The sequence below is a fragment of the Pipistrellus hanaki genome, assembly GCF_964339955.1.
Source record: "Pipistrellus hanaki genome assembly, chromosome: 9".
NCBI lineage: Eukaryota > Metazoa > Chordata > Mammalia > Chiroptera > Vespertilionidae > Pipistrellus > Pipistrellus hanaki.
The window spans coordinates 64,787,870-64,927,668 of record NC_140511.1 but is presented as its reverse complement, the minus strand read 5'-3'; the positions used below and the strand labels follow the sequence as shown (position 1 = coordinate 64,927,668).

The 139,799-nt window shown below is 53.1% G+C and overlaps 5 protein-coding genes and 1 long non-coding RNA gene across 8 annotated transcripts; 2 read left to right on the top strand and 4 right to left on the bottom strand.

Moving 5' to 3' along the window:
* Positions 1-20,581: 20,581 nt before the first annotated feature.
* APLNR (apelin receptor) lies at positions 20,582-24,872 on the bottom strand. The gene has a single exon (XM_084894881.1). It carries the CDS (start codon positions 24,042-24,044, stop codon positions 22,881-22,883), a length of 1,164 nt encoding a protein of 387 aa, XP_084751007.1. The 5' UTR covers positions 24,045-24,872; the 3' UTR covers positions 20,582-22,880.
* Positions 24,873-54,665: 29,793 nt separating this feature from the next.
* On the top strand, positions 54,666-57,918 carry LOC311628115. The gene is made up of 2 exons (XR_014795967.1): positions 54,666-55,004; positions 57,356-57,918. It is a non-coding gene; the product is annotated as an uncharacterized lncRNA (long non-coding RNA).
* A 4,109-nt stretch (positions 57,919-62,027) lies between these two features.
* On the bottom strand, positions 62,028-85,154 carry TNKS1BP1 (tankyrase 1 binding protein 1). Of its 2 annotated transcripts, none has more exons than XM_084894817.1 (12): positions 85,045-85,154; positions 81,991-82,099; positions 80,347-80,980; positions 78,865-78,934; positions 75,101-76,534; positions 71,016-73,171; positions 64,899-65,274; positions 64,464-64,623; positions 64,234-64,370; positions 63,231-63,388; positions 62,927-62,999; positions 62,028-62,470 (listed from the first exon to the last, which is right to left on the bottom strand). In XM_084894817.1, exons 2-11 carry the CDS (start codon positions 82,082-82,084, stop codon positions 62,939-62,941), a joined length of 5,280 nt encoding a protein of 1,759 aa, XP_084750943.1. In that variant the 5' UTR covers positions 82,085-82,099; positions 85,045-85,154; the 3' UTR covers positions 62,028-62,470; positions 62,927-62,938. The 2 variants fall into 2 exon arrangements, with proteins under 2 accessions (XP_084750943.1, XP_084750944.1); XM_084894818.1 differs by having other exon boundaries at positions 64,473-64,623.
* A 967-nt stretch (positions 85,155-86,121) lies between these two features.
* SSRP1 (structure specific recognition protein 1) lies at positions 86,122-96,443 on the bottom strand. The gene is made up of 17 exons (XM_084894845.1): positions 96,287-96,443; positions 95,627-95,765; positions 95,033-95,218; positions 94,075-94,180; positions 93,611-93,801; positions 93,279-93,509; positions 93,037-93,140; positions 92,815-92,943; positions 92,346-92,567; positions 91,623-91,695; positions 91,076-91,214; positions 90,909-90,954; positions 88,659-88,788; positions 88,070-88,240; positions 87,783-87,871; positions 86,850-87,036; positions 86,122-86,605 (listed from the first exon to the last, which is right to left on the bottom strand). The coding sequence occupies exons 2-17, from the start codon at positions 95,678-95,680 to the stop codon at positions 86,534-86,536; spliced, it is 2,130 nt and encodes a 709-aa protein (XP_084750971.1). The 5' UTR covers positions 95,681-95,765; positions 96,287-96,443; the 3' UTR covers positions 86,122-86,533.
* A 62-nt stretch (positions 96,444-96,505) lies between these two features.
* On the top strand, positions 96,506-123,450 carry P2RX3 (purinergic receptor P2X 3). Of its 2 annotated transcripts, none has more exons than XM_084894872.1 (13): positions 96,506-97,172; positions 98,508-98,718; positions 106,861-106,996; positions 107,324-107,395; positions 107,622-107,685; positions 108,177-108,270; positions 108,518-108,595; positions 109,069-109,210; positions 109,712-109,848; positions 120,983-121,076; positions 121,323-121,388; positions 121,746-121,823; positions 122,240-123,450. In XM_084894872.1, the coding sequence occupies exons 2-13, from the start codon at positions 98,600-98,602 to the stop codon at positions 122,351-122,353; spliced, it is 1,194 nt and encodes a 397-aa protein (XP_084750998.1). In that variant the 5' UTR covers positions 96,506-97,172; positions 98,508-98,599; the 3' UTR covers positions 122,354-123,450. The 2 variants fall into 2 exon arrangements, with proteins under 2 accessions (XP_084750998.1, XP_084750997.1); XM_084894871.1 differs by having other exon boundaries at positions 96,506-97,335; positions 98,538-98,718.
* Positions 123,451-126,612: 3,162 nt separating this feature from the next.
* Positions 126,613-137,977, bottom strand: LOC311628473 (uncharacterized protein). The gene is made up of 12 exons (XM_084895693.1): positions 137,941-137,977; positions 137,508-137,640; positions 136,782-137,095; positions 135,973-136,104; positions 135,131-135,227; positions 134,420-134,456; positions 130,480-130,679; positions 130,023-130,145; positions 129,304-129,617; positions 128,400-128,531; positions 127,463-127,559; positions 126,613-126,800 (listed from the first exon to the last, which is right to left on the bottom strand). The coding sequence occupies exons 2-12, from the start codon at positions 137,566-137,568 to the stop codon at positions 126,742-126,744; spliced, it is 1,566 nt and encodes a 521-aa protein (XP_084751819.1). The 5' UTR covers positions 137,569-137,640; positions 137,941-137,977; the 3' UTR covers positions 126,613-126,741.
* Positions 137,978-139,799: the final 1,822 nt, after the last annotated feature.

Below are 139,799 nucleotides of genomic sequence, written 5' to 3'. Positions count from 1 at the left end.
ATCTATAAAATATTAGACTGAGTGGTTTCTAAGGCTCCTTCCTGCTCTGACTCTTTCTGATGCTGGGATTCTATTGTGAAGAACAGGATAAGCACAGGGTTGGGATCCAGCACTCTGCCACTGTGGCCATGTCCCTGTCCATCTCCAAACCTCGGTTTCCTTCTGTAGTCGGGTGAGGAGTGGACTAGATGACCTTGCAGTCCTCCACAGCGCTGTCATTTCCGAAACCAGAAGACGTCATTGACAGACCCACTCCTGGCCACCTGCATGCATTCTACCACACTTCCAAAACTGACACCACCCAGCACCTTCACCGTAGTTCAGGCTGACCGATCTCCCACCCGGACCATTGCAGTAATCTCCTAAGTGATCCAGCAATGCCCACCCATTCTCCTCAAGGCATCAGATCTGACATATTAGCCCCTGCCAATATGAATTCCCATTGCTTTTGGGATAAAGAACAAAAACCTTCTTTCAACCTGCAGTACCAGGAGGGCTAAGTCAGCTAACCCTTCAGCATCATGTCACATCACCTTCCCTTTCCCTTAGCACAACAGCCACCTGGCCTTCTCTTACCACCTTAATGGACCAGGGTTCCTAAGTTCTTTGAACTAGAACTAGGCTCTCTGTTCTTGCTATTCCTTTGCCTAGAAAACTGACCTATTCCTTCTCTATCCCACCCTATTCTTCAACTAGCAAGTTTCTTCTCTTCCTTTAGATTCTCACCTCAAGCCTCCCTATTCAGGTGTCCTTCCAGGCAGCTCAGATGCCCTGCTTACACTTTCCTGCACAGTGTGTGTGTGTGTGTGTGTGTGTGTGTGTGTGTGTGTGTGTGTGTGTTTTCATTACTGTGTGGGCACACTGATGAGATTATCTGTTTTCTCTCTTTGTCTTGCCCCTAGTCTACACTCAGTGCATATTCCCAAGATGGACAGATGGAGCAGGGGTGTGCAGCCCTTGAGGGATGGATGGCATCTCGTTCAGCAAACCCTGGCAGAGACCAAGGCTATGTAGGCTATGATCTAAGACTTTGAGGCTCCTGAGGAGACATCCTGCTGACTGCTGGGAATCTCTGCCCCAGACAAGCTTGTGACTTAAAGTCAACTGTGGGCTGAGCTTCAAGTTCATTCCAGCAGAAGGTGCTCACAAGTCCACCCCGGAGACCTCTGGTGCTGGCTGCCTTCCCAGCCAGGCAGACAGAGGGACGGCTCCAAAACATCAGTCAGAGGGGAACAAGAGGGTAAGGAGCCAGAGAATATGCTGCAAAAGCAAGATATTGTTCTTTCTACTTTGCACTGATAATTCAAGTGTAAATGTAGCCTCCTCCTCCAGAGAGCCTTCCTATACCTCCCCAGCTGAACAGAGGGCCCCATGCTGTGCCTCAACACCCCCAGGCATCCCTTTAGCAATGTACTCAGTACATAATAATGAAAGCATATTTTCACATATGCCTCCCACCAGATTGAAGGCTGCCTGAGGGAAGTGGCCTAGCCTTTTTCATCTTTTGTCTTCAGTAACCAGTGCCAAGAACACAGCTGTCACTAAGAAAAGTGTCCATCATTGCATTGGTGAGAAAACTAAATCCCTGAGAGGAAGAGTGTCATATCCCAAGGTTGCACGGCATGTCACTCACTGTCAGAACCAGGCATGTAACCCAGGTCTCCTAAATTGAGTTGACATCCTTCCCCATTGCCATTCTGCCTTCATAGGGATGAGTCCTGTTTGTGATTCTAGGGACCAAGGCCTCCAAAGACTTGGGATAGTGAATCATCCTTTTATTAGGAGGGTCCAGAAAGCAGGATTGATGGACTGTCTCATGGAGAGAGCAGCTGTGGCTGTGTGACCCCAGCTCCCCAGCTGGAGAGGCTGACCTCACTCAGGACTGAGATTACTAGAGAACCCAACCTATTCCAGCAGGTGGGGAGCACATTTTGGTGATCCCTCCTTCTCTGCACACATGAAATCCATTTTCCAGGACACAGAGACTTATGATCCTCCCTCCATGCCTTACCACCAATCAGATGCTTTCTGAAAATCAGCCAGCATTCACCAAGCATGCTGTCTCATCCAGTCATGCACCCCAGCCCATAAGCTTCTTGAGGGCCAGGAGATTTACCTTAGGTTTGGATCATAGAATATAGTAACTGAAAAGGCCTTTTTTATTTACCTGGTCCCATCTTTGTTTTATATACCTGGGAAATAGGGTCCAAAGGGTAAAAGTGACTTTCCCAGTTCCCTCCATCCCATACAATGGTAAAGACCCCAGGAACTGGGACAGTATCTGTCCCCATCATCACTGCATCTTCACAGACAAGCTCTGCCCCCAGCACACGGAAAGGTTTCAACAAAGATTGGTGTTTTGATTGGCAGGTGAAGAACCACTCCCCTTCTCTGGTCCTGCTCCTTGACTCAGTGGAACCACTGGAAGGGGAGGCCGAGTATGCACCTGAGCTCCAGCTAAGGCAGGGAGGGCGAAGGGTCGGGGAGGACATGGGAGCACCCCACAGGGAAAGCACTACCAATCTACCCTACAGGAGTGTCCATCCAGGAGAGCTGCCATTCCGGTCTCATATCATCCCAGGATGCATTCGGAGGAGGAAGTCTTCATGTCCCTCTGATTGGGGCTGCTACTTCCTGAGCCTCCTGAGGGCTAAGGGACCGGAGGGTAGACAGGCGGGCAGTGAGGCTGCCACATGCTCCCACCCCAGCTCAGATCCTGTCTCTGCCTCTTCTGGCAGGATGTTATTGCACAGTCCCGGCTGTTATTGTCAGGAGATGGGCTTTCCTGAACTCATTAAAAGGCCTCTGTCCTTTCTCCAGGACCAGCCCCCCCTTTTCCTCTGTCCCCAATCAACACTGAGAGAAAGGAACCCTGGGGCAACTCCAGGTGGAGTGTGACAGCTTCCCTCCCTCTCTGTTTCTCTACTTGGCTGCCGATAACTATGAGTGTAGATGGCAATGGCCCCACTGGGATGCCTTTGTGTGTCAGGCAGTGCTAGACATTCATAGCCATTGTCTAATTTAGCCAATCAATGGTCTAATGGCCATTGTCTAATTTAGTCTCACTTTTACAGTAGGACAATCTGAGGCTCAGAGAGGTTAAATGATGTGCCCAAGGTTACACAACAAGAAGGAAATAAGACAGAGATTTCAAACCCACATCTGCCTTCTCTAGCACCCATTCCCTTGCATGATCCCCTTGCTGCCAACCTAGCCCACAAGCTAGCTGTCATTCTGTGTAAATGGAGAACTCCAGTGAACGAAGTGGGGAAGGCCTTCCCAGGAGCCAGCATTTCCCCGAAGGGATCTAGAGGTCATGGGATCTCCCCTCCTCCCTGGGAAAGAGCTGGAGTAAGAAGGAATAATGAGATAGCTCCCGGCTTGTGTTTGTTCAGGCCTTTACCAAATCTAGGCACTTCCACTCCTGGAAGAGAGGGGCTCCTCATCATTCTTGGGCCAGGCTGACGAGGATGAGGCTGCCCCAAAACTGGAGGCAAAAACAGGCATAATTTCTCTTGAGGGATCTCATGTTGGGAAGAGCAGAAAAGCGGCAGCCAACACAACATGGCTTCTTCTACGCCTGATTCCTGCTAGCTGGGTAGTCCTGCACATCACACTTTCCGAGGCCTTACTTTCCTGGTTTGGGAATTGGGGTAACTATTCCACCACACAGGGCATAGCATCAGTACCCAACCACGGTTCCATGGGCATCAACACACCTTATAGAGTGAAATACACAAAACTCTGATTTCAGTATGTGGACATTTTGTTCTTTCTATTTCTGTTAAGATAATAGCTTTGGGGCCTGAATCTGGAGTCACATCTCAGCTCTGTTCGTTACTAGCTAGGTAAATGGCAGATGTGTGTTTTAATGACTCTAAGCTTCTGTTACTTGATATGAATAAAAGAGAGAGGAAGAAAAAAGAGAGCGAGAGCAGCACAGGAGATTTTGCACAAGGAGCCAGCCTGGACCCACTACCTGTCAAAAGGGAGCTGTCCTGGTTCCTCACACCCAGCAGCTAGAGCCACACCTCCCTACCATAAAATAAAACAAACAGACAGACAGGGAGACGGTGAGAGAAGCACAGAAGATTCTCTTGGAATAGACACATGATGAAAATCACAGACCTGCCTGGAGTGGCATTGTCCTTATCTCCAGAGTGATGCCTGCAAGGTCCTTGCCCAACATCAGCTCGTTCAACCACTACCACATCCCAAAGAGGTAGGTACAGCGATGATCCCCAGTTTACAAAGAAGGAAACTGACTAGGAGAGGTTGAGTGACTTGTCCATAGTCACACACTTAGTGGCATGATTGAACCCCAGAAGGACTCCACAGCCCACTTTCTTTAACACTCAGACCGGATCTAAAGGCCAGTGCCACCATTCATTGGCTGACAGACCTTGGGAAAGAACTCACCTTTCCTGGATTTCCATTGTCCTTACCTGTGACATAGGTATAGATAAAGGCCATCATGGTGGCCTTGGGAGCCTTTGACCACAGCCCCAGCACAGTGCCTGACCTAAAAGGTGAGTTACATTCTTTCAGTCTCTAGTGTACATCAATTTTCCCAAAACTGCTTCACCATAAGAATTACTTAACATAATTAACAAAAATACAGAGTCCTGAGACCTGCCAGCTCAGATTCCTGACAGAACTTTCCTAAGCATTTGTTTGTTTGTTTGTTTGTTTGTTTGTTTAAAGCTCCCCATGATCCTTATAGCAAAGTAAATTTCAGGCTCAGTGGGCCAGTGCTGACTGCACATTCTAATTGCTTGGGGAACTTTTGAAAAATCTCAATGCTAAACCCCATCCTAGATCTACTGACTGAAAGTCTTGGGGGTGAGCCCCAGGCTTCTCATCAGCTCCCAGGTGATTCCAACGGGCAGCCGGGGTGGAGAATCACTGCTTGGGCTGGTGCTGTCCAAAAGGACATTTCTGCAGTGATCACCATGTCTTCTACCTGCACTGCCCAACCTAACAGGTTCCAGTCATGTGGCTGTTAAGAACCGAAATATGGCTAGTGGGACTAAAAAGCTGAAATGTTGCTATGGTTTCATTTTAAATCATGGAAATTTGACCAGCGACATAGAGCTAGCGGCTACCATACTGCACCCTGCAGCCCCAGACCTGGGACTGCACACTGCCCCTCTGAGTGACAGGCAGGGGCTGAGAAATGAAAAGAAGGTCCTCCCTTCCTTCATAAAAGGGGTGAGGAGGGCTCTCTGAGACATTACCTTGGAAATCAAAGCATTTTCATAAGATCCAACACAATAATTGTTCTCTGTGGTCTGTTCCATTGCTAACTTTCCCAGCAGGCCCCATGCTTGGCTCAACTGGAGAAAGAAAACAGCCACCTCCAGGCTTCCAACGAGAGCCTTGAAGTTGCAGGAAAAGCCAGGGGGTGGGCCAAGGAGACGAGAGCTTCTATTTTAAAGACGTTTTCCTCTTTGGAATAAGCTCCATCCTCCAGTGGTGCCGACAGGGCAAAGGTTGTGACTGACATTGTGCTGCTGGACATTAAACAGCCTCCGAGGTCACCTGGCAGCTGGTGGGCACGTCCTGACAGACGGTCCTTAATCACTCACCCTGCCCCTGGGAATCTTGAAGCCCGATGAGAGGGGGCTGGGGAGGCCAGCTGGTGGTGATCCCCCTCCATGCCACTGCCCCTCCATATCACCCCACCCCCTGGCCTGTGGGTGATGGATGTTTGTGAGTTAAGTGGATATGCACAGGCAGGGGGTTCAGGGACCAGACCACCAGGGCAACAGCACAGGAAGCTCTACGGAGTGTCTCCTCCCTGGTGTGAGCTCACTCCTGGATGACAAGCTGTGATTTCCAGCCAAATGTTTTCTTACCATCACCACACTTATTGGTTCTCTCTCCCCCAGGAGCAATTAGCAGGTCTTTCAAGGGGTCATCTTACTCTAGTTCCATTAGGGCTTGGGACCTTAAGACCTCAGGCCAGGGTCAGGGAGGAAATATGGACCTTGGACTGGTGGAGGTGCTGACGTGTCTGAGCAAGTCTCTTTGCCATTAAAATGGGGACAGTAATAGCTGCTTCTCAAGGCGACTGGGAAAACAAAGCCAGATGAGGGTTTGTAAATAAAAATGGTTGGCAGGCAGTAGGTACCCAAGTATTTTTAAAAATCTAAGCTTTCTTAACCTCCATTCCTTAGGATTTCTTAATCTTCACCTTGCTCTTTCCCTAAATTTCCTCTTAAGAACTTCAGTATCCTAAGCTTTGACTTCTGACCCCTACAGATTTGTTACCCTAAGAATATCTCCCAAATACCCCAACAGCACTCAAGCCCCAGCGGGCCCCACACTATTCCCCACCTGGACTCAATGAGCATCCCAGCGCTATTTTCTCCACCAACCTTTAGCTCAACTGAACAAACATTTGCTGTGTGCTTCTCAGTAGGGCAGCTGAGCACTTGTGCATGGAGTTGGGGCAAGAGGCCAGCAAATCTCCTGTGCTCAGAGAACTCCAATGGAGACAAGGACACACAACCTCAGGGCATTTACAAAGCACCATCCTGACAACAGCTCTTAGGATCTTTAAAACAGCCTTGGGGAAATTGTCACCATAATTCCTATCTATCAGATGAGGAAACTAAGGTTCGGAGAATTGGAATGTCTTGCCCAAGTTCACAAGCATGCAGAGCCAAGCTCACACTCAGATGGATTTTTACTTCTAATGATATTCTGCATGCAAAGCACTCATGATAGGAACTGAATTGTTGATTTGTGTGACTGTGATCCAAATTCTATACTCTTTCCAACGGGAGGAAAAGAGCCTGTGTTTTAAAAACAAACAGGCTGTGATTAAGCACAGACACAAGGGTTCAGAGAAACCAGATATTAATATGTACATGCAAGACACAGAGATAGAGGCATGTTTTGAAGACCCTGGTAAAGAATGTGAGCAGGGCAACTTCAAAGAGAAGCTGGGACTTGAGTGTGGAAGAAGGAGTAGGCCTTAGTTCAGAGGGAGGAGGGAGGAAGAATTAGACCTTTATAGGCATGGGGCCAAGTACTAGAGATGCAGAAATGAATGACAAGGCAGCTGCCCTGGAGAAACTTACAGTAGCAAGCCCAACACTCCTGTGGGAACACCCGGGGAGGAAATGAAGGAAAGTAGACAGCTCTAGTGTATGGTGGTCCAGCAATTTTAGGGTTTATATCAAAGGCAATGGGGTGGGGATAGGGTGTCCCTCCAGTCCCTTTGTCCCAGCCTTTGAATCACACTCAGGTCCCAGGACATAGCTCCGAGTCCCTTTCAGCTTCCTCCTCCAAGCCATGAGGCTCCATTGCCCTGCAATTAATTAATTAGAAAGCTACAGACTTAGGACAATAAATCCTCCTTAGTGACACCTCTGCTCCCCCTCCCTCACCTTTTGTCCCTCCCCTTGGGCTGAAGAGGAAGCTTCCCACCCTGTGGAGAGGCCAGGCTCTCCTCCTCCCTCTCCCTTCCTTTCACCCCACTTCAAATCAGCTTTATGGTTTCCATGGAAACCAGAGAGACCCGGCAGCCAGGGGTCTCACAAATACATTGTTTGTGACACCATTTGGGATGGGGGAGAAGTGAGAAAGTAGCTTATAAATGTCTTCCCTGCCACGCAGCCATGAAATTGCTCTGGATTGGGAGAGACTCGGCTTTCTGATTTCCACTTCAAAGGGGCTTTGCTGAATTAAGTCCAAACACAGCCATAAATGAACACACACACACACACACACACACACACACACACACACACATTCACACTCATATACACACTCACACATACACACTCACACTCACACATACATATATTCACACAGATGCACACATATACACTCATTCATCACCTTTGCCAGTACAGCTGGGCTCAGTCCACTGAGAAAACAAACCTCCCATAAGATGGCCCCTCCCCTACCTCCCCACCTCACACCCCACTCACAGGCACTGAGAACCCTCTATTCTCAGCAGGTAGAAACCCCCAGAGACCTCCCAGAGCTGCCACACCTTCAGCAGCCCTCAGCCCCCAGCAGCTGGTCCCTCAAACCCTCCTGTCTTAAGCCTCACCAATGGGGAACTAGCTTCTCAGCCCCTTTAAAGTCTGTGACAGGAGAGTTCCAGCTGCTGTGGACTGGAAGCCCTGCCCCTCTGGAGGCTTGCCCAGTAGACCCCAGTAGAAGCCATCAATCCTGCTCAAAATGACAAAGGACCGTGGGCATGTGATAAATGAGAACAGGAGACAAATACTTTATCTCCCACTTTGATGGGCCTAAGCTTGGAATCCAGGTTGCTGAGAGTGCACTTAGCTTGGAGAGTGGTCCCTGGTATCAGCACTATTTCTTTAAGCAGCCCAGGTGAGCCAGAGCATATATCCTCTGTATATGGAATGGACAAGAGCCTAAATTATTCTCATCAGCCATCACAAGGCAGTCCAGAATTCTGGAGGGCAGTTCTGTTGCTTCAGCTTAATATCTTGGTCAATGTGGGAATCTAGGGATTAGTTCACATTCAGCAGGGTCTGCTTGGGAGTCCATTCATTTCTGAGCACAAAGAGATCATTGGAGGATTAACATGTGGGACCACTGGCCCAAGCCCCTTGACTCTTGGCTTGTGAGTTTATTCTGTCCCTGTAGTTTGCAAGTGAGTTTACTCCATCCCTGTAGCTTGCATTAGTTCTCCACTCTTCAAAAGAAAAACAAATAAGAGAGCCCTCCTTTCCTCTGCCTAAGTCTCACCCCAGTATGTGGAGCAGAATGTCAACCTGGTCCTCCCTCCATTTAAATTATTTATCCCACACCTGGAGGGTATAGTAGACTTGGGGTTCTAACACTTCGAGGTCTCTAACCTGACTTCCATTTATAGTGTTGCCCTAAATTTGATCTGGAAAATGGGCATAATAACATAGCACCCTTCCCCAAGGCAGTTGCAATGATTTGGGGATAAAATCCCTGGCACAAGTGTGTTCAACACATGTTACCTCTCTTCAGGGCACTGGATAGAGGTAAATAGGAAATAATATTAACTATGACCTCTCTTGCCATATTTTTCACCTCAAGGAGGCAATAGATCTTACATATGCACATTAATGCCTACTCTCTCTAAACCAGTCTCTCGGTACTCATGATAATTAATTTTTAGCTCTTCAATTTTGAGTGTCTAAAGGACAGTCTCAGCACCATTACCCAAGCAGAAATGTAAATTGAAGTTAAGATTATTGTGGCTTACATACAAATAATTGAGCAATACCTTGTGTAAGACAGAGAATGAGTAAAACAGACATATCCTCTGCCCTGGGTCTCATCTACCCAGGTTTCAATCCCAATTCTCCCCTGATGGCTATCATTTCGTATTTGGCCTTTTTTTTTTTTTTTTTCTGAGCCTCTATTTTCTTATCTGGAAAATGGGGCTGATCACCTACCAGGACTGAATGAAGTAAAGTCCATGAAATACTCAAGCTCAGGGAATGTCTAGTATAGGAAGTGCTTGATTAACTTTAGCTGAGGCTGCTATGGCTGTTATTGTTATTTTTATCAATCCATCCCATTCTGGATTAATTCAGTCGCAAGAATGACACAGTAGGCTGTGAGAGGAGGTGCAAAGTGTCTGAGTAACCCTGGGAACTCACTTCCCCTCTCTGGGCTTTTGCTACATAAAGCAAAACAGCAGAGAGATAAGACCCAGGGATCCTCTGTCACTCAATGACACCCAGAGAACCTCTGTCACTCAATGGCTTCATGATATACTCAAGATCTAAGAGCCATGAACAAATAAAAACAAACAACAAAAACACGAAGGGGCTCCTTAAGGCTCACAGTTCAGTGGGTCCTCCTACTCACCTTGGTTCCAGGACAGCCAATATTTTTTTTTTCCCAGAAAACTGTGGTTTTTTTCCCATCGCTCCTCCCGGTGCCTTCCCCTCCTCCCTGCCACCTTCCTCCTCCCGGGGAAGCAGAAGTTCCTGAAGTCCAGAGAGAAGGTCAGAGGTCTCCACCGGCCTGGCCAGGAGCCACCTGGACTGCTTCCTGCCAGGAGTCTTCAGTGAGCTGCTGCCCACCCCAGGGAAACCCAAATAAAGTCACCTCCCCACCAGAAAGCATTTTTCCCTTTAAGGAAAGGTTGTGTTTGGAGCCGAGAACATATTTATGTCTTGAAGGAGATTTCATCCAACCTTTTACGGACACAGTCTGCATCAAAGGGGCCCACCCAAGCCCATTTGCTATTGCTCTCTGGGGCAGACTTGGCCTGGATCCAAATAAATTACAAAGTCACTGAATTTGGCTTGTGATAAACCCGTTCTTTGTTTTTTTTTTTTCCCCTTCTTCTATCTCCATGTCCCACCCAAGACTTCCTTTGCTAGGGCCAACCAGGCTTACAATCTAATCAAATTCTGTCTTTTCAAAGATGAGACCGATGGCAAATTATTCACAAGGACCATCTAATGTGGCTGAATACATTTCCACCCCAATTAAGTGTATGACTTAATTGATGCTACCAGGTTTGGGTCTGTCCATGATTGAGGTGGCAGGTAGGCCACCTTCACTTTAGGACATCTTCAATGACAGCAGCTTCTCCATCCAGAAAGGGAAATACACCTGACTTCCCAGAGATTTGGGGAAAGTAGAAGATTTTTAGATATTGGGTAAGTTTATGCCATTCTATGAGATAGTTAGGAAGATAGAGAGATGATAAATAGATGAGTATGGATATAGATATAAAAAGCGGTAGAAAGTTGTGTAGAGGTATGTGCGGTAGATATGGAGTTTTCATATCAGTTAAAAATAACCCAGTGGGACTCAGGAGTGTGGCATCAACACTGATTTTATCAGGAAGCAATCCCAGCTTGGAATCCTGGCATGGCCATTTACTGACTACATGACCTTGAACAATTTGCCTCACACTTCCAAGCTTTAGTTTTCCTTTCTGCAAAATAGAGCTGATAGTGTCTGCTTTTACAGAGCCATTAAAGAGATTTGCAATTTTTTTATGTAAAATATCTAGCATTGCTTGAGAGTGATAGATATTTAACAAGTGGTATTATTATGCTTCTTATTTGAAATAGCAAGGACGTTTTAGTGTGATGAAAATGTTCTATATGTTGATTATAGTGGGTGTTAGCATACATTTGTTAAAATGATTAAATTATATGCTTCAACTGGTACATTTTATTGTATATAAATTATACCTCAATAAAGCTGATTTTAAAATTTACAAAGAAGAAGCTCTCCAAAGGCATCAACCATACATATCCCCAGGTTGAATGGGGGCCAAAAAAATAGTCCAGCCCTTTCATCCTTATCTTACCAATCAGAGAGATGGAGAGCTCCAAATCCAGGCATTCCTAAATAAAAGAGATATTTTCACCAGCAAAAAGCAGCTGCTCTGGCCTTTTGGGACCAGTCCTCTGCCTTAAATCCCCTTCTTGACCACCCATGCTTAGAGACCCCCGGCGTGACTCACAGAGCCCGTAAGTCCCCATCCAGCCTTGCTTCAAGTCAGTCCCCTTCCCACTCACACACCTCCAAGCAGCTGTTCAGCCCACCAGCTCTCAAACACAGCATCCATCGCTTTGATCCTGCTTTTCCACTGCCTGAAGAACCCTTTTATCACCAGGAGCCCAGCCAGAACCCATCCAGCAAAATCAACCACCGTTTTCTCAGCAGTCCCATCACACTTTATATTGAAGGGAGGAAAGGACAGATGTGGGGGCCTCAGGGTAACTAAGCTTGCTGTGTCAGCCCCTGGCTGCTCTGTATACTATATACTACTTACTCTTTCAAACAACCACATGAGCTAAGTCTTATTAGCTCCACTTTGCAGAAGGGAAATCTAGTCCACAAAGCCTCAGGCATAATCCCAGGATGGAAAGACCCCCTCAAGACCATTTTCCTCTACTCCCCGTACCCCACTGACACCTAGTTAATCACAGATTGTCTGTCACCAACACTAAACTTACTCTTCTCAGAAGTCCCTCATGGCCCAGGCTCAGGCCCCTGTGCCTAGTATAGCTTCAATAAACACTTGTCATGAATCCTTCTTCACACATCCCCACATGTCCTTCCTGATCATTAGAGACTGGACAGAAGGGATTCTGATCACTAAGGAATAGCATTGCCAAGTAGAATATCTCAACATTCTCCACGGACACAGGTTTGCTGGCAGGAGGATTTGACCTTGACCACCACCCATTTCTCTTTTAACTACATTTGCTTTAAAGGGAAGTCTAAATTACTAGCACAAAAAGTGTAGCTTTCTGCAGTCTCTGAGCTGGTGATCACACTGTGTGAAGATGGGCCATTGGACCTAAAAGGACAATGTATACCTAAGGGCATCTTTCCCAAATTCTAAGCATAAGGGCCCAAAGAAGTCTACAGCTTAGGGGGGAACCATTGCCATGTCTGTAGAATTCACCTGTTTTGTTTTGGTTTTTGGCATAGGCTCCCTATGTCTGGGGATCTTCCCACAATCTGAACCCCATTCTCCAAGTAGGAGAATCTACTTCGAAAGAGAACAAGCTGAGGACCCAGGAGCTGTGTGGAATCTGTTTTGTGGCTGAGGTGGAGGAGAGGCAAAAATCACCAAGGTCAGCAGAGGTGGAAGAGCTGTGTCCAGTCCCAGCAGAACTTCCTGATGCAAGCAATGTGGTCCCCAAAAGAACTGGGTAATTCAAGGATGGCTTCTTCCTGAACCATAATTCTCCAAAGATGCTGTGAGCTACTTAGTATGCTTCACTAAATTTGGTTTCTGCATAAAAAGGTGGGGAAGATTCTGTTGCTTGCATTTAAGATATCAGACACATGCAAACTTCATGCACACCAGCTTTGCAAAACAAAACCTATTCAAACCAAACATACCTCACAGAGATAGCTGACCCCCCGAAGCTTGATGGGGATCTCATGGGCCTAGAACATGCTGAGTGCCAAGTACCTATGTGTTCAAATAAAATGTAGAGAGGCCCCATTTCTAGGCTGCTTCTCAGGCTCTCAGACCCAGGCTCTCCAGTGCGGTGGGCTGTCTTTGTGACTCAGAGCTGGATCTGAAGATCATATAGCTGAAGGAGTTTCCAGAAATGGTTGGAACAATGGCAGCATCACTAGAAATAAGTCTGTCACCTCCCACAGAAGCGACTTTGAGGGAAAACATGTGGGGCATTTTTTTAAAATTTGCAATTCTGAAGCATTTGCTAAAACGTCACTTCCATGACGAGTTGTGGCAGAAAACACCAAGTGTCAGAAGAGTCTTGTTTCAGTTCTGCTGCCAACCTCCTATGTGCATATTTCCCTTTTATGTGCCTCAGTTTCCCTGCCTGTAAAATCAGAGTGTTGATCTTTGCTCCCCGTGACCTCTTTCGGGATATTTCTCTTGCAAAAAGCTGACTTTTTTATGCCTGTGCCATTCAACTGGAACTACCAGGTATGGCTCTACTAAGTTGCCCAAGAAGGGTGTGTCCTTGCCAAGAATGCCCATCTGAGGGGTGAATAAAATCCAGCCCACATTCCCCACCCTATGCTTCTTCCCATTGGAGAAGAGGCATTTTTTCCTAATTTGCACAGAAGCATATGGGCTAACCATGTCCCTACTTATAGTTATTTCATACCCATGCCATCCTTCTCATTGGGCTCCTTCTACTCTTCTCTTAGTCATTATTACTCCTTTACTGCACACTTTAGCTCCTGGGTATAATCATATTCACTGCCTTCTTCCTACAATAATTCTCAGAACATCAATATATATAGAGAGAGAACTCATCCAACAGCTTGGACTCTCCATTTCTTGATGTCTTTGACCCCAACAATCTTGTTGTTCATTTCACTTCAGCTATCCTCTCAACAGTTACACCATAGACCCTGTCATTGCCAGAAATTTCTATTTTGAAATCTTATTCTTTGACCTCCACTTCCCATTCCTCTAGCTCACTTGGTGTAGTGGGGCTACCCACTCCCACATTTCTTGTCCCTTTTAATGACCACTAACCCATGTCCACCACATGTCCATATGCCTACCTCCTGTCTCTGCTTCCTTCCTTATAGAAATTAATTCCATTGCACTTCTTTATAACTACTCTCTTGCAGACAACCCCGACACCTCATGCCTCCCTCCTCTGTCACAATCACCTTGCAAACTCCCAACACTTAATGAGCATCTTCTCTATGCTTGTAACCACAGCAACTAAATGCTGCCAGAGAAAATCACACAACCTGACTAATTGATTCCCCTTTATACTCATGGACACAAATCTCAAAGGAGAGAATTAGCACTGTATACTTCCCTAGGAATTTTGCTTTGTCATTGCCCAAAATGATACTTTAAGTCTTCAAAACTTTATATACACCTTTCACTACCTCCTGCACACCTGATGAACTCCTCTTACAAGTCACTTAGAAATTAAAAATACAAAACCAGGATTCCATCATTTTTCCACAACTAAAGTCTAGCAACTTACCTGCTAGTTAACTCCTCCATGTGAGGTCATAGTGAGAAGACAGCATCCAATGAATAAGTGGGATCTCATCAGACACTGAACCTGCCAGGGCCATGAATTTGAACTTTCCAGCCTCCACCACTGTGAGAAGTATATGTTTGTTGTTTAGAAGCCATTGAGTTTATGATATTTAGTTCTATCAGCCCAAATGGACTGGAACATTATTGATTACTTTTTATGTGCCCAAAACTGTGCAAGCATTACTCATGGAACCTTCAAACAAGTACTATGGGTAACCACTTTTATTATCCCATTTTATAGATTAGAAAGCAGTCCATAGATGAATATTATGTCCCAGATCTTTGCTCCCCTGAGTGTGTTCCTTGGACCTACAGCATGCACCATTGCCAGAGTCTTTTAAAGAAACAACATCCTCTGGACACACCTCAGACCTACTGAATCAGAATCTGTATTTTAACATCACCAATGATTCTTCTTCACACTAAAGTTTAAGAAATACTGGTTTTGATGACACAAACAAAGAAGAGTTAGGATTCAGACTAGACCTGACTAATTGTGCTCTTAACAGAATGGACAGCAGAAACTAACATCATAGTTTTGACTAAAACAAGCTAAATTATCACTAACACAAGTTGGACATGTCAATACTACCTTTTATTTTCTGTCTACTCTAACAAATATCCCTTCCAAAACCATCTATAGTATAGAAAAGAGATAACTTGGTGACATGAAAAGCAAGCAGGCCTGGGAATTAAGAGAGCCCCATCAACCAACTTAGCTACTACCTATCAATGACATTTAAAAAGTCATTTACCTTCCCCAGGGTTTACTTTCTTCATTAGTAAAGTAGGAGGGTAAAAACATTCCTTTCCAACTCAATTAATGCTGTGTTTTTCATGCCAGCATGTTGGGCTGCTGGGACTTCCACAGTCAGAATGGAATCACTTCCTCCTCCAGCCTCAACATCTGTCTTTAGTCAACTCCTTTGGTAATTGCTGTTCCGCTTTTCCCAAACATCAAAATAGCTAATAATTAGCACAGCAAATAACCATCTCCTTCCAGGGATCCTAATAGAGTGATAACAACCCCAATACAGAACTGGCAGCCAGCTGAATCCCAGGGATGCTCAATGGCTTCTGGGTCTCATCCCGGAAACCAACTAACCACTATATTGGTGCATCCTTTTTCCTAATGGTAAGGATCACATCCATGCTCTTCAATCCTGTCACCTTGGGATGACAGTCCCCAAACTCTGGGTCACTATTATCCCTGCTGTCAAAAATCTGTTCTCTGTCAAAAGAGATGCCACTTCACCCCATCATACAGGAAAACCTCTTGAACTTATGGACATATTCCAGACCCAGAAGAAAGACTGCCAAATCTTCTTGGATGCCCTTAAGCCTGGACCAGATTTTCTTAAGGTCCGGAAGAGAAGTTTTCCCTGGGTATTTTTATAGAAGGGGAAGTCCAAGATTTTATTTTTTTACTCAATTGGCACATCCCACCATCGTGAGAGTCCTTCCTCCATGAACAGTTAACCAGAAACTGACTCAGTGCCAGCTCGTTAGCTCGCCGATAACTTCCACAGGAAGCCAACCAGCCTCGCACAATACCATCCAACCAGAGAGACCTGAAGTCAGTGTGTTCAGCATAAATACGGAACTAATTATTGCAAAATTATACTTTGAGAAATTCTGTGTTTTTTAAACACTGAACTGATCATTGCAAAGCTATACTTTGAGAGATTCTGTGTGTGTTTTTAAACACTGAACTGATCATTACAAAACTATACTGCGTTTACCCATCTTTGTACTGTATAGAGTCATTACATTGCAGTCAAAAAGGGCTCTTCTATAAATATGTTCCCACAAAAATAGAAGACAAGAAGGGTGCTGACTGTGTGGGGTAGTTCAGGCAGATTTGGGGAATCCACTTCCCATTATCCTCTGTCCATTCTTGAGTAGGCAAGAAATGTGTCACACGACTAAATATTGTAATAAAGTACAGAACAATAAGGGATAAGATGCCCACTGAATACAATATGCTTTTGTCTCATGTCCCCAAGTTTCCAGTCATTCAGGCCAGAAATGAGCTCTAGGGTGCTTTGGAGGTGGAAGAGAATGCCACATTTGAACCCAGGTGGAGCTGCAGATGACCTATGTTTTCAGCCAGTGCATTGACCCATCTGTGATCACTCATTGTTGCACAGGAAAAGGCGGGTGGGTGCCTCCATGGCACGCTGTGCTTCCTTCAATGATGCTACTACACTTTACTACTCATTGTTAAACTGCCAGAGAGCAGGAATCACTTGTATTTTATTTATTGCTCTCTCCTTATCATCTAGCATGTGCCTAGTACGTGGAAATAAAAGCGTATTTGTTTTAAAAAGTACACAGAACAAAATACCGGACATGTACTTCTCAAAACTGTCAGGGCCAACAAAAACAAGGTCAAAGAAACAGTCCTAGCGTGGAGGAGCCTAAGGAGACATAATGACTAAATGCAATGAGGTCTCCTAGATAACGACCTAAGACAGAAAAAGGACATAGGTAAAAAGTAAGGAAGGCTGAATAATGTATGGGCAGTTAGTAGTAATATAGGGTGTCCCAAAAAAATGTATACACACTTGGAATAATTATTCATTCCAATGAGTTAAATCTGAAAAATGTCCATTGAACTATCAGCTTTTAGTGGTGCGTACATTTTGGGGGGACATCCTGTATATCAATGTTGGTTCATTAATTGTGACAAGTATGTCCCTACTAATGTTAGATGTTAGTAACAGAAGCTGGATGTGGAATATATGGAGCTCCCTGTATTCAATGCTTCTTAAAACTACAACTCTTCTAAAATAAAAGGTGTATTAATGAAACTATGGCTAACCATCTCTCAGCCCCTTTGTGCCTTCCCACTCCCCAGTTAGTGATCCATCATTGCTTTGACCCTCTCCACTTGTTCTTCATAGCCTCGATAAAAGACCCTTTCTATTTTCTAAACCTGGGAACATGGAACATGCTATTGCCCGGCAGTGAGAAGCCTGAGTTCTAGTCCCACTCTGCCATCCTTCCACCATAAGATATTGTATAGATGGGTCCTCCTCTCTGGGCCTTAATTTATCCATCTATTCAATGGGAAATTAAGACTAGAAGGTTCTTTAAGTTGCTCCGTGAAGACAGAGATCATATCTGGTCCACCTCTGTATCCTCAGCTTCTAACAGTCCCCGACGCATGATAGGTCTGTTGAATGAATAAATCAATGAATATTGCTTGATGCTCTAACATTCAAACTACAAATTGAAACTTCTAGAATCAGCCCAACATTTCCAAATCTCCTTTCTTGTGCACTTAATTTTAAGTTCTGAGTCATGTCTTTGTGAATTTTAAGTTCTGAGTCATGTCTTTGTGACTCTAACATCGCTCATAGCAACTTTACAAGCATTTTGGGCAATAAGTGAAAAGAACTGCACCCGATGAATCATGCCTTGCTAGCTTCATGCACCCTGGAGTTCAGACTGAGTGGTACCACTGAGACGACAGGATAATCAGAGCAAGATTCTGTTATGCTGGGTGTCATTCTAGTTTCAGGGAGGTCTTCCCAAAGGATCCATCTACCCCTTCTTAGCAATTTTTTCCAACAGACCCAGCATGAGAGGGTCTCTTTAGGAGACCCTGACAGATATCTTAGAGGAAGGTAGCTCAAGCCTAGGGGTGAGAGAAACTAGAAGCCACAAAAAAAAAAAATCTGACTCCCCTACATTGTTTAGAGACCCAGATTTTAGCCCCAGCCCCAATCTGCTTGTCATCCATACCCTGAGACCTGGGCAAACTTTTCCCAGTGCCTCTGCCTGGCTCACCTCCCAGAGCTGAGGAAGGGTTGGGGTGAGAACTAGATGAGCTCTCTTTCCAGCTCTTCAGAGGAGCTGCACGCTCTCTCATCTGTGGGCATTTCCTCTGCACAGAGCGGTTTCTCCATGTATCGCTCACCCTCACCCTGCGAGAGCAGCCTCCTGGCATCCATCCTGTATCTAAAGTCTCCCCTGATACACGCCCAGACTCGTTCCATCGCTTAGATAAGGCCCTCAACACACTTCTATTGTACATTCCCTTTCTTCAAGCCACACTCCAGTATAATCACTCATTCAACAGTCTGTTTCCATCACCAGACTGGCAGCCACAGGGTCCTATTCACCGTTTGACCCTGTGCCCAGCATGTTCCTTGGCACCTAAGTAATAAATAAGAACTTATTGAAGAAACCAGTGAGTGAGTGAGGGAGTGAGTGGGTGAGTGAGGGAGTGAGTGAAGAAACATGTGAACAAATGAATTATTAAATGCTCTATACTCTTACAATTTGGGGGGTAGCTTACCTCAAATTTCTCTATAGAGCTGGTGAGGCTTTTTCAGCATCTGTAACAAAATTGTCTGAATAGTTCGTTGTTGCAGTTGTAAATCCCCACAGGGTTTTCCCTGGTGTGTTTCAGAAGACTGAACACAAGCACTGATACCCTGTCTTCCAACTCCTCCCTGCCTCCCAGTTTCTGCTTTCCACCTACCTCCCTACACTCTGTCCTATTTCTCTTTGTCTCTGTCTCTCCTTTCTGCTGTCTCTATCTCCATCTGTTTCTTTTCCCTTCCTTTCCCCTTTCTCTCTTTTTCTCCCTTTCTCTTATGCATCATCCACCCTCTCAGTCCCATCTCCATCCTGCCCCATCCACCCACGCCTGGAGCATTCTCCATGTATGGTCCACCTGTGGCAGGCATCTTACAGATGACACCTCACTTTCCATCCTACCCACCTGGTACAGCCTCATTTGTACTTTGGGGGGTACAGTGGTCAAGAGCACGAGCTTTGGTGTTAGACTTAGCTGGTTCTAGGCCTGGACTGGCTGTGTAATCTTGGTCAAGGGACCTAACTAAGTTCTCTGATCATCAGTGTCCTGATCAACAAAATGAGGTTAAAATGTCCCTGGCAGAGGATTGCAAGGATTAAGTGAGATAATGCTTGGGAAATGCTAGTGCTGTGGTAAATGTGACTTCCCATGTTCCTGCCCATTCTACATTCTACCACAGTGACTGCGTCTGTGTTATCTGCAAACATTCTTAGTAGTAGAGGTCTTTGTGGAAGATGGTGAACACATCTTCATTCCAGCCCTGTCCTCTCCCAATTCTATAACTGCCCAGAGCCCGGGTGCCTCTGCCTCTGACTCTCTAGTCTTTTTGTGCCAAATGTTAATTTGGACAGAATCTATATAGAAGGAAACATCTCCAAACATGGCCTCCCCCAAAATCATTTGAGGAGCTTTTAGTAATTAAAAACATGTGGGGTAAGTCCAGGAGATTTGGATTCATTGGTCTTGGTGACAAAAAGCATGAATATTTACAAAAGCATCCAGAGTGATTCTGATGGGAGAACAAACATTGGAACTTCTCGTCTAACTGAATGGATGCTCATGTGATAATGAACAAATGAGTCAATAGGGGATGATAAATTAATTAATTAATTAATCCTATATAATAAAAGTCTAATATGCAAATTGCCCCTCAACCAGGAGTTCGATTGGAAGTTTGACCAGGAGGTGGGGTCGACCACCAACTGCCTGTGGTCCCTCCCCCATGACAGCCCCCCCAATTGGTCCCCTTCACCCCAATCAGGGGTGGGGCTGGCCCACCAACTGCCTGCAGCCCTTCCCCCACTGGGCCCTGATTGGGGTGGGCTGGCTGGACCCCACCTGTGCACAATTTCATGCACCAGGCCTCTAGTGAATAAATAATAGGTCTACCTTCACAGGAAGAAATGTTAATATTTTCCCTCAGATCTGTGCTCCAGACTCCAAAATGTGTGCCCATTTGTTCTAGGCTTTTCCAAACACAAAAACTTAGCTGCTCCCGATCCCTTTATTTCCTTTGCCTTCCCCCTGATCTCATCCCAAAAGCTTTGCTTCCCTGGGGTCTATTTTCTTCATCTTCTTGCAGCTTCCCCGTGTCCTTTCCAGTTTCCCACTTTAGTCCTTTTAGCTTCCACTTCCCTTCTTATTCTCTCTCAGCTGGGCTCATACTACCTCCTGTTGTAACATCTGTAAATTGGGGCTCTTTTCAGCATCCCAAGACACTTGTGTGGGAAGGGTCTTTGAACACAAGAGTAACACAAAACAGATTTATTTGATGAACCGCAGTGACCAATAGGGTCAGAAAATAGCACAGACATTCCAAGAAGAGACAGGCTGGGGACAGGGAGGGACACTGCAGGCAGCCTCCTCCACTCTCTATCCAGGACCACTGATGAGTTCCAGGTGGGAGGTCTCTGCAAGTCCCCAGGAGGGTCTCTGAGGGGCACACCCTCTTCCCTTCTAGAAGCTTCTTTCACCCTTGACTGGATGCTTTAAGGGCAGCCCTGGGCTGAGAAAGTGAGTCTGTAAAAGATTCTGGTTTGTGGCAGAGAGACTACTAAGCTGAGTCTCTTTATTCTCCTTCTCCTCCCTCCACTCCAAGTTGGCTCCATCCCAGCAATGACCAAGATGTCCGTTTACACCAAGCTGGGCTCTTCCTGCCTCCGCAGCTGATGTCTTATCCTTCACATGTAGAATCCTCCAAAGACAAAACCCGGAATATACACACCCTGCCCCAGCTCACAAAGGACAGACCATCAATGTTGCCCTCTGGATGTGTGAACTCATGCTCTCAGCTCTGCACGGCTGCTCCAGGCACTGCTCTCAGCCCCCAACCAAGCAGGAGAAGCCAAGGGGTCCGATCCTGATGGTGGAGTGAGAAAAACCCACGGGGCTCTTTACCCCATGGCAAGGAGGTGCCCCCACCCCCTTAGGAAGAGAGTCCCAGACCCTGGAAAAGGGAGGAAGCTGAAGAAAACGCCCATAAACTCAAAGCAAGGTGAGAAGGCGTGAGAATAGGGCCAAGGGAGGCTCTCCACCAGCCTCCTGGTTCCCTCATGGAACTAGGAAAGGTATGGGGACCCAGCACATAGAACCCTAGTTCATCCCCAAGCCTCAGTGTCAGCAGCTCTGGGGAAAGATGTCCCTACAGGGAGCCAGGAACAAACACAAACACAGGCTTCTCTCTTAAAGCACGGACCAGCCGTCAGAACCCCCAAATCCAGTGGGGGTGGGCTCCCTTTTATTCCATATTGCCTCAATATGTCCCTTCTTCTCTCAAACATACTGTGTGAAGAATAGAGGTGAGGGGGGGGTCATCCAAGTGACAAGTGGCACAGGCACCCTGCTGTCATGTTATGTTCACTCAGGCTTACATATATACACATATACACACTCAAAGCAAGCATCGACACCACATCCCAAGTTGACTCTTGGCACGGAGTAGCACCAGTGCCCAAGAAACGCATCCTGGGGTGTGGGGTGGGGTGGGGTGGGGTAAGCTGGGCTCTGGAAGAGGTTGGAGGGGCAAGACTGTGGGAGAGAAGCCAAGTCACATATAGACCCAATGCTGACTCCCCTTTTTCTCCCTGTCCCTTCCCAACCCCCCATTCACAGGAGGAATCCAAGGAGCCCATTGCTTGTGAACCCACTGCCCTCCAGTTCCCGCAGAGATCAGAGGATGAGTGACAGTGTCCCGGGGAAACTGCAGAGAGCACTTGGCTTCACAGATGGGCTGCGGGAAGGGAGCCCCCAGAGGTGCCTGAAATCACAGCACTCTGACCCGGTTTGGGGGAAAGTTTTGGAGCTCCTGCAGCCTGGAGTGCTAGTGCTAACTTGTCCCTGACACCCAGCCCACCCCCGCCCCAGCCCGTTCCCTTGGCTTCCTCAGAGAACGGGATAAAGAGCTTGAACAGGAGCAGTGTTTGCAAGCTTCAGGATTCTTAACCCTTAGGAGCCCCTCACAACAAGGAGGTGACAGAGGAAGGACGGATTGAGGGGAGACATGAGCTATGGGAAAGGGGCAGAAGCCAAAGCTAAGGATTCAGAGGGGGGTGGGGGGAACAACTATACAGAAATAGAGGGAAAAACAAAGGGAGGGAGAGGGTAGAGAAATCTAAACAGAAAGGAAGGGGGAAAAAGAGCTGGGATCCCAGAATAAAGGATGAGGGGAGGGGAGATAGAGTTGGGAAGACACCAACTTTTCCCGAGCCAGACGCACCCATCATTTCAGTGCCCGTATGACTTCCCCCATTATACATACACAAATGGAGACACTGAGGCTCGGAGAAGTTAAGAGACTTGTGCAAAGTCAGCCTCACAGCTGTCGAGTGGCCGAGCTCAGACCTGCAGGGCTCAGTCTCCTTCCATCACACCGCAACCTCTGACCAAACACTAAAGGAGAAAGGAGGAGTGCAAGAGGAAGGCGGGAGGCAGGGAGCCAGGATGGCATCCCAGTGCAAGAGCAAGAGTGCCCTGGTGCTACCTGACTGCCAGGGAGCAAGGGCATGCACCCGGGCGTGCAGAGGGCACCAGGCTTCTCTGGGGGTCCCAGCCCTAGTCCACCACCAGGGTCTCTTGGCTGTAGGGGATGGACTTCTCCTGGGTCTGCTCCCCGCCCTTGCCGGGGTTGGGGCCGAGCCCCTGGCTGTGCCCGGAGGAGTAGCTGGCCGACTTCTCCCCGCCGCTGCTGCTGTGGGAGGCGGCCCCACACCGGCGGCCGAGGCCACAGCAGAGCATGGAGGTGCAGGCCTGGCGGAAGCGGGGGTCGAAGAAGGCGTAGAGGAAGGGGTTGAGGCAGCTGTTGACGTAGCTGATGCAGGTGCAATAAGGGAAGACGTTCATGAGGAAGAGGTCGAAGGCGCAGGGCCAGCGCAGCAGGTTGCCCAGCGTGTAGAGGGTCTTCACCAGGTGGTAGGGCAGCCAGCAGAGCGCGAAGGTCACCACGAGCACCACGATGATGCTGAGCAGCCGGCGCCGCTTGCGCAGGCCCTCGGCGCGCTCCTTGCGGAAGTGGCCGGCGATGGTCTGCGCGATGAAGAAGTAGCAGGTGAGCATGACGGTGAAGGGCACCACGAAGCCCAGCGCCGTGGACGTGACACCCAGGCCCAGCTCCCAGGCCCACTCGGAGTTGTCGGAGGCCACCAGGGAGTAGTCCATGTAGCACTGCACCTTGGTGCTGTTATCCGGGCCGGAGGGCACCTCGATCGTGGCGCGCAGCAGCATGGCCGGCGCGGCCAGCAGCGCGGCCAGCACCCACAGCGCCGCCGTGGCCGCCGCCCCGCTCGCCCGCAGCCGCAGCCGCGCGTTGGCCACCGGCCTCACGATGGCCAGGTAGCGGTCGAAGCTGAGGCCCGTGAGGCAGAAGACGCTGGCGTACATGTTGACGAAGACGACGTAGCTGCTGAGCTTGCAGGCAAAGGCGCCGAAGGGCCAGTCGTAGTCCCGGTATGTGTAGGTGGCCCACAGCGGCAGGGTCACCACGAAGGTCAGGTCGGCCACCGCCAGGCTGGAGATGAAGAGGTCCGCCGAGCGCCGCTTCTCCCGGCTGCTGCTCCGGAACACGGTCCAGAGCACCAGGCCGTTGCCCGTGGTGCCCAGGAGGAAGACCAGCATGTAGATGGCCGGGATGAGGGCCCCCGACGACTGCCAGTCCGTGTACTCACACCCGGACAGGTTGTCCGCCCCATAGTCGTTGTCAAATTCGCTACTTTCCTCCATGCTGCTTGCCGGGCAGGGAGCAGGCAGGCAGGGGGTCCCAGCTCTGTGGCTGTGTCCTGTGTCACCAGCTCAGCAAGCAAGTAAGCAAGCGGCCCGGGGCGTCTGGCTTGCGCCTTGGAATACAGGCAAGAGGAGCTGAAGGTGTCCAGAGCCGTCCCAACAGCGGGAAGAAGCTGCCTCTGGACGGGACCCGGGAGGATGACTGCGCCCACAGACTTCCCCACCCTCTCCTGCCTGGCCCCAGCCCCAGCTCAGAGCTTCCTGCACCCTCCCGAGTCTGTCCCGTCTCCTCCTCAGCTCCTCACTCCCTCCTCCCACCTCCAAACCAACCCCTCACTTGTGAGTCTTAAGATCTTTAGGTTACAGCCCACTTTTTTTTTTTTTCTTTTCCCTTCTTGTCACTGGGCAAGTGAACCAAATTGACCCCTGCCGTGCTGGGCAGAATGTTATCTGTGGCTTGCAGCCCACTCTCCTCCTGGTCCCGCCTCTATCCCTCTGGTTTCCTCTAATCTTTGGAGCGCACCCACCCCCTCCCCCGCTCAGTCCTCACCACCCTCCTGTTCTCACCCCCTCCCATCTTCTCTAAGTGGGGCAAATTATGCAGATTGAAATCTAGCCCTAGCTGGAGCCAGGGCGGGTTGGGGACAAGGAGGGTGTGAGATTTTGACCGGTTTGAGCATCTGGCAAGCCCTCCTGGCAGGCGGGTCTAGCCCTTTGGGTCTGTCCCACCCTCCCTCCACTCCTGCCTGCCTGCCCTCTCCCAGACCAGACTTCCCAGTACTTTTCTCGCTCACTTCATTCTCCTTCACCCTTCTGCTTTGACTCTCCCTCTCTCTCTCTCTTTCTCTCTCTCTCTCTCTCTCTCTCTCTCTCTCTCTGGGAACTTCTATATTTTACCAGACGCAGGTACAGGGAGATTTATTTGTAATTCATAAGCTGTCAGCCTATAGCAGTTTGCAGATGGTGTTGTGGGGTCGAACCCTGGAGTCAAAATAAGACCACTGGAGGCTGCTAATTGATTTTTTTTTAAAAAAAAAAGCAGGCAATGCCAAAACCGGTTTGGCTCAGTGGATACAGCGTCAGCCTGCAGACTGAAAGGTCCTGGGTTCGATTCCGGTCAAGGTTGCGGCCACATCCCTGGTGAGGGGTGTGCAGGAGGCAGCTGATCGATGTTTCTAACTCTCTATCCCTCTCTCTTCCTTTCTGTAAGAAATCAATAAAAATATATTTATTTAAAAAAAAAAAAAAGCAGGCAAGGATTTATTGAACTGGCCAGGATGACCATGAGAGCACCACATGCAGATGGAGTCCACACTCAAAACCACGCCATTCCAGGTGTAGGCAGTCCTTTTAAAGGTCTAAAGCACAAAAATTTTTCTTTGTTCTGAATTCTAAATTCTAAATGCTACAGTAGGAGTAGCCTGCAGGGCAGCTCCCAGCCATATCCTGCTGGACATTGGCATGTGGCCCTATCTTGCGAAAGCAGATAGTACAGAAGCAGAGATGAGCGGTTAATCTCTAAAGGTTATCTACAGTTTCTACTCCTGAAGCTCCTGAGTCGGTGGGAATCCATCTCCTGTGGTCCTGGCCCACAGGCACAGGAAAACTGCCTTAGCCTCCAGGTCTCAATCTGGAAGCTGAGGTAACTATCCTAGTTTAAGCAAGTAAGCGAGTGCCGAAGCCAGAATAACAGGGTTAAAACTCAAACAGCGGTTTTTACCTAAGTATGGTTGCTACCATACTTCAATGGCATCGGAAGTTTTAGAGTCAGGTCAGAGTCACAGGATAGAAGAAACCCCAGACAAAAGAATATCGAATCAAGTTATTAAACCTACGGGGAAACGGGTCTAGCAAGGTAAATGTCTTTTGCCCAAGGTCACAGGATGGCTTTTGTTCTGGTTTTGCCATTTGCTTTTCTTCTTCTCCAAGCGCCCAACACGGTGCCTGGCATGTAGTAAGTGATCACTAAATGGTTGTTGAGTGAATAAGTAAATGGATGAGTTAGAGAGAGAATGAAAAAGGGAGTCCGTAGGAAGAGGGGTGAGTGTAGGAGGTACTATGCAATAAGAACAGGGCTGCATTTCAGTTCTCGGGTTCTTATGCCCTGCATGGACAAGGGGGTTTCTGTCAGGCCCAGGGACAGGGTGTTACACCTCGAGGAGGAAGCAGAGAAAGGAGCAGCCTGGAATAGATGCCAGGAGCACAGTCCTATAGAAACTCATTCTGCTCTGCCCACCTCCCCAGGACCTCTGGTCAGGCAGGAGGGAAGGGTGCACAAGATAAGATAAAATAATACCCACCCCCCAAGAGTGGAGGAGGCCACCTAAAGTTGGGCAGGGGTGAAATGATGCAAAATCCAGTCTTGCCCACCTCCGATGCAAAGGGTTTACAAAACTAGAATCCGTTATCTTAAGGGAGGTTTATTCAGAAAGCCTCCCAACTCAAGTACCCACAAGGATCAGGCGAAGAACGTGCATGGGTAAACAGCCAGTTTGAGACAATACTGAGTGATGGAGACTTCGGCGAACCAGAACCAGAATGCTTCATCAGAAGGAGGCCTCCTCAGCTCTGTCTCTGGTTATCAGCATTTCTGTGCCTTCTGGTTTTTCAACGTAACTTCAAATCCTGGATTTTATGAAAAATTTCCTACATTGGGGAAATTAAAACCATTTTTACAAAGATAGGGCAGGACAGGAAAACGTGTCCGTGGGCTCCTGTTATTTGAACAGGAGCTTGCCAAGAGTAGAAGGTCGGAGGAAAACAGGGAACATAGACCAAGAGGAAGAAACATAAAATGCAAAGACTTTTTAAAAAATGAAAATAAACACAGCCAACGCCTTAGGGTGCAATGGGGAGATGCAGGAGAAGAGGCTGGAGAGGATGATAAGATCCTGAGGGTCTTGGAGGACCTTTACCTAGAGGCAATGTGCAAAAGAGAACAGCTTGGTGTTTCTCCTGAGGATTGCACATTGAGTCCCTACTATGTGCTAGGAATCCTTCTAAACATTTTCTATTTTGTATGTACTTGTTATCTCTTTTCATTGGCAAGACAACCCTAGGAAATAGGTACTTCATTTTGCAGATGGGGGAACTGAGGCATGGGGAGGTCCAATAACTTGCCCAAGTACAATAGTTGCCACGATCAGAATTTGAACCAAAGCTGCCTTGAGTCCATAGACCAGTGTTTTGCAACCTTTTTTGGGCAAAGGCACACTTGTTTCATGAAAAAAATCACGAGGCACACCACCATTAGAAAATGTTAAAAAAAATTTAACTCTGTGCCTATATTGACTATATATAAAGTAATTCTCTTGAATAGGAATCAAATAAACACAAAGAAAGTATTTTATAATTACTTTATTATGAAATATTAAGTAAACAAAATAGTGAAAAATTATAAAATTCTTGTCTTGTCTGCACCTACGGCACACCAGGCAACATCTCGCGGCACACTAGTGTGCCGCGGAACAGTGGTTGAAAAACGCTGCCATAGACTAACCCACTATGATCCCTAAGGAAAATCTCCCACCCTCTTTAACTTGAGGCATTTGTCATCCATTGAGCGCAATAGAAATGTACAATGGTGCTAGGATACATGGAATTTACTTGGAAATACACATTCTGGGGGGAGGGGGAATTTAAAATAGATTGGCTAAAATATTTCACAGAGACAGCCCCCTCTCCGTTGAACAGGGTATATGAATCCTGCCAGGGAACAGTCTACACTAAACCCTCGGGATTGGCAACATAGCTTGGTCCAGAAATAGCGCTGTGCCCAGCCATTTTCAAAGAGGATTCGATGCCAGCCGTGGAGGTGACATCTTTGCAGTCTGCAAAATAGTGCTTGGGACACTCAATAGGACCCAACTTGGGCTTCCCGGCTCTCACAGAACCCAGGGAACAAACTGCTTTCTCCTGCACGTTTGTCTAACAGAAGCTTGTGTGGATGGCAGAATGATTGACTGTTGGTACAACCCGACAGCAAGCTTGGACGGCACCAATTAACCTTCATCAACCTTGACTTATCAGAAGGGACAACAGCGTCAACTCAGCTCACAGCTGATGTTCCTGTTACAATAGAAATGACTGCTCAGGACATTCCAGGATAAAGGTCAAGTTCAAGACCCCCCAATGAATCCAGATCTCTGCTTCCCCCCAGAAAGGTGCAGGTATCCCCCTGTCCTTTGCAGCTGGGAACGTAGAGGGAGGGGTGCAAGTGGCCCCAAAATCAGGCCCCTCCTCCCAGCTGTTCCCATTTGGATCCTGAGTCAGATAGAGAGCCCTGGGAGAGGGTATGCATTCATCACTTTAATCCCCTGGCCTCGGGCTCTCTGCCTCATAGGGGGTAAGAAGCAATTAATCTCACCAGCAGAATCAGACTGGTTGAAATGAGAGGAAATGGGGGAGGGGGAGCAGGGCCAAGGCTGGGAGGGGCCACTGATTGGGGCCAGAAGGGTGGAGTGTTGATAAAACCTGGCTTCCAACAGAGAGCCAGCTGGAGCCAGATGGGCCCAGCAGTGGCCGAGATGTCCAGAAGGAGGCCACCTCCCTCCTCAGCCCACCTGACACCCAAGGTCCCTGCCCATCTGCAGAAAAGGAGAGCTCAGTAAATAGGACCAGACCATACACGCTCCCAAGGCCCAGAAGGAAGCCCTCACCAGGGAAAGAGAGTACATGGGCAGGACCTACTTTTCCCTCCTGTGCCCCCTCAGTGTGGCGCCTGGTAGACTGTAGCCATAGGAGCACCCTCAGGGAAAGGAGGGGAGAGGCTGGTCTTCACCTGGAGGCTGTTCACCTTCATGAACAAGGGCGCCTCCTTTTGTTAAATTGACACCAAATGATCTAGCCTGAGCCACCGGGCAAGCCAGCAGCTCAGGTTGTGTCCCCTGGTTGGCCTGTCCTACAGAGGCAAGCGTTCTGTCTCTCCTGAGGGATTTCTTAGGATATTGTGACGAGCCTGAGATGAAGAACCCAGACTGCTGGGGGACCTCTGGGTCGTTGAATCAATGCCCTCCTCCACCCCTCAAGCCCCTCAGATTCCTGGCCTAGAGAGCAGACACTAGCTTGGCCCTGTGCCCTGGCTGTGTGGCTGTGCAGGGCTTGTGTGTGTCTTGGGGTCCCCTGTGAGCATATGGGATTGTGTGTGCACGGGGACGTGTGTGCTTTGGGTGCGCTATTGACTTAGCAAGTGTACGGTGAGCCCAAGGATCTGGATAAACATCCTCCTCGGAAGACAGGAAAGGGCGGTTAATTGGATCTCTCTGAGGGCCTGGGATGAGGGGGAAACGCAGGAACCTCGCCAGGCCTTGCCCCACGCTCTGGGTGGAGGACTTCAAAGAGGAAGCCTGCCTTTCCCTGCCCCTCGCTGACTTCTCACCTCCTGCCTCCCTGTTCTCCGCTCCAGCCCCCTCCCTTCTCAGGTTTGCTTTGAACTCTGGTGTTTCGGAACTCACCCAGGGCAACAGGGCCCTTTTCTCCCTCCCCAAGAGGCAGCTGTGTCCCTAACAGCTGGCCGGGCCATCAGAGGGAAAGGGGAGGGAGGGGCCTCGGGAACAGGGGCTGCTGCCCAGCCCACTCTGGGATTCCGCTTCCCGCCCCAGTCCAGCCTCTCACACACTCATGCACTCACAAGTCCTATTTTGGCAGCTTATCTGACCAAAAACAAATGGCCAGCTGCCTTTTGACAATTAAAGCAGACCCCCCTCCGCAGCTCCTTCTCCCCTCCAACACCCTCTCCCCCTGCCCCCTGCCATTTGGTGCTCCAAACTCCCAGGCCATCCATCCTCCCAACACTTAGACCTCCCTGAGCTTTGCAGACAGCAAATGCAGAGAAACCCGCTGGCCTGGGAGCCAATTCCATCTTGGCTACTAATTCAATCAGTGAGCAAATGTTTATTGAGCAGCTGCTCTGAGTCAGACCCCTTTGGAGGCACTGGGCGCAAGCAGAATGAATTGTGATCTGCACGTCCATTCCAGAGGTGGAGAAGAGGCAAAATAGTAAACGCCTTGAACTCAGTGACAGAAAGTTAGACTGGATAAAGATGCAGACAATCAGAGGAAAAGGGGGTGCGGCAGACAGAGTAGACCACCATCGTGGGGGCCTCTTGGGAGTTGCTGGCATCCTAGCTTTGCTGTGTCACCTACTCAGGTCCTTCTCTGAGCCCCTATCTGTACATGAGGACATTGACAGCAGAGCTAGCTTTGTGTCATTCTGGGAACTGGGGCAGTAGCTCCCAGAAGTGGTTGGAGAAGTGGATTTCTAACTAAAAAGGTCAAAAGTGGGAGGCAGCCCTAACCCATTTGGCTCAGTGGGTAGAGCATCAGCCTGCGGACTGAAGGGTCCCAGGTTCGATTCCGGTCAAGGGCATGTACCTTGTTTGCAGGCACATCCCCAGGAGGGGGTATGCAGGAGACAGCTGATTGATATTTCTAACTCTCTATCCCTCTCCTTTCCTCTCTAAAGAATCAATGAAATATATATATTTTTTAATTTTTAAAAAAAAAAGGGGGAGAGGCAAATGAACTCTCTGAGGAGCAAGTCGGTGATGGTAGGATAGACTGGATCTGTTCTCCCCACACAGCCTCAGCCCCAGCTAACCCATGTTTGTTGGACTGGAACCATGGGAGTCTGGAATGTACCCCTCTCATGCCCTCACTCCCCATTACCCACCCCACCCCCATTACTTAGCACAGCACCATGTACATAATCCTATATAATAAAAGGCTAATATGCAAATAGATGGAACAGTGGAACAACCGAACAACCAAACAACTGGTCACTATGACATGCGCTGACCACCAGGTGGTGTGTGCAGAACATGGTGGGTATTGGCCGCAGTGGGATGGTGAAGCAAGTGACCAGAAACACCAGACCAAGGTGGGGTGCTGGTCGTTATCATCAAGGCAAGCCTCTGGTAGTTACTGAAAATTCTTTGCTCCTATGCATCACGGTCCCACCTGGCACTTGCACCTGCTGCCAGCACCAGCTCCCCTCGCACCTGCAGAGAATGCCAGAGCCGCCACTTGCACCTGCTGCCAGTGCCCAGCACCAGTCCCAATCTCTCAGCACCATCAACAGGTATAAGCAGAGGCTGCAGGCCCTGATCACCCCTGCTCCTCCACCTCCTGTTGCTCCTGAGGGGCAATAGGGGCAGCAACCACTGCTTGCATCCACTGACAGCACCGGCCCCAATCACTCCGCCATCAGCAGGTGCAAGCAGCATCAGTGGAAGTGGGGCTGCCGGCAGACAGATTGGGGGAGGGGGGAGTTTCGGCTGGAGGGGTCAGGTGGGGGCACAGAGGATGGGCTAAGACCTGCCCCTGTGCCTACCTCAGCCTCGCAGCCCACAGTTCTATTCAAGGTGCACAAATTCGTGCACTGGGCCCCTAGTAGGCCTATAATAAATGCATGAGACCACGTGGTTGTAGACAGCAGAACCAGATCTCTGTAACCTCAGAAGCAGGCACAGCTTTCTTTGGGAACACCTGGATGGGGCTAGTTTCTATGACGTAGAATAGGGAAGATTCCTGAAGTTCACTGAGACCATTGACTCTCAAGCTGAGGTCGGAGAGTAAGGGGGGTGGGGGAGCATAAGCCAGCATCAGCATTTCATAAAACCTAATGAGCTCACGCTGTCTAAATGTCAAGTGCTCGCTTGGATTTCCAGCTTGATTTTACAGCTTGGATTTTCACAACTGGATGTGGAGACTCTGCTTACTCCATGCTGCTCTGGATGCCTGTGATGAATCAAAACCGAGATGAGTTCATGATTATTTAATAAATGGAGTGGTCGAGACAGACAGAGTCCTTGCAAAGTGACAGCCCTTTGGTGGGGGGAGGACAGGAAAGCCAGCGGAGTGGCACTTGCACACATAAATGTTGCAGCCACCCATCTGTTCCACAATTGGCTTAACTGGAAAGTGAGGCTGAAGGAGGGAAAGGGAGTCCATGCAGGTGTCCCCATCCGATGAAGCACTCTATGTTGCCTGCACCACTATGTCTTCCCATCCCATCCCCAGAGGCCAGACCAGAGGAAGCCATTCTCTGTGGAGCTCTGGCCTTTGTTAGGCCGGGAGGAGCGGCTTCGGCAGGAGGCTGCCAGGACAGGAAACCGAGCAGAGGCCGGAAGGAGGTCAGGAAGAGGCAGACAGGATCCTGGCCCCCCTCACACCCTGCCCTACCAGCCTTCAAGAGAGCAACATGGTGTTTCCAAAAATATTTACAGTGAGTCTTCAGCGTGAGCCTAAATTAATGAGGTACTGTATCAGTGCTGACAATGGGAGGATGTGAGTCTGGCCCGCCAGGGGAGAAGACCAACGCAATCGGCACAGGAGCTGCCCGGGCCACAGGAGCTTGGGGAAAGCCAGCTCTGCACTGCTGGGGGAGGAAGCCAAGGCCTCCGCCTGGGGCTGGAGCAGGTACTGGAGACACACTGCTGTGCAGGATGCACAGAGCACACCCTCCCCTGGAATGGGACCACATCCTAGACCCTCACAACTGCAAAGAGCATCGTCAGCCTGCCTCCTCACCCCAGCTCAGCACAGAAATCTCCTCTAGTGCCCCCCAGCCTCAGGGTCCCCTGAGGATCTCTTGAATAACTCTGTTGACCAGGCGCTCGCTCCTGAGCCTGGCAGCCCATGCCTATTCCAACGGGGGTCATCACTGCTCATTTAAAAGCATGACCTTCAACAGAGCAGAGTGGTTCAGAGCACAGGGCTACCACTCACAAGTCACGTTGCCATGGCAATGAGCACAATCATTTCAAGCCTTAGTTTTCTCATCTGAATAATGGGAGTCATTATAGTATCTACCTTATAGGGTTTATTGGAGGATTCGACAAGACCTTCAAAAGTTGCCTTCCAAATTTGCCTTCCTAACTTTAAGTTTTGTATACTAACAACAGAAATGGGGAGGAGGGGATTCCTTTGCAATTGCAAAAAATATATATAATAAAGTACTTAGGAATAAACTTAACAAAGAGCATGAAAGACCTACATATTGAAAATTACAAAGCACTATTAAAAGAAATTGGGGGGAAAAAACACACAACAAAAATGGAAAAATATCCTGTGTACATGGATTGGAAGAAATCAATATAGTTAAAAATGGCCTTATTACCCAAAGAAATATACAGATTTAATGCAATCCACATCAAAATCCCAATGTCATTTTAAAAAAAAATAGAACAAGAAATCATCTGATTTGTATGGAACTACAAAAGATCCTGAATAGCCAAAGCAATCCTAAGGAACAAGGAGAAAAGCTGGAGGTATCATGCTACCTGACTTCAAATTACATCACAGAGCTACGATAATCAAAACAACGTGGTATTAGCAGAGAAACAGACACGCGGATGAATTGAACTGAATAGAGAGCCCAGCTAGGAAGCACATGTACATGAACAGATAATTTTCTATAAAGGAGCCAGAGCCGAAACCGGTTTGGCTCAATGGATAGAGCGTCGGCTTGGGGACTGAAGGGTCCCGGGTTCGATTCCAGTCAAGGGCATGTACCTTGGTTGCGGGCACATCCCCGGTAGGGGGTGTGCAAGAGGCAGCTGATCGATGACTCTCTCTCATCGATGTTTCTAACTCTCTATCTCTCTCCCTTCCTCTCTGTACAAATTCAATAAAATATTTTTTTATTTTTTTTTTTAAAGGAGCCAGAAACACAAGGTGGAGTAGAGATAGTCTCTTCAATGAATGGTGCTGGGGAAACTGGAAAGCCACCTGCAAATGGATGAAACTGGATTACAGTTTGTCCCCATGTACAAAGGTTAATTCAAAATGGATCAAAGACCTAAACATAAGAACTGAAACAATAAGTTACATAGAAGAAAGTATAGGTGCCAAACTTATAGGTGCCAAATGTTCAAACTTGATCGTAGAGAACATTTTATTAACCTGACCCCAAAGGCAAGGGAAATAAAGGCAAAAATAAATGAGTGGGACTATATCAAACTAAGAAGCTTCTGCACAGCAAAAGAAACTGACAATAAAAACAAAGAGGCAGCCAACCAGATGGGAGATGGCATTTGCAAACAGTAGCTCTAACAAAGGTTTAATTTCCAAAAATATATAAAGAACTCGTAAAACTCAACACCTAACAACCTAATCAAAAAGTGGGCAGAGGACCTGAATAGACACCTTTTTTCAAGAAGACTTATGAACAGCCAATAGATATATGAAAAGATTAGGGGAAATGCAAGTCAAGACTTCAATGAGATGCCACCTCACACCTGTTAGAGTGACCATTATCAATAAGGCAACCAATAGCAAGTATTGGAGAGGTTGAAAAAAAAAAAAAAAAAAAACCACATTAATTGCTGGTGGGAATGTGCATTCGTATAACCATTATGGAAATCGGTCTGCCAATTCCTCAAAAAATTAAGAATAGAGTTTCCATAGAGTTTCCCAGCAATCTCTCTCCTGGGAATATACCCGGAAAAAAAAACTCAAAATCATGTATTCACAAAAATATATGCACCCCAATCTTCTCTGGGTTGCTTCTGCAAGCAAATAGAACCTGCTAGCACGTCAGAGAAGGGGGGACATCAGATAAATCCCCCCACAGCCACACACGGGGAGCCTGTTCTCTCCTGCACTACAGCATTAGCCCAACTATGAATGGCCTGACTGCACCACGAGTTTGAATAAGGAACAAACTAGAGCTGTGGCCCAGGGTTCACAGGAATCACAGGGCTATACAATAGCTCAAAGATGATTTCCAAGACCAGCATGCCCTGTGATGATTATAAGAATCAACCAACAAAAACATCAGGTTTCACATCCTGGTTCTGCCACTGTCCCGCTCCCAGCCTAGGTTTTATTGACTAGAAAGTGGGGTTAAAACAAGTAGTGGTGGTCAGAATTAGAAGAAAAAGTCAGGTCTGTGCCTGGCACAGGGCAATTGCTCAGGAAAAAAAAAAAATTGCCTCTCCCTGATTTCTAAGTATTAGAAGTGGGATTCTGACCTAGGCTGGCTAGTTCCAGGCTCTGAATCTTATACCACAGATGATGCTGAACAATTCGTGAAGCCTTTTTTTTTTCCCTTTTTCCCCTTTTTTAATGACACTTTTTATCTTAGTTTCTTGTGGAGAGCAGCTACAGTGTTTGGACAGGTTCAAGCCTCAGACTAATGAGAGGGCACAGTCCTCTCACGGCCATGTGCAAGTGCTTTGCCCTCCAAGCACAATTATAACCAACAGCTGTAATTGTAAGCTTGACCCAATGGTCTGAACACGTGGCCCCACATGCCTAAGTGATAGAGGCTGCAAATAATACAAAGCTTGATCAGGTACATGTAATTGAGGAGGATCAACACCCAGAAGAATGTTGTAAACATCTTGACCACGCCCTTGCTTTGCCTCGTGGCATCTGCTATAAAACAAAGACACGACTTGTAGTCCATGTCGCTGTCTCTCCATCAGAGAGGCAGCGTCCCACCGAGACCCAGCTTTCCTTTTCTTGTCTGTCTTTTCTCAATCCTTCACCGCCTCCTCTCAGGTTCACCCTTGGCCATGTTGGTGCGGCATAAGTGGTGCCCAATCAGGGCCTGAGTTCGGGGGAACTGCAGTGGTCAGGTGAAAGGAGGCTGCAGTGAGGCGTGCACAGAAAGCAAAAGTAGAAAAATAAAAATAAAAGCAGAAAGCAAAAGTAAGGTGAGGAGCTGAGGCTTAGTAGTAGCTTGGTGTAAAACACGGGACAATGCTTTGTAGAGCATTTTTAAATTTCTTAAGTTTCTTGAGAGATGAAAGGTGCCTGCTCTACCTGCCTAAGGCATTGATAGCAGCCAGTGGATAATCATGTAGCTGTCTCTGTATGGGTTCCTGCCATTACCAGGAAAGCATGAGGCAGGTGACTACTGTGACTATTCAGGGCCTCAGGGTGCTTGGGGAGATGAAAATAAGCACTGGACCACCACCACCACCATTACCATCACCACTACAACTACCACCACCACCATCACCTCCACCACCCACCACCATCACTTTCACCACCCACCACCACCACCACCACCACTATCACCACCACCACCATCACCACCACCCCCACCACCATCACCTCCACCACTACCACCACCATCACTACCCACCCACCTCCACCCACCCACCCAGGTCCCTGCCAGACAGAAGCCCAGAGCTGCCTCCTGAGGTATATCCTGGGCTCTCTGGTGGCTGCTATGCTTCTGAGCGCTGGGCAATACTGCCCTCTGGTGGAGACAATCTGGTAATCAGCCTTGACCTTTCTGAGCCCCATTCCCAGGGCTGGCTTCCAGGCCTTGCCTCGGGGGCAGACACCCCACAAGCTGAGTCCCCAACAGGACCCCAGTAAGCCAGACCTCTCCACCCTCTAGGCTCCCTTGACATCTGGAATTGTCCATCCCGGAATCTTTCAGCTGTGGGGCTGTGCTAAGAATCCTTAGCAAAGACAGCTCACCCCAATCAGCTTGGGTCCCCAATCTCCTTCAATCAAGCACTAGGCCGCCACACCCAGCTCAGTGTTTTGAGCTGTGTATTCACTCCTGAAATGTGGTTACATTGCACTGTAATCATCCAACACTATATTATGACACTGGTACAGGAAATGTTCCTGTCATTTTTCTGTTTGGGTGGTACAGGAGGAAAAAATGAGACATTGGATCATCCTCAGTATTATTCAGGACTCCTCCTCACGCATGTCATTCTGTAAAGACACACCTGAAAGAAAAAAAATGGAACTGTTTTATTAAAGGAAATTATGAATTAGAAGGAGATAATGAATCTTTTTCTTTCTTTTTTTTTTTTTAATGAACTGACAATTGATAAGAAAAAGTTGACAGTCAAGACCCTGGAAACAATAATCTCATTGCTGAGCACTCAGCGCCCCCTTGTGGCTGCTCTCATAACAGCAACCCCAGCCTCCACTCAGTTTACCCTCATTCACCATTCAAGAATCATTGAGAATTTATCTGCACCTTGTAGCTCAATGAACTTTGTAATGAAATCTCTCACACTAAATTCATCAATTTTAGCATGAAAAAATGGTGGGCACACAGATGAATGGGCCCAAGCAATAAATGTGAATGTACAAATATTCTTTATTCATAACTGTCAAAGATACTCTAACCTTAGCCCTGGGATCCTAACAGCCACATAGAGATTTAACTAATTATCTCTTTTAAAATGTGTTGTGCTCTTTTTCTCTTTTCTACCTTCTCTCTCTGATAAGTTACCTTTCTATTTCTTAGGCACCAGCTGTTCTGACTAGGCAGGTACACTTCAGCAGGAAGAGGTAGGGGACAGAGAACAAAACCAATTAGTGTCGCAGCCAGGACTGGGGCTCTGGGCTCCTGGGACTCGCCCACTTACAGAACATTGGTTGCATTTCTCCTTTAGGGGGACCCTGTACTAAGTTCAAAGATGAATTAAAATACTAGCTAGGCCTCTGCCTTCAAAAGAATGAGAGCTGTGTGAATGCATTTCTAATGACATAACAATAGCATGTGCTAACTGGTGACATCAAAAGTAAAGCTGCGCCCTAACTGGTTTGGTTCAGTGAATAGAGCATCGGCCTGCGGACTGAAGGGTCCCGGTTCGATTCTGGTCAAGGGCATGTACCTTGGTTGTGGGCACATCCCCAGTGTGCAAGAGGTGGCTGATTGATGTTTCTAACTCTCTATCTCTCTCCCTTCCTCTCTGTAAAAAAAAAAAAAATCAATAAAATATTTTTTTTAAAGTAAGGCCGCAACTGTGAAAAATATTACAAGGAGAGTTACAAGGAGAGTTATATAACCAGCCAGAGTTTCAGAATCTGATTCTTTGGGGATCTAAATAGTGAAGAGATTGCAACCCCCTCCATAATCAATTTAAAATAAACAGAATAGAAAAAATAAGTAAATAAAAAATCCCAAAAGTTCTCCCTTTCCCATCATGACTTTTTTGAAATGATTTTGAAAAATTAGGACATTATGTTTCCATAATGCCTGACTTAAAAAAACACATACTTAGTCTGCCTATTGGTGAATCCAGCTCTGGATACATATAGGATAAGGGTTTGTCCTTATCCTATGTGTGTCCAGAAAATCAAGGAAACTTCCCTGAGAAAACAGTAACCCCTCTGAGAGCTTCAAGATGAGAAGGCTGGTGGGGGAGAGGATGACAACCAAGGAAAGTGAGCACTGGGCAGAGCGCATGCATAGATCTCTCCTCACTCTCCACACGCTCCATCAGAGCTCCTGTAATTTCATTGTCCTTGGTTCCAGCCATACCCGCTTCTTCGGGAAGCGGGTACGGCTGGGACCGAGGACAATGGGGACTGTGTTCCATAGGAGGCTGGGGCTGGACCCCACAGCACGCTGCGGCCACCTGGAGGGGTTTTGTCTTTCTCCCCCAAGCAATGGGAAGCCGGGGAAGGGTTTTAATGAACAGGGCATGGTGACAAAACCCGGGCGGTGTTACAGAACAACCACTCGGCTGTGTGTGGAGAACGGATAGGAAGGAGGACATGCGTTCAGTTAGGAGGCATTCGTCGCCACGAGAAATTACAGGAGCTCTGATGGAGAGTGTGGTGGTCAAAGCAGAGAAAACGTGAATCCATTTCAGAGGTTCTTTAGACTGGGTGCAGGAGCCAGGGAGAAGAAGGTGCCGGGTGTCTCTTAGGTTTCTCGCTGGCCGGAGCAGAATGAATAGGGGTGTCATTCATGGGAACAGGGTGTGGCAGGAGGTGAACCCCGATATCTATTCTCTGCTTCTCGCTTTAGTGGTGGCATCAGAGTCCTCTAAGGAGCCACCTGAGATCTTCGCAGGCTCCTCTGCCTCCTGTTCCAGCCTTGCCAGGGCTCTGGTGGACCCGAGTGCGGACAGTCTGACCTCTGACCCTAACCAAGCCCGTTCTCCTCCCTCTTGGGGGCTCCCCTGAGGATATCACTGGGCCCATATCCTTGTGTGAACATACAGGAAAACCAAGGAGTTAGCACCCCTGGGGACACACTTCCGACCTGCATGCTCTCCCAAAGGGCTGGTTCGTGGGGAAAGGTCACACAGCATGAAGTGGTCATGCTACAGGTCAGGCAACTCGTGGTGAATCCTCCCACCTGGCTCCCTGCTACCTACCTGGTTCCCGAGTCCACTTACTCCTCCTTTACGGAAAAAACTGCACCAAGGACGTGTCATCATTTTTGTCGTTCAAAAATACCACTGCCGCTCCCTGACCTCTGCCTTGGCCGTGTGATTCGCTCAGGCCAAGGACATGGGTCCCTTCCGGGCAGAAGTGGGGGTCCCAGCTCTCTGCCAAGGGCTTCCCCCTGACCCCCTCTGCTGATGTAAGCCGGTAGTATTCCCAGACAGACTTCCCCACCTCCTGCCGCTAACCAGCCCCTCACCCCACTCCCAGCACCCACACCGATCCTTTTCTTACAAATTACTTGGCAGCCTCTCTCCTGTTGTGCTTTGAAGGCCTGTTTAAACCTCATTATTAAAACATTTATGCTTTGTTTTCTAATGTCCGTACGTAGATGCACAGAGCAGCACATTGTTTAACGCAGAGTAATTCAAGTCAAGCATAGTGGCCTTTATTTTTAATCTCACGGCTTGCCCACATGAGACCACCTTTTTTTTTTTTTTTTTAATATATATACATATACTTTTAAATATATTTTATTGATTTTTTTTTTTTTTTTTTACGAGAGGAAGGGAGAGGGACAGAAAGCTAGAAACATCAATGAGAAACATCGACCAGCTGCCTCCTGCACATCTCGCAACCAATGTACATGCCCTTGACCGGAATCAAACCTGGGACCCTTCAGTCCGCAGACCGAAGCTCTATCCACTAAGCCAGTGTTTCCCAAACTTTTGACATATGTGTACCCCTTCTATAACTTTCGTAATGCTGAGTACCCCTCGTAATCATGAGAACGTAGAACTAGGCGCAGCTAAGCGCTGTGCAGTGCATATCCCCACCAAACTCCAGTGCAACGCGTACCCCCACCAAACTCTTCCCTTACCCCTGGGGGTACGCATACCACACTTTGGGAAACACTGCGACTAAGCCAAACCGGTTTTGGCTCGACCACCTTTTGACCTAAAAGAAAGTGTCCATTCCCTGTGGCTGGATCTGGTCGTTCTATTATGAAAAGTGACCTCTAGGGCCTCGGCTTCGGAGGCCTCTCCCTGGCTTGGGTTTTAGGGGAGAACACAACAGACAGGCCTTGCGAGGGTTCCTGCTTGCTACCCCTTCTGCTCTGGTCCTAACCCCCAAAAGCCTCCTAGCCCTTGCGTCCCACACCTCTCAGGGGAAGTGTGGGTAGGTGTTGAGGGAGAAAATTGGATCTGGAACATCAGCTCCTTCCAACCTCCTGACCGAGTCCTTCCCTCTCATCCTTCACTTCGAACATTTTCGAAGATTCAGTGGAAGAAAGAAAAGCAACGTGAGAAAGTAACCTTTGCTGAGGATCCACAGTGCCAGCCTTGAGCCAAGAGTAGCGCACACACACTCACGTGAGCCTCCAGGACAACCTGACAGGTGAGTGCTCCCCGTTTTCCAGACTGGAAGTGCCCGGAGATCCCTCAGCAGCGATGGCCAGTGTGCCCTGGTGTGCGGCAGCCGTGGGGCCCTGGTTCTTTGGGAGAATTTGAGGGGTGCAAAGCCTCTGTCTGTCTCCTCAGAACCAGCCGGCTCTGTGGGTCTGGTCCCCGTCACACGGGGAGGATGGCCAGGCAGGCAGAGGGTTCCATGGGGCATGCTCCAGTCCTCCCGCGCAGGCTGGCCGACTTGGCACTGCCCCGCTGGCAGGGGCATGCTCATGCCAGGCGGCTGCATAATCAGAGCCTAAGCTTTAACCACTATCATTTTAAAGATTCTTATTCCCAGTTATTTCAGCTAATTAAGCCTTGAGCGCAGGCCAGCTCGGCTTGCTTGCGTCTCAGACGGGGAAGGCAGGCGCTCTCCTACGGGGGAGGCTGAGCTGAGCGCAGAGCTGGCAGTTTATGAGGACTGGGGACCTGGGAAGGGGGCAGAGGGAGCTGGGAGGGGCGCTCAACCTCCACAGCCACCCACCTCCAGGGGACACAGGGGATCTGGGAAAACCCTCCGACCTGTCCCCTTTCAAGAATGGGCAGCCTTCCTCCATCGGGCCTGCAAAGAGGAGCCGGGACTGGCTTGAAGCCTGGGGTGAAAGCCAGGAGCAGGGAGTTGGAGTCCAGGCAACCTGGCTTAGTAGCCGTGAGGGTTAGACAATCCCCTTCCCCCTTACCGCCCCTGCCAGGTTTTCTCCGTCTAGCCCAGTGGTCGGCAAACTGCGGCTCGAGAGCCACATGTGGCTCTTTGGCCCCTTGAGTTTTTAACAAAGGTCAGTTCAGGAGTACCCTAATTAAGTTAATAACAATGTACCTACCTATATAGTTTAAGTTTAAAAAGTTGGGCTCTCAGAAGAAATTTCAATCATTGTACTGATGATATTTGGCTCTGTTGACTAATGAGTTTGCCGACCACTGGTCTAGCCTAATGCTGTGCCAGCCAATACACTAGCCTTGAGCCAAAGGTAGATATTTAAATTCAAATTTTAATTAATTAAATTTAAATTAGGTTAAAGCACATGTGTCAAACACAAGGCCCGAGGGCCAAATCCAGCCCACCAGGCCTTGCAATGTGGCCCACACCGCGCTGTCATCACTGCACTCCGCTGTCAGTTTATGACATTGTCAGTTTATGACTGTTCAGTAAACCATTCGGCCCGCGATTTAGGCTGGATTTTAGATTTTGGCCCCTTCTCTGATTGAGTTCGACACCCCTAGGTTAAAGGGTTGGTGCTTCTGTCACACGGGGCACATTTCGAGTGCTCAGCAGGGCTGCTATACTGGGGAAGGCAGCTAGAACACCGCCACCACCCCTCCCCCCAGCATGGACAATTGCACTGGCCAGCACTGCTCTGGGACAGGGTAGAAGCCCCCATCACCCACTCAGGGATGCAAATCCCACACTGGGGTTTGTTTACTGGTCACCCTGGCCAAGTCACTTAGCCTCTCTACACTCAGTTTTCTCATCTGTAAAGTGGGAGTTACAGGGCTCAGCTCACAGACTTGTTGTAAAGACTACGTGCGAACTATGTGTCTCAGACATGAGCTGTGCATTGCAGATTGCAGCATGAGTCTTCCGGGCTGCATATCCACACGGACACCAGGCTGGCATGTCACGAGGCAATGTCACAGTTGCTATCTCCTCTGTGTTATCTGATCACTCCCTGGGGCAGGCGGGGCCTGGAGATCAGCTGAGCCATTTCATAGAAAAACAACCAACACCCAGAGGTCACGTGATTCCCCCCCCCCCCCCCCCCCCGAGTGATTTCCCCGAGTGCCTGGCCGAAGCAGGATTTGAGCTAAGTCAATAATCCGACTGACAGATCGGGATTCTTTCATGTCCAATGTCTTGAAACACCGTGAGATGTCCTACTTCAGCCTTAGCCTAACCTCCTGAGGTTGGGAACCTTCCTCCGCTTGAAGAGTGAGGCTGAGAGGAAAGCCACCCCAGTGCTCGCTGCACCTCCGCAGCTTTCACTCTGGGCCAGGCGCGGTTCAGTCTCCACAGAAACACCGGGGGCGGGTACACCTGTGGTTTCCATTTTAGCGATGAGGAAGGCGAAGCACGGAGAGGGTGAGTAACTTTCCCAACGCCACACAGCCAGGAAGTGGTGGAGTCAGGACGTGAGGACCCAGGAAGGCTGACTCCAACGTGGTTTGCGAGATCTCACACTTCACTCACCCACATCCCAGTTCAGGTGAAGGGATAAGCAAGCGGCAAAGTCCCTTTGCTCCAGGGGCCTTTGTTTCTCTCTCCCTCTGTCTTCCTCTTATCACCTGTGCCCAGGGGAGGAGAGCATGAGCCCTTCTCAGGGGGCTGCAGGAGGGGCTTCTCTGTCTCTCTCACCATCACCTGTACTTGTTGGCTCAGGCTGCCATAGGACGGAGGGGACTTAAATAACAGGCATTTCTTTTCCAGCGGGTCCAGCAGCGAGAAGTCCAAGATCAAGGCGTCTGCAGGGTGGGTTCCTTTGGAGCAGGGGTCTTCAAACTACGGCCCGCGGGCCACATGCGGCCCGCAGAGGAGTCTGATCCGGCCCACCAGGTTTTTTGGGCAGTGAGCGCAGCCGAGGTGTTACAGTAGGAATTAGTAGTTCATATAGTCCGGCCCTCCAGCTCTCTGAGGGACCGTGATCTGGCCCCCACTTTACAAAGTTTGAGGACCCCTGCTTTGGAGGCTTCTCTCCTTGGTTTGTGGATGGCTGCCTTCACATGGGCCTCCCTCTGACTTGTCTGTATCCGGTGCCCTCTTCCTTTAGGACACCAATCATATGGGGTAAGGCCCACCCTTAAAGCCTCGTTGAAATGTATTACCTCTTTACAGACCGGATCTCCGAAGGCCACACACATCCTGAGGTCCCGGGGGTTAGGACTCCAGCATGAATGTGGCAGTGTGGGGACACGGTTCAGCCCGGAACGCCCCTGCCTCTCTCCTCGCTGCCTGACCCATTCATTGCTTGGCCCCCTGGAGGAGCCAGTAGGGAACAGGTTGGTTCTGGGTACAGGGCTGTGGGGAGCTGGTGGACGGGAGGAAGGAGAAGGGAAGTAAAACTCTGGGAACCAAATGACAGCCTCAACCTGGGATAATTGTCCATCCATCCATCCATCCATTCATCCAACAGACTAAAGCATTAAAAAAAAAAAAAGCATCGTTCTGGATGGCAGAAAGCCAGGCTCTGAACACCAACCGATGGGGGTCTCTTACGGCCCCACCTATTACTAATGGTTCCCCCCCTCAGGATAATGAAACCTGAGGGGGGGAACCATTAGTAATCACTGTTGTTGATAACCACCTTCTCTCTGCCAGGCCCTTTAGCACAGCATCTCCTGTAATCCCCTCAACAAGCCTGCAAAGTGGGTATTGTAACCCCGTTTTATAGCAAGTAAGAAAAAACGATACCTGGGTGATTTAAGCACTATCTGGGGTGGCTCTGACCGGTTTGGCTCAGTGGATGGAGAGTCAGACTGCAGACTGAAGGGTCCTAGGTTTGATTCCGGTCAAGGACATGTACTTTGGTTGCAGGTACATCCCCGGTGGGGAGTGTGCAGGAGGCAGCTGGTCGATGTTTCCCTCTCATCGATGTTTCTAACTCTCTATCCCTCTCCCTTCCTCTCTGTAAAAATATCAATAAAATATATTTTTAATAAATAAAATGAATTTTAAAAAAGAAAAAAAACTATTTGGGGTGGAGAAGCCATGGAGTTAAGAATCCTGGGTTCTAAGTTCACAGTTAAACAGCCAAATATTCCGTTCTGTTTGGTTGCCTTGCTTCTTCCCAGCACAGAACCTTCTCAGATGCTGTCCCTTCCGCCTAGGATGCTTCCCATTCCCACGGTCTATTTGTCCCAGAAAATGCCTGCTCTGCCCACAGCTGCTCCTGCTCTGATCAAGCACTTCGCCTTCGGAAAAGCCTCCCCTGGATCCAAAGCCAAGTGCAGTCCCTGGCTATTTGTTGTCATAGCACCAGGCCCTGTCCTGCTTCCATAGGTTTTTCTGAGAAGCATGGTGTGCCCACCCCCACCAGACTACCAGCTCCTTGAGGTCAGGCCCCGTGTCTGTTTGTAACCACCACCACATCCCCAGGGCCTAGCACAGCACATGGCACAGAGTAGATGCTCAGGAAATACCCACTGAAATTAACATTTCCTCCTCTCAGTAGCCACCCTTCTCCCTCTGAGAACCAGCCTGCCTTTCTCCAGTTGGTTCATGGACAATGACAGTGTTATTGTATCTCAGTACATCTTACACTGAGCCGTCCCAGTTATGTTTGTCGCCCTCTCTGAGGATAAGGCTCAAGTTCTATTTTTTTTTTTTTTTTCTTTTCTTTTTACCCCTGGGCCCCAGTTCGTAAGCTGGTGCAGAGGAAGTTATCCTTTGTGGACCGAGAGGAAGAGTGGAGAGTGGAAATGCATCCTGGCCGTAAGAGTCCCCCATCGGATGGTGTTCAGAGGGCCAAAGAGGCTTTCGGGAGAACCAGGTCTCTCACATAACTGGACATTTCTGTCAGCCTTTGGGAATGGGTAGATCCAGGGGCTCACACACAATGACAGAGGGACAGAGTCTCGGTCCTTCTCTCGGCTGTGTTAGCTTCACTCTGTTTTGCTGTGTTAGCTTCACTCTTAGACGAACTCTCTCCCTGTACTTTCTAGGAGAAAGCTCTAGGCCCATATCTTCCCACCTGGGGGTCCAGTGGAAAGAGGAATCCTATTCCCCAACAGTTCAAACTAAAGTTTACAAATCGAATCCCATTGAAGCCATTTGAGCACATCCCCACTCCTGAACCAATCACAGAGACTTCACTTCGTGAACCAGAACCTGGCGTTCTGCCATCCAGACCCAGTGGTGGGGGACTCCAGTGCTGTGGGATGGAGGCCCCTCCCATCCCCACCAAGCTCCTTGTACCAGGAGGACCCGCCCCATGGAGAGGCACTTGGCCTTGATGCTGGTTTCCTGTCCCTGCCTTTCCTACCAAGACGTCATTGGCCTTGACTCCCTTCCTGACTTTTCTATTTTTTCTAGCTCCTAGGAAGGAGGCTGCAGGACCATGAAAGTCTTCTCCAATAACCCCGGCGTTTCAGGCTCTCTCTCCCTATTGGTTAGAGACTCCCTCACAGCTCTAGAGAACGATGCTTTTTTTTTTTTTTTTTTTAATACTTTAGTCTGTTGGATGGATGGATGGATGGATGGACGATGGACAGACTGATGGACGGATGAAATGAGGGGTGGATGAATTAGTTCCAGGTTCCCTTAGAAAGCCCTGTTTCTTGTCTTCTCCTCTTTACCATCTTAGGCTCCAGATTCCTGTAAAAATAGAAAGCACTTTTTTTTTTTTTGGTCTGAAATCAGTTTCCAAGTCCTCCGTTATCATAACAATGGCTGATATTTAGCATGGCTAATCTTTATCAGGCGCCTGCCCTACTTTAGTCACTGAGCTAAGCCCTTGTTCAGTCTTCACAACAACTCCAAGGTCTGGGCGCTGTTCTTGTCTGCAATGTACAATTATGAAACCAAGGCTCAGCGGCAGCAATGCCTCCACGGCACATGGCCAGGCCAGGCAGCGGCAGACCAGGACTCAGCGCTGTGACCTGCACCACTAGGTTACCGGCCCGTGAGCAAGGACCCTCCGGTCCAGCCACACCAGTTCTCTTCTCCCGGTCCCGGTCCCGTGCCATCTCTGCCCTCACTCATGCAGCTCTGCCGAGAGGGGTCTTTCTTCTTCCCCTCTTGTGCAGACTGAGAGCAGGACATATCTTTGGGCACCGCTAGGCTTCACTGCTTCACAGATGAACCCCCAAATCTCAGTAGCTAATCACAATGAAGACTTTTTTTCTGGTTCATGACAGACAGAACAAGTGCCTTCCTCCCTCTCAGGGGTTTCCTCCCACAGGAGGAAGGGGAAATTCAATGTGGAAAGTGGGCTCTTAACTGCCTCAACCTAGAAGAAACCCCTGTCATTGCCACTTACATTTCATCATCCCAGCCAATGAGTGCGTGAACATTCGGTAAATACATTCAGTCTCTGCAAAGGAGTAGCAGCAGGTAAACACACGGCTAGTGCAGTGGGAGGGGGGGAGAAGGCAAAGGGTCCCACATCCAGGCTGGTGGTTGGGAAGTGGGGAGCGGCGGCCAGGATTCTGTGATTAACCAAATATAGAAACTCCGCAACCCAGCCCTGGGGGTGGCGCCCCGTTGCTATTGTCTTCAATATTGCTCAGAACTGAGCCAACACTCAACTTCTTGGCCAAGACTCGGAACTCTTGTTATCTAGGTTCGGGGCTGCTAATTACAGGATTTGACCTGAATGAAGCGAACAATGTAATAAGAACAACAGTCCCTGACTTCTCCAACATTCGAGTTTATACTAGTAAATCATTCCCACAGCCATAATCTCAGGCCCTTCACAATAACCCTGTGACGAGGGTGTTTTATCTTCATTGTGTGGTGAGGAAATTTAGAGAAACATGATGTAATGGGCCAAAGTCCCACAGAACCCTGTGCATGCTGGAATACTTCTCGATGTCAGCTTCCTGCGTCCACGCTCAGCGCTCTTTCTCCCACCCTCAGCTGCCTCCCCTGCAAGTTCCTATGGGAAATGATGGTGTGAAGAGGAAGGTCAATATAGTCTGGATTCAAGAGCTCGATGCCCTGGGCATCGAGATGGAGGAATTTAAAAGTGTAGGTGTTAAAGACAGGCAGCCTGGGTCTGAATGCTAGCTCCGGCCACCTGCTAGCTGGGTGACAGTTGGCAAGCTGATCTATCTGGGCTCAGTTTCTTCCCTTGGGGCACAGGGATGAACAGTGTCTAACCCATACGGTTAGGGTGAGGATAAGGAACATAAAATGCTTAGCACAGTGTTTGGCTCAACATTAGAGCTTAATGTACATTCAAAGATGCTGCTGAGCTCCTTCTTGGAGACAAAACAATGCCGCTGTTGCCCTACCAGGTTTGGCTCAGTGGGTAGAGCATTGGCCTGAGTACTGAAGGGTCCTGGGTTCGAATCCGGTCAAAGGCACATACCTCAGTTGCTGGCTCAATCCCCAGCACTGGTCTGGGAGGTTGTGGGAGGCAACTAACTAATCAATGTGTTGTTCTCACATCAATGTTTCTCTCTGTGTCTCACCCTCTCCCTTCCACTCTCTCTAAAAATCAATGGAAAAATATCCTCAGGTGAGAATGAACAACAAAAACGATGCTCTGTCCCTTCCCAGGCCATGATGATGTGGCACCACATTACACCATTGGCTTCAGCAGTTGAACAATCTGACCCCCTCCCCCAGCTTCACACACAACTGCCTACAAGAAGGGAATGCTCTTTTTTTTTTTTTTTAAACTACTTTATTGAGGGGTGATTGGCATACAAAATGCTGTACGTGTTTAATGTACACAACTTGATGAGTGTGGAGATAAGTATATGTCCATGAGACTATCACCACCACCTACATGATGACATAATATATCCATCACCTCCAAAAGTTTCCTCTTGTCCTCTTTATTTGTGTGTGTGTGATGAGAACACAACACAAGATCTACCCTCTTCGCAAAGCTTCCAATATACAGTACAGTTCTGTTCACTATAGGTGTTATCACTACGGATCGCCAGGCTTTAGCCTGACTTGGTGCCCCGCGACCAAGACCTCTCCATTTCTCCCTCCCCCAGCACCTGACAACTACCCTTCTCCTCTCTGCTTTGTATGGTTGACGACTTAGATTCCACATATAAGCGAGACCATGAAGTACGTATTTGTCCTTCTGTGTCTGGCGAATTTCACTTACCATAATCTCCTCCAGATCCACCCATGTTGTTGCATGTAGAAGAATTTCCTTCTTTTTTCTGGATAAATAATATTTCGTTGTATGTATATCCAAATTTTCTTGATCAATTCATCTGTCGATGGACACTTAGGTTGCTGCCACATCTTGGCTATAGTGAATAAGGCTGCAATGAAATGGGAGTGTAGACAGCTATTCATGATCCTGATTCTAATTCTTTCACTATAGTCCCACAAATGGGGCTGCTGAATTATATAGTACTTCTATTTTATTTTTATTTTTATTTTTAATATATTTATTATTATTATTATTATTATTATTATTATTATTTATTTCAGAGAGGAAAAGAGAGGGACAGGAAGATAGAAACATCAGTGATGAGAGAGAACCATTGATTGGCTGCCTCCTGCATGCCCCACACTGGGGAACGAGCCCACAACCTGGGCACGTGCCCTGATCAGGATCGAATCTTGACCTCCTGGTTCATAGGTCGATGCTCAACCACTGAGCCAAGCCACTGGGCTCTTTTTATTTTTTGTTTCCCTGTCTGGGGATCAGCACCTCTGCCCTCCAGGGGCCACTTTGTGCCATGCCATGGTTACCCTCAAAGTGTCGCTGTGAGGAATGGTTCCCAAAATGAAAGTGGGGGAGGAGAGCACTCCACTCCTGGGGCAGGTGAGGCGATGAGAGTTGTAAGTCCCACAAGTGACTCTGATATGTAACTCCATGCTATGGCACTTGACATCCACTGTTAGGCAAAACTCAAGATAAGAAAAATGAGGTGAACAGGGAAACAGGAGGATCCTATCTGTTTCACCAGAACCAGGAATGCACCTATTTCCCAGGGGGTCAGCTCTCCTCACAGATGAGCCAACGTTTTGTATCTGACACTGTTCTCCAGCCAATCAACACGGGAACAGGAACGTTATGAAATGGCCTTTCTTAAAGATTCTTATAAACAAAATAAACTGATGAACAAAATAGATCCAGAGACATAGAAGCATGGAACAGACTATGGATTTGAAGAGAGGATGTGGGGGTGGGTGGGTGGGTGGGTGGGAAGAGATCTACCAAAAAAAACTGTATTCTTATATGAATAACCCGGGTACAATCCCAGCCAAGGGCAAATGCCCAGGTGTGGGCTCGATCTCCACCCTTAGTGGGGGTCATGCAGGAAGCAGCCAATCAGTGATTCTCTCTCATCATTGATGTTTCTATCTCTCCCTCTTCCTCTCTGAAATCAATAAAAAATATTTTTTTAAAAACCGAATAGCAAAAACAAAATTCTTATCAACAAACCAGGATGATAAGGGGTTTGAATATATAAAGAATATATAAAGACTTCTCACAACTCAATAATAAAAAGACACATCAGAAAAGGGTCAGAGTAGGCACTTTCCCAAAGAAGATATACAAAGACCAACACACAAATGAAAGAAAAACTGAAGACACATCACATCATACCCTTTTTGGTGGCTAGCATTAAAAAGTCAGGTGTTGTCCTAACCAATTTGGTTCAGTAGATAGAGCATCAGTCTGCAGACCGAAGGGTCATGGGTTTGATTCCAGTCAAGAGCATGTAGCTTGGTTGTAGGCTCAATCCCCAGCCCTGTTCAGGTGGGGTGAGGGGGCATGAGTGTGGCAACCAATCAATGTGTCTCTCTCACATTGATGTTTCTCTCTGTGTGCACCTCTCCCCTTCCCTTCCACTCTTTCTAAAAATCAATGGAAAAATATCCTCTGGTGAGGACTAACAACACTGTGAGGATGGTGATAAAAATGTCCTAAAACTGATTGTGGTGAGAATCACACCACTCTGTGACTATTACTAAAAGCCATTGAATTGCACACTTACATGGGTGATTTTGCACAGCATATGAAACTCATCTCAATAAAGCTGTTAAAATAATAAAATAAATCAGGAGTGGGGAGGCTGTGGAGAAGGCAGAACCCTCACACACTGCTGGTGGGAGTGAAAAGTGGTGCGATTTCTTGGTAAAGACCCCGGCAGTTTCTCAGAAGGTTAAACATGAAGTTAACCTATGACCCAGCAATCCCACTCCTCATTATATGCCCAACAGAAATGAAAATCTATGTCTACACAACACATATACACAAATGTAAAAAAAAAAATAGTATTCATAACAAACAAAAAAATGAAAGCAATCCAAGAGCTTACAAAGCACAATGTGTATAGTCAGACAAGGATTAGTATTTGGCAATAAAAATATACTCTACAACATGGATGAACCTTGAAAACATGCTAAGTGAAAGAAGCCAGACACAAAGGGCCACGAATTATATGATTACGATGATATGAAACATCTAGAATAGGCAGAGCTACAGAGACAGAAAGGTTAGTGGTTGCCTGGGGCTGAGGGTGGAGGGAGAGTGGAATGTTGTGGCCAAGGCATGCAGGCTGTCTGGACGGTGATGAAAATGTTCTAAAACTGATTGTGCTGAGAGTCGCACCACTCTGTGACTATTACTAAGAGCCATTGAATTGCACACTTACATGGGTGATTTTGCATAGTGTATGAAACTCATCTCAATAAAACTGTTAAAATAATAATAAAAATAAATCAGAGTCTTCCTTGGGCACCTGCTTGAGAGAAGGGCAGTTTCCAAGTCTCTGCATTCAATCTAGTTCAAAGCAAAAAATAAAAAAACAAAAAATAAAAAGTAAAACACATAGAGCTTTCTAGAAGGCAGAGCAGTTGCATTGCAACCCAGGCCCAAAGGGATCTTCGGGGACTACTGCAGCTCTTTGAGGCTCTCTCTCAGCCTGGGACGCCCCACAGCGTCACTCCTCAGCTCTACATAGGGCTACCACGGTGCCACAAGGAAACTAACATGTGGGCCTGGGCAGGGCACGGAGCTCTGCGAGGTCATGCATGGGCTCCAGACCCACAGGCACCTGCTCTAGAGACAAAGAGACGGAGCGGAAAGAGCATGAGCTTTGGCAGCACACAGACCCAAATTGGCACCGCGTCCCTTCCGCCGATTAGCTCCATGACCTCAGCCCTTTCCTTCATCTGCAAAAAAGTCGATAATAATGCCTCTCACATCAGCTCCCCTCCTCCCCGGTTTGGCTTGTTTGGTTTGGCTAACGTTTCTTGATGGCTTACTATAGACTAAGTAAATGCTGGCTATGTATTATTAGCATTTGTGTGTGTGTGTGTGTGTGTGTGTGTGTGTGTGTGTCTTCACTGCAGCCCTGGACAAAGCCAGGACTGTTTATTATTATGCCCTTTTCACAGTATTGGGGACCGAGGCTCAGAGGGCTCAAGCCCCTTCTCCGTTGTCACACAGCCGGTAGGTGAGAGAGTCACTAGGCTGGATCTGTCCTTTTATGCTGAACTATAATCTCCATCCATACAGGGGAAGGATAACATTTCACAGTCTGAGTGGGCCAGGAACCGGGTCCTCAGGAAAGAGTTCCAAGAGCCAGGTGCCCATGTCCTGCTCCTTACGTGGTGTCCCCACCCAAAGGTCACGAGAGGACACCTGCGGCGACAGGGGGCTGATGACGCTCTCCATACACACACACTGCTGAGCACTGAGTGCCTGGAGCTGTGTGTGCGGTTTCCTGGCACCTGCCGGGGGCTGACTGGCCTCCTCGAATATTCCACGTGTCCCCTCCTCTGGGGCCTCCACGGCGAGGCACACTGTCGGGGAGGACCCACGTGCTTCTGGCTTTTGCGGGGGAGAGGGGAGAGGAGAGTAGGGTCAGACAGTTAATTAACTGACCTACAACCAAAAAGAGCAGGTCAGAAGCAACAAGCAGGGGATGAGGCGGAGGCGGGGCTGTGACGCAGCCAGTGGGCCCCCAAATGCAGATATTCTCACCACGTCTCACCCAGTGAGAAGGCTCACCTTGGCCCTCCTGAGTCCAGCCGCTTGCACCCTGTGTTCCAGTGTTTCAGTGTTTCCTGGGCTGGCAGGTTACCCCCAAACTCAGCAGCTTAAAACAGCTGCTTCCTCATGGGTCTGCATTCTGTGCAGCAGGCACTTGGTAAAGGGATGGCCAAGGATGACTTATCCCCATCCCGTGATGCCTGGGGGCCTCCCCTAGGAAGACCTGAGGGCCAGGATGAGCTGTCAGCCGGGGGCTGGGGTCTCCTGATGCCGGTTCATTCCCACGCCGGGCGCCTGGGCTGCGTAGGCTCAGAGTCAGACTGAGGACGGAGCACGTCGTGCGGCCTCCCCATGCAGCGTGTCTTCCTCACATCTCAGCACAGCAGCCTCGGGGCGGTGAGACCTCTCGCCTGGTGCCCAGGGCTCCAAGCACCAGTGTTCCAGCAAACAGGGCCGAAGCTGCCCTCCTTTTCATGCCTCAGCCTGGGACACCCCACAGCATCACTCCTCAGCTGCCCCGTGGGCGAAGCAGACACAAGCCCACCCAGATTCAAGGAGCACCTTGACAGGCGGAGGGCTGTGTCGGGAAGAGGCGGGCTCAGGGCACATGTGGAAGAGCCTCTCTCAAAGGCGGGGGGCGGGCTCCCCCTTTCCTGTAGAATCCACTGGGAGGGCCTCTCAGGCTTAACAACGAGCAAAGGAGCCAGGCACCACGGAGTGCATGTAGCAGGATTCCATTTACCTGGCGGCCAGGGACACACCAGCTAATGGATGGTCTGCACGGTGGCTGCCTGGGTGGGGGTGGGGCGCAGAGGCGAATGAGGCAGGGAACCCCCTTCCCCGCCGGAGCTCTCCTCTGTTCTATATCTGGATCCCAGCGGCGGTTACACAAACGCATCATCCTCAGAACTCCATCAAGCGCTGCACTTAAAACCCATGGCCTGGACACACTAGGTCAATAAAGACTTTTTAAAGGAATCATCCAGCTGAGCTGCCCACCCCCTCCCTGCCCCCACCGGCTGGCCATGCCCTGGAAAAGGCAAACCCCGGCTCTTCCCATCCCGGCCGGTGGGTGGCCATGGGGACTCCGTTCCACCCCCACTTTCTTCTCAGTTTCAGGATCCTGAAGCCAGTGCCGGGACAGGCCAGGCCCATAGCAACGCCTCTCTTTCTGGGGGAGGAAAGCAGGAAGCAGAGTGGGTAGGGCCCTCCTGACCCCCAGGGCAGGCCGTGGGCACCACTGTGGAGCCGGTTCCTCAGACACGTAGCGGGCAAAAGCCTTCGGGCAGAAAGCGCTCCTTTGCCAGCGGTCGGCCGAGAGGTGCATGCTGTAGTGAGTCTTGTCCAATCAGGCCCGGCCAGACGGGAGTTTCTGCAAAGCAGGAAGGTTTCCTACTTGGTAAGTGTCTGCACCCCAGCTGGGCAGGGCTCCCACAGAGCAGGGCAGAAGGCGGGGAGCAGGCCTGAGATCACAGCACACCCAGGAGTCCCGGAGCCTGGGGACAGGAGACGTTTTCACTGTCCATTGCCCCTCTCCGCCCCTACCCCACCCACCACCACCCCCCAGCCAGAGCAGGTGCCAGAACCTGAGTCCTAACAGGTGAAGCCCCAGTCAAGGCCTTTCCTGATTTGTGCGCCCCGCCCCACTGGCCCACCCAGGCCCATGTCTCCCCTCTTCCACACTCAACCCCCTTTATGGCTGAACTGTGACCCCCCCCCCCCAATAATCCTCCAATTCCTATGTTGAAGTCCTAGCCCCACTATCTCAGACTGTGACTGTATTTGAAGCAGGGTCTTCAGAAGGTGAGTAGGTTAAAATGAGGTCTATGGGTGGGCCCTCGTCCAATACGCCCAGCATCTTTATGAAGAAGAGGAGGTTTGCCAAAAACGGTTTGGCTCAGTGGATAGAGGGTCGGCCTGCAGACTCAAGGGTCCCCGGTTTGATTCCTGTCAGGGGCATGTACCTGGCAGCTGGTCGATGTCTCTCTCATCTATGTTTCTAACCATCTCCCTTCCTCTCTGTAAAAAATCAATAAAATGTATATTTTTTTAAAAGAAGAAGAAGAGGAGGTTGGAGATTGGGCACAGACGTACACAGAGGAAGGCCCTCTGAAGTCACAGGGGGAAGGCAGCCATGACCAGCCACAGAGAGAGGCCTCAGAAGAAACCCACCCTGCTGACACCTTGACTTTGGACTGCCGCCTCCCAGAAAAGTGAGAAAATAAGATCTGTTGTTTAAGCCCCCAGCCTGTGGTATTTGTTGTGGCGGCTGAGGTAACTCCCTTCATCAGAATGTCACCCGTTTTTACACCTGGCCTTTGCCCAAGCTGACCCCTCACCGCACCGGGGTGCCCGTTCCCCTGCCCTCTGCCCAGCTCCGCCTCCGGGCCCTGCTTCTGGTGGATATTTCTCGGAAGATCCCGAGTTAGCTGGTTGCTGCAACACTCTGACGCTGTGCCTGTGTGCTAATCTCTGTGATGCCGTGTGTTGGTTTATGTCCTGCGGGGCCTCCTGCCCCAGACCTGGACCCAGAGGTTGCACCTGAGTCATCTGCACGTCCCTGCATGAGTGACAGGCAGCCTGGGAAACGAGATGCTCCCTTGAATTGCACCGAGAAGTCTGCTGGCTGCCTCGGCTTAGCCCTGGCAGGGTCCCGGGCCCTCACACCCCTAGCTTCTCCTCCCGCGCCTCTGTCCTGCTCCCTACAGAAAAGCTGAGAAAGGCTTCACGGCCTAAGAGACTGTGCATGCCAAACAGAAGCCCGGGGAAGGCAACACGTGAGCCGAAGATGTGGGCAGTGCGGGAGGGCTGCCAGGGGCTGGAATGGCTCCTCCTCGGGTTGGTGAAAGCAGCCCTGACCTGTCTGTGAATCTGAGGGGGTGTGTGCGAGTGCATGTGCGTGCATGTGTGTGTGTGTGTGTGTGTGTACGTGTGTGTGTGTGTGTGTGTGAGTGAGAGAGTGTGTGTGTATGTGTTGGTGTGTGTATGTGTTTGGGTGTGCGTGTGCGCATGTGTGTATGTGTGTGTGTGTGTGTATGTGTATGTGTATGTGTATGTGTATGTGCTGGGGTGTGTGTGTGTTTGGGTGTGTGTGTGTGTGAGAGAGAGTGCGTGTGCATTGGTGTGTGTATGTGTTGGTGTTTGTGTGTGTGTTGGTGTGTGTATGTGTTGGGTGTGTGTGTGTGTGTGTGTTGGGGTGTGTATGTGTTGGGGTGTGTGTGTGTGTGTGTGTTGGTGTGTGTATGTGTTGGTGTGTGTGTGTGTGTGTATGTGTTGGTGTGTGTATGTGTTGGGTGTGTGTGTGTGGGTTGGGGTGTGTATGTGTTGGGGTGGGTGTGTGTGTGTGTGTGTGTGTTGGCACAGGGGCATATGAGTGCATCTAGGGGTGGGAAAGACGGACACTCCCCTGTGCAGGGCAGCGGGTGTAGAGGCGCTGGCACCCCGCGGAGAGCACAGCGTGTGGAGCTCGGACAGACCTGGGCTTGAAGTGCAGCTCCTTTGCTGCCAGCGGATTAACAAGCCGAACACAGGAGCGAGAGCCCCGCATGGCTCCGGGCTGTGGTGGGTGCCCTGGGCCCACGGATGCTGTCCTTGCCCCCACATCGGCCTTGCCCAGTGCTGAGCCCAGCACGGAAGGCAGCCTCTTTAGGGCCAGGTTGTCAGGGGTTAATGAGAGACGGGCTGGTTTCTTTCTGAAAAACAGAGGACTGGATCGATAGCTCTCCAGAGCCAGCATTGATCAGCCAGGGCAAAGGCTCTGTGTGGAGCTGCCAGGCGTTTCTCTGAAACACCCAGAACAGAGCAATCCGGGAAGGCCGGCCGGCAGAAAGGCCCTAGGCACGTCCGTCCTGGGGTCAGCCTCCTGGGGCACAGGGCTCCCTGCCCCACCCCAGGATGGCCGCGGAGCTGACCCCAATCTCAGGTGTGAGAGCTTGAAGGGACCTGGGCTCCCTCCACTCAGTCCTTCGTCTGAGGCCCACGTTAAGCACTCAGCCATCTGTGAGCGGGGAGGGGAAAATGTTCAGGAACCTGTGCCTGGGACTCAGCATGTCTTTCTATCAGGAACACCAGCATCAACCACGGGGGAATGAGGAGTTCCTAACACCTTGGCACCAAGAATAATGACCAGTATCTCCTGTCTCATTGCAGCATTCTCAAAACATGCCCATGCCTACCTCCAAATGCCGCGGTAGTTAGGCCTGCCCCTGTGCCTTGTTCAATGCGTTCATAAGTGAACACGTCACAGATGTGTGGAGGTTTTCTATTTTGATAAGCAATTCTACCCATTTTATTTCACCAGCCTGCCCAAAGGGGCCATGATGCAAAAAGGGTTAAAGATTCCTGTTCTGCTTCAGCACCCATGGCCTGTGGGGACACTGTGGCCCGGAGCAGGCAGTGCTTTCCCTGGGGGGCCGGGGGGCAGGGGGGAGGGGGGAGAGAGACATGAAAAAGAGCATAGTAAGCCCGGTTGCTGTGGCTCAATGGTAGAGCATCGAGCCATGAGCCAGGAGGTCACAGTTCAATTCCCCATCAGGGCACATGTGGGCTCGATACTGGGGAGCATGTAGCCAATCACGTTTTCTCTCTCACTGATGTTTCTATCCCTCTTCCTACCTCTCTCTAAAACCAATAAAACTACATATTTTTTAAAAATAGCATAGTACCCAAAACCGGTTTGGCTCAGTGGATAGAGCTGTTAGTCTGCAGACTGGAAGGCCCAGGTTCGATCCCGGTCAAGGGCATGTACCTTGGTTGCGGGCACATCCCCGGTAGGGGGTGCGCAGGAGGCAGCTGATCAATGTTTCTCTCTCATCGATGTTTCTAGCTCTCTGTCTCTCTCCCTTCCTCTCTATAATATATATATATATAGATATAGATATAGATATAGATATAGATATAGATATAGATATAGATATAGATATAGATATAGATATAGATATATAGATATATAGATATATAGATATAGATATAGATATAGATATATATATATATATATATATATATATATTTTTTTTTTTTTTTTTTTTTTTTTTAAGTGGCAAGGTTAATACCCAGATCCCAGTTCTTGGCAAGATCGATAGGTGCCAAGAATCAGCAAGTGCCCATGTGATTCTGCTTTCGTTTTCAGGGAGAAGGGGAGAGGCCGAAACCAGAAACAAATCTATGAAGGTGCCAGTCAGCGACTTCCTTCCAAAGAGGACAATGCGGAAAGGGGGAAGAGGACCACGACAGAGGAGGCGCCCGCCGAGGAGTCAGCGTCCTGGGCCGGCCGACCCAGGTTAAATGAACGGCAAGAAGTCATTCTGATAGCGTGTACCTTTGATAAAAGAATGGCATTTTACTTCTACTTCCTCAAACCCCTGACCCCTGTCTAATCACAAGAAAAACATCCGTCTCACATTGAAGGACTTTCTACAAAATACCAGATCAGTCCTCCTCAAAACTGTCCAAGTCACCAAAACACAAGGAAGGCCAGAGAAAATGTCTGTGTGGTGGAGCCTCAGGAGGCATGATGACTACATGTAACATGGGATCCTGAATGCGATCCTAGAAAAGGGATGTTAGGTGAAAAAAATAAACGAAGAAAGGTGTGACTGAAGTATGGACTGTAATGAGTATTAATGTGCTACCCAGCTGGGGTGGCCCAGCTGTTTTTTGTTTGTTTGTAATAAATCTTTATTGTTCAGATTATTACAATTGTTTCTCCTTTCCCCCATAGCTCCCTTCCATCTGGTCCCCACCCACCCATCCTCTGCCCTTACCCCCCCCCCCCCCCGTCCTCATCCATAGGTATATGATTTTTGTCCAGTCTCTTGAGTGTAGACCTATTATTATGAACCAAGAGGCAACGGTTCGATTCCTGGTCAGGGCACATGCCTGGGTTGCAGGCTTGATCCCTGGTAGGGGATGTGCAAGAGCAGCCAATCAATGATTCTCTCTCATCACTGGTGTTTCTCTCTCTTTCCCTCCCCTTTCCCTTTTCTCTCCAAAACAAATAAAAATATATTAAAAATACATTATATGTCAATATTGCTTCATGAGTTCTGACAATGTAGCATACTATGTAAAATAGTAACATTCATGGCTGTGGGCTTAGGGTAACGCTTCCAACTGTTTTTACAACTTTTCTGCACATCTAAATCTCCTCTAACATAGGAAAAAAGTATTCTTTTAAAAACTGTTAAGAGTATATCTGAACAGTGAGGTTACAGACAGTTTTTTCTTTTCTTTTTTTTCTATAAGAGAACATTTATTGGGTAAGTTAGAGGTAGATGTGATTCCTAGAATGGGCTTAGGAAACAAGTTATGAAGGTAAAGGAAGGGCCCTTGTAGCTTGGGAGTGGGGGAGCCAGTCGTAGCATGGGGAGGGCGTGGGGGGTGGAGGGAAAGGTCCAGATCTGCTCCCTGAAGGGAGAATTGGCGATTTCTTTTCCTTATTTTACTTCCCTGTGCTCTCTAAACAGTCTATGATGAATATGTTTTGCTTTTGTCTCAGGAAAAATTTCCACAAACTTTGTTTTAAAAAAAGAAATGCATGAATGGGGTGTCTGGCCCTTTGGAGACTGAGTGCTTATAAATAAAAAGTGTAATTGGCGTGGCTCCTCGGGCAGCGGTTAGAACCAACGTTATCATCCCTCTCCCAGGAGGCTCCCGCCGCCAGGGCCTGGCACTGCCCCAGGAGTGGGTGGTGTGCTCCGAACCTGCCAGCGCTCTTCCCGGTGGTGGTGTGGGGCGCTCCTGGCTGGCAGGGCCGGGGCAGGAGCCAGGGCAGCTGCTGCAGGGCCAAAGGGCTTGCCCAGGTGAGGACACGCTGCTGACTCAGCGAGGCCCGGAGGCCAATCAGCCCTAGAAAATCCTGTTCCCCAGCTCCCAGCCCGCTGTCGGCTCGCTTCGGCCCGGGGCCTCGGAGTTCCTCTGTTCCCACCACACCAGCAAGGGAAAGACCGGACCAGACCAGACCAGGCCAGACCGGGCCAGACCGGGCCAGACCAGGCAGGGCCACTTGCTGGGTCCCAGGTGAAGGTCGTTCACCATCATTTAGACTCAAAGGGTTCGTAAAGCAGATGGTGGTCCCCCCTCATCTGCAGTTCCCCTTTCCATGGCAACCAGCCTGAAAAGAATAAATGGAAAATTCCGTAAGTAAACAATTGATAGATAAGCTTTCCGTGGTACGCCATTCTGAGCAGCATCTGCAATCTCATCATGCTGCATCTCAGGTGCCGTGTGCACCACCAGTCTGACCGTGTCTCCTCCGGTCTGTGCTCCCGGCTTGTTCGTCACTGAGCTGCATCCCGGCTGTCAAGTGGACTGTCCTGGCGTCGCAGTGCTTGTGCTCCAGTCACCTGATTTTACTTAATAATGGGCCCCGAGAGCCAGAGTGGTGATCTGGCAGTTTGGGTTGGCCAGAGGCCATACGTGCTTCCTTAAAAGTGAGAGCACCCACCACCTGCACACAGTATTACGGCATATTGTTACACTTGTCTCATTTTGTTGTTATTGCCGTTACTCTCTTACTGTGCCTAATTTGTGAATGAAACTTCTTCACAGGTATGTATGCATGGGGGAAAAAACAGCACATCTACACAGGGTTTGGTACTACCTGTGGTCTCAGGCATTCACTGGGGTCTTGGAGCGTATTCCCCGTGGGTAAGTGGGGACTACTGTATTCTATGACCTCACTCTTTGGAAGCTGGCACTTGGAGAGGGTCCCTGAAGGTCCCTCCTACACCAGAGCCTGTCTCTAACCCTCTCAGCGACGGGCTGTGACCTGGCGGATGGCTGGACCACCGTAGGGGAACAGGGTGCTGGAGAAAGTGCTAACGGGGGACAGCAAACTATCAGACTTCCCACAACACCCCACCACTACCCCCCAAATACCAAGGGCCATGGGCAAGGCTCAACCCACCCAAACACCAACGCCAGCTTGGGATCACAGGGAACCTGGGACTGTTCCCTGGACTCCCTCCTTTATCTGGTACCCAATTCATACCCGGACGGCCTCTTGGTGAGGGCATCAGAGGCAAGGAGCGGGGGAGAGACTGTGGAGTCATTTCTAATGGTCATGGGATTGAGCGTTACCAACAGGAACCCTGGGAAGGGACCCCTCCGCTTTCTAACACTGAGGAAAGGTCTGGTTCCTTTACAGACAAGCCGAGTTGTCCTCCAAGTGGCCTGTGCACATGTTCCAATCCCTCTTTCTGAGCTCGTTTAACTCTTCAGAAACGGCTTTCAAAGCCACCTTTGGCCAAAATGTATTTGTTTGCTTGACTGCCCCCAGCATTCCCCAATACAGGCATCCAAGGGACTTTCCCATTTCCAAATCCAAATTCAGGTCCAAAAAAACAAAACCTGCCCCTCTGAGGTCATTCCCAGGAATCCAGGCAGTCGGAGAAATGCCTGCATGATAAGAATCATATGACTTTCCCAGTGTGCGGGTATCCACCTGCCTCTGTGTTGCTCTCCTCTCTCCCTGCCTCCCATTCCTCAGACAGAAGGAGAGTGGGACACCCCCACCCACTCACCAGATCTGGCTCTGCCTTCCCTGGAAGGGGGCCCGTCTCTTCTCCCTCCCAGCAGAGCCCAGGCACTGGGACCAGCCCAGGCTCCATTTACCCCACTAATGAGTCTTAAGTGTTTGGCTTGAGTTCCTGCCAGTGCTACGCCTACAGGGGAGGGCGGTGGGAGAGAACAGAACAAAGATCATGCCAGCTCGGCTCTGCTGGGCCCTGGGAAGACTGGCACAAGGGCTGCATGGCAGACCCACCTAGAGGTGCACCCACCTTGAAGCCCCCTGCCTTTCTTTCTCCTCCACCTCAGGGGCTTTCCCAAAATGCAGGTTCCCGGCTCACCTACTGCATTAGAATTGTGGGGTGGGCCCAGGAGTGTGCATTTTAATAAGCACCCCAGGACTGTGATACACAGCAAAGGGGAAGAACCCAGAATTACAGAGAGCTTGGCTTAGAGTCGGTAAGATGCCAAGAGCCAGGTGCTTGGGTGGGGAAGGAAGAATCAAAGAGACATCCTAGAGTGCATGGGCTGAGGCTAAAAGGATCCTTTAGAGCAGGGGGTCTTCAAACTACGGCCCGTGGGCCACATGCGGCCCGCAGAGGAGTCTGATCCTGCCCACCAGGTTTTTTGGGCAGTGAGCGCAGCCGAGGTGTTACAGTAGGAATTAGTAGTTCATATAGTCCGGCCCTCCAGCTCTCTGAGGGACCGTGATCTGGCCCCCACTTTAAAAAGTTTTAGGACCCCTGCTTTAGAGAAACCAGCCCGCCGGTGAGAAGGGTAAATTGTCACCAGTATCCAGTTTCCTTTCGCTCTTTCTGGCCCCAGAGCTGAATCACATTCCCCAGGCGCCCCTGTTGTCAGCAGGGGTCGTGAATTGGATTCTGGCCAGTGGAATGTGGGTCTCCTACAGCATGCTCTCTCCATTGGACGCTGTGCAAGGCTCTGAGGCCTCTGCAGATAGCTGACTGAGCCACAACAGGGAAGGATCCTGGGCTCTGAATGACTGTCAGGCAGTGGCCCCACCACCAACCTTCCCGGACTGAGCAGTTTATTTATGCAAAAGAAACCTTTGTACGTTAAGCTACTGAGATTTGGGGGTTGTGTGGATCAGCTACCAGCCTTTGAGAACCAATACACCCGTCTCAGGCACACCGAGCCCAGGAGTGCAACAGTAGCGACATGTTCAATGGCAGAGTGAGCTCCCGATGGGTCCGGGCCAGAACCAGCATTTCCCACCGACAGCCTTGGATAGGGATACGGGGCGCCACGACCACATAGCACACCTGGGCAGCACCAATTCCAAAAAAACTTTATTGTTTCAAGTGGCAAAATGTTATTGGTCTCTATGGGGCACCTGGCAGGGCAGAGGGAGACCTGGGGCGGGGCCGAGTTCCATCCATTACAAAATCAAAGGCTTTTATAAAAAATGTTATAAATTGGTATCAAAACAAAACCCAAGGGAGGCTGGAGGAGGAAGCAGGAAGGGAAGATACACGGAGGGAGGACCAGAACCTCGGTCCACTCACGACGGAATCCAGGCCGAGAGGGAAGGTGTGGAGGGCAGTTGGGAAGGTGATACAAAGTGCATAAATGTGCCTCCCCAGATGCTCCTCAGACAGAGGCGGAGGGGGACGGAGGTGACAGCCTGGGACACGGGGGGAGAAGGGACTCCAGCCATCTCCTCGCAGGGACCCCACGGGAACGGGCATTGCTTGGGACTGCCAGATGGAAGGACCTGCAGCGGGAGGGAAGAGCAGAGCTCATGGAGCCGACCGCGGCGGGGAGAGAAGATGCTTCGGCTTCCGTCCCTGCCCATCGAGCTCTCCCCACACAGCCTCGTTGTAAGGAGCGTCCCAGACCAGAAGGGCTGGGGAGCACACTCAGCCACAGGGCCCGGGCACCCCCCTTGGCCCAGGGAGGAAGGCTAGGACAGAAGCCCTCCTCATCCATCAAAGGCCAGATGACAACACTCTGTTCTATGGGCAACACTGAGGGGAGGCCAGGGGACAGCCCCTCTCCCCTGCCCCCCCAGTCTCTGGAACTCGGTTCCATCTGCCAGTTTTCAGCCTGGCGGAGAAAGGGGAATGGAGAGCAAAGAGGAACGTCCCGCATCCTCCAGGGCATTCACTGATCACCCCTGAACCCCATTCCCTAACCCCAGCCGGGCCTGAGCCCAGGGAGCTGCCCTCACCTCAGTGACTTCTCAGACCTTCTTCTTCTTCAGCTTCAGGGCTTGTAGCCAACTGGGCGATGATCCTTCTGACCTAGAAGGCAGAGGGCAAAGGTCACAAAGCAACCTGAGGAAAGCTGAACAGAACGAGAGGCAGGAGTCGATAACCCCCACCCCAATCAGAAGAGGCAGCCCGGGGCCTGGCTGCAGAGACGGGAACTCCGCCAGCCACTTAATACAGTTAATCTGGGGCACGTGGACCACCTCCCAGGGCTTCGGTTTTCCTCTGCATAAGAGCAGGGTTAGTCAAGGTCCGGTCACCCACCCTGAGGATTTCTCTGGCTTCGGAGGTAAGGCGAGGGGCTTCCCCAGCCCCGGGACCTTGCAGGACTTGGAGCGCTGGAACGCAGACTCCTTCTGACTCGACTTGCTGTCCACCAGCTCCCCCTCCTCAGCCGAACGGTTCCGGGGGCGCAGCTTGGCCTGAGAGACAAGCCCGGTGCAAACAGATGTCAGCGGGGCAGGCAAAAGCGCTGAGAGAAGGGCAGGCAGGCCCCACAGCCCGGCTCAGACCCCTCTGCTGTCCTTTTCCCCCGATGGGTGGGAAGTCACTTAACGATAAACTTCTCTGAGTTGAGATACTGCTGAGTTCAGGCTAACGCCGCTGGACAAAGCCAGGGGTGACGTCCAGCTTTTGCTCTTTCGCACCAACTCTGATGCATGTCTCAAAGCTAAAAGCAGCCGAAACCGGTTTGGCTCAATGGATAGAGCGTCGGCTTGGGGACTGAAAGGTCCCGGGTTCAAGGGCATGTACCTTGGTTTCGGGCACATCCCCAGTAGGGGGTGTGCAAGAGGCAGCTGATCGATGACTCTCTCTCATTGATGTTTCTAACTCTCTATCTCTCTCCCTTCCTTTCTGTACAAAATCAATAAAATATATATTAAAAAAAAAAAAAAAAAGCTAAAAGCAAATGCTACCAGAGGCCTTTCCAATCCACCCTCATACCTCACGGCACCCCACGGTGATCACCTCCCTCTTCGAACAGGCCCAGCCCTTATCTGCACCTCCCCGAGACCCCTCCCTGTGACCCCTCAATTTCTCCGTCCACCAGAACTACCGACATGGCTGTGTCCCCCACTACCCCACGAGGTTCCTCCGTCCAGCACACTTCACACACGGCGAGCTCGGGGTGAGGCAGGGCCCTCCACGGAGAGCAGGATGAGCGGAGAAATGGGAAAGGGATGGGGAATGAATGGATGATGGGGAAAAGAAAGGCTGCATGCAAGGGGCCAGCCAGCGGGATGTCGGCAGAGTCGCTGGACGGTACCTTCAGGGCTGACGGGCTCAGGCCAGGGAAGAGGTTGACTTTCAGCCCCTTGGTGCCCAAGGACATCCGCGTCTTGCGGTTCTGAGGCTCCTCCACCACCTCCTCGTCCGAAGACGGCACCCGGGAAACTCGTGGCTCTGCAAGGGCCCCGGGAGTGCTCAGCGGAGAGCGACCCCGGGCCCCCACCACCCGGCTCACCCCCACGTCGACCCAGACATCAAGGAACTCACTGGCCATACCCGTAGAGTCCTGGAACAGGCGTGCATCCGAGTCCGCCACCTCGGACAGGCCCAGGGTACCGCCGGGCCGGATGGCCGGGGCCCGGTGCCCACGCTTGCGCCCCAGGCTGGCACGGCTTCGATACACGGCGCTGTCGAGGACCTCGGTGTCCTGCTCGGGACAACGGCAACGTCATTGCCATCGGCAACACCACTGCCATCGCCGCCCCGTGGTCCTGCCCTCTCCCACATGAGCCCTCCAAAGGCAGTCGCTGGGAGCAGATCCCTGTTCATGACTCACCCCCCACCCTCTCTGCCTCCTGATTGAGACAGCTCAGGGCTCTGAGCCACTGAAGGAGCCCCAGGGACCAGGCTCTGAGCTCCACCACCTCCCCCCCAACCCTTCCCAATAGCCCACCCACTGCCCTGGGCTCACCCTCCACTGACCTCAATGAAGGAGAAGTCCTGGCTGGGCGAGCTGGGGGGACGGCCTTGGGAGGCTCGCCGAGGGGGGTGCATCGGACCCTGCTCGCCCAGCCCGGGCCCGGCGGGGCCCCAGCTGCCGTCCACCTCGTCTGTCCGGCTGGCTTCGCCATCGGGCTGGGGCCTCCAGGAGGGCAGACGGTCCCTGCCGGGCTCCAGGGGCTCCCCTCGATCGGCACCTGCCGTGGTCCCTTCCTCTTCCAACAGGGTCCTCAGGCCCGAGGCGGACGCTGCCGACTCCCTCCGGGCCGCGGCCCTGGAGCTGCTGACGGCCAGCATCTCCTCCAGCAGGCCCTGGGCGGCGGAGGGGGGCGAGCGGGCCAGGCCGCCGCTGCTGGGGCTGCGAAGGAGCCGGACCGGAGAGCAAGGTCACCGTGCAGCCACATCGCCCTCCCTCAAATCCCCTTCACACGCTCTGTGTCCCCCCGCACCCCCGCCCCCGAAGGGCACGGGCAGGACCACACACCACACACCACACAGACAGAAGGGGTGAGCTGGGCCAGCCTGGCAGGTTCAGATCCGGGGTCCTCCACTTAAGGGACTTTGGGCGAGTCCCTTCGCCTACAAACGCTTCTAACTTTATCGTATCGTTGGGGGGATGAAATGAGAACCTGGGGCACGAGTTCACCGCCTGGCACTCAGCCTGTGCCCGATGAACAGCGGCTACTGCTACCACTGCCATCCATGTGGTCGGAGCTGTCCGAGCGGCCCTCCCAGGGCACCTGCTTGGGCGCACACTCGCCTTGGGATGAGCTGAGCAGCCTCTTCTGTGCCCCTGCCCGTGTCACCCCTCCCTGTGCCCGTCTCACAGAGCATGCCAGGCCCTGTTCCCTTGCCCACCACAGGGAAAGCTTCCCCCACCACCCCTCCACTCACTCTCCCTGCAGCTTAATTCCTCTGCGCCGCCGAAGCTGGCCTGCTCCCCTCCCCCAGCCTCCACCCTTCCTCGGCCCTGCAAGCCCAGAGCTCCCCCGGGCCGGCCCCTGCCTCCGAGGCTGAGGCTTTGTCCCCACTGCCAGGCTGTGAGCAACGCAAGGGCAAAGATGAGGCCCCTCTTGCCTTTGTTCCCCCCGCCTCGGGCCTGGCCAGGAGCAGAACTAAGCAAATGTTTGCTGAGTGCAGGGGAAGCGTGCCTCTCAATGTAGCTTACGTGTCTTCTGCCTGTTGCTCCCTCAAAACACAGCACAAACACATATGCATAGCACATGTGCACTCACCACCTCACACAGGAGCTCGTGTGTTGTCCAGATGCCACACACCCCCCCATACACACACACATACACAGACACCCGGACCCACTCACAAGCACACCCCAGGCAGGACGGTGTGCATGTTGTCACTCCTGCCAGCAGAACCACACCAACATGCACACGCACGCACTCACACCATGCGCACGCACACACTACCACCGTGCACAGGCGTGTCAAATTCCTGCCAGGCCTGGAATTCCCCATGGATGGGAGGGGTGGAGAGCGAGGCAGGTGATTCAGTATCAAGAACGGAGCGGGAGGGCTGGAAAGGACATGTGTCCGTCTGTCCTTCCACAAGCTGCCGACAGATGGAAATTAAAGCGGTCTGGCGGGGAGGGAGGCGGAGGAGGCCGCCGCAGAAGTGCAGCAGCCTGGATGGGGGCCAGAGCCAGCTCACCCTGCTGCTTCAAACCAGGAGGCTGGGGTAGGAGGGGGTGGCAACAGCACCGGTCCCAGCCTGAGGAGGCCCTGCCCCAAGCTCGCGGGGTAGGGCAGAGAGCAGGCTGAGGAAGAGCTGAGGGGATGTGACGCAGTGATGGGTGGATGGAAAGAACCACGGGCAGCCCTGGCTGGTGTGGCTCAGTTGGTTGGGCGTCGTCCTGTGCACTGAAAGGTTGCTAGTTCAATTCCTGGTCAGGGCATCCGCCTGGGTTGCGGGCTCGATCCCTGGGAGGCAGCCAATAGATGTTTTGCTCTCATATTGAAGTTTCTCTCTTTTTCCTTTCCTCTCTAAAAACCAATCATTAAAAAAAAGAAAGAAAGAAAGAAAGAAAGAAAGAAAGAAAGAAAGAAAGAAAGAAAGAAAGAAATGAAAAACCTACATCCAGAGGGAGACCTGGCCCCACACCCAGCGGGCAGAGGGCAGCCCTGGGGGAGGCCATGGGGGGGGGGGGGGCGCGCGCTGGGGAACGCAGTGGGACCATCCCTGCCGGCCTGTCCGAACCCCAGAGAAGGCGGTGTGGCTGGCACAAGGACCTGTCTCTTCCTCTCCAGAGAAGCTTCCTTCCTCTGGAGCACCCAGGACACCTACACCTGAGCCCCTTCCTGGCAGGAAATGGAGACAGGCTGTGCCGAGCACTGCCGCTCCGGGGCACACTTGGGTCCCCTCCCCTGCTATGCCTGTGGCCGTGGCAATGTTACCGACCTGCTCTGAGCCTCGGTGTCTCCGTCTGTAAAATGGGGACAACAGAGAAACCTAGGCTTTTCTGGGTTTGTTGGCAGAAATGTGCACCCAGCACATAGCTAACATGTGGTAACCTTTTAGGATAAGCATCTTCGTCCTCAACACAGGCTCCTGGTCTCCGAACTTGGCTTATCTTTGCCCCAGCGGGATTCTGAGTCTCCTGAGGGCTGGACCCACCCGCATGCACTCCCGGTGCGATCCCGGGAATGGTATGCAGTAGATCTGGAAAAAGCAGCTTCCAGTGTTTTAGGCTCCAAGACTCTGAGGGGGTCAGGGCGTGAGCTGGAATGATGTGTCTAAAGGGGAAGCAGCTGGTCTGAACCCAGAGCCAGGAAGAGTATGCAGAGAGGTGACCCCGAGCTGGGGCCCAAGGAAACATGAAGGAGCACACCACACTGCCTCCCTGGGCCTCGGTTTACCCATCCATGGAGTGAGTGACCTCTGAGGCTTCTCTCAGATTCTAAGAGCCCAAAATTAAGTGCAGGTTTCCACAGGCTCAGGGGGAGGGGCAGGAGATGGCCAGGAGGCCAGAGAGGGGAGGGGGCAACGCACCAGGTCTTGAGGGACCCAGGAGCGCCACTCCTCCCTCACCACCACCCCCACCCCCAGGACAAGGTGGCCCTGGATACAGAGGAGGCTCCGAGCAGTCCCAACCGTCTGCCCACCCCCACCCCCACCCCCACCCTGACACCGGTCTTTTCATGTCAGTTTGCTAGGCAGCATCCCAGCCAATACTGCTGTGGGGGAACCTTTGTCCCACACGGGAATGGTGACAAAAATGTCCCCACGGCCTCACTTTACGGACACATCCATCCAAATCTGCAAAGCAGGTACAGCTACAGGTAGCAAGCACTTTGCCGGTGCTTGACACGTGCCAGACAGATCTACCCCTTCCCACACGTGAACGCCAACACCCGGCGAGTCCCGGGAGCCCATCACTCCCACTCCACAGCCGAGGCATCGGAGGCGCCGAGAAGAACTCGCCCAAGGTCACGGAGACGTAACGGAATCCAGGCCCACACCTGGCGGAGGGGCCCAAGGACTGCGCTCAACTACCTGCAAGGACTTCTCATCACCATGGGAACCTCCACTTTTTCCATTGAAGAGTAACCTTCCAGAGCGTAGAATTTCTCTACACCAGCTGCTCAGAGCTCAAGAGGCCCTTGGATACTACTGAAGTTTGGGAAACATTGTGTTAGAACATTCTTTTTCACCTCATGGCATACGTAAACTAATTACTAAAATTTGGCAGCACACTGGAAATATATTTTTTTGCCAAAAAATAAAAAATTTTTTAAAAAGGTGTAGCCCTGGCCAGTGTTGCCCGGTGGTTAGAGAATCAGTCTGAGCACTAAAGGGTTTCGGTTTCAATTCCCAGTTAAGGGTGTGTACCTACCTGGGTTGCAGGGCCAATCCCCAAGGCAGCTGGCGTACATGTGGAAGGCAATCTATGTGTCTCTCACACATAGATGTCACTCTCTCTCTCTCTCTCTCTCTCTCTCTCTCTTTCTCTCTGGAAGGCAATCTATGTGTCTCTCACACATAGATGTTTCTCTCTCTCTCTCTCTCTCTCTCTCTCTCTCTCTCTCTCTCCCCTCCCCTCCCCTCCCTCTCTCTCTTCTACTCTTAAAAAAAAAGAAAAAGAAACAACAACAATGGAAAAAAATATCCTTGGGTGAGGATTAAAAAAACACACACACACAAAACAGGTCTAATGTTGATTCCTTCACACTGGTCGGCTATTGCTGTGTTGGCTATTGTCACTTTTTATCTGACAATCTGAAGGGAAAGAGGTCAGTGCCCCTAAAAAGTCAGGCATTGCACGCTTTAAAAATTCCTGCGGTGAAAATGGCCGCTGGAGAAAGGTAAACATGTTTCCGCCTCCTTCGGCGCTCAGGCTTTGGCGGTTGGAACTTGCTAACACACATGCACTCTATGGCTCCGGGTGGCCACAGCGCACCCAGCATTTCCCAAACTTGGAGCAGCCGCCCATCGTGACGGAGACCAAAGCTCAGACAGCGGAGGGCTCCCTGCTTCTCTGCCACTCACCTCCTGGTCCCCAGCCCAGTGCCCTCCCCAGCTTCCTCCCAGCCAGCCTCTCCCTCCATCCCCAACAAAGGGGGAGATATTCCCTTTCCCTTCTTAAGAGCCACCCAACGGGAGGGGAAAGGTGGAGGGGGGGGGCCCCACTGCTGCGCAGCCTGAGCCCTGACCTAAGCGGCTGCTCCTGACAGCATTCAGAGACGTAGGAAAGACACACTCTGACTCTGTGACCTTAACACCGCCCTTCTCCTGCGAACCGGAGGGGTAAATCCCTCCTGCTCCACCTGCAGCTGTGAGGACCAATGAGGTCAGGTGAGCAGCGGGGCCCTGGGGGGCTGCAGAGTCCTGAGTCCCCCGAAAAGCAATCGGAGCAGCCACCGGCGCCCACATGCTGCCGGCAGCAGGAATGTTGAGGCTTCCTGAGCCCCACGGCAGACAGAGAGGCTCAGAGATGTCCAGGACCCAGGAGCCCCATCCCTGCAGCCTTCACCTCCTCCTCACCTCCTCCATCTCCCTCTACAGCCTCAGCCCCCTGGGCATCAGCCTGGCCCCACACTCTGTCCTTTCCTCTCCCCCTCCTCCTCCTCCTCAGTCCCTGATGCCTTCCCAACCCCTCCAACACCTCCCCATTCCCTCCCTCCAGACCCTTCCTCCTGGTCCCTCCTGCCCCCCTCCCACTACCATCAGCCCCACACCTCCCTTCCCTTCCTACCATGGCTGGTGAGCAGCTCCAGGGTTGGGAAAGGTCAAACACTCTACTCCATCAAGACAATGAAACCAAATCTCAGTAGATGGAAATGTTAACAAAGAGATGCCATGTATTGAGGGGGGGAACTAGGGGAGGGCGGAGGGGGAGGAGAGACCTGGATAGAAGGTGACGAGAGTAGCCAAAGAACATGTATGCACAGCCCATGGACACAAACAATAGAGTGGTGAAGGCCAAGGGAGGGGTGGCGAGCTGGGTGGAGCTGGGCAAAGGCAGGGAGAAGGGGGGACATCTGAAACAGTGCCAATGGGATCACTGACAAGGAGATGCAATGCCTTTCTGCACTCTTTCCGGATGGGAAATCACCTCAGTTGGCTTTAGCACCTAAAAGTTCCCGAGACAGACAAAACTACCTGGCTCACAAAACTACCAACGTGTTCCCAGACAAAGTTCTTTTTCAGCCACTCTGCAGGGAGGCCAAGGTCATGCGGCCGCGAGTCAGGTCCCAGTGTCCTTTGGGTTCTTAAATTATTGCTTCTTCTGGGCAGACAAGAAGCACCACGTTCCTAACCTCCTGAGAGACAATGTGCCACTGTCTACTCCACTTCCGACGTGGAGTGGCCAAGGCCAAGAAGACAGAGTGGTCCCTGGCCCAGGAGCTCCTGTGGCTTAGAGCCGAGCGGCCTGGGGAACAGCCACTGTGCTCAGTGGGAGCCTCCGAGGTGGGACATGTACCATCTCCCCCAGCGGTCACAACATGAGGTCACCAAAGCCTAAAACGTGGGCTGCAAAAGCAGTAACACCTCCGACATCACCGTCACCATTCAGACAGGCTGCAACTTCCCAGGCATCCGGCACACCTCTCCTCGCACACCGGGATGGTGGCGGTGCACCCTTACCTGGCTCTGAAGCCGGGGGCTTCTCCCATCTCCATCCCGGGGTCTTCAGAGCAGGTCTCCAACGAGAGCGAGGAGTCATCTTCGCCCTGGGTCTCTGGTCCGCTCATCTCGCCAACCCCCAGCTCCCTGGCCTCTGTGGGCTCTGGGTCTCTGGCCTCCTGGCCAGGGCACAAGACAGCAGTGTCCCTGAGGCCTAGCTCTGGGCACTGGCTGACTTCTCCCACCCCGCGCTCCCTGGCTTCACTCGGAGTCCCGGACACCTCCACGTCCCGCAGCCCCAAGTCCTGGGTCCAGTCCATCTGCCCCACTCCGCATCCCCGTGGCTCCCGAGAGCCTCCAGGCTCCAGGTCGCACGGCACCTCCAGGTTCCTCAGGCCCAGACTGTCGCCCCAGTCCACCTGGCCCACCCCCAGCTCCCTGGAGCTGCTCTCTGGCCCCACGGCCATGTTCCTGAGGCCCAGGTCCGGTGTCCAGCTGGCCTGCCCCACGCCACGCTCCCTGGATTTAAGAAAGTCTCCGGCCTCCACGCCTGACCAGTTGGTCTGCCCCACGCCGCTCTCTCTGGCCTGGCTGTGGCCTTCCGCCTCCCCCACCCCGGCCAAATCTCGGCCCCTCACCCCGACATCCGGAGTCCAGTCCTTCTCCCCAACGCCCATCTCCCCGGGCTCCTCGGAGCCCCCGGCCTCCAAATGGCCAGCCAGGTCCGCATCTCTCAGCCGCAGGCTGTCCGACCAGCCCGTCTGTCCCACCGCATCCTCCCTGGCCTCGCTCGAGACGCCAGAGCCCACGCAACTGGACACGTCCAGGTTCCTGAGGCCCAGCTGGTCGGTCCAGTCCACGGACCCGGCCGAGGTCGTCTTCTCCGGAGACGCAAAGTGGCCGCCTCCCACCGGGCCGGAAGGACTCGGGCCAGCACCGCCCACCCGGTCATGGCCAATGATCCCAAAGTGATGGCTCCGCTCGGTAGCCTCCAGGCAGAAGTCGCCGCTCCAGTCAGGCCGCCCCAGGCTGAAGGCCGCCTCTGGCTGGGAGACCGCACCTAGGCTGAAGTCGCCGGCCCAGCCTCGCTGCCCCGCTTCCCTGTCTTCCGGGCCGGCGTCGCCCGGGCTCTGGTCCCCTGCCTGCCGTCTCCTGTGCAGCCCTCCGACCTCCTGGCTGGCACCGCTGTCCTGCCAGCTACTCTGGGCTCTCGGTCCCAGGGCTCCGTCCTGGTTCTGGGGGGTGCCGGGGCTGTACAAGCCCCCCAACTCTCTCTCCTCTGGCTGGCCTGCGTCCCCGCTGGCCTGGCCCGGGCCATCTCCTCCGCTCAGGGTCTTCTCAAACTCCTCGTCCTGCTGTTGGGCTTCCTCGGGACCGAACGAGGTGCCCAGGGCCCTCACCCCGAAGCCTCGGTCCTGGGGGCCGAGGGCCGTGGCGCTGCCTCGGCTGCTGTAGTCCCTCATCCAGGCGCTCTTCCCGAAATCCAGGTCCGGCTGCTCGGCGCCCTGGCTGCCGAAGATGCCACGCGAGGCCGCCTCTCTCTTCCCAAACTCCTGGTCCTGCTCGTCGGCATCCTGGCTGCTGTACTTGCCCAGGGGGTCCCTCTTCCTCTCTTCCTCCGCTTCCTGGCTGGCATAAGCCCCCAAAGAATCCCTCTTCCCAAACTCCCAGTCCTGGAGGCCCACGTCCTGGCTGCTGTAAGAGCCTGGCAGCACATCTCTCTTCCCGAATTCCTGGTCCTGGAGTTCCACATCCCGGCTGGAGTACGCGCCCTGGGAGTCCCTCTTTCCGAACTCCCAGTCCCGGGCATCCGGCTCCGGGCTCTGCTGGGTGCCGAGCGGGGCTGGTTTTCCGATCACCCGGTCCTGGGCTGGGAGGCCCCCGCGCCCCTGCGGGCTGCCGACCTCCGCCTCCTCGTGGGCCCCCGCCTCCCCGTGGCCGACGAGGCCACAGCGGCCGGACCACTCCCTGGCGCGCCCTTCCCCTGCTCCTTGCCCGCTCTTGCTGGGCCAGCTCCGCTCTCCAAGGCCTGCGTCCCCTCGAGGGCTCGCACCCCTGAGGCCATAGTCCTGAGAAGCGTCTTGGGACCAGCTGGAAGGGCTAAAACTGCTGGACTGTGCATCTGCGGCAATCCCAAATTCGCTCTGCAGATCCTTCTGGGCCCAGCCGAGGAGTCCCTGGGAACCAGAAGAGAGAAACAAAGGAACAATGCTGAGTGTCCGTCCAGCATGGGAGTTGGCACCGTCTGGGGCCCGGGCGAGGGCACCACACTTTGGCAGCAAAAGAGCCTGGGTTTGTATCCCAGCTGTGTGGCCTTGAGCAAATCACTTAACCACTCTGGGCCTCATGGGCTCGTCCTTAAACAGAGATAACTCCTACTTGCATGGGTGGTTAGGGAGGGTTAAACAAGACTATGTAAGCCAAGTCCTCAGCATAGCACTGGCTCGCAAAGAGCACTCTGCAATGGGTACTCAACCGATGACCCTAAGGTCATGTTTGCAGCCCTTGGGCAACACTTGGCAGCAATTGGCACCGGCCAGGAGAGAGGCAGCCTGGCCTGGCGGGGTCTTCACAGGACACCACTCAAAGCCCCTTCCTTCGCAACCTCCTTTCCACTGCACGATTCCACCACCACCCCGGCCCGTCTAGTCCCAGGCGTGCCCAGCCCTCCCTCCCTAAGGAAAGCACCCACTGCCCACCCCTCCCCCCAGGAAGACCTCCCAGCCAGCCCTCACCCCTGACCCCGGGGGGAGACGGGAGGGACAGCCTCTGACACAGGCAAAAACCCAGCCAGGGCTCCACACCCGAACTCCCTGACTCACTCCTGAGGGCGGGGGAGCCCTGGCCTCAGGGCTGTGCAGCCGGCCGGCCTCATCCCGCAGGGCCGCGTTGGCCAACAGCCTCTCCAGGACAGACATGCTGTGCTCCCCATCCCCAGGCTGGGCCATGGCCCCTGCCCCCAGCACCCACCCCGGGCAGCTGGGTAGGCAGGGCTGGGCCGCTCCCCTTCGCCAGGACCTGTCGGCTGCTGCCTCCGGCTCTGGCTCTGGGCTCACCCTGGCCCTACTCCCTCTAAAAGCAGCTGCAGCTCTGGCTGGCCCCGCCCAGAAGCCCGTTGAGTCACCCACATCCCGGGACAGACACACCTACCGCAGGAACGAGCTGGGTCTTAACTCCTTCCTGCTCCTCCTCTTCCACCACCTCCCTCAAAAGGCCCCCTGGCTCCTCCTTTCTTGCAGTCCCGCCCCTAACAGCCCAGGCTGGGCTAAAAAAAATACATTTCAAAAGCCACCTGGACCCCAGCCTTTAAAAATGAGAGGAAGTGTGGGAGGAGAAAGGGCACTGGCTCGCCAGCTATGGACCTCAGCTGCCAGTCTACAAGGCGGGTCTTGAGCTCAATGGCAATCACTGTGAGCCCAACCAAGGGGTCTCTGCGAATTCAAAGGAGAGAGAGAGAGAGAAACAAACTCACGACATACTGAGAACTCATGAAGAGCCAGGTGCTACTGTCTATACTTCATAGGTATCATAGCTCCTTTAGTCTTTACAAGGACCCTACTGGGTAGAGTTCATGACTGTTATTCCCATATTTCAGCTGCACACACTGAGACACAGGCAGGACAAGTAACTCGCTCAAGGTCACACCTGGGCAAATAACAGCCGGAGATGAACCCAGGCCATCAGGTTCCAGCACCCACGCTCTACGTGGCCACGCTCGGGAGCCTTTCACAATACGAGTCCTAATAAAGGCCTGAACACCCTGTATGTGCCAAGCACGGAGCGTGTGGCGCATATCACTTTACCTGCAGTACAACCCTAACGTTATTATGAAAGGACGCTGACATTTAGAGGTTAGGGCACATTCCCAAAGCCACTCAGCTAGTGGATGCTGGAACCGGTACAAGCTCTAAACTCTTAAGCACCATCCACAGCCCCTGCCCCTTTGCCAGGCTGCACAGCTGTGAGGGGCACCTCCGTAGGTGCCTTGCTCAGCGCTGTACCCCAGGCTCTAGAGTCTAGACAAATAAAGTCCACTGAGAAAGAGCGAAGCCCTGAAGCCCTGGCTTCCATCCCGAGGCCCCCGGCTTCCCCGTGCCCGTCCTCACCTCAGAGCAGGCACTTGGGGTCTGTGTGTCCTTCAGCTCAGGTCCGGCTCCCCGCCGCGCACTGCCGGCACTGGGGGGCGGCGAAGCCAGGAGGTCATCCAGCCAGCGGGAGCTGCTTTCAGGACCCGCAGGCTCGGGGGACGCCCTGCAGGGCTCCTGGGCCTCGGTCCTGGGTTGGGTGGTCTCGGCCCGGGCCAGGGTCACAGCCTCCTCCTCAGCAGGCAGTGCCTTCCCAGGGTCAGGGGTGTCGGCAAAGAGGACACAGGGCTGGTCAGGGGGTGCTGGCTGCCGCTGCCCCAGGACCGGCTCCAGGACGGACAGGGCGGCCTCCCTGGTGGCCGGGGGGAGCGGGGACTCTTGTCCGGCCAGGGGCTCCCGCTCCTCACACCTCTCCTCTGCCTGTAGCAGGCCTGCTTCAGGTGGGCCTCCCGTGGTTGGCAGAGGCTTGGTGGGATCGGCTGGGGACGGAGGCTGACTCTCCCCACCACCCTTTTCTTGGCTTGGGGAGCTGCCCGCATCATCTGCCTGAGCCCAAGAACCAGGCCTTCCTGGTGCCTCTGGGGCTGACCAGACCCCTCGGCCCTGCTGGAGCACTCCCTCTCCGCCGGATGCAGCCAAGCCGCCAGCCTCTGTGGCCCCAGCCTCCGTGGCCACAGCCTCAGCCTCCGCAGCCGCAGCCTCCGCAGCCGCAGCCTCAGCCTCTGCGGCCTCACTGGCTTCAGTGATGGGGGAGGGGGGCGGGGAGTCCAGCCGCCACACCCCGAGACCCGAAGGCCGGGTGGGGAAGGTCCATTCAAAGGACTGGGACAAGCTCCAGTTGGACTCCGTCCCACACCCAAAGGGACGGTCCAGGGCCGACTGGCCCCCCTGGTTCTGGAGCAGGTCCGCCAGCGAGCCGCCCAGCTTCTGGTCCTGGTCAGGCAGCCGGAGCACGCCTTCGGAAAACCGGCGCTGGCCCATGCCGGCTGGGCGGAGCCCCGCGCCGCCCCCGGCCACCTCCTCGCCGGATGGCAACGTCCGATCGGGATCCAGCAGCTCGCCCCCCTCCATCGGGGGCCGGGGAGAGGCGGCTGGAAGCTGCTCTGGGCTGTGGCTCCCCGAGACCTTTTCCACGGGAGGGCTACTGGGTCTGGGGGCATCTGGGGCCCCCAAAGCGGGGAGCCCTGGGCTAGGGGCCTGGCAGGTGCCCTCATCTGGCAGGACCACAACTGGGGAGGCTGGAGTCGCAGGGAGGCGGGGAGAAGGCCCGGAGGAGGAGGCGGCGGGACTCGGGGCCTCTGGAGGATGAGAGTGGCGAGGAGAGGTCTGGCAGGGGGAGTGAGGTTGGGGAGACCCAGGGGCCAGGCCTGAGACTTCGGCAGGAAGGCCTGGGCTGGTGAACCCTCCATTCTCTGCGGAGGGGCCTGGACTTGAGGGGACCCGGGGCTTGGAAACCTGCAAGAGAAAGGTTGAGAGCCCTCACTCATCTTCTGGCAGGTGGAGGAGACCCCTGCCAACCCCACAGGGATAACAGGTCAGCTGCTTCCTCACCTCTCACCCCACAGACGGGTGCAGAAAACTGGGAGCCTCTCAGCACAGCTGGGAAAGGCCCCATGTACGAGGACTTCTTAAGGTTCTCAGCCCCCTCCTTTAGACCCTCGCTCTCCCCAGAAAACACAGAGCCCTATTCACACAGTATGACCCACACTTCCAGGGGGTTCAAACACTCCCACCCGCCTATCCCAAAGCTCACCGGAGGGCCCCCTGAGCCCATGGCTCACGGTCAAGAACTCCGGCTTCATAAAGGGAGAAGGAAATTGGGAAATCTGACCATCGGGCATGCGGGGATTCTGCTTCAGAGCGGGACCCTGAGCCCAGCCCAGCTCCCAGGAGCAGCCCACCCTGCTCGGTGCACCCCCAGGTCCCAGCGCTGCCCACGGAAGCAGGCAGGCCTCGGGCTGCAGGCACGGAGTCACCTGACTTCTCTGAGCCTCAGCTTCCCCTTCTGCCCATCAGGGCTGGTGACCACCATGTGCCCCTCACAGATTTAGGAGTAAATAAGATTCGTGCACGTGGCCTCTCAGGACAGGCCTTCTAAAGAATGGATGCTGTGGGATGATGCGGACAATGCTTTCAAACTTCACGCTCCCTCTGCTCCCGTCCTCTCGCAGCTGCCGACCCCCTGAGAACACAGAGGCGGGCGTCTCGCGCCCACACCCTGCTACCTGCCGGGATCCCAGAGAGGGAACTGTCCTTGCTCAGGGCTACGGCCAACTCCTCCCCTCTCCCGAGTCACTGATTTTTCCTCCTCTCCTGGATCATTTCCAACAGCACAAACTGCTCTCATTGCTTTCACCCTAAAGAAGAAAAACACTCTTGCCCTCACCTCTCTCTCTAGCTACCGCTCGCTTTCCTGAACACCTTGTCTATATTGTACTGTAGCCCCACACAGGCTGCTTCCTGCGCCTGCCACCTAACTGCTCTGGCCGAGGTCACGATGTTTCCCTGTAGCCAAGTCCCATTCTCAGGGCACCTTCCTTGACCCGCGAGCAGCATTTGCGGGCTGACCCACCCTCCTCCCTCCTCCCTCTTCCCTCCCGCCTCCTTTCTCCTCCTCCCATCATGAAAGCTGGCTTCCTACAGCCTCCAGGACTCCACTCTCGCCAGCTTTCCTCCCACCTGTCTGCTGTTCCATCCTCTCCCTCAGCTGGGCAGGGCTGGGCTGGGCCTCAGTCCTCTTCCCTCCAGAGGCTCACCCACTACCCTGGTAATCTCAGCTGGTCTGAACTACGAGTCCCTGGAGCTCCAGACTCAAATAGCCCACTGCCCAGTCGACATTTCCAAGTGGATGTCTAAAAGACATCTCAAACCCAACTAATCCAGAAGCAAACGCCTCCCATCTCCTCCCATCCCGCTTCACCCTTCAAGTCCCCTCTCACGAAATGGTAACCTGGTCCTTCCGGTTGCTAAGGCCAGAAGCCATGGCGCCATCCTTGACTCCGTGTGCACGCTCCCTCTATCTGCCGTCAATCTATCTGCAAACTCTGCCCAAACTGACCTTCAAATTCCGCCCCACGTAACCACTTCCCCCCCATTGCACCACAGGCTACCTCCAGGGTCCGTCACCTCACCCCTGGACTACTCACACAGCCCCCGGCGGGCCCTGCTGCTGCTCTGAGCTCCCTGCAGCCCAGAGCGCATGGTGCCTCTTTACAACTCTCCTCCAAGCCCCTCACTCCAGCCAAGGTCCGCCCAGTGGCCTGTTCATCACCGCGCGATCAGTCATCACCTCTCAATCCTCACCACCACCCCGCTGCTCCCCTCTCCCTGCGACCCCGACAGCCTGGCCTGCTTGCCAGGAAGGTACCGAGTCCTTCCAGGAAAGCACTCGAGTCAGACATCTCAGGGCCTGCCTCAGCCCCTGGGTGAGTTACTTCACCTCGGGAGCCTCTCCTACGTGACTAACAGGGCGCACTAGCTGCAGTGATCCCAAGGATAAAGCTCGTCAGCGTCCCTGGCCCGTGCCCAGCACACAGTAGGTGCGTGACCGATGGCAGTTACAATGGATAATTATTCCTTATAACGAACATCCTCCAGGCCTGGACCACACTTGATCGAGAGCACTGGCCTGGGAGTCAAGAAACCAGCCAGTCCCTGGACAAATTCCTTCCCCCATGACCCTCAGTACCCCCGTCAGAACCGGAAAGAGAGAGAGCAGATGATCTCAGGTGACCCTTCCAGCTTTAAAATGCTGTGAGTCCAAGTCATAGCGGAGGATAACTCACGTCGGTAGGTGGCTCAGAGCTGGCCGGCTGAGCCAGGTCCCCATTGAAGGCCCGGTCCAAAGTGGGGCTCCTGGGAGGGAGAAAGACAAGAGAGTGCAAGCACAGAATTAAGAAGCCCGTGACAGATGAATAAGGGGACAGGGCTATAGCAGCACCCAAAGTTAACCGCCCCAGGCTTGTCCTCCTGGGACCCCTGGGGACAGAGAAACTACCCAGTTTCCATGGAGAAAATGGCTCAGGAGATAGCGCCTGTTCCCTCCCTCTCTGCCCAGGGTTAAATTCCCCTCGTCCCTTCAGGAAACCCATCCCGGAAGCCCACACTCCCCAGTGATCCCTAGAAGGTAACCTCCTCCCCGCAGCCCCTACGGGGTTAATGTTCTCCTCCAGCCAGGGAGAGTACAGCTGGCCGGGCTGCCCTGCCAATACTTCTGGAAGGAGCGCAGGGGGAGGGAGAGCGGCAGAGTGATTTTCCAAGGCTGAAGTTGTTCCTCTGAAGCTCTGCTAGGAGCCAGGGAAGGGAGGGGAGGGGGCTGAATCCAGCCCGGGAGCCCTGGCCCTGGACCAAGAAGGGTTAATCCAGAGCCCTGCCCTCCAGGTACTTCCAGGTGAGAAAAGGGCAGGGCTGGAGGGCAGGGCTGGAGGGCAGGGTAGGGCAGAGGCCTTCAGCACTGGGCTCAGCCCAGACCACAGCAGCCCTGCCCTTCATGGGGACAGGAAGGGGAGGGGAGCCTCTGGGCCCAGGGGGCCAACAGTGCCTCAAGCAGGCTCTCCTGTCCTGGGGATGGCACTTGAGGATCCCTTGGCCTCTTCCTCCACGCCCCTGTGCCATCCACCCCAAGAGGCACCTCCTGGCCAGCCTTCTCTACACTGGCAGAGCTCTGGAGAGGTGTATTACCGGCCAACAGTCTCCAGCCCGGCCGTAATCTCTGCTCAGTGACACTAGCTGGCCTGGCATCAAGGTGTGTTCACGTCTTATCTCTCCCATCAGACTCCCGCGGGCAGACCGTGCCCGTCTCCTCGCACACCGGCACCCCGGGTGCGCCGCTCCGCACACAGTAGGAGCCGGCAGGTAAGAGCACGTGCTTTGGAAACAGACATGAATTCAGGCCCCAGCTCTGTCTTAGTTCCTGAGGAGCCATGGAAAGTCCCTTCTGAATCTGTTTCCTCATCTCTTAACATCAATATTCCTTTCCCTGAACAGAATGGCTGTGGATTACATGAGGCTAAGCTCAGCTCTTGGCATTAAAAAGAAACTTGCACCTTATGCATCTGAACTCTCCATAAATGCCCATCAACTCCGTGAAGAAAATTATAACTGTGAAGAGAATCTAGTCATAACACCGTCTGCCGGCGAGAGCTTTGTAACTGAGACCGGGGCCTGCCTGCACTCACAGCACACAGTGGACCCAACAGTGAAGGTCAGAGTCCCGGAGAGGGTACCACCTTCGTCCTAACAGAACGCAACCGCCTCCCGCCCCTCACCTCTCCTCGGGGGTCCGGCTGTGCTCCTCGGGGCGCTCTGCGGGAGACTTCGCAGGCCCCTCCTGGGACCGCTCCCTGGACAGGATCCCACCGTCCTCATCCGCAGGAGCAGCGGCCACGCCGTAGGTCCGGGGCCCGTATTTGGAGCTGCCGTCGTGGTTAAAGGTGAGGCGGGAGCCCCAGAGGCGGTCGGAGCTGGCGGGGACCTCCTTCCGTGGCTGCTCCATCTTGGCCAGGATCTCTTCCACCGTGGTGGCCGGGAAGCGCTCGGAGGCTGGACGGAAGGGGGCGGGGGCCCTCCGCACACCCCCTGGGGCAGCGCACCGAGCCGGGGGTGTCAGCGGAGGCACCTCTTCCTTCCCGGCCTCCTCCTTCCCGGCCTCCTGGGTGGCCTCTCCTCCCGCAGACGTCTCGGCCGGGGGTCTTGGTGCGAAGGGAAGGGGGCGCCTGCTGCCGCCGTAGGGCTGGGGTCCTGCCAGCATGTTCATCTTCCGGGCAGAAGGCAGCTCGGCCAGAGGACCCCGGGGTGGCCGCGGCCCAACAGACACCAGCAGGCTGGGCTTGGCAGGCAGGGCTGGCTTGGCAGGCAGGGCCCGGGGTTTGGGCTTGACAGGGGGTTTGGCCCGAGGGTCACCTGCCGAAAGGGAAAGGTTGGTTGGGGAGGCTGTCAGAAGAACCCTACTAGACTCAAAATGTTGACAACCTTCAAGACACAAGCCACATGTCACCTCTGCCATGAAGCCTTCCTTGATTTACCATACATATCCCAGAAGCACCTTTTGTCTCCAAATTCTCAAAATGTTTATTCAATCCCTCCTATAAGCTAAAGCTACTTAAGGGTCCAGCTGACACCTTAATTCTCCCTGTACCCTACTCTGTATCTAGCACATTCTTATTAAACGAATGAATGAATGAATGAGTAAATAAGCCAATAAATAAATGCTACCTACCCATAGGGAGAACTCAGCCCAATCTTTCTCCAATCTAGTCCTGTCCTCTTACGTGACACCCTATCAATCTACCATTCACAGCAAACCTTTCATCCCAGCTGAGCCTCCCAGCTCTGCCTCCTGGCTGTTCCTCCCCAGTACACACCCAGGCCACCTCCCCAGGTGTGTGATGAGGAATGCAAACTTACTATTGACCTAACCCACACAGAAGTAAGTCTGCTACAGGGAAAGAAAAACAAGATCAGGAAGCTACCTTCTATATAAGGCATTCCAAAGCCAAACAAAAGACGGGAACTACTCACTGCCAAGGCCCTCTCATCCACCCATTGGGCCAGGCCTAAAAAAAGGCATCTAGACAGGAGCCAGGAGGCCTGGGTTCAAATCCCTATAGGGTCACGTCACTTCTCACCTAGACCTCGGCCGCCTCCTCTCAAAACACTCGCTATACCAACATCATCTTTGAAGGTTAGCGTGTTCTTATCTGCTGTAGATCTAAGACCTCTCACTGTTCTAAAGGGTCTCGCCAGGAACTGAGGACCTCTCAAACTCATCCCGCACTCCTGCCTCCCACCTCAACAGAACCATCACAGCCCCCACCCCTTCCAATTCGGAATGGGAGCTCAGCCTCCAGCCCTCTCTGTCCTCCCAGCCACCCGGCTCCACCCGGCTCCACCCTGTACCCGTAGGCACCTACCTGGCTCAGAGCCAGCAGATACCAGCTCCTCCTCCATCTCCCGGGGAGGTGGGGAAGCCATGGCCGTGCCTTCCCTGAGAACAGACACTTTCATCACATTCGGCAGAACCTGCACAAGAATTGAAAAGCAGAGGGTGTGAGCCGGGGCAGCCAAAGGCCCAGGAAGCAAGAGCGAGGAGGAGAGAAGGTTGGGTGTCGGCAGTAGGCTTGGCCAAGGGAAGCCTGCTACTTCCAGCAGAGGCAGAGTGTGGGACAGGAAGAGGGAACTTCAGAGCAGGCCGGGAGGTCAAGGGAGGTCCCCAGCAGTGTATCCTCAACTCCTCCCACATCATTCTCCAACTCTGGTCTCCCAGCCCCAAAGTCCTGGAGCTTCAGGGAGCTACCTACCCTTCCCTCCCCTGCTGAGCGCTCCAAGACACCCCACTTACTGTTCCCAGGGCCCCCGTGGGGGGCAGCAGCCTGCTCCAGGTAGTATCTACCCAGGGCAGAGCGAGAGGGCAGACCAGAGTCTGAAGCCTCTTCGTGAAGATTCACGGGAGCCGGGGGGAAAAACCCGCTCCTCCCCAACCTGGGGCTCCACCCCACAGCCTGCCTTCCCTTTCCCGCTCACCCTCCTTCCCTCCCTCCCTCCCTCCCTCCTGCAGCTGGGAGTGGCTCCCTCTTCCCCCCTTCCTCCTCCTCCTTCCACATCCCAGCCCCGCTCCCCGCCTCCCTCGGAGCAGTCTCATCCAAACACGGAAAAATAAGGAATAAGAAGTAAACATCTGGAATACATTTTTTTTCTCTTTAATTTCTCAATTGCTTTGGCTTCAGAACGGAATTTGATGAGGTAAAAGCCAGGGCCTAGTCCTGTTGCCATAGCAATGGCCTCCCACTGGATTTCCAGAGCGGCGCCAAGAGGAAGGAGGAGCGGGCCCGGGCTGGGCTGGGAGAATGGGACAGGGCTTGAGAACATCCGGTCGTGGGGTGGCCTGGGGAGAAAAGACTCCCTGGGGTTTCCCCTTCGAGGACAGTCCGGGTAGGACGGCCACCGTCTAAGCACTGGTGACACCTGGGTGGCCCTCACTGGCCTACGATTGGCCGGAGGGGTTTTGAGGGGCAGAAGAAAATGTTAAACCAAGCGACACGGCCCTAGAGAAGTCATAGGGTGTCCCCTGTCTGAGCCTGTACCGGGAGGGAGATCGGGGTCTGATTCAGTGCTGGGTGGGTCTGCCACTTTCTAGCTGTGTGCCCTTAGGCACAGAGCTTACTGCTCTAGGCCTCGGTTTCCCTCGCTGCAAAGTGGAGTTAGCGTGACTGTTGGCAGACTTACTGGGAAAAGATGCAAATTGCTGAGCATGCCTAGCACATAGTAAGCACCCAATAACATTGGCCATTATGAAAACAATGCCCCTCAGTGTCACCCAGCTTTGGTAACCACCTCCTCCTCCTCTCCCCAGACCACTCCTTCACTCCCCCAGGGCCCAGTCATGTCACCTGTGCTTCAGACACTCCACCACCTCCTCAGTTCTCATCCTGGCTCCCGAAGCAGCATCCCATCCACAACACCCTCCCCCCAGTTCCTCCCTCTAGTTCCCAGCACAGAGTCCCCTCCCCCCCCCCCCCCCCCCAGGAAAAGCTAACCCTCTCCAAACTGCACCGGGCACAGCCTTCCTCAGAGTCACCCACTCCTAATAAGAGGAACACAGCGCCCAATCCAGAGAAGGGCCCTCACATGCCCGCCCACCCCTCACCTTTGACCCTGCCCCAGCTTGTTTCAAAGATGGGAGGGAGTCGAGAGAAGAGGGTAGAGAGAAACCCACGATTGTCAATCCCCTTGGTCAGCCAACTTGCACGGTGCACTCACTGCTCACTCTATGGGTGGGTGAGTAACTATGCAGAGCCAGGACAAGCGTGCCTGGGGGAGGGGCCGGTGAAAGGAAAAATAAAATTAAAACACACGATTGTTTCCTTGTCCTTGAACATTGTTACAAGGAACACGGTGTGGGCGATTAGACATGGAGACCAACGGGCCCAGAAGCCAAACACTCTTTCACCTGGGGCCTGATGGGCACCTCTGCAGGGTGAGCGCGCAGCAATGGAGTGGGGGCTCGCCCGGCTTCCCCAGCTGAGGAGATCCCACCCACCGCAGCCCCAAGGCCCCAGGCGGGGAGCCCGGGTGCCAAAGCCCCGGCTGCAGAATCACAGCGGCTCTGAGCACTCCCCACCCCAGGAATCAGGGGCTGCCAACAAGGGCTGGGGGGAGAGACAGGCCCGGCAGTCCCAGCCGGGGCAGAGGCCCAAAGAGACTTCGGCCCCTATGGATCCTAGGATCTCTGCAGGGATCCGGACCCAGACAGGTCGGCAGGGATCGCACAGAAACTGCTGGAGGAGGGAGGGAGTGAGGGAGGGAGGGCCAGCGGAAGACGGAACAGCCAGGGTGAGGGGCGGTCTGGAGAGGCCCAGTGGGAAAGCTGGGGACAGAGGGGACGGCAGCAGCCGACGGGGAGGAGGAGGAGGAGGAGGAGGAGGAGGAGAGGAGGGGGGCCGCGGGGGCGGGGGCAGCGGGAGCGGAAGGCCAGTGCGCGGGACGCGAAGCAGCCGGCGAAGAGACGACGGACCGAGGACACAGGCGGGGTGGGGGCGGGCTGGGGTGGCCGGGGGCGTGCCGAAGGGGGGGGGACCCCGGGGGAGGGGGCTCGCGCGGATCCGGGAGAAGGGGGAGGGAGGGGTCCCTCTAACAACTGCTCCGCCTACCCCCCACCCCGGCCCCGCCTCAAGTCCTCGCCCCTTCCCCCCTTTCTTCTGGCTCAGCCGCCAGCAGGAGCCGCAGGCCGTGCACCCTCCGCCCCCGCGCACACCGGCCCGCTCTCACGTGCCCGGCGCCGCCTCCGCGCCCCTGGCCCCTGCAAACTTTCCTGCTCGCCGCCCGCCGCCCCCCCCAACCCCAACCCCAACTCCACCTCACCCTAAGGTCCAGGCTGGAGAGCGCCCACTCCTTCCATGCCGCTCCCCCGCCCCCAGCCCGGGACCCCGCCCCCTCCCACGCCCTCCCGCCGGCCCCCGCGCACTCACGCGCTCCCCCGGGATCCGGCTCCGCTCGGCTCGGGCTGGGCGCCCCGACGCCACTCTCCGCCGCCGCAGCCGCCGTCACCGCCAACCAAGCCAGAACCAGCCGCCGGGGCCCCGCCCCCAGCCACGCCCAGGGCCACGCCCCCGGGGCGCCTCATGAATATCCATGAGCCAATGGAAATCCGGCGTGGAAAGCCCGTGCGGGGCTCGCCCGGCCGTATGCAAATAGGCACTCAATTATTCATGAGCCCCGCCAATGAGGGCCCCGCCCCAGGGCCCCGACCCGGGTGAAACTGACGCAATTCGGCCGCTAATAGCGTTCGGGCAAAATGGCCACCGAGAGGACGGCCTAGAGAGGAGACGCCGGGGGACGGCGGCGCGGAGCGCGGGCCCCGCGGCCGAACGGATGGCAGCACCATAGAGTCCCGGCGAGGAAGAAGGTAACCGCGGGCCGACCCGGAGGAGGCTTCCGTGGTCACGCCTGGGAGCCGATGCCACGTGGCCGTCCCACGTGGTGTGCAAATGCAGATTGAGAGCCACCAGGAGGAAAGCTGGAAGCTGTTATTTTCCTCACTGATCTCCTGTTACACCCGCTCCCTAGGTACAGATCCTTCCGACTCATCGTTTGGTGCACCCCTTTTCCTCCCGAGCTCCACACCTTTCCTGCACCCCTTCAGACCGTAACCCACCCCCACCCCGCTGATCCCAACGGTCCAGGCTCAGGTTTCCACTCTCCCCGTGGCAGAGGCCGGTCAATCCTGATTCCATTAACTCAAGCTGGGAAGACCCTCGCCTCCTAGGTGATTAAGGATGGAGCCAGGAGCCGCCTCCCCTCAGCGTGGCTAATGGAGTGGAACTGTGAGAGAGGCTTCCTAATCAGATCAGCTCTCATTTCTAGACTCTCCGGTGGCCCATCCCGGCAGAAGCGGGTGAAAACCAATGCTTGTCCAGCCGGGAACAGAACAGGATGTACCTGAAGACCTGATTCCCGGCTGGCCAGCAGGGCCCTGCCCAGTCAGAGCGGTGTGGTAAACAACAGTGAGAGCAATACAACAGGGCTACAGAGAAGGCACAGGGACATGGTTTCCAAAGTCAGTTCCCTTTATTAAATGATTTTTTTTTCACAGACCAGAAATACAAAATAAAAGTAGAAATAGGCCCCAGGTAGGAGCTACAGGCCTGACCTCACATGACCCCTGTGGCAGCAACTTGAACAGGACAAGCAGCTATATCCCTAAGATCGGGAAAGGAGGACATGGGTTTGAACCCAGCACTGCCCTGCCTCCCACCCAATCTCTCCCCAAACTATGAAGAGCCATCCTTGAGAAGCAACAGGGGAGTAAGACACCTCCCGCTGTCCCAGTGAAGTGCATCAGAGAGCTTGTTCTGATGGCGCAGGCTACATTTCATATGAGAAACTGGTACAAAAACGTGGTTTAGGAGGCTGGAGTGGTGACAGGACAAGCCCAAGGAGAGAGAATTTTCCTCCTCTCTACTCATCAGATCCGGACGCAGAGTCTTCTGAGCTGGGGGGAGTGCTGGCTAGTTCCTCTTCTTCGGAGTCCTAGAAAACCAAATGTCTCTTAAGGGCAAAGGCAGAATCCCAGTAGCCCTCCTAGCACTTTTCAGTGGTGAAGGGCCCCCATTCCTTATCCCCATCCCTAAACCCCAACACCAGCCTTCAGAACCCCAGAATTCCTCCTGTGGACCAGCCACAAACCTCAGCCCAGAAACATCTGCCACCTCCCACCCCAAACTCAGATGCCCATCGCTCTGGCGGGCTCTCCGCCCCCAAACTGCCGCCGCACCTCACTCCGCCTTCTCTTCTTTTTGCCCTTGTTCTCTCCTGAAGAGCTCTCATCACTGGACACAAACTCTTTGCTCTTGAAGCTCTCACTGAGCGGCCTTGATGATGACTTGGATGATGAGCTCCTAGAGGGTGTTGACTTCTTTTCCATCTTTACCTTTACTTTCTTCTTCTTCTTTGACTTGTCCCTACATTAGCAAGAGGGTAAGGGGCTGGGTCTTCAGGCTTATCGAGGCCAAACCTCCCCCCAGCTTTCACAGGGCCCCTCTAGGTCCCAGCCATACTGCACTATAATCGTCAGCAGCCAGCCATGTGAGCCCCGAGTGCCCAGGGACTCGGGCAGAAGACTTAGGGGTCATAACCTGGATGCAGGCAAAACTTATTTATACTGATTTGACAGCTCTTGCTTTTATCTTTAAAAACTAATTCACATGGCTGAAACAGATTTGGCTCAGTGGATAGAGCGTCGGCCTGCGGACTGGAAGGTCCCAGGTTCGATTCCAGTCAAGGGCATGTACCTTGGTTGCGGGCACATCCCCAGTGGGGGGTGCTCAAGAGGCAGCTGGTCGATGATTCTCTCTCATCGATGTTTCTAACTCTCTATCCCTCTCCCTTTCTCTCTGTAAAAAATCAATATATATTTTTTTAAAAAGCTAATTCACATGAATGATGTCTATAATAACATGTATTTAAATGTCCCATACCTTCATAGAAAATTGACCCTCTAGGAAAATGGGCCATATTCATCCAGTGATGAGGAATTCCCTAGCACATTACCCATACTTGGGCAACTGCCTACCCAAATTTGAGAAGCACTGCCATAGTGCAGTCAGAGGCATCTCTATTCCCTTTAACACCCTAATTCTCAACTTGGACCTGCAAAAATATTTGCCAAAAAAAGCAGTTACTGGGCCATTCTGTTCCCAACACTCACCTCTTAGAAGACTCACCCCTGCCCCCATCATATTCTTTCATGGCTTTTTCATATTCCCTCCTGGCATCCTCAGCTTTGCGATCCCACTCCTGACACAAACAAACACACAAACACACACACACACACACACACACACACACACCGTGGGAGGGGGGCAGAGAGAGAACAGAGAATGAGATTCCTTCCCTGATGCAGGCAGAACCCTTATAGAAAAAAGTTCTGCCAATAGCCCCTACCCCCTCTCTCAATTACAAGATTCACCACCCCTCATCTCTGCGGCTACTCACCTCTTTCTTCTCTTTGGACATTGCCTTCCAGATCTCGCCCGCCTTCTTGGACAGATCAGTGATACTGATGCCGGGATGGTCGGACTTGATCTTCTCTCGGCTGGCATTGAGCCACAGCATGTAGGCAGACATGGGCCTCTTGGGGGCATTGGGGTCTTTGCCCTTCTTCACCTGCATAACCACCCAATGCCTTCAGTCACCTATATCCCACAGACCCCCTACATTCCCCCCAAAATATTACGTGGGTCACCTACCTGGGGACAAAATGGAGAAAGGACTAAACAGCATCACACTACACTGAGAGCTCCCTAAGGACGGGGACCATGTCTCCCCTCTGCACCCCAGGGCCCAGCTCACTGGGGGCCCCTTCCTTTGGTCTCCTGGAACAAGGAAAGCCTGTTTCCTATCCAGATATCCCAGAAGCTAATTATGTTAAGGACCAGAGAGGAACATTTCCAAGATACTCCTCGAGGCCGAAATCACGGGCTACAAAAAGCAGCCCCCGGAGAACTAATGGACAGGCCCCCCTTGTGGTGACAAATCAGAGAGCGGCCACCCAGCACCCTCCCGTTCGGGAGAGAGGCCGCACCTCCATAGGCTTCTTGCGGCTCTTGCGATCCTTGGCCATCTTGGCCTTTTTAAGCTGCTTCCTTTTCTTCTCATCCCGGTCACTGTCGCCTTCGTTACTGGAGGAGCTGGCAGAGGCGTTGCTGTCAAACCTGCCAAGGAGAGTGGGGCTGGGACTCGGAGAGAAGACGGACCCCCGTGGCCCCAGATCAGGAAGAATGTAAGTGCAGAGACACCTGCTGAGGAAGGAGTATGGGAGGACCACACAGCCTCCACCACCATCTCCAACTCTGCTCCCTCCCCTCCGCCGAGGTGGCTTCCACCACCACCTCTCCAGGCCCAGCCACAGCCACGGGCTATCTATCTGGTGACTCAATCAAAGGAAAGCACATGGGCTTCAGCTGCTCTCCTTGGTCACAGCCTAACCCAAGTCCCACTCCGTCCCCAAGCTCCCGAGGACAGGAATTCTGTCTCATCAGCATGCCCCCAGTCCACTTCACCACTTCCTTTGACCCTGTAGTCTTTCTAGTGAAGAGATAATTACTAGAAAAAGTGGGGGAAATCAGCTCCGACCTAACCCTGTACATTCCCTTGTAATTAGCAGTCCTATCCGATACACACAGAACGCTGCAGAAGAGAGAACCACCTCTGCTTGCATAGGGCTGAAGTTTTCACGGCGTTTTCACGAGCCTTTTCTCAGTGACTCACCATGAACAAGCATGTGGCAGGCACGGGTAGTGGGCTCCTATAGACTTTCTTTTCTATTTCTCCCCAATATTCATTCCAACTCTTCTGGATTAAGGGTCCCCATTTTCTGTTGGGAACCACTGTGCCGCCATTCAGGGCAGGCTCACCCAACCGCAGGCACTAAGGGTGGGTGCATGGCCTACTTCTGGCCCGTCAGAGCACATGCTCATAACTCAGGGTCAGAAGGGCCACATAACCACCCTGTTCACGGCTGCCTCAGAGCAGGGGTACTCCAGGCGTGAAGGCAGTTGGACTAAGCCTGCCCAGAGCTTCTGAGGGTCACTTGGCACTGCCCGGGGCAAACAACCCTATCTAAAATAAGGAAATCAGCTCCAGCTGGTTTGGCTCACTGGATAGAGCACTGGCCCGCAGACTGAAGGGTCACAGGTTCGATTCCAATCAAGGGCACATGCCTGGGTTGTGGGCTCGACCCCCAATAAAGGGCATGCAGGAGGCAGCTGATCAATGATTCTTTCTCATCATTGATATTACTCTCTCCCTCCCTTCCTCTCTGAAATCAATAAAAATATGGAAATCCCTATTTTTTGTCAATGCAAAAAAACTTAACATCAAAAACTGAGGATTAGCCGAAACCGGTTTGGCTCAATGGATAGAGCGTCGGCTTGGGGACTGAAAGGTCCCGGGTTCGATTCCGGTCAAGGGCATGTACCTTGGTTGCGGGCATATCCCCAGTAGGGGGTGTGCAAGAGGCAGCTGATCGATGACTCTCTCATCGATGTTTCTAACTCTCTATCTCTCTCCCTTCCTCTCTGTACAAAATCAATAATATATATTTTTAAAAAAAACAAAAAAAAACCTGAGGATTAAAACACATTTCCCACAGCTTCTGAGCAACTTGGTCCAGGTGCCTGAAGCCAATCTTCTCCCACAGCCTCTTCATTTGCAAGAACTCACAAAATCCCCTTTCATGCTACCGTTGGTTTGTAACATATTTCTGACACTGGCAATCAAAAGCCTTGATCAATATGAGGGCATTACTGCCATTTCACAGGTGGAAAAGCTGAGATTCAATGACCTGAGGACTCCTGGCTCCTAAGTGGGAGCACTGGCTGAGTCTCAGCACAGCCTCTCCCACACACTGTTCTGGCTTCACAACGTGCCTTGCATTTCCACCTTACAATTTTCCTTTCTTCTTCTTTTTTTTTTAATATATATATATATATTTGTTGATTTCAGAGAGGGAGAGGGAGAGAGAGAAACATCAATGAGAAGAGAGAATCATTGATCAGCTGCCTTCTGCACACCCCCGACTTGGGATCGAGCCCACAATCCAGGCATATGCCCTTAACTGAAATTGAACCCGGGACCTTTCACTCTATCCACTGAGCCAAACCAGCTAGGGCTACACTTGACCATTTTCAAAGCATCATCTCCATCTATCACCTCATCGAAGGTCATTTTCTACCCTGGATCAGTAACTTATGGGAGGACGAAAGAAACGGCCAGAAACCTCTGGTCCCTTTCAGCTCACAAGCCACCCCCAGGAGGTGGACCCAAAACTCACTCCTCTGCCACGTCCTCCTCCTCTTCACCTGGGTTGAAAGACTCATCTGAAAAGGAACACAGGGTTCGTCAGTGTTGCCCCATGGAAATCCCCTCCCCTGACCCAGGGACCCGCTCTGGCTGGAAGAGTCTGACAGCCCACGCCCGGCACCGCCAAGGCTAGCCCACCCGTTTCTTCTCCCGAGTCATCGCTGCTGTCATTAGCATTCTCCTCCCGGATCTTGCCCTCCTCCTTCATCCGCTCCAAGTAGGCATCGTGCTGATCTTCATCAGAGTCGGCATAGTCATCGTAGCTGGGGTTCATGCCCTAGGCAGGGAAGAGGTGGGAGTAAGGGCCACTCGCCCAGGTGCCAGATGCCCTGCACACTCAAGAGCACGCCCCCATGCCTGTAAGATCAGAGCAACAGCCCCAGCTGGGGCTGAATTGTCCACACACAGCCAGCGTGCAGGGCCTGAGCCCCGAGAAATTCCTGCCAACTGGGTTAGTCCAAGCTCCTCCCTCTCCCAGCCCCACTGGGGGCTCCTGGGGGCGGCAGAAACCAGTCTAAGGTCATGCGAGGAAACCTGCATCAGGAGGGGGAAGGGTCACACGCACCTCTTTCTTCTATAAGGGTAAGAAGAGAAGGGAGAGTGAAAAAAAGCTGGAAGAATCCCTTCCCCTTTCCCCACCACAGAGAGGACGGGAGAGGCTCAGCCTTTCCACACACAGCGGTACCTCTTTCAATCCTCGGTTTTTGATGTTGAGTTTTTTTGCGTTGACAAAATCGAACAGCTTCCCGTACTCCTCCCTGTGGGGGGAGATGCACAGTTACCAGACAGGCAGGGCCAACGAAAGGAGGACTACACGCTGTTCGGACACCAGGGGCCGGGACAGACTGTGGGGCCTGGAGCGCTTGACCATGCTATCCAACCCAACAGCTCAGAGACCCTCAGAGGACAGAGGAAAGAGTCTGACACTAGTCTTGAAAGAGGAACCAGTACAGCTCTCCAGAGTGCTGAGAAAGAAAAGGTGGGGAGGCATGCCAGGGGAAGAGTGTCAGCTTCTGACTGGTCTATATCTCATACTTCACCGTTGTTATGAGGATTAAGTGTGAAACAGCAAGCACTCGATAAACATTAGCTGCTGTGTTCTCGGACACCGAACTCATTCCAGGAAAGGGAAAGATAGCATTTCCATCATGAGGGGAGTGGAGGAGGAGAGGGCTAGTACTGAACAAGAGCTTTAGTAATATGGGAAACGATATTGTTAAGAACAGAAAAAAAAGACACAAAACCAATGCAAAGGCTTCTAAAGGCTGAGCACTTCAAGGAGAACCAAATCCCAGGGAAGCAAAAGAAAAGGCATGAAGTCAGGGACGAGTCACGGCCAACAGGGGGGTCCCCGTCAAGGCTGGGTAAGGACCAGGACACCCAGGAAGTGACTGGCAGGGGCTCTCACCTCTCAATGCTGCTGAAGGTATACTGAGTGCCCTGCTTGGTCTCAATTTCAAAGTCAAAGGAGCGTGTGGTGGTGGTGCCACGGGCAAAGTTGACGAAGGAGATCTCATCGAAGCGGATGTGCACCGGTGGCTTGTGGACGTAGATGAAGCCCCGCTCCAGCGGGTACAGCAGCCCTGAGCTCGCCTTGTAGGAGCAGGTGATGCACTGGGCCCCGGAGTGCCTGGCGGAGGGCACAGGGGGCCCCGTCAGAGCCTGAGGCAGCAGGTTAAACAGAGCCACAGAGTACATCTCTCGGGAGTGCATCTGCTCAGGCCCTCACAAAGCTGCTCTAATGGAGGCGACTGACACCATAAAGATACAGCCCAACCAGGCCTCTGAGAACTTGCACTCCCATCCCAGGAGGGGCTTACCCAGGAGACCTGGCACAGCCCTCCCGGCAGCCCAGGACCCGGGGCCTGCATGCTCACCCTTGGAAGTTGCCCGGAACTGTGATCTTGCGGTTCACCAGTGCCTTCATGACCCGGCTGACCATCTCATAGAGGGATCCCGACATGTTCTTGGTGAGCCGCCCCTCAAAGCGCTTCTCTACCTCCTCCCTGCAAACAGGGGAAGGTGAGATCACGAGCACAGCTGCCTCCTAAGGCGCACCCATCTCCTGCGGACAGGGGCAGGCATGAAGGAGCACTCACTCATTCATGTTGAGAGTCAAGGAGATGTCCTCATCCTTGGAGAAAAGGAGGATCAGGAAGTGGTAACGGGTCTGGCCTTGCTTGATGGGGGGATCCAGGCTGATCTGGTAAGGAAGAGCCAACAAGGCTCAGCACCAGTCGAAGCACCATGAGAACTTGCTGATGAACTAAGCCCCAGGGAAGTCCATGTGCCAGACCCGGGCACAAACCCGGCCAATCCACTCCCAGGGATTTCTGCTCACCACAAAGAACATCTGGCGCTGGTCCTTGTGGGGCAGCAGGAAGAGGCGCAGCACCGTGGTGTAGGGGATCTTGTAGTCGAAGGTCTTGCCGTGCAGATGCAGAAAGGTGGGGTAGATCCTAATGTCATACCGTCCTCGGGGCGTCAGACACTGCAGCTCCCGGAAGATACAGATGGCGTCTCCCGTGGCCTGGATCACGTCCGCCTTCGACAGCACGTTCTGGGCGAAGGCCTGGAAAGCACACGCTGGTAATGGAGCAGCAGGTCCTGTTCCCGGGCCGGCCAGGCCTGCTCGGCACCATCTGCCCCCGAGGGGACCAGGGGAGGCCTTACCTCAACTGGGTCCACGCCATCCTCTTGGGTGGGGGGCACGTAGAAGCGCACCTCCATGAGCGAGACCTCTGCGTCGTCGTTCTGGTGGAACTCCAGCGTCACCTCGTTCTTGCCTGTGGTGCACTGGGACACGTTGCTGAGGGGTATCTCGAAGACTGGCTGGTCGCCAATGTCAAAGGAAAGCAGCTGCCCTGTGGGGGAAGGGCTGTCAAGCCACAGCTCCTCCCCCTCGAGTCTGCACAAACCACGTTCCCGCCAGACACAAGTTCCCTGAGGACAGGGCTACTCTGCTCTCACGGTACCCACAAGACCGGGCACAGTGGGGTCCTTGATAAAAATACACGATGATTTATTATACAAACTGAGAGGAAATCAGAGACAGTGACAGAAAGAGTGAAACAAGTTAATGGCTGCCACCCTTCATCCTGCCTTCTCCCCAATCCTCAACCTGGCCCAGGACTCACCACCAAACTTCACCGTTCCCCAGTTCCAGCCCTTCACACAGAGGTCCTTCTCCATTAGCTCAAGGCGATAGTGAGTTTTGAAGAAATCAGAGAGTTTCTCAAATTCCTGTGGGGGGAGCGGAGAGAACAATCCCAGTAACACTGATGGTTTCAACACAAGCGTGAACATTCTGGAATTATCTGTTTCTGAGAAATTGCCCCAATATACCTTTTATCAGAAATCCATGCTGACTTAGAATCTCAGCTATAAAACACTGTAAGAGGTTGTTTCTGGGGACTGGATCTCTGGGAGGGGAAGAGTAGAGTAAGGAACTGACAGCTCGTGGTTATGGGCCTCACAGGGCTATCTCAGTGCAGATATCGCTTTAATGAAAGTGAACATGAAAATGAAGTAAAGTCTTCGACTCAGGCAGTTCAAAGTGGAAAAACAAAACTTGAACTAACGCATCAAACTAAGACTCCGCAGCTGGATAAAGGCAACAAGCAGAAACAAGAACAAAAAAAACAAAAAAACAAAAACAAAAAATGGCAGAAAATCCTCTGGAAGTCAAGGCACAAAGACACTCTAGACTCTGACACCCAAAGCTGAACACTAATTGCGTGGTGGCCTCAACGGCCCTGCTCTAGGGAACTCAAACCAGCAACTGCGTGGCTACCACGGGAAGGAGACCCAACTCTCTCTAGAATAGGGGTGTCGAACTCAATCAGAGAAGGGGCCAAAATCTAAAATCCAGCCTAAATTGCGGGCCGAATGGTTTACTGAACAGTCATAAACTGACAATGTCATAAACTGACAGCGGAGTGCAGTGATGACAGCGCGGTGCGGGCCACATTGCAAGGCCTGGTGAGCTGGATTTGGCCCGCGGGCCTTGTGTTTGACACATGTGCTCTAGAAGATTAAAAATGAAACAAGATGGCACCATAAGAGGGGGGGGTCTGTGGCCAGAGGACACCTCACCGATTCTCGGAAGCCGTCATACTTGTAGACGTGGCCGTTCTTGGTGAGCAGTTTCAGTCCGTGGCCCAGAGCCACCCGGCGCCAGATGCCTTCCGTCAGCTCCCCGGCCTGGATGTTGTCCACTTTGCCCGTCTTACTGTTCTTGAAGATGATGCCCTGGCGGCTCAACCTCAGCCGACCATCATTCTGTTGGAAAAAAAATGGGTCCAAATGCATCATTCTAGGCTGGCCAGTTATCAATCCAGAGGCAACAGCTGACGTGGCGGGGGCCAGCACCAAAGGGACAAAGAGCCAGGAAGCCCGGGTTCTAATCCTGGCTCGGGCATCCAGAGCCCTTGCAGGTCCTCACTTTCAGGATTCTGCATTGAACAGCAGGCGTGGTCCCTTCAAACTCCGAGACCCCCTGTAACTCATGCACTTTCTCACTGTCAGCTTTTGTTGGGGCAACACCAAGTACATGACACCTGACTCCTTTTCCAAAGTAGCCACACGATCCAAGCAAGCTCTTTCGAACCGGCAGAAAGTCTGCTCCGCTCCCGCTTCCGCTTCCGCTTCCACTTCCCCACCTCTATCAAAAGTGCAAGCCCTTCTTACCATGGAGCCTTTCACCTCCTGGTAGATGTCGTTGAACTCCAGTGTTTCCGCCATGCTAGCTGCCCCTTTTGGCCTCCACCGGCAGCTGGGCCCCAAACCCTGGGTAGGTGTGCAGATCCTCACTCAGCAGGTTGGAAATCTGAATTCAAGAGGGAGACATCTGAGCAGGAAAGCCAACACCTCACTCTGCCCACGGATGGGGCCAGGTGGCAACCCATGGCTGTGCCTGCGGCGATGTCGAGGCTCTTCCCTGCCTGGGAGCCTTCCGGTGTGGGCTCCGCAGACCTCGAAGAGGCCAGACCTAGCCCCGATCAGAGAACTAGGGCCCGGAGTAGCACTTACACCCCAACTGGACAGGGCGCTCCACCGGGCGCCATGGCAACGAGCAGCGGTACCCCAGGGCCAGCCGGAGTCCGCACTCCGCCCGCGCCCAAACCCAGCTCAGGATGCAGGGTCCCCCCCACACACACACACTCCCTCCCAGCAACTGCATGCGTTCCCACCGGATCGCGGCCCCAGACCCGGTTCCCCCGCCTCCCCACAAAGTGGGTTCGCCCGCCGCCCGCGGATTCGAACGCGGAACGGCCCATCTGGAGTGTTCCGCGGGGGGGGGGAGCAGGAATCAACCCTCCTGGGGCACGGGGGACGGCGAACACCCACCTCCTCGGGCTGCTGCAGGCCTCGCGGCGGCCCCGGTGCGGGCGGTGGGCGCGCAGAGGGACGCGGGGGGAGGGGGCGGGGGCGCGGGGTGGCGGGGGGTACCCTGGGGAAGCTTTTCCCGCGTGCGCCGCCCAGCGTCCCGCCACCGGAAGCTGACTCCGGACCATAGAGAGGACGGGCCGGCTAGAGAGGCGTAGATCGCGTAGAGAGCGTCGGCGGACCTGGAGGACCCGAGCGCATCCCGGCGGCGAGGAAGTCCCGTCCGTCCGCGTGGCGTCCGACGAGTGAGCGGGACCGCGCTTAGGGCCGCCTTGACAATGACAGGCACCGCCTTGGGGAAGGACTGGGTTCTAAAGAGAAAATGTGTAGGCTTCCTTCAGCGGACTTAGCACAGATGCGTGTGTGAGAGGGATATGGGTCCCTCTCTTCTGCACAGTAAGTGGTTTCTGCGGAGTGGGGAGAAGTCTGTGGGACCAGAAGAGAACTGCTTAGGGCGGTGGAAGGAAAGGACCCCTCCCGCTGGCTGCGAGGAGAATGCGGGGGTTGGTGTCAGCGGGCGTGACAGCCCTGGGTCACATGGGACTGGATCCTTTTGGAGATGAGTTCACCGTGTCTGCGCCCAAAAAACCTCACGTCTCTAACCACAATGTATGGATCGCCCGGAAGAGGCTGGTGTCAAGTTCAAGTGCTGGCGTCAGATTCACCTCGGAGCCAAAACGAATTTGAAACCGCATCAGCCTGAGAGTGCGGAAACCGTAGCCCTCAGGATGCATCTTGAAACTCAAAGGGGGCCAGAACCTGGAAGACACGTTTGAGTTTGTCTATGCCAGCCTCCTTTTGCCAGTGGGGAGACTGAGGCCCAAAGAGGAGTGGGGCCAGGGTCTCGGTGAGTTGGGAGTAAAACCAGAGACTAGACCCGAAACCCAGTCCAGTTCTCTCCTGTCATAAGCACATGACTGCATCCAGGATGATTGGTAATGTGTCCTGCGTGAAGACAGGGGACAGAATATTCAAACTCAAGTTTTCTCTGACAATCTGTCTTAAAGCAGGTAGGCCAGCTTGTTGTCTCAACCCGAGGGTACGCACCATTGCTCCCTGAACTCGTGGCATTGCCTTCTGGGTAATGGCCTTTGCAGCACTAGCAACATTGTTCAACTGGGTTCAATAAATACATGCTGAGCTCTAGCTGGTTTGGCTCAGTGGATAGAGTCCACTGAAAGGTCCCAGGTTGGGTTCCAGTCAAGGCCACATGCCCGGATTGCAGGCTCTATCCCCGGTAGGGGACATGCAGGAGGCACCCAATCAATGATTCTCATCATTGATGTTTCTCTCTCCCTCTCCCTCTCTAAAAACAATAAAAATATATATTTTTAAATCTCATCATTTATATTTCTATCTCTACCCTCTCTCTTCCTCTCTGAAATCAATAAAAATATATTTATAAATCAATCAATCAATCAATCAATACATATTGAGCGCTAACAGAGTTCTTGGATTTAAGGAAACTAGTGAACAAGATGGAAGCAGCCCCAGGCTTCCAGGAGCATACAATCTAACAAACGATTCAGATAAGTAAACCGACAGGGAAATAAAAACATAAAAACAACAACAACAAAGAAACCACTTGATAATGCTATTCTACAGGTAGAGCTTCAGCCACTGCCAACTGGAATTAGAAATGCGAGCTGTGATTTCTTACTCACTCCCTCCCGGGAGAACAAGAGAGCTGTTTGAGACCCCTCCCCTGACCCATTCTATTAGAGGCAGCTATGGAAGGGGGAGGGGGCTGGCTGCAGAACTGAGTGGCTTGGGAAAACTGGCGTGAAGAGGGTACTCATCGAGGGAGGCTATTAGGTGCCTGGGGGTGGGGCATTGTGAGGGGCTTTCAGGAGAGCAGAAAGCAGCTGGTGAGCTGGGCTGAGGATGCAGCAGAGAGAACAGAACAGAAACGGTAGCCAGAGTGCAGATAAAGCATAAGTCCCAGCGGGCCCTCGCCAGCTGGATCGCAGGCAATCAGGAGCCGGGGATTGGAGACCCCACCCCTGCTGACATCACAGGGGAGTGGAGTGGAGGCGAACAAAAAGGGGTCCCCCGCCCTGGCCTTGGACTCTTGGCAGCCCAGAGTGTCAAGAGCAGAGAGAGCCTGGGCTCTGGGCTAGGGTTGCCTGACTTAAAGGAGCAGGCTCCCCATTCCACAAAGCCCCTCTAAACTGCCCTCCAGGCCTCCTTCATCCCGGTCTCCTGGTCTCAGGACCTCTGCCTCCCGAAGCCACCTCTGGGTCCCTCTGGGCGGCCCATGAGCACTCTCTCAGGATGAACTGCATGTCAGATTTCTTCACCTACGAGACCACCAAGTCTGTGGTTGTGAAGAGCTGGACCATTGGGATCATCAACCGGGCGGTCCAGCTTCTCATCATCTCCTACTTTGTGGGGTGAGTCTGAGGCTCTTCGGTGCCAGGAGGGGGGGGGGGGACTGGCCCCTTCCTCCCCTCCGTGGTGTTGTCCAGCTTCCTCCGCGTCTCCTCTCCTGGGGAAACAGCCTGGTGGAGGTGTGTCTCAAGGACCGGCCTCTGCCCGCATCGGGGATCTGGTCCCAAGATGAGTTCTCCCCCCAGTAAATCCCCACAGGTAGAGAGTGGTCTGTGGGCACCCACCCCAAGGGGAGCCCTTGCCCGGCACCACCCTCCACCAGGAGAGGTCCCAGGGGACCATCTCCTCTTTCCCTTCTCTCATCCCCACCGTCAACCAGAGAACAGGCAGACCAGACCCCCTGACACATCTGCCCACTGACCTCAGTCAACTCTTTGGGGCCTCATGAAGAATAGGGGGACAGAAGATACTGAAACAAGGGAGATGGTGACAGCGTAGTTTCGAAGTGGGAAGGAGAGAACTGCGTTCGCTTTAGAGTGAGGGGCCCCCTCCTGGCATGGGAGGGGGAGAGGAGGTAGAAAAGGGGGAAACAAACCCTTGCTCTTGAAGGATCAGACAAAGCAGCGGGATCTTTCCCTTAGGAGAGGGGGAGGAGATGCACCAATAACATTCCAGGGAAGAGTTTTTATTTAGGAGAAAAGTGACTTTTCTGAATATGATGTAGTGTCCCTCTTCACGAAGCCAGAAATACTCCACTTTGTCAGAAACTGTAAATTCCCTGCTTCTATCTGACTTTGTACTGTATAACCCATCCTGGGAGATACTTAAGAGCCAGCGAGGTCTAAACCTCCGGCTCAGCTCCCACTTCTTTAGGGACCACCCCAATTCACACACACCCAGACCTACCCACGCACAGACACAGAGGCAGACACACGGACATACACACTCATACACACACAGAGAGATGCATACTCACACACTCAGCCATACACACTCACACAGACACATAGAGTCACACTCACACAGAGACATACACATGCACACACACATACATACACACACATACACACACACACACACATGCACAAAAGGCCAAGGAGCACAGGATGGCCAGAGAAGAAACATGTCTCATGCTCCTTCACACACACACACACTGGCGGGCCCCAGGAAATACAGATAAAAACTCTGAGGGCTTACTTTCCTGGTGGGCAGGTCTCTAGCTCATGCTGTTCTTTGAGACAATGGGTCTGTGGGTGAGAGACAGCAAGCCACTGACGGCTGCCCTGAGTCCATTCAAGGAGACATCCTGGGGGCGTGCGGCTGGAGCTGCGGGTGAGAGGCCTCCTTGCTGTCGGTCGCAGCCGTGGAAGGGTGTGCGTAGACGGGTGGGAAGACAGGGATGAAGGGACTTGGGCTCCGTGGGCTTGGTTAGAGCCGGGAAGCTCCAGTCATGCAGACGTTGTAGACGAGGCAGCTCACAGGGACACCAGAGAAGGGACTCAAGCCCTGGGGTCAGATTGAGAGGCCTTGATGCTCCCTTCCAAGTTTGAGGTTCTGTGAGAAGTTTGCAAATGTTTCACGTCAGCATCTCCGGAGCCTGGCTCTAAGTTGGTTCCGAAAGGTCCGTGCACGCGTGCGTGATGCTGTGACTGTTTACACTAGGGGTGTCGAACTCAATCAGAGAAGGGGCCAAAATCTAAAATCCAGCCTAAATCGCGGGCCGAATGGTTTACTGAACAGTCATAAACTGACAATGTCATAAACTGACAGCGGAGTGCAGTGATGACAGCGAGGTGCGGGCCACATTGCAAGGCCTGGCAGGCTGGATTTGGCCCGCGGGCCTTGTGTTTGACACATGTGGTTTACACGTAGCCAGAGGATGGTATGTGGGTCCAGGCGGGCGCCTAAAGCTGCCTCAGCATATTCCCGGCCTGGCCCCGCTCTGTTGGCTCCAGAAGATGGTGGGTAGAGGCAGCCAGCTCCTGGACCTACCTACTCAGCACCCCACGGCCCTCCGTCTGTCCCTCATCATGGTTCATTCTGATGCTCCGACTATCCCCTGGTGCTGGAGCCTGGCCTGTTGGTGCCAGCACGAGATGGCGCCTTGGTATCCAACCCCATTCATCTCCCAGCATGACAGCTCCCCCCAGAGCAGCTCCTTCCATTTGCATCTTCGTCGGGTGCACTCTGCAGCCCAGCTCTCCCCTCACCGCGCCCCCCCCTCCACCAAATCCCCGCCTGGGCCCCATCTCTGTGCACGTGAGCCCATGCACCATTAGGACTTCCTGATTCCATTAATTTAGCACAAAGTGGTGGAGTGTCTCTTTGGGCCAGGCACTGTGCACCGAGGCTGGAACAGCGGGCAAACACAGACCCGGACCTCACCCTCATGGAGGAGGGAATAGGAGATGCCTGTGGCCTGAGTTCCCATAAACGCTGGCCAGTGCCCTGCCTGAGGTTGGTTTGCAAGAGATGGGCATTAATCAGATAATCTCTGCAAACAAATATAAAATTTCAACTGGGGTCCAGGGTTCAAAGAAGAGACACGGAGTGCTAGGACAGCGGCATTGGCCTTGGTCAGGAAGCTAAGGAAGGATTTCTGCACATGCGTCATTCAAGCCAGACCTGCAGGACCCGTTGGAGCAACCCAGGGAAGGGAGAGAGTTCAAGGCAGAGAAGCCCAGCTCCGCCAAGGGAACGGGCCTGGCCAATGGGGAGAAGAAAAGGTCTCTATGGCTGGAGCGGGAGGGGAGTGTAAGGAGGGGGCAGGATCCCAGGTGGACTCCAGGCCTCGGACAGCTCCGGTCTTCCCTTTTTACAGTAGAGGAATGGAAGGGAAGCTACTGAAACACTCTAGCGTGTGTGTGTGTGTGTGTGTGTGTGTGTGTGTGTGTGTGATTGAGAGAGATTGAGAGCAACAGACAGACATGATGAAATATGCATTGAGAAGACCACTCTGGCGGCTGATGTGAGGGATTGGAGTGGATGCCGGAAAATGTGTTAACAGGGGGGCAATGGAGAGAGATGACTGTGACTTGGGCCCAATAGAATTTGAAAGGATTTGTAATGCTGTGATGTTAATGCTTAATACTCGCTTCTTCCACTGTATGCCCGTCGGGGGTAGACCAGATGCACAACCTCACCTTGGACATGTGTGCTGTGAGCCAACCATTTCTCTTAAGCACCCACAGCCACACACCTCCTATTGTCTCCACACGTGCTCCCACCCCTGCCCCAGCCTCTGTCTGTGATTGACACCACTTCACTGCAGGTTTCTTTACCAGCCCCAGGTGCACAGAGAGGCCAGGACCTGCCTGTTGTTTCTCCCACTGTCCTTCCTGGGCCCGGGGGGGGGGGGGGGGGGGGGCGGCGGTAACCCAGTCTCCTCTATGGGGTGGGACTTCCTAAGAGCGCATCTCTTTTCTGGATCCCATGAAGACCTGAGGAGGGAACAGGGGATACCTGGGGCCTGAGTTAACACTGGCCAGTGTCCAGCCTGAAGTTGGTTTTTGCAAACGAGCGCTGAGGGGGATCCCAGCCCTTCGATGCTTCCGCCATGGCCATCGGAAGGACCTGTGGTGGCTGATGGTGCCTTGGCCCCATCACAGGCCTGTTCTCCCTCTCCTGTTCCTCTTCCCCCTCACCCCAACCCCCGACCCCTGCAAGGCCTGATCCACAAGCTCAATATTTGCACAGCCAGCCTCTCTGCTCCATTTCAAATGAAGAGTCTGCCTCATTTCAGATCTTATGTAGAAGCACAACACATAAGGCAGTTCCCATGGGGAGGCGCTCTAGTTCAAAATAGGGCTGGGGCAGTCGTGTGGGGCCCACCTGCGTGTGGTGCTCCCGTGGCCGTCCTGGCCAGTTTATCAATAAATCCTTACCTGCTTTTTTAAATTAAAAAAAAAAGGGCTGGAATTCCACCTCCTCGGCCCCCACCCCATCCTCTTTCCCAAAGAAGAACCCTGAGGCTCCTCGTTGAGGCACGAGGTGACAATATGGCAGGAAGACCTGTGGGAACCCCCTCTTTTTTAAAATACATTTTATTGATTTTTTTTTCAGAGAAGAAGGCAAAGGGATAGAGAGTTAGAAACATCGGTCAGCTGCCTCCTGCACACCCCCTACTGGGGATGTGCCTGCAACCAAGGTACATGCCTTTGCCCGGAACCGAACCTGGGACCCTTCAGTCCGTAGGCCGACGCTCTATCCACTGAGCCAAACCAGTTAGAGCTGGAACGCCCTCTTTCAGGTTTAGAGAGAGCAGTAGTTCCATGTGTTCCCTCTCCCCTCACCGCAGCCCTATGGTGGGGAGACTGGGGGACCTGAAACACCTGCTCAGAAGCCTCCCTCGGACACCGGAGGTGGGGTCCGGACAGGTCACTTCACGCCTCCAAGTCTCAGTGGCTGGATCTGGAAAATGGGCTTAGAAATGCCTCTCCCGGGGAGTGATGGTGAGGGGAGGTAGCACGTGTCCGTTCGTTGCCTGCATTGGGTGACTCCGTAATAGATGGTAACTGTCATCACCGCATAGACCACCCCATCACGCCTCCCCCTTTCCCTCCCGGAGAGACCCCCTTTCTCCCCCACAACACAGCACACCCTCCTCACACCCGCTCCCTGGCCTCCTCCCTGCACACCCCACCTGCCAAGGAGCTGCCACCCGCCTTCCACTCTATAAATAATAAACCAGGAACACAAGGAAAAAATAAGTCAGAGCCGCGGAGTCAATGCCAGGAACGAAAGGCTCGGTCCTGCCCCATCGCCTGAGCCCTGGCCTCCAGGGACCCACGCCGCCCTCCGTTCTGGAAATGAAGCATCCCCGCATCTCCAGCACCCCGCTGACGCGCAGGCCCCAGAGGGCCCCTGAGATCCTTCTGCCTGTTATTTAACTCGCAGAGAGGAATCTGCTGCGGCCGCTCCTCCCCACTGGGCCCCAGAAGGCGCTGGAGAAGGAGGGGAAGGGGGGGGAAGGAGAGAGGCTGGTTAATGGCTCCTCCCGGCCTCTGGAGACGGCCCGCGCTGGGAGATGCTTTCCCTGGAGGAGGACCAGGACCCAGTTTGGGGCCCACTGCGGCCAGGTCCTGACCCTGGACACAGCTGGAGGCCCTGTGGCGAGGCCATTGCGGCCAGTCCGCCGGGGATGGAACCCACATACAGGCTTCCTTTTTGTGGCGTGATGGTAACAAGGACGCCGTGTGGTGGGCTGGTGGTAAGGACTTCCTGAGTCCTTCACACGACGGCACTTAGCATGCTGGGCTGATCACACCGAATGGCCAGATGGTGATGATCTCTGAACGCGTAATAATCCGGCCACTCAGTGTACGTATGTACAAGGGAAAGCTGGCAAATCTTGACATGTCAAGAGACCAGGAGATAGTGCCGCCCCCCGCCCCCCAGCCTCTGGCTAGTAAGTCCTCTGCTTCTTTCTAATGACCCACAAGGCAGTTCTTACACATGGAAAAGTCTTGTTTTAAAAATCCCAACTCTGTGGTCAGGCTACACGGAGTGGCCGGATTATTACGAGTTCTGAGATCACCATAGTCTGGCCGTTCCATGTGTGTGTGTGTGTGTGTGTGTGTGTGCGTGCTGTGGACCCTCTGAACTCTGCTTCTGGTAGGCAAATGTTCCCAAACGTGAACAAAGGGGATGGAAGGCAAGGTGTGTGTGCGTCAGGAAACCATTTCACTAGCTCCGTGGTCAGCAAACTGCGGCTCACGAGCCACCCGCGGCTCTTTGGCCCCTTGAGTGTGGCTCTTCCACAAAATACCATCGCCTGGGCGAGTCTATTTTTGAAGAAGTGGCATTAGAAGAAGTTTAAGTTCTCAAAAGAAATGTCAGTCGTTGTCCTGTTGATATTTGGCTCTGTTGACTGATGAGTTTGCCGACCACTGCCCTAGATCAGCGCTCAGCGACGCCTCCATCCAGTGGCCAACCACGGAGGCTCCGGAGGGTGAGCGCACCGCAGTACATCCGCTGCGGGCTGGGAGCAGAGAGCTGGGCTGCCACCTTGCCCTCTGCTCCCCAGCGCCCCCCGCCGGAGCAAGGATGCTCGCCTTGGACAGGTTTCTGGAAGGTGCTCCCTTCCCTCTGACTTCTCCATGAGCCATGCTCCCTTGTGAGATCTTGATGAGCACCCACTTCCCTTCCAAGAGGAAAAAGATGAAAGCGCCAAGGAAGCTCAGCCCCCGGCTCCCTGGACTTCCGCAGGGCGCGGTGCTCACACAGCGTCTTACAAGCAAGCGGACGGCTCTTCCTCCAGATGCGGCCGCTGTGAGGCCGAGACCATGAGACAGGTGGCAGGTTGGGCGCCCCCAACACCACCACCACCACCACCACCCCGCCGCCTTCCTCTCCCACTCAAGATGGCGCACAGGACTCAGGCCAATGACAGAGGCCTGGCAGGTGGGTTCCTCTGAACCCTCTCCCCAAAACCCGAGCAAGCAGCCACTTGCAAACAGCAGCCCGTGTTCAAATAGGCATGATGGGCAGGTGCCCATCCCACAAGTGACCGACCCCAGCATGGCCCGGGAGCTGCAGCCCCTGGTGTCTTCCAGCATGGGGGCATTCCAGAGGCCAGCAAGCCAACCCCTTCCCGGGAGGTGGGCATCCGGATTCCTGGTGAGACTTCCCGGGCCTGTGGTGCTCACTGCCTCCCAGCGCAGCCCCCAGCGCAGCCCACTCTCGGGGTGAGACAGCTCCTGGGCTTGAAGTCCTAACCCCTTGTTGTAAAGTTCTCGGGTCTCCCACGCGCTGCCCTGGGCAGCCTCCCGGCCCCCAGATTTGTCTTCTCTGCCCTACACCGCCTCCTGCTCCTTCCGCTCATTCTCATCTCGTTCCCACCCCACCCTCCCGGTGAGCATGCCAGAAATGACCCTAATCCAGCGCTCCCACAAGCACACCCCTGGATTCCACAAGACGTCCCCACTGCTGAAACCGGTTTGGCTCAGTGGATAGAGCGTCGGCCTGCAGACTGAAAAGTCCCTGGTTCGATTCCGGTCAGGGGCATGTGCATTGGTTGCGGGCACATCCCCAGTGGGGGGGGGGGGGGGGTGCAGGAGGCAGCTGGTCAATGTTTCTCTCTCGTCGACATTTCTAGCTCTCTATCCCTCTCCCTTCCTCTCTGTGGAAAATCAATAAAACATATTAAAAACAAAACGAAAAAAGAAGTCCCCACGTTTCTCCAAAACTGAGCGTGTGCGGCGTTTTCCAGGCACATTGGATGAGGTTTTCTCACCTGTGCCATGGGCCCAGCAACAGCCTCTGCCTCGCAGTGTGTCCTCGGGGACAGGTGGTACTGCGCCTCCTGCTGGAAGAGGGTCAGTGAGGCCGGGTGGCTGGAGCCTTGCGGGCAGTGGTGGGTGGTTTCTAACGGAAAGGCGGGCACCTCACAGGAACGCAGGAGGAAGCGTGGTCTGCAGGCCCTTCTTGCTGCAGGAGTCCGAGGAGACAGGTGCAGCAGGAAGAAGCCAATGCAGGTACATGTCCACTAGGTGGCAGCACAGTCCAAGGAATACTACTAGAGGCACCTCCCTCCCAGCCCAACTCCATCCACCTGCCAGTAGAGGCTCCGCCGCGGCCCCGCCCTCCTCCGCACCTGAGGCTCGCACAGATGGAGACTCCGGCAGGTGCCCAGGTCCCCGCGCATCTTCACCGGCCTGTTCGTTGACACCTGCTGTGTGAGGGCGCTTGGGACACAGCCACGCACAAAGCCTCGATGCGGAGTCGGAGGCGAGGAGCCCCGCGCCTTCTGCCCCCCGGATTCCTGCCAGGGAGGAGGCCTCTGTCACCTGCAGGAACCATAATGCGTTCTCAGCGGGGTGATGTCACCCTCAAGGGTTCAGAATTGGTGTCTGAAGAACAAAAAAAAAAAATGTCTCTTTTCATATGTAAAGTGCAAATGGACGTATCGTATGTAAATGGATGCGGATAGTATTAAAATTTCATGGAGGGAGGACAATTAGGGGGGAAAGTCTAAAAATGCTCCTTCAGCAGGAAATGGGGGAAGGATGAAGAACAGTGATCTAACCCAAGTTGGGGTTCACTGTGAAGCCCCCCAGGCCTCTCTCTCTCTCACACACACACACACACACACACACAGGCCTCCCCTACCAGGCCCCTGTGGCCCGTGTCGGCAGGAAGGCGACCCCTCGGGCCTCTGTCTGACGGGCCCTGCTCTCTTGCTCTCCATCCCGCTCCCTGCCCAGGTGGGTTTTCCTGCACGAGAAGGCGTACCAGGTTCGGGACACGTCCATTGAGTCCTCGGTGGTAACCAAGGTGAAGGGCTTCGGACGCTACGCCAACAGAGTCATGGATGTGTCTGACTATGTGACACCACCCCAGGTACGGTCCGCCTACGGCAGGCAGGTGGCTGTGTCGACACCCAGAGCCGGGCAGGTTGGCGGGGAGAACCCGTGCACACGTGGCCCAGAGCGGTGGCTGTGGGGGGGGGGGGGGGGTGTACCCTCCTGAGTCGGCACTGGGCACCCTCTTGCTCTGCCACAGCCTGTCCTGTGATCAGGACGACACCCAGAGGGAGCGTGAGGGGCCAGGGGCTGGTTGGAGGAGCCTTGGCGTGGAGCCCACGTTTGCCTGGATTGACCTGTGCCCTTGGCCAAGTCTCTCAGCGAGACCGCACCGTTGCCTTTCCCTCCCCATTCTTCTCCCAAGGGCACCTCCGTCTTTGTCATCATCACCAAGATGATCGTCACGGAAAACCAGATGCAAGGGTTCTGCCCCGAGGTGAGGCGGGGGAGGGAGGCTGGGGGAAGCTGGTCAGGGAAGAAGATGAGGTGGCAGGGAGGGGCGTGGGGGTATGCAGAGGTCCTAGGTCCTGCCTGGGAGCCTGGTCCTGGGACCGACCTCCACGCCCTCGAGGCCCCCGGCTGTGGGGAGGCCGTGGGTGCCCAGGGGCTCACCCAGGCTGGCCCAGGGCCCCTCACCCACCCGTGGACCCGTCTCCCCACAGAGCGAGGACAAGTACCGCTGTGTGTCCGACAGCCAGTGCAGGCCTGAGCGCTTCCCGAGTGGGGGTGAGTGGAGTCCCTTTCCCACCCCCTCATGACTCCAGGTGGGAGTGGGACCCCGGGGGGGGGCAGGCCAGGGGTAGGGGTGACAGCCGTGCCATGAGGTGGTGAGTGATGTCCAGGAGGAGCCAGGGGAAGGAGAGAGATGGGCCCTGTGGGATGGAAGGACGTGGCAGGACAGAGGGGCTTGGAAGGGGGCATTCTAGGCAGAAGGAACGGTCAGCAAAGCCTCGGAGTCAGGAGGAGCCTGCTGGGACGGGGGGCCGGGGACCTGTGAGAGGAGGGGCCAGCTCCCGAGGCTGGCCTAGGGCTGGGGAGAGCTCTGCGGGGCCAACGTGTCTCGGGGACCTCCCTTGCCCTCCATGTCCCTTCTGTCCACCTGCAGGGCCCCTGCACGTGTGTATATTGGGGGGGCGTCTCCGGTGAGGAGGGGTGGGGTGGGGGAAGGGCATGGCAAAGGGCCAGACGCGCACACAGCCCTGTGCCCGCCCTCCCAGGGATCCTCACCGGCCGCTGCGTGAACTACAGCTCCGAGCTCCGCACCTGCGAGATCCAGGGCTGGTGCCCTGCCGAGGTGGACACGGTGGAAAGGTGAGGGCCCCCGCCCAGGCTCCCCGGTGCCCCTGTTGGGGGGGGGACCGGCACCCCTGAGCCGGCAGGGCGTCTGGTGGGCACCCACCCTCCTGTAGTGTCCAGCTTCCTCCCAGCTCCGCTCACCGGCCACCCTCCCGTCCTCCGGCTCTCAGGCCCGGAGAGGCCCCGGCCACATGCCCGCTGGGCAATGTCCCCCAGGTGAGGGCTCCCGGCTCCCCTGCCCCCTCCTTCTGTGCCCACACAGGCCTGTCATGATGGAAGCTGAGAACTTCACCATCTTCATCAAGAACAGCATCCGCTTCCCTCTCTTCAACTTTGAGAAGTGAGTCCTTGCTCCTCCCTGAAGCCAGGAGGCAGCGCGCCCACCCCTCGTTCTTAGAGGGCGGGAGATGCCGGTCAGCACGGGGTTATCCCCACTCCTCCCTCCCCGCCATCTCCCAATCTCCTGGGGGCTCCTGATCCCCGTCTCCCAGCCAGGGCTCCCCGCCAGCCCTGGCCACTGAGTATCAGGTGGACTCGGGCCAGTGTCTCTGCCAGCCACCTCCTCTCGCCCCCTCCCCCGCCCCGCCCCGCCCCGCCTGGGAGGAGGACATTAGACATGAGTCCTTACGACCCTGGGATGGGACGGAACAGAGGGGGGCAGGAGAAGGATGCAGGGACAGAGGTGAGGTCCCCTGCCCGGGCACGCAGCAGGGCCCTGAGGCCCGGGAAGGCTGGACAGAACCTTGTGGGGGGAAGGCCTGTCTCCACCTTGACCCTGAGCCTGGCCCCTCTCCTTCCCTCCTCCCTTCCCAGGGGGAACCTCCTTCCCAACCTGACCGCCGCCGACATGAAGACCTGCCGCTTCCACCCTGACAAGGCCCCCTTCTGCCCCATCCTGCGGGTGGGGGATGTGGTCAAGTTTGCGGGGCAGGACTTTGCCAAACTGGCCAGCACGGTGAGGACCGGACCGCCCTTGCGCGGGACGTGGGGGCCCTTCGTGGGGCGGGGATGCTGGGGAAGCGGAGCAGCAGCGAGGCAGCGCCACCTGGTGGGAGCATCCCAGGCCTGCCGCCACCTGTCCTGAGTGGTCCTGCCCCCTCACCCTTCCCGCCAAGCCCCGTTTCCCATTCCTCACCTGCACACAGACAGAGAGGCCTGGGGCACTGAACATTGGATCTGTGCCACTTTCTCCCGTGTTGTAGGTGTTGTTGGTGAGGGACTGACGACACCAAAAAGCAGGATGTAGCGCCTCGGGGGCTCACCCTGAGCTACCTACATACTTCCCTACTGAGCAGCATGGAGTGACACCTCCCTTTTCTTTCTCTCCACCTGCGCCCTCCACCGAAGAAGGCATGCAAAGCACTCACGTGTCTGTGGGTGGTGCTCCCCACTCCCACCAGGAGGAGGCGGGCTCCCGCGGGCTGCGGGAGAGCTCACACCCGGCCCCTTTCTGCAGGGCGGGGTCCTGGGCATCAAGATCGGCTGGGTGTGCGACCTGGACAAGGCCTGGGAGCAGTGCATCCCCAAGTACTCCTTCACCCGGCTTGACAGTGTTTCTGAGAAGAGCAGCGTCTCCCCAGGCTACAACTTCAGGTAACAGAGGCCAGGGCTTGTGCTGAAAGCTGCAGCTGAAATAAGCACGTATTGGGAAGAAAAGGTCCTATGTGTCAGGTTTCTGTTCAAAATGAGGCAGGACTTCCCAACAGGCAGCTCTCGGAGACAGACAGGCCGTCCTGTGAGATCATGGCTCTGGGGAGGGACCACGCCAAGGATTCGTACCGGGCGGGCGGTGGGCGGTGGTGAGGCCAGCCAGATGGCCAAGGTCTCCTGGAGTGTCGGGTGCTGTGATTCTGAGTTCGATTCTCCGTTTTTCCGCTCTGGCTCTGAGACCGGTAGGTGCCCAGGCCTCTCTCACCAAGGCAGCCCCATCCCTTCTTCTGTGCCTGCGTCCTCTAAGGGTTCTTGCTCCGCAGAGCTAGGGCAATAGCTGGTATCATCTTCCGAGACGGAAATTTTGTATTTCTGCCCGGAACCAGGAAGTGTCACTGGAGGCACACGTGGCAGTTACAGTGGCCATTCGTTCTTCAGTGCCTTTCGAACAAGAACTGAAGCCAGACTCTAACAGCATCTAACAGATGTTCCCAAAGGCCCTGAGACACCAGAGACCCCCCCCCCTCTCCCCCTCCAGTTTTGCACACAGGGAAAGGGGAGAACCCGGGAGAAGCTGCTTGGAAGCAGCCGAAAGCTCTTGAGCAAGCGCCCTTGACCTTCTCCCCTCCCCCTACTCTCCCACTCGGGAAAGGGCAATGGGATCGTTATCCAGGATGCCATCCACCAGTGTCTGAGAAGCGTTAGCTCTCTGTTCAGCTTTTCCCTTCATTTTTGAAGATCCTGGCGTTTCTGGCAGGGCCCTCAGGACGCTGTGTGATACACCAAGCAGGCTTATTAGCTAAAGAGGCAGTGATCAGGGGGGGAAAATCCCTGTAAGAACATACTACATCTATATGTTCAAAGAATGGTTACTCAAGTTTCCTTTGTTGTCATGGTTTTTCTCGATATAGTGAGATACATAAGCAAAAAAAAAATCATTTCACCTTTTTTTTTTTTTACCTTTATCGATAGCTCGAAAAGGTCATTATCCATTCCATTAAGCTTTATCTTTAATCGTTTAACATATGCATGTGTAATCTCTGGAAAGAAGAATTTGGAAAAAAAATTTGAAAGTGCTTTCATAATCAACTCCCTACTTTGAAAAATCATAGGAAACAACACATATTTTAAAGTAGTTTAAAAATACTGTTTGGCTCCCTCGCAGAAATTGGCATATTTATTCAGTCGGGTACATCGCACTGAAATCAATACAAAGGATTTCATACGATAGCTTAAAATAGAAGCGTATTAATAAAATCCTCATGATCTAAACTGCAAGTTTTCATCTTCATAACTTCCCTCTGGCCACTGGGAATTCTTCAGCCCTCCGAATATCTTACTTGGCAGGAAAGCTTATGAAGAGTACAACTATTAGAAAGACCCTGGCGAGTGGTGTCATACAGTTTTAGAGCAATGTCTTTCATGTAAAGAATTGGTTTGGAGTTCTTTGTCTCCAATGCAGTGTGCTGTGGTTCACACACACACACACACACACACACACACAAATGCATGCACACCTCGCCTAGGCACAGCAGGGCCTGAAGCAGACTGGACCTAGGTAAGCTTGTCTTTGGAGAGACAGGTCAGAAATCTCTGAGGATCCTGAGAACATAAATCCCAGGGGGGTGGGGGGGCTAGGGGTACCATCTGAGAGGTGTGGCCTCCACACCCAAGCCCTCCAGCCAGAAGATGAGGGGGCGAAGCTGCCCAATGTGATCCTTGTGGTTTAAAGGACTTTCCAGAGGAATAGCACTGGTGTGGGGAGTATCTGACGGCCCTGGCAAGCAGAGGGCTCTGCCCAAGTTCCCTGAGGTCACTCCCTTGGGTGTCTACCCACTCACCTTCGTGCAATCTTTGAGCTGCTGGCTCCACATGGGCAACCAAGGCTAAGCTAGGAGCCCACAGAGGGCCTCCTTTCTGAATCCGGAAGAAAGGGGCCCCGGCCAGGGTCAGTGTGGGCGCAGGGCAGTTCCTGGGATGGGTACAAAGTATGCTGCTCCTGAGAATCCCACCAGCTCCCTTTGGCAGGCACCATACTGGGCACCCAGTGCAAAGTGTCTGTGCACTTTGTTTCGTTGTTCCCCACAGGGAGGCGCTATAATCCCCCCACTGCACAGGGGAGAAAAGGGAGGCGTTCAGACTTAAATATGTTTCCCAATGTCACAGAGCCAGTAAGCGTGGGAGCCTGCCTGCAGACGTATTTTCTTGAATGATGTCCACCTCAACCAGGAAGGCTAGGGACATGGGCACATGTTAATCCTCAGAAAGACACGCCTACGTGCGTGTGGGCGAACGGCTAGCTTCGGGGGGGCGAGCCACAGGACATAGCCTGGCCTTTTGTCTCCCAAACAAACCCATCTGCCTTTCCAACAGTGGCCAGGTTTTTCCCCACGTCCGACCATCCCGTCCTACAGTTTGTTGCCTTTTTGCACTGGAGGGAATGGAATCCTTCAGCCAAGACTCAGCCTTGTTTAATATGCAAACTCAGACACCCAGAGGCAGCTAGAGACTCGCATTTCCATCACTAATTACTTCTGCAGCTCCTTTCCAAGCCCCACCCCCCCTTTTTGGAGGCTCTCTGCCTGCAGAATCTGAGATTTAGAGGAGCTCTAGCTGTTGAAAACCCCTCGGAGACACCTAGAATGACGGAGGCGGTCATTCTACAGATGAGGAAGTAGGAACTTCAAAGGGGGGAGGGATGTGCCCAAGGACATGGGTGCATCTTAGAGGTCATTTACTCCCAGCGCCTACATCAGTCTCTCTGCAAAGCAGCCCTAGGCAAGGGACCACGTCACAAGATGACCTGTCCCTCATCGGATCGCCTCCCAGTATTGTACTGAGCCAAAATGTGTCTCCCACCCAAAGTCCCTGGTGCCACCCATCTAAACTCATCTTTGTTTATGGGATCTGACGGTTTCCGTCTGTCCCTCCCTCCTTACAATTTGCTGGAAGGATTTTATTTCACTCCTACGTCTATTCTGCATGGCTAAAGGCTCCGGGGGCTGCTTTCACTTGTTTGTGGGTTGTTGTTTTTTAGCTTGGTATTTTTAAGACGCCTCTTTCCAAGTGCCGTGAGAGTGTGCCGTTGGTGCGTTCGTCTGGCTTGGTAGTGGGCAAAGGGCAGCATTTCTGAGAATAAGAACTGGCGAGAGTCACCAGTTCAACGGTGCGAAGGTGACCGTCACCCCGGTGTTGGTGTTCTTGCAGGGGTAGTTCCTGCAACACAGGGGGCCCTCAGTTCCCCAGAGTAGGGTGCTGACCAGAGCACTCCACTCCCCAGAGCTGGGAGCTGGCACAGCCGTGTGTGTGAGTATGGCGTGTGAGTTTGCGAGTGAGGGTAAGTGTCTGTGGGTGAGTGTGAGTATGATGAGGGTGGGCATGTGTCTGCGAGTGACTGAATGTGTGCATGCGTGTGTGCGCGTGCGTGCGTGCATGAGTGTGTCAGTGAATAGATGTGTGTGGGTGTGGGTGTATAGGCAGAGATGGTACAAAGACAAATTAAAAATACTGTATCAGTCAGGGTCCCAGCAGGAAACAGATGGCACATGCAAATTGGGTAATTTGAGGAGAGTTTAATGCAGGGAGTGTTGCTGAAATGTGGGCAGGGTGCAGGGATACCACAAAGGATCCTGCAGTGCTGGGGCCGGGGTCTGAAGGGGCGAGGGCAGGAGGCTGTTACTGGAACCCGGAGACAGAGATAGGACACCGCGGCCTGAGGAGAACGAGGACCCAGCCACGCTTCCTCAGCAGCCAGCAGCCAGGCAGCAGGCCGAGGCAGCCCAGGGCAGGGTGGGGAAGAAGGGGAGGAACACTGGTGTCCCCAGTACGGGGCCTACCAACTTTCCTCTGTGAAATCACAGCTCTTTGGTAACTTTTGGAGGCCGCTAACTCTGTTACAGCCCCGAGGAAAGCACAGAAGCACGCACCATTGATTGCCCAAGAAAAGTGCACGAACACACAGCCATGAGCAACGTTGCAGGCCATTTCTTTTGTTAAAAGATACTTTATTTCTACAGATAGGATGCAAGTGCATCCTCAGGGTGAGAACCCTAAGACAAATGGATAGACAAAGTAATGGCCTGGAAACTGGCTTCACTCTGGCTGCTCCCTTGCATGGAATCAACATCCCACACAGTGTGGTCTGTTTCCTTCTCTGCATATTTGTGCGGCATAGAATTCCGAGACTTTGAAGACCTTTGACAGCCTATCCCGGGACCTCAGGTCAAGGCCCCTCTCACAGCCTATTTTTGATAGGATTTGACAGTTTGCCACCCACCCGGCCTGCACCCCTCAGTAGGCAGAGAGAGATTTTTGAAACTTGCCCAAGACTACAGAGCCCACATAAGAGGTTCATTAGGACTCAGACCCAGGAACCTGACCTATAGCCATTGCTTCTAGCAAACCTCCCACCATCATTTTACTAACATATACACACACACACACACACTCTCTCTCTCTCTCTCTCTCTCTCTCTCTCTCACACACACACACACACACACACACACACACACACACACAGAAAAAGAGGCAGCTTGAGGGGCAGCTTGAGGACATAAACCCGGTAGTGACCGCTGGCATGCGGAGAGAGAAGCAGAACGGTGCGCTCAGCAATGTCTGACTCCCGGGACTCCTGAGGGTCCCTGGGACAGCGTGGCTCCTAAGAGGTGCTGCCTGCCGCCTTGGCTCTCTTCCCCTGGTGTCTGCCGGCGCTCCGCTGCTCGCTGCTCCTCCTGCTGGAAGCGTTTGTGGCGCGTGTTCCATGTTGGAAATGTACCCGCAGCAGCTTTCACGAAGCTGAGACTTGGCCGCTGAGCTGCTTCCACACGGAAACGTGCGGATCCGCGAGCTCTTAGGCCAATCGCCAGGGACCGGATTGAAGCATGCCCTCGGCTTGGATCATCCCTTCCGCAATCTGCGTCTTTCTCCTCCCGGTAGCCATGGAGATGCGTCAGAGCGGACTCCTCCCTCATCACCACAGAAGCACCAGAAAGGGCCTCTTTCTTGCCTGGGGCATGTTTGCCTCAATTCTCCATGATCTGTTCCCCTCTTCACTTCCTTTAGGGTACAGTGGGGGTGGGGACGGAAGTAATTAGCATGAGCTTGAATTCAGACAGCCCTTTATCACCTTGATGGCTATTGAGTCCTCACAGGGACCAACATTATTGGTAGAAAATATTGGCTAACACTCCCCGAGCGCTTACCAAGGGAGCCCAAGATCAAGTGCTCTTGGTGGAGTATTCGTCGAGTGAAGAGGGAGGATTTAATAGCTGGGAATCGGAAGCTTAGAGGCTTCATGTATGTGCCTAAGGCCACACAGCAAATGATGCTGGAGCCAGAATCCAAACCCGGAGGCCTGGCTCCAGGGCCTGGGCCGCAACCACAAATGTCCTGCTAGGACTGGTGTGGTTGCCCCCATTGTGCAGATGAGGAAACTGAGGCCAGAAAAATATTACTCCCTGGAGTAGACAGCTAGTAAACCTGGCTCTCAGGGACATCTTCCAGCCCTGTTCCCATTGACCGTTCCCTGCCTTGTGAAAGATAAAAGAAGAAGAATCTGTGTGTTTTTTTTAAAAAAAGAATCCACAACAAACCACCTTTGGAATGTCTATCTCGGAGGTTGATTAGGTCTTAGGATATGAGTAAATCAACACGGCTTGGGCCCTTCTCTGCCAGGAGGAGTCCCAGCTTGCTCGGGGATGCTGCCCAGCCCCCACGCCACGCGTCTGCCAGGAGGCATTTTCCCATCAGCAGAACATCAACTGTAAACGTGTATTTCGGCTGGCAGAGCTATTCCCCACCAGGCAGAGAGCTCTGCTGCGAACACCACCTCCTTCACGTGGAAACCCAGATCCCAGGCCCAAGTTTTCCCTCGCAAGTCCACGCCGGAGCCTCCAAAACGTGTTGCTGTTTTCCCTGCCGCTGTAACAGTTACGTGTCCCTGCCTGGGGAAGGAGCTGCCACCGCTCTACGGGATCGCTTCTAAGCAGATGTCTGCGTGTTCCCGAGGGGTTTGTGCATCGCGATGAAAACCCTTCTCCGCTCAGCGAACGCGTAGGGCTGCCGCCTGCTGCAAATGTCAGCTCGGCGTGGGGAACCACCCAAAGCTGAGAGCGGGCTGCTCGTACTGCAGGTGGTGAGTTCCCTGTCGCTGGAGGGAACCAGGCAATGCAGGAAGCAGCGGGGGCTTAGGGTTCCAGGAGCCCGAGTTCTGATCCCAGCTGTGCTTCTCGAAGGCCTGGAAAGTCTCACTGTTGCCTGCTGACTGCTAGGTAATGTCCTGAAAGCCCTCACCCCAGCCACACCGAATCCACCCTCCAGCTAGTGCCATCCTCTCCCTTTCACATTTGGGGAAACGGAGGCACAGAGGTGACGTGATTCGCCCCAGGTTACGGAAAGGAGTGGCAAAACCTGGACCCAAGGTCAGACTTGGCTCATTTCAAAGCCCTAAGCCACCGGCTCCCCCACTGAGTTGTGGGGGCCCAAATGAAATGATGGGTATGGAAGCTTCTAGCATAGTGCTTAGCAGGAGAAGGGCTCCCCATGCAGCTGTCCCTGCGTTCCCCCCCCCCCCCGGCTCCCCCTCCATGGGGCTGGTTCCCCACGGCGGGAGCCGGTAGCACCTCCTTTTCCAGGCAGCCAGCTGCCGGATCCAGATGTTTTCCATTTGGGAGAGAACAGCCCGCCGTTCACTCGGGTAGACCAGCTGCACCTGAAGAGCAGGGAGAGTTTGGGGAGCCAGAGGCAGGGGGTGGAAACCCCGAGGCCAATCTGGGAGGTGTCAGGAATCTCTGAAAACATGTGTTCCCTGCGCTGGGCCATTGGGCAAAGAGGGACTGTGGGAGCTGGCTTGCAGTCAAAAGTCCAAATTATCCACTGTAGCCTGGTGTCTGTGTGGTGTGTGTGTGTGTGTGTGTGTGTGTGTGTGTGTGGCAGGGAGAAGGGGAGGGGCTGTAGGAGAAACCCAGATCCTCAGATCCTCTCAGAGACAGGAAAGGTAGCGTCGGTTCTGGGAAACAGGAAACCATCTCTCTGGCAAAAGGAAGAAAACATTTTGATCTATTTATGCGTTTGCCGATTCCTGTGGTATAAACATTCCACTGTGGACAGTTTCAAGCTGCACGTGTGAAATCGCTGCACGTGTGAAATCGCTGCACGTGGAATTGGGAAGAGGCATGCGACCAGACACTGCCTCTTCCACGCATGTCCATCCTCGCAGAGCAGTGCACTTCCTGCTTCCTCAGAAACACTGTGCCTTCGCCGGAGAGGGGAGAGGGCTTCCTTCCGTTTCACTCTCCACCCTCCAGCCTCAGCTTTCGAGTGATTTCACGGGAAGGCTTCCCTGACCCACCAGCCGAGGCCAAATGTCTTCCTGGGCTGTGCTCTGAGCAAGGTGCTCCCCTCCCTCCCAGCGCCGAAGTCCAATGTGAGCTCCTTAAGGATGGTGCAGTTCATATTTCTCTCCCTCTCTCATGAGAGCAGAGCTTGTCGGGGTATCAGCAGTGCCTGGCGCAGTGCCTGGCATACGGTGGCTGTGCTCTAAATACCTGTTTAAAACTTGAAAGAATCAGAAGTCACTGCGCAGGGTCCTGACGGAGGAAGGGGAGCTTGCAGGGTGGAAGAGGGGCTGAGGGGAACGGCATGGGCAAAGGCCCAGAAGTCCACGTCTGGGAAGCAGGTGCAGGAGAGAGAGGAAGGCGGGCTGTGTGGCTGGTGCTTGAGAGCACAGCGGGGCATTCTGCAGAGGAGGCTGGGGGAGTGGGCTGGGCCAGGTGGGGAGGGGCCCTGTACTCCACGCCAAGGTGCGGAACGGGGATGTCTCTCAACCAAGAAAGCCAAACCTGGAGAGGCAGGAATCAGAGGATTTAGGAGAAATCTGGGCCCGGGCAGGTGTAGCTCAGCCTTTCCCCTTTTCACACGAGGCGTTGGGGGGTCCTCCTCATCTGGGGGTCATGGCTCCCCTCCTTCCTATTCCATCCCAGCCAGGGGTTCTGGGTGGAGAGCCCCACCCTGCAGGTGCAGAAGGGGTTCCTCAGCCAGAGAAGGAAAAGAAATGAGCCAGGACCGAACAGAAATCGGGCATCAAAAAGAACCATCCGAAATGCAGGCTAAGAGTCTGGGGCGGTTGAACGGGACCTTCGGAGTTTGAATCCCAGCTTCACTCCCTTGACTCTTGCTGTGGTGACCTTAGACAAGTTGCTTAACCTCTCTGATCCCGATGACTCCTCTGTAAATGGCACTCAAAACGGCGCTGAGTTCCTTGGTGTTGCTGTGAGTACTGAGTTAGTGACTTGGCATGAAGCACATAGCACAATGCCAGGCACATAGGAAGCACCCAATGGATATACGTTGTCTGTTATTGCTGCTAATACCGTTATCGCTGGGAGGCAGGAGGTGTGATAGTTCAGGGAAATGTAGATGATACGAGTCCACTTTATCTTGATCTTAGGACGGGCTGTAAGCACTAACCTGATCTTGCTTTAGTTACTCTATCTGGACACTGTCTCGTCTGGTCTTCCTCACTCTCACTTCTCATGTTGAGAGAAAAAGCCCAGGAGGCTGAGGGACTTGCGAGGGGTCAAAAGCCAGTTAAAGACAATCTGGGGCCGCACCCAGACCTCCGAGGACTTTCTTAGCCTCGCAGGACGTAGTAGCATCATTGGAATCCTCTCGGTCTTGAATGACTCCCCAGTTTTAACTCATCCTCTAACTCAGGCTTCCTGGCTATAGAACCACAGGAGTTGGCAAGAGGTTAACTATTGCTAACCATGTGACAAACAACCCATCTCAGTGCTAACGTGTGCTCCGGCACAGTGCACTAGGGGCCTGTGGGGGTGGGGTGCCCAGGAGCCCTCCAGGGTCTGGGCTCCTGCCACCTATTGACTCGGTCGCCCCTGCGCCCTGACTTCTCCCTGGCTCTTGAGCAGCTAGCTGGCCACGAGGAAAAGGAGGATGAGGAAGGTTCACTCTGACACCTCTGGGCCCAGAGGTCACAGACCACGCCTGCAGCTCCCTTCACGTTCTTTGGCAAGAACTCTCGGGGGCCCCAGCTAGATGCAGGGGAGCTAGAACACAGGGTCCAGCCGCACGCCCAGAGGGAAGGTGATCCTGCCCCGTGATCGCCGAGCCAGTCTCTGCCCCGCGGTTGGGCCACGTTGTGTGACCCCCACCGGCCAGCCCCCCTGGAGAGCAGAGGTCTGGAGTCCTGGGTCCTTGTCTCTGCAGCCGGTCCCCTGCCTCCGGCTGGTCTCCTCCCTCCTTCCGGGCTCGAGGTGCTCGCTCCCTCCTGCCCCAGAAGAGAGCCGTGCGTGCGTGCCCTGCCAAGCCTCCTCCGAGGGTGGGTGGTGGGTGAGATAATGATCTTATCATGCTTACTGCCTCTTGGAAGGCAGGTGCTGGAGAAAAGCCAAGCCCGCTTTGGTTCTCCTCCCTGTTCCCTCCACACTCCTTCCCCAGATAAATTTAGCCAGCCCTCGCTTCGAGAGGCGGTGACCAGGATGCCGGCTTTCTGCTCTCCCAGGCGGCGCCTGAGCGTTTTTCACGGCTGCAGCCTGTGGCCAGGAATGCGGACCTCAGGACAGGATGCGGTCCGGGCCTCCGCCCTGCCCCAGACCTCAGCGGCTCGCCCTCCCACCCCTGCCCAGGGCCATGGGCTTCCGTTGCCACATCTGAGATAGCGGTCACTCTTCCCCACACATGACCTTCATCCAGGCCTGGATTCTCCAGCGGTGGGAGACAGGGCACAGAGCGCAGAAGCACTCTGAGGTCTGGCACCAGGGCTGCCCCTGGGCATCAGAGGCAGGACGGTCCAGGATAAAAGCAGGGCCTTTGCCCAGCCAGTGTGGCTCAGTGGTTGCATGTTGGCCTATGAACCAGGAGGTCACAGTTTGATTCCTCAACAGGGTACATGCCCAGGTTGCAGGCATCATTGCTTTCTTTCTCTCCCTTCCTCTCTGAAACCAATAAAAATAAAAGATCAGGGCCTTTGGAGCTGTCAGTGTCGCCCCTCACCAGCCTTCTCATCTATAAATTGGGGCACCCGTGTCTGCTCCTTGACCTTGAGGAGGAGATGCTCATAGGTTTGCATCTTGTTGGTGCTCTGTCCGTGGTGGGTGTGGAGGTGGTGATGGTCCATCCCCAGCCTCAGGCCAACCTGAGAGCACGTGAGGGCTTCCCATAGTCCTCTACCCGGGCCTGATGCTGCTTTTGCAAACTTCCTTAAGATCTCCTTCGAGGCCTCCTGGGAGAGTCGTGTTCTCGGGCCTCCTAGTCTTTCTAGAAACGACTTCCTTCCTGGGGTCCATCCCCTTCTCCTGCTGGAGCAACCTGAATTCAGACCAGGTAGCCTTGGTCTGTGACCTCTCTGCCGCCACGCCCAGCCCCTAACGGATCCTGTTCACGAGATGGTCTACACCCATGGTCGACAAACTGTGGCTCAAGAGCCACCTGCAGCTCTTTGGCCCCTTGAGTGTGGCTCTTCCACAAAACACCATGGCCAGGGCGAGTCTATGTTGAAGAAGTGGCGTCCGAAGAAGTTTAAGTTTAAAAAAGTTGGCTCTCAAAAGAAATGTCAATCGTCGTCCTGTTGATATTTGGCTCTGTTGACTAATGAGGTTGCCGACCACGGGCCTAGCCCCTCTCCTCCAAGCCTTTGGGTCTTAGGATTGGGGAGTTGCTACGTGGCAGAGCCAGGCCTCGAACCCAGGCTGGCTGAGAAACTTGCGGAGAGGGGAGCAGGCCGGGGCCCAGGTCACCCAAGCAGGTAGAACCGAGGCAGCGTGGAGTCCTTTCTCAGACATTCGCGCATATCAGAATTATGGAGGGACATTATTTAAAAGGAAGAGTCCTGAGCCCCACCCACCGGGATGCTGATTCCATGGGGTCAGGGTGGGGCCGGGGGAGCTGTCTTCCAGGTGCTGTCTGTGAAGGGGGTTGGCCGACCACCCAGGCTGGACCGTGGCAGGTGTCCCACCAAACCACCTGTACGGGCTGCGCAGGACGGTCGTAGGCTCCAGAGGACCCCGTTCGTAGGTTCAGGCCGGAGCCCGCAGTGGGACCCACCTTCGCCTCTGACCTCCAGGTTTGCCAAGTACTACAAGCTGGAGAATGGCAGCGAGTACCGCACGCTCCTGAAGGCCTTTGGCATCCGCTTCGACGTGCTGGTGTACGGGAACGTGAGTCCTCAGGCTGGGCGGGAGGGTGGGTGGATGGGGGAAGGAAATTCAGACCAACCTGGGCCCGGAGAAGGCTCCTGGGCAGGGGTGAGGGCCAGGGTCCTGCTGCTGACCAGCTCTGAGACCCTCAACTCCCATCTCCATACCTGCACCATGAGGGTGTGGGGCCTGCTGCTCCCAGGTCTCTCTGGCCCCACCCCTGCCCTGCTGGACTCCGCCCACTCTCCTTGGTCTTTGTGCATACAGGCGGGCAAGTTCAACATCATCCCCACCATCATCAGCTCCGTGGCCGCCTTCACCTCTGTGGGAGTGGTGAGTTCAGCCCCGCAGGCTCTCACTGGTGGCCAGTCAGGGTGAGGCGCCTGCTGGCCGGTGTGGGCAGGGAACTGAACCCAGGTAAGCCCCGCTTCAGCCTCTGGCCAGGTGCTTTAGTCTCCGGCACCACCTCCCTGCTCCGCTGGGCCATGCTTGAACCCCTGCAGCCATGGGAGCTCCCTGCCTCCTCAGCAGCCTCCCATCTGCAGGAGGCTGGCCTGGCACAAGAAGGTTCCTGGGCCTCCCCAGGAAGGTGGGGGGGCAGAGACTCAGACACAGCCCCGCCCGCAGACCAGTCCTGCCCAGTGCCCCCCAGCTCAGGGCCTGCCCGCTTCTCCTCCTTTCCTTCCCCAGGGGACTGTCCTCTGTGACATCATCCTGCTCAACTTCCTGAAGGGGGCCGACCAATACAAAGCCAAGAAGTTTGAGGAGGTGAGTGGGGCCCAGGAGAGGCAGTGAGACAGGGCAGGGAGGGCCCCTGGGCCCCAGGGACTCTCAGCGGCCCCAAGAGCTCACCTTCCAGGGGCTTCTGAAGGGAAGTTCACTGGGCCTCAGGGCACACTGGGGCTCCCCACCAGAGGATGTTTGGCCAAGAGCAGACTCTGTGAGAACCATATGGCTCTGTGGGTGGTCGCTGTTGCCACCCCATCCATTCTAGGGCAGGACTAATGCTGCTATGGGCTGGCTCTGGGTTCTGCCTGCCCTTGAGATGCTTGGGTGGAGTCCTGGGATCCCACAGACCCGCTGTAGCTCCCCGAAGACCAGGCTGGGCGCCTCGACTGCTGAGTCTGTCCAGTGGGGCCCTTGCCCAAAGTCAGAGCACCCTCATGCCAGTCCTCTGCCTGCAGGTGAACGAGACGACGCTGAAGGTCGCTGCCTCGGCCAACCCAGTGTTCCCCAGCGACCAGACCCCAGAGGAGAAGCAGTCCACTGACTCGGGGGCCTTCTCCATCGGCCACTAGGGCCTCCACCCACACGCACTGCTGGGCTCCAGACCTCCCAACAGAGGACCCCACTGGGCAAGGGGGATGGGAGAGGGCGGGCTCTCCCTTCTGCTGCTCTTCCCCCGGGGCCACAGCTGGAAGGCGTCTGGGCCTCCCAGTGCCCCCCACTGAGCCTTCACTCTCACCTTCACCCCTTGCCTGGCCCCTGTCTGCTTCCCAGGACCCCCCGGGGCAGCAGCACCTGAGTCTTCCCCTTTCCAAAGAATAGAGATAATAATAGTAATAATGAGTGCCTGCCAAGTGCCCGGCACTTCACACACACGATCTCATTTAATCCTTAGAAGAACCCTGTAACATAGATATTAGGCTCGCCATTTTGAAGATAATCTGAGGCTCAGAGAGACTGAATCATTTGCCCAAGGTTACACAGCCAGGCATCGAGAGAGCTGGGATTTGAACCCAGGTCTCCATTGCCTACACCTCACAAGAGAAAAGGCACTCCCACGGGTGTCCGCTGCTGCTTCAGCCTCCTCCACCCTGACCAAGATTAGGCTCAGCTTAATAAAGGGTAAGCCCCGCCCTACCCGGTTTGGCTCAGTGGATAGAGCATCAGCCTGCAGACTGAAAGGTCCCAGGTTCGGTTCTGGCCAAGGGCACATGCCCAGGTTGCCTGCTCGATCCCCAGCGGGGGGCCTGCAGGAGGCAGCCAATTGATGATTCTCTCTCATAATGGATGTTTCTATCTCTCTCTCCCTCTCCCTTCCTTTCTGAAATCAATAAGAATAAATAAAATAAAGAGTAAGCCCCAGGCTGGCCCCACCCCAGGAACTTGGGCCCCATTTGAGGGGAGACCAGTGAGACTGATGGGAGCTCTTTCTCTGACTCAGGTGAGAAGGAAACAGGAGTCCTGACTGTCAGTGAATTTTTCTTACCTCACCCCATAGCTCTGTCCTCACACCGGGGCCATTCTTGTTCTCTCTCCGGGACCCTAGATGTACCCACACACATCTGCCCCCTCACTGCAGGAACCGGTTTGGCGGCCCCAGTGGGAGGGGATTCCCGGACCTGAGGCCCTGCTCCAAGAGGCTAGCCTCCTCCTCGAAAATGCTGGTGCAAAGGCCCCCGTGAACCCCAGTGCCCTGCGAGCAGCTGGTCAGCCAGGCCTGTCCCCACAGGGTCCTGATAAGGTGGTCAGTCTCCTCATGCCAGAAGCTAAAGGGTCTTAGAAACCATCTCGCCTGACTCTCCTAATTACCAACAGCAAACTGAGGCGGGAGACGGGGAATGGCTGTCCCGTGGTTTGACTGTCTCGTGGTTAGTGCCCTGGCACTCAGGGAAGGAGGAAGGACGGGGCGCTGGCAGGGCTGTGAGAGGGCGCCAGGTCCACCCTGCCTCCATGTCCCCTCCCATGCAGAGCTCAAGGGCAGATCTCGGTTTTATGAAGCCTAAAGCATATACCTCTTGGGGCATCTTTTAAAAAAATAATACACATTTGGGTAATAGAAGGGGTTCGTGCAAGCGAGCAGCCCTGAAGTATGTTCCACCAGTTCAGGGCAAACCACTCTGGAGGAGCTGGAGTGTGGGCATGACCTTGAGGGCTGAGCAGAGAGGAGCTGAACTGTAGGTGGAGGGCCGGCCTCTCCTCAGTACTGCAGAGGACAGGGGGGGAGGGTGGGTTGGGGGAGACAGCTCTGATCCCATCCTGTAGTTTGGGAGGATCAAGCCATGGGCACTTTCAAAGGCCCCACCCCAATGACCCATGGGGTGAAGGGGTAAGATTCTCCCACACAAGGTCCTTTCCCCCTCCCCCCTCCCGGCCTCATCCCAGCCCCACCCTCAGGAAGGTGGGATTACACCTCCCCAGGGACGGCCTTGGGGATCGGCAGTGTCTGGAGATCTGGCCAGCAGCCCTCAGTGGAAGGCAGCATCGTGTTCTCCACCCAGAGGCCCACAGGCACCCCCCTTCCCATCCCCGTGCACCCAGCTCTCAGAAAGCTAGGGTCACAGGGATGTTCTCTGAGTAGGAGATCCAGACAGCTATATCCTGGGGCAGTGTTTCCCAAACTTTTGACATGTATGTGTACCCCTTCTATAATTTTCGTAACGCTGAGTACCCCTCGTACTCATGAGAACGTAGAATTAGGCACAGCTAAGCACGGTGCAGTGCATATCCCCACCAAACTCTTCCCATACCCCTGGAGGTACACGTACCATACTTCGGGAAACACAGTCCTGGGGGAACCCTTTCCTCCAACCCTTCCCTTTCCTCCAGGCTGGGTGGTCCTGAGCCTGCCAGGAAGTGTGTGTGAACTCATGAGTGTGAGCCTGACCTTGTCCTCCCCACAGCTGAGCGAAGTGGCCGCTTCTGTGTGCTGGGCTTAGGCGGGTATCAGCAGTAACAACAATAGTGAGCTTCTCTCTCTGCTGCCTCATGGTGTCCTCCGCACCATCACCCACATAATCACCCACCAGCCCTGGGGAGGCTGCTGTGTTCCGTTATGAATCCTGTGTAATAGAAAAGAAACTGACAATATATGGAAACTGGAACTGGGACCCAAGCTCATTCCTAACTCTACATCTCTTCTTTAGTTACTCAGCATAAAAGCTAACATTTAGTGAGAACTTGCTATGGCCAAGCAATGGGCTACTTACGTTAGAGGGTTTGTCTAATTCAACCCACATTTTACAGAAAATGAAACAAAGGCTTAGTAAGGTTAAGAAACTGAAATGAGGGTGTTATCATGTAAATCAAAGGATGCCTTCATCAATAAGCCAAATTTATTTGGAGTCTTTTTCATTTCACTAGAGCTAACGGGCCTGGAGGAAATATCGCTTCTCAAGTTCTAGGGTCAAAATAAAGGACATCTTTCCTATTTATGTGTTTTTGAGTTCTTTGTCTTCCAAATCTGGAATGAGACTTCTGGACCTTCTGAGAAAGAGGTCCTGTGTGCTGGGAAGGAGCCATGGAGATCACATCTCAAGGTCTGGCCTGGCACCAGCAGTGACAACTCTGTCTGGGGGCATAGTATATGGCCTCTCTGGAATGGGAGCCGTCTTCTTTTTCCCTATTATTTAAGCAAGCTAACATTTACAGAAGCCGGAATAGAAAGTGAGGGCCAGGATCAGGCCAAAAAGGCACAGGGCTAGGCAAGGCTACTCTCCCCTCCCTCCCATTGTGGTTACAGCAGGTGGGATCTCACAACTGTTAAACAGGCCCCAAATGGAGTCACTTGTGCTAAGCCCACCCAAACCAAGACTTAATACCTAACCTAGTGCAGTCTCAGCCTCCCCAAGGAAGGTCACCCTTACCCAGTCAATCTGAAATTGCCTGGTCAGCACTAGTGGGGTCATTCTTTTTAAAAAAAAAAAAAAAAAAAAAAAAATCCTCACCTACGGATATTTTTCCATAAATTCTATTTATTTATTTATTTATTTATTTATTTATTTATTTATTTATTTATTTATTTTAGAGAGACAGAGAGAAGGAAACATCAATGTGAGAGGTGTGTTGGCTGCCTCCCACACATGCACAGGTGGGGGGGAGGGGGTAGGATGGAAGCTGCAACTGAGATACATGCCCTGACCTAGGGCTGACACTCTATCCACTGAACCAAACCAGCTAGGGCTGGCAATCCTCTTGAAAGACCCTTTCCAAAGAAAGGTGACCTCCCCTGAAACAATGCATTCTTTGTGAGAACCTTCCTTCTGCTCCCTTCCGCCTCCAAACGCCTTGCATTTTTACAGCTTCTCAGCGCTTCTTTCTCTTTGCTGGATGGGATGCTGCCTGATTCATGAATCGATGTTAAAGCCAATTTCATCTTTAAATGTACTCAGTTAGATTTTGAACAGTCCTCCAGTTCTTGAATCAGTGATATCACTCTCATTTTGGAAAGCTGCCCCACTCCGCACCCCACTCCGCACCCTATACTGAATCCAAACAAAGCAGGAGGGCCATCCCCCCCCCCCAGACCCCACCCAATGAGAACTTCCTCCAGATCGTGAGTGGGTGCGGGTCGGGGGGTGGGGGACAGGGAAGGGGTGGAATCCCCCAGCCTAGGCTGAGAAGGGTCTTGGAAGAGCCACCCAGCCCTGACTCCGCCCCTAGGTGGCGCTGCAGCCAAACTCCTCAGTGCCCCACCCCAATTTCCACATCACAGTGGGCCACTGGAACATCCTTTACTTTCCTCAAAGCCCCACCCTGTAGGAGGGAGGGCTTCCAGGATTTCCAACCCCACGGAGTCCTCTAATAAGCAATGAAGAAACAAGAGTCAGGAAATGCTGTGGGAAACATGGCTTTATGACCAGGAGAGGCAGGGAGTCCAGCCCAGGGCCCAGGGTAGGCCAGGGGCAGCCAGGAGGGATGCAGGGAGGGGACACCGAGGCAGGATCTCTTCAGCGCCACTGGCTTAGAAGGAGCAGATGAAGGGCAGACGTCTTCCACAACGTGTTCGTCGCCAATGACCCCCTAGCAGTAGAGAACACAGTGATGTCAGCTGCCGTCAGAGTGTGGCCCATGCCTCCCTGTCATGATATGTCTGCCGCACACCCCTCCAATAGCTTGTGTTTGTTAAGTTTTCACCCCAGGAAAACAGGGTGCTGAGTGCTTTCTGTGGGTTCCTGGCTAATCCTCACAATGACTCCCAGAGGGAGGTGCTGGCGTCATCCCCATTGCACAGATGAGGAACCTGAGGCTCAGCAGGGAAATCACTTGCCTGTGTGCCAGTGGGCAGGTGGCAGAGCTGGGATGGAAATTGTAGCAGCCTTCCTCCAGCATGTGTGGTCTTAGCCATAGTCCTGAGTCCCTTACCTCTGGCATTCAGCCATTCCTAATTCCCACATCTCTCCCTTGTCCCTCTTCCACACCTTTCATTCACCTCATTTGTCATTTCATTAACAAAGGAAGGAAAGGAGCTCTCAGGCCCCCAGCCAAGCTTCCTCTGTGATCCCATCCAGCCCTCACACAGGGCACCCCCTCACCCTACTTCACAGCCCTCCCCACATTGCTTCTCCAGTTGTAGGGAGGCTGTGAGTTTGAGGAGGAGGTGTGCTCAGGCAGCTCAAAGGGACAGTGTGTAAGAGTCCACCCTGCCATCCCTTCCCTTTGCCCTGGTCCCCAGGCCCCCTCACCTCGGGTGCATAGGCTCACACAGCGTCCGCGCCCAGGATGATGAGCCCAGTTACTAAAATTCACAGCACTCCCATCAATCCAGCGAAACCCGGAGCACTAGAACGAGAGAGGGGTCGGCTGGGTCAGAAGCTGAGGTCCAGGAAGACAGACAGATCCAGAGGTTCCAGAAAATGCCCACTGAGAGTCCCTTTCTGGGCTCTGCCCACCCAGCTAGGAGCCAGATATTCAAGAGATCCATCCCTCGAGGTTCACAGGCGATCACAATGGAAGAGAGTAGTGGTGTGTGTGTGTGTGTGTGTGTGTGTGTGTGTGTCCGCCTCACACACCAGGCTTCTCAAATTTTCTGTGAATACAAGTCTCCTGCAGATCTTTTTAAAATGCAGTTGCTGATTCAGGAGTCTCAGATGAGCCCAAGATGGTGCATCTCTAACAAGCTACTAGGCGATGCTAATACTGCTTGGTCCATGGACCACACTTAAGTCGTAAACATAATAGCACTTATTCACCCACTATCCCAGAATCACTGTGGAGAGAAGGACCCCATTTTACTAGACATGAGAAATCTATTCAGCTGGTGAGTGAACACGCTGGGCAAGAAAGAGATCTCCTGACTCCAGTGGTGTGCTGGTAACTGTTTATCAACCAGCTCTGGGGAAAGCTGAGAAGGCAGAGCAAGGGAGGAACCCTGATTTGTAACAATAGCCTATTTGCATGGGGTAAGTACACCTGCCATGGCAGATTTTATTCCACAGGCACAAAATGACTGATTTAGTTACTGAACATGAACTTGGGAAGAGAGGTGCACAATCACTAGTTCTCTTTAGCCAGCACCAGCCAGCTCCCCCACTGCCTCCCACAGGAAGGTCACGTGGCTGCTGGCATGAGGCCTGATGCCAAGGAGACCTTCCTGCACCTGAGAGGTGGCCCCTCACTTACCCAGCCCTTGATTCTGCCTCCAATCCAGACCCGGACCTGGTTGCTCCTACTGGCCAAGGACTGGAGTTGATTGTTGGTGCAGAGGTTGTGGATAGAGACGAGGTTGCCATGATAGCACCTTCTGCAAACTTTCTGCAGAAAGAAGAGGTGGAGGTAGATAATTCACTGCGGGGTCCCCCCCCCCTCAAGTTCCTAAGACTCCAGGAGTGAACTTTTCCAGCCCTGGTGAGGTCAGAAATCAGGGATATACTTGCTCCTTGAAGCCTATCTCTTGCTCCTTTATCTGTCACCAGGAACTTCAGTAAAAATAATAATAATACTGAGAATAATCTTAGCCACTGTTTTCTGGGAGTTCACAATCACCCAAGGACTGTTCCAAATGCTTCCCATGTATTACCCTGTTTAATCCTCACCACGACCTAAGAGATTGGTGCTCTATATCTCCATTGTACAAGTGAGGGTCCTGAAGCTCTGAAACGTGAAGTGACTTGCCCAAGTAACATACGAACGACAGGTGGAGCCAGGGTTTAACACAGGTATATCTCATACCAAAGCTCTTTGCCTAATTCAGTGATTCTCAAAGTACTGTCTCCAAACCAACTATAATTTAATTTCATCATCATCATCATCATCATCATCATCATTATCATCATCATCATCCCATTCCACAGATATGCTCAGAATCAGCGCCCGTTCCACTCCCCTGGGTCCTAAAGGCAAACTCTTGGGCCCCACCCCAGACTTGCTCACCCTGAAATCTATGCTTCAAGAATACTTCTAAGAGAGTCTGTTGCACATCAGGGTTTGAGAACCACTAGTCTAAGTGGATAGGGAACAGGAGGTGGAACCCACTCTCTTCTCCTACCTCTGGGCTTCTTTCCACAGAAGCCTTCCTGCCACTTACCCGAGCACCTCGAAATCTTCTGCAGGTGTGCACCAACACATAGCGGCAGGTCTTACACTCAGGACTGCCACTTATTTCCACTGTGTCCTCTGCCCTGGGGCACTGGAAGTTCTCATCTAGGTCATCTGGGTGTGACTCCATGGCGTTCTCATCCTCAAAGTCATCTTGGCAGCTGGAAGCCTCCACCTGCTCTCCTTCAGACTGAATCCCCTCCTCAGTCAGGACTGACTCTCCCTCCTGCTCCCCTGAGCCTTCCAGATCCTGGCTCAGGTCAGCCTGTGACTCTTGGCTGTCCAGAGAGGGGGCATCATTCCCTGGGAAGAAGAGGTAACCTGCCATCAGGTCAGGGTCTCCTTCTTCCAGGACCACGGACAGCTCTGACTGCCCCACTCAAGCCTTCCTAGTGCTTCCTTCTGGAGCCTAGGCCAGAAGGATCTCCTTCCTGTTGGGTGAGGTGAGAACTCACACAAAGGGATGAGCACCTGGCACTGGCTGGCAGGAGTGTATATGGGGTAGGAAGAAGCTGCTCTGAGAAGATGGGTGGTGTTTGGTTGAGGAGCAGAATGTTCAGGTCACATTTCTGAGTCCAAGAGAGATCTTACCTGAATGGAGCTGGGGCCACCAAAGAAGGAAAAACTGAGGCCTGGCCCAGAGAGCCAAAGAGGTGTCAGAAAGAGGAGAAGGGGTCAAGCTGGATGAGAAGGAAAGGGAGGACTTACCCACATGAAGAGCAGCAGCTGTCCCCAGCAGGAGGAGCAGCAGAAACAGGGGGAGTTTCATAGTCACTGGTTCTTGTGGCAGGGACATAGCTCCACTGTCCGCCCTGGGGCTGACCTGTGTGTCTGTCACACAACAGAGATGCAATGTTTGTTGGAGTAGCTGATTAAAGGCAAACTAGAGAGCTTCCTTCTCCCCAGTGAACACATGCTGATCTGGAGAAGCAGGAAAAGTCCCTTTTACCTGAGGGCTCCATCACTGGCCCCTGGGACTGCACTTAGCCCAGACCCTGCCCCTGCAGGAGCAGGCCTGCTCGGGATAAGGACCCATTTTACTACACTGAGGACGGAGTGGCCATCAGGGTCCTAAGGACAGGCCTCCTTGGTGTTTGCCATATAGGCTTCTGCTTCCTCTCAAGCCTTGGACCCCTCCTCCCTGGGAAGCTGGGGGAGCACTCACCTCTCAAGAATCCAAGACCTCCACTCTTAGTGTCTCTGACTACTGGGTCCCAGAGGCAGTCCTTATATTGGACTTTTGGGGAAGTGGGAAGAGGCAAAGAACATTGCTCCAGGCTGCGGTGCTGGGCAGGGGAGCTGATAATAAGGCATTTGCTCAATTCTCTCACCGGCTCCCTGCAGGGACTTGCCTCCTGGGGTCCACTGACATATATGGGTGTCCAAACACCCAGGTATGCTGGAGAAGACTCCAGATGTCTACTGCCCAGATGTGCTTACTATTAGCATCCCTAAAGTGCCCTAGTCTTAACCTCAGGAGCAGCCTTCTTCTGGTCAATATCCCAGCCAATAAGTGGAGCATCCTAGGATGCTGGGGGACTGGGAGGCAAGGAGGGAGGAGGTGCTCACCTCCTGATTGCTTTGCTAGACCAGGGACTTCATAAGCATCCCATCTCAGAATCCTCACCTTCTCCTCATTCCCATGAGCATGTATGATGACCCTAACTTCATAGGTGTGAAAAATGAGGTACAGAGAGGGGAAGTCCCTTGCAAGCATGCACATTAAGTGTAGAAATGGGATTCCTAGTCTTTTGGCTCCAAAACCTCCTATCTATTGATTATCTATTTATCTACCTTACTACCTACCTCTTTCTCTCCCACCCTCCCTTCTTATTCCCCTCCTTCCTTTTATTTCTCATTCTCACTCTAGTTCTCCCTCTTCTTCTTTTTTCATATTAAATGTGTGAAAAACTTATGCTCTTTCTTCTATGCTATAGCTCTAGATCAAGGTTCTCAACTTTTGCATTGTTACTATTTGGAGTAAAGTAATTCTTTGTTGTGTGTTGGGGAGAGGAGACTGTCCAGAGTTTAGCAGCATCCCTGGTCTCTACTCACTAGATGTCAAGAGTACCTCCACCTGTCAATCTGATTGTCCCCCAAGATGATCATCCACCTATTTCCCCCCAAGATGATCATCCAAACATCTCCACCTATTTCCAAGTGTCCTCTGGGGAGCAAAGCTGCCTCCATTGAGAACCACTGATCTAGAAAATCCAACCTCAAGGCATATCTTCAGGCAAAGAGGCGACAGCTGCCATGAAAAGCTTCTTGTAGAATCTTTCAGACACCCTGGGGTCCACCCTACCCACCCCCACCCTCATCTCCCACCAGCCCTCTGTCACCACCAGGGTCAGGACTAGGAGGCAGTGAGTGAGGCACTCATCTCAGGTGCAAAGTTTAAGGGGCCCCTAAAGAATTCAGTAGTCAAGATAAATAATGCTTTCATGCAATCTTTCTTGGAAAGAAAAATAAATGCAAAAACATCTCTGATGAGTAAAATATACAAACTTTAATCAACTCAGATCCAGCCACATTCACTGCAGTCCAAAGAGAGGCCAACAAGTGCCAAGCCCTAGAGCTGCTGAATATCCCTGCTGGGAGCTAGTGGCCTTGACAGATAGGGTGATCCATTCTGTGACAGTCCCCTGGGAAGTCATTTCTTCCTCAGACCTCAGCCAAACCCTCCAGGCCTTAGGGCACCAGGGACAATAGCCCAGAGAGTTAAACGGCCTTTCCTGCCTCCTGTGTCCCAGGCGACCTACGAATGGAGAAGTGAGAAGGCACTCCTGGGCCTTATTGCAGAGTAAAACGGTCTTGGCTGTTATCTCTCTGACACAACAGACCAGATCCTCAGCTTATCTACTGGCATGGAGTGGTGTTAGGGGGGTGATTGAACAATTGTGGGGCCGAAGAAGCTGGTCTTGCATTTAAAGTTTGCCCCTGGAAGTGGGGGGGGGGAGCAGATGGAAGAGGTAGACCCCTCCATAGCATTCTCCTCCCTCTGGGAGCCCAGGCCTGGGGCATCATATCACTCACTGGAAGAGATGCTCAGCTGCTCTCAAGAGCCAGCACCACAGTGGTCTGTAACACTCTGTCCCTTGAACAGCCCTGTGTCACAGATGTGGAAACAACACCTCAGAGAGCTTGAACAAGTTGTCCAAGATCACACAGCAAGTCAGAGACAGGCCTAACGGCTGGTCTTCCAGTTCCTTGTCCCCCATGGCTGCCTGCCCTCTGCCTCCTCTCAGTCACCTGCCTTCTCTATAGCCTGCTTCCCCACCTCCATCTTGTTTGCACTCAAACCCCAGGCAAACACATTCCAATGGCTTCAGCGAACACAGTAATGTCTGATTTAAACTGGAAATAACATTTTTGAAGGCCCACCACAGACAAAACACTTTGCTACATGAAGCCGCTGACATCCATTACCCCAGTTAATTTTTATAATCATCCTATGAAATGGGTATTTCCATCTCTAGTCTACACACCTACTACAGAAGCTCAGAGAGGTTCTGGGACCTGCCCAAGTTCACAAAACTAAAAAGGAGTGGTATGGCTGTCTTCTAGGTCCTTGCTTCTTTGATACCCCAGACAGTCTGCATTTACTCCCATCCAATGCTGCCTCTGGTTTCAGCATCCGTGAAACTCCATCTGGCTTATGTTTGCATTTATGTTCCAAGGGGTTTCAAACTCTGCCTCTTTATCTTGAGGGCCATTCCGGTCCCACATTAGGCATTGGTTGGGTCTTAAGTGTAGTGTGATGCAAATGATTGGCAAGTTCCAGAGTGTCACTTTTCTCATCTGAGATCTGAGTATAATGACAAAATCTGCCTCTAATGAGATCAGCTCTAATAAGGCTCTCAGTACATGGCGTGGACCTGGGGCTGTCAGAAAGACAGGACTGGATCAGGGACCTGTATCCACAGATAATCACTGTCTAGATTGCTCACCCGTACTCTGCTGGCGTGGTGGACAAAACTCCAGGGGTTCCGCCCTAAAGATTGAGCTTAGCTAGCACCTTGTTGGGATGGAAAAGCCCATATTTTGGGATGTAAGGCCTGTCCTCTTATTTTATTACATTTACTTTTTCATTTTTAATCCTCACCTGAGGATAATTTTCCAGGGAGTTTTAGAGAGAGTGGAAGTGAGAGGGAAAGACAGAGAGAAATATTGATGTGAGAGAAACAGTTCCATTGGTTGACTTCCACACGTGTCCAGGACCCTGGGACTCGGAAGGAGCATGCCACCAAGGTACCTGCCCTTGCCCAGAGTCCAACCAGGGACACTTCAGTCCACAGGCCAGTGTTCTATCCACTGAGACAAACCAGCTAGAGCTGGTAATCCTCTTGAAAGACCCCTTAAAAAAAAAGGTGACCTCCCCTGAAGCAATGCATTCTTTGCTAGAACCTTCCTTCTGCTCCCTTCTGCCTATAAACGCCTTCCATTTTTAAGGCTTCTCAGAGCTTCTTTCTCTTTGCTGGATGGAATGCTGCCTAATTTATGAACTGATGAATAAAGCAAATTTCATCTTGAAATGTCCTCAGTTAGATTTTGAACAGTCCTCCAGTTCTTGAATCAGTGATATCACCCTTATTTGGAAAGCTGCCCCACTCCCACCCCACCCCTCACCCTATACTGAATCCAAACAAAGCACAAGGGCCATTTCCCCACCCCCCAGGCCCCACCCAATGAGAACTTCCATCAGACGGGGCAGGGTGGGCAGAGAGCGATGGAATCCCCCAGTCAAGGCTGAGAAGGGTCTTGGAAGAGCCACCCAGCCCTGACTTTGCCCCCAGGTGGCGCTGCAGCCTAACCACTCAGAGCCCCACCCCCATTCCCACACCATCTTGAACTGCTCGCCATCCTTTATTTTCCTCAAAGCCCCACCCTGTAGGAGTGAGGGCTTCCAAGATTTCCAACCCAGGGGAGTCCTCCAATGTGCAATGAAGAATCAAGAGTCAGGAAATGCTGTGGGAAACATGGCTTTATGACCAGGAGAGCACAGGGCCCAGGGTGGGCCAGGGGCAGTCAAGAGGGATGCAGGGAGGGGACACCAAGGCAGGATCTCTTCAACGCCACTGGCTTAGGAGGAGCAGATGAAAGGCAGTCGTCTTTCACAACATTCTCGTCGCCAATGACCCCCTAGCAGTAGAGAACACAGTGATGTCAGCAGCCATCAGAGTGTGGCCCATGTCTCCCTTGCCCTCCCACTGTCATGATATGTCTGCCACACACCCCTCGAATAGCTTGTGTTTGTTAAGTTTTCACCCCAGGAAAACAGGGTGCCGAGTGCTTTCTGTGGGCTCCTGGCTAATCCTCACAATGACCCCCAGAGGGAGGTGCTGGCATCATCCCCATTGCACAGATTAGGAACCTGAGGCTCAGCGGGGAAATCTCTTGCCTGTATGCCAGTGGGCAGGTGGCAGAGCTGGTCTGGGAATTGTGGCAGCCTTCCTCCAATGTGTATGGCCTTAGCCATAGTCCTGAGTCCCTCACCTCTGGCATTCAGCCATTCCTAATTCCCACATCTCTCCCTTGTCCCTCATCCACACCTTTCATTCACCTCAGCTACTCTCAGTTGTCACCTCAGTAGCAGAGGAAGGAAAGGAGCTCCCAGGCCCCCAGCCAAGCTTTGTCTGTGAGGATAGAGAGCCCCCATCCAGCCCTCACACATAGTACCCCCTCTCCCTACTTCACAACCCTCCTCACAGCTGTGGGTTTGAGGAGGAGGTGTACTCAGGCAGCTCAAAGGGACAGTGTGTAAGAGTCCACCCTGCCATCCCTTCCCTTTGCCCTGGTGCCCAGTCCCCCCTCACCTCTGGTGGATAGGCCCAAACAGTGGCCGCTCCCATGCTGATGAGCCCAGTGGCGAAAATTTGCTCTGCTCCCATCAACCCAGTGTATCGTGGAGCACTAGAAGGAGACAAGGGATAGGCTAGATCAGAGGCTGAAGTCCAGGAAGACAAACAGATCCAGAGGTTCCAGAAAATGCTCACTGAGCGTCCCTTTCTAGGCACTGCCCACCCAGCTAGGAGCCAGATATCCAGGAGACCCAGCCCTCAGGATTCGCAGGCCATCAAAATGGAAGAGTTGTAGTCCCCCCCCCCCCCCCCCCCCCCCCCCCCCCGCTCACACAGCCGGGTTTCTCAAACTTCCTGTGAATACAAGTTTCCTGCAGATCTTTTTAAAATACAGATGTTGATTCAGGAGTCTCAGATGGGCCCAAGATTGTGCATCTCTAAGAAGCTATTAGGCCATGCCAATACTGCTTGGTTATATATGAGTAGCAAACATAATAGCACTTATTCACTCTCTATCCCAGAACCACTCTGAGAGAGGGACCCCATTTTAGACGTGAGCAAGCCATTCAGCTTGTAAATGACCAAACTGGGAAAGTAAAGGATCTCCTGACTCCAGTGGTGTGCTGGTAACTGTTTATCAACCAGTTCTGAGGGAAGCTGAGGAGGCAGAGTGAGGAAGGAACCCTGATTTGTAACAGTAGCCTATTTCCTTGGGGTAAGTACACCTGCTATGGCAGATTTCATGCCAGCACCAGACAGCTTCCCCACTGCCTCCCACAGGAAGGTCACTTGGCTGCTGGAATGAGGCCTGACGCCAGAGAGAACTTCCTGTACCTGGGAGCTGTCCCCTCACTTACCGGGTCCCTGACGGTTCCTCCAATCCAGACCCAGAAATCATTGACCTGACTAGACAAGCACTGGAGTTGATTGTTGACACTGCGGTTGTGGATAGAGACCAGGTTGCCATTGTAGCACCTCCTGCAGGTGTTCTGCAGAAAGAAGAGGTGGAATAGAGAGTTCACTAGGTTTTTCCCCCTCAAGTTTCTGAGTCTTCAGGGGAGAGTTCTCCATCCCTGGTCAAGTCAGAAATCAGGAATCTACTTGCTCCTTCAATCCTATCTCTTGCTCCTTTATCTGTCACCTGGAATTTCTTGCAGGAGGTAATAATAATAATAATAATAATAATAATAATAATATTATATTGAGAATAATCTTAGCCACCGTTTACTGGGAGTTTACAATGACTTGAGGACTGTTCCAAATGCTTTCCATGTATTGAGGTTGGTACTATATAATCTCCATGGTACAAGTGAGGATCCTGAAGCTCTAAAGGTAAAGTAACTTACCCAGGTTAACATGCCAATGATGGGTGGAGCCAGGGTTTAACAGAGGTATATCGAATGACAAAGCCTTTTGTCCAAATCAGTGATTCTCAAAGTACTTGATGATATTGTCTCCAGACCAACAATATTATCATCACCTGGCACTTGGGCCCCGCCCTAGACTTGCTCACCCTGAAATCTATGCTTCAAGAATACTTCTAGGAGAGTCTGCTGCACACCATGGTTTGAGAACCACTAGTCTAAATGAATAGGGAACAGGAGGTGGAACCCACCCTCTTCTCCTACCCCTGGGCTTCCTTCCACAGTAGCCTCCATGTCATTACCTGAGCGACTGCAAATACACAGTGAGTCTTCACCAACACATAGCGGCAGGTCTTGCACCCAGGGCTGCCGCTTATTTCCACTGTGTCCTCTGCCTTGGGGCACTGGAAGTTCTCATCTAGGGCACCGGGATCTGACTCCATGGCCTTCTTGTCCTCAAAGGCATCTTGGCAGTTGGAAGCCTCCTCCTCCTCTCCTTCAGACTGAATCCCCTCCTCAGTCAGGACTGACTCTCCCTCCTGCTCCCCTGAGCCTTCCAGATCCTGGCTCAGGTCAGCCTGTGACTCTTGGCTGTCCAGAGAGGGGGCATCATTCCCTGGGAAGAAGAGGTAACCTGCCATCAGGTCAGGGTCTCCTTCCATGACCACGGACAGCTCTGACCGCCCCACTCAGCCTTCCTAGAGCCTCCTTCTGGAGCCTAGGCCAGAAGGATCTCCTCCCTGTTGGGTGAGGTGAGAACTCACACAAAGGGGTGAGCACCTGGCACTGGCTGACAGGTGTGTATATGGGGTAGGAAGAAGCTGCTCTGAGAAGGTGGGTGGTGTTTGCTTGAGGAGGAGGCCTGACAGAATGTTCAAGTCACATATCTGAGTCCATGAAAAATCTTACCTGAGAGAAGCTGCATCCACTGAAGAAGGAAAAGCTGAGGCCTGGCCCAGAGAGAGCCAAAGAGGTGTCAGAAAGAGGAGAAGGGATCAAGCTGGATGAGAAGGAAAGGGAGGACTTACTCAGATGAAGAGCAGCAACTGTCCCCAGCAGGAGGAGCAGCAGAAACAGGGGGAGTTTCATAATCACTCGTTCTTGGGCAGGGGCACAGATTCACTTCAGGCCGTGGGTCTGCTCACTGTGTCTGCACAGCTCCTGTCACACAACAGAAATGCAATGTTTGTTAGAGTAGTTGATTAAAGGTCAAAGTACTGTAGAGAGCTTTCTTCTCCCCCAGTGAACAGACGCTGACCTGAAGAAGCAGGAAAAGTCCCTTTTACCTGAGGGTTCCATCACTGGCCCCTACAGGAACCAGTCTGTTCAAGGTCAGGACAAAGTGCAAGAACAGTGGCCAAAAGGGTCCCAAGGACAGGCCTCCAAGGTGTTTGCCATATACACTCTGCTTCCTCTCAAGCCTTGGACCCCTCCTCCCTGGGAAGCTGGGGGAGCACTCACCTCTCAAGAGTCTGAAGTCTTCACTCTTGGTGTCTCTGATTATTGGGTCCCAGAGGCAGTCCTTATATTGGGCTTTTGGGGAAGTGGAAAGGGGCCAGGGCGATTGCCCCAGGCTGGGGTACTGGGCAAGGGAGCTGATAGTAAGGCATTTGCTCAATTCTCTCACCTGCTCCCTGCAGGGACCTGCCTGCTGGGGTCCACTGACACATATGGGTGTCCAAACACCCATGTGTGCTGGAGAAATCCCCAGATGTACTTACTATTAGCACCCTAAAGTGCCCCAGTCTTAGCCCCAGGAGCAGCCTTCTTCTGGTCAGTATCCCAGCCAATAAGTGGAGCATCCTAGGATGTTGGGGTCCATGAGGAGAGGAAGGAGGAGGTGCCCATCTCCCAAGTGCTTGTCTAGACCAGGGACTTCATATGCATCCCATCCCAGAATCCTCACCTTCTACTAATTCCCATGAGCATGTATCATGATCCTAACTTCACAGGTGTGAAAAATGAGATTCAGAGAGAGAAAGTCCTTTGCAAGTGTGCACAGGAAGTGGGGACCTGGGATCCCTGGTTCTTTTGGCTCCCACATCTCCTATCTATCTATCTATCTATCTATCATCTATCATCTATCATCTATCTATCTATCTATCTATCTATCTATCTATCTATCTATCATCTATCTATCATCTCTTTCCCTCTCTCCTTCCCTTCCTCCCTTCTCCCTTCCCTCCCTCTTATTCTCTTTCTCACTCTAGTTCTCCCTCTTCCTCTTTCTTCATCTCTAATGTGTGAAAAACTTATGCTCTTTCTTCTATGCTATAGATCTAGATCAAGGTTCTCAACCTTTGCACTGTTACTATTTGGAGTAACGTAATTCTTTGTTGTGTGTTGGGGAGAGGTCTGTCCAAAGTTTAGCAGCATCCCTCGTCTCTACTCACTAGATGTCAGGGGTACCTTCCCCCATCAATCTGATTGTCCCCCAAGATGATCATCCAAACATCACCTATTTCCAAGTGTCCTCTGGGGAGCAAAGTTGCATCCATTGAGGATCCCTGATTAGAAAATGCCATTTAATCCAACCTCAAGGCACATCTTCAGCCTCAAGGCATATCTTCAGACAGCTGCTATGGAGAGTTTCATGTAGAATCTTTCAGACACCCTGGGGGCCACCCTCCCCACCCCCACCTTCGTCTCCCACCAGCCCTCTGTCACCAACAGGGTCAGGATTAGGAGGCAGTGAGTGAGGCACTCATCTCAGGTGCAAAGTTTAAGGGGCCCCTAAAGAATTTAGTAGTCAAATAATGCTTTCATGCAATCTTTCTTGGAAAGGAAAATAAATGCAAAAACATCTCTGATGAGTAAAATATAAAAACTTTAACCAACCCAGCTCCAGCCACATTCACTGTAGTCCAAAGAGAGGCCAACAAGTGCCAAGCCCTGGAGTTGCTGAATATCCCTGCTGGGAGCTAGCTACATGTTGGCTGTGACATCTATTTCCCCACTTAATCTTTACAATTGCCCATGACATTACCCTGGGCAGTCATGTTTTTTTCTCAGGCCCCATTCCAGCCCTCCAGACCTCAGGGAACCAGGGACAGATAGCCCAGAAAGTTAAAAGGCCTTTCCTGCTTCTGCTGTCCCAGGTGACCTACAAATGGAGAAGTGTCTGAGAGGTCACTCCTGGGCCTTATTGCAGAGTAAAACGGTCTTGGCTGTTATCTCTCTGACCCAACAGACCAGATCCTCAGCTTATCTACTGGCATGGGGTGTTGTTAGGGGGGAGATTGGCCAATTGTGGGGCCCAAGTATCTGGTCTTGCATTTAAAATTAAAGTCCACCCTAGGTTGGGGGGAAGATGGAAGAGG

Coding starts and splice junctions, on each gene's coding strand:
- TNKS1BP1 (XM_084894817.1), bottom strand. CDS start 82,084: ATGAAAGTGTCTGTTCTCAGGGAAGGCACGGCCATGGCTTCCCCACCT. Junction 78,935..80,346: donor AGCCGGACCCCCGAGGAGAG/GTGAGGGGCGGG, acceptor TCTCCCTCCCAG/GAGCCCCACTTTGGACCGGG. Junction 73,172..75,100: donor CCCCAAGTGCCTGCTCTGAG/GTGAGGACGGGC, acceptor TCTGGTTCCCAG/GGACTCCTCGGCTGGGCCCA.
- SSRP1 (XM_084894845.1), bottom strand. CDS start 95,680: ATGGCGGAAACACTGGAGTTCAACGACATCTACCAGGAGGTGAAAGGC. Junction 90,955..91,075: donor TGACTCGGGAGAAGAAACGG/GTGGGCTAGCCT, acceptor GTTCCTTTTCAG/ATGAGTCTTTCAACCCAGGT. Junction 86,606..86,849: donor AGAAGAGAAGGCGGAGTGAG/GTGCGGCGGCAG, acceptor TTGGTTTTCTAG/GACTCCGAAGAAGAGGAACT.
- APLNR (XM_084894881.1), bottom strand. CDS start 24,044: ATGGAGGAAAGTAGCGAATTTGACAACGACTATGGGGCGGACAACCTG.
- P2RX3 (XM_084894871.1), top strand. CDS start 97,239: ATGACTGCATCCAGGATGATTGGTAATGTGTCCTGCGTGAAGACAGGG. Junction 97,336..98,537: donor GACAATCTGTCTTAAAGCAG/GTAGGCCAGCTT, acceptor TCCTGGTCTCAG/GACCTCTGCCTCCCGAAGCC. Junction 109,849..120,982: donor TCCCCAGGCTACAACTTCAG/GTAACAGAGGCC, acceptor TCTGACCTCCAG/GTTTGCCAAGTACTACAAGC.
- LOC311628473 (XM_084895693.1), bottom strand. CDS start 137,568: ATGAAACTCCCCCTGTTTCTGCTGCTCCTCCTGCTGGGGACAGTTGCT. Junction 135,228..135,972: donor GAGGAACCGTCAGGGACCCG/GTAAGTGAGGGG, acceptor GTCTCCTTCTAG/TGCTCCACGATACACTGGGT. Junction 130,680..134,419: donor GAATGTTGTGAAAGACGACT/GCCTTTCATCTG, acceptor CATATATGTCAG/TGGACCCCAGGAGGCAAGTC.